At 38.1% G+C, this 114,765-nt stretch overlaps 1 protein-coding gene across 11 annotated transcripts; it reads left to right on the top strand.

The window, feature by feature from the left end:
- Positions 1-40,643: 40,643 nt before the first annotated feature.
- RAB3IP (RAB3A interacting protein) lies at positions 40,644-114,439 on the top strand. 11 transcript variants are annotated; one of them, XM_033221293.1, is made up of 12 exons: positions 41,209-41,435; positions 59,234-59,328; positions 59,421-59,509; positions 60,245-60,503; positions 84,098-84,193; positions 94,442-94,519; positions 95,141-95,344; positions 98,596-98,724; positions 99,998-100,110; positions 110,552-110,651; positions 110,738-110,807; positions 113,122-114,439. In XM_033221293.1, exons 6-12 carry the CDS (start codon positions 94,454-94,456, stop codon positions 113,202-113,204), a joined length of 765 nt encoding a protein of 254 aa, XP_033077184.1. In that variant the 5' UTR covers positions 41,209-41,435; positions 59,234-59,328; positions 59,421-59,509; positions 60,245-60,503; positions 84,098-84,193; positions 94,442-94,453; the 3' UTR covers positions 113,205-114,439. The 11 variants fall into 11 exon arrangements, with proteins under 11 accessions (XP_033077177.1, XP_033077175.1, XP_033077180.1 ...); XM_033221284.1 differs by lacking the exons at positions 41,209-41,435; positions 113,122-114,439 and adding exons at positions 40,646-40,917; positions 111,549-111,685 and having other exon boundaries at positions 59,234-59,509; XM_033221283.1 differs by lacking the exon at positions 41,209-41,435 and adding an exon at positions 40,649-40,917 and having other exon boundaries at positions 59,234-59,509.
- Positions 114,440-114,765: the final 326 nt, after the last annotated feature.

Below are 114,765 nucleotides of genomic sequence, written 5' to 3'. Positions count from 1 at the left end.
GTTACTGAATCTCAGCAAATCTAAACCCAAATGCTTATGAAATAGGAACATTGGAGGTATTTTTGTAAAATTCTAACTCTTGCATCTCCTATTGGATGTGTGGTGGCCCTGACAGCTGGCATATTCCCAGCACCCATAGTCATGGGTAGGGGATCTGCCTCTGTGGAGCACTGTACGCACTGTTGGTTGGTTTCATTTCTAAACAGCGATAATTATGTTCCTCTCTCCCATTGGGTTGTTTTGAGGAATGACTAATTAATGGTTGGAGATAGCATTCTAAATGCAAATTAGTCAATAATGATCAGATTGAGTGAACAAACTCCCATTGTTGAGCTCTGAATCTAGTGGTTATTTCTAACAGGTACTGAAAGAGGCCTTGTCGAAATAGCTTGGCTTAGAGGAGAGAAACCACTAAAGCTTATTTCAAAATATCCAACAAACACCGGATTGCAAAGTTTAAGGCTCATATCACTTTTTAAAGAGAATTTTAATGTTTCTTCATAGAAATATTTTTTCCAGATTCTAAAAGTAAACTATGATTATTAAAAAATAAAAAGGAAAACAACATATAAAGAAGAAAGTGGCACTCTATCCTGCCACACTAGAGGGGTGGTATCATTTGGCATAAAGTTAATCTTGCTAGACTTTTGTGGAAAATACTTTAACCCTATAATTAATAGCAAACCATATGATAGACCCTTAGGCAATTTCAGGGCTCTATGAAATAACTATAGCAACCATATTTTCCCTTGACAGTAAACATCAAGTTATGTGATTTTGAGCACTCTGATTTTCAACAGTCCAGAGAAGCACATTTGTCTTTGATTCCAGTAAACCTCCAGTGACAGGACAATTCATAGAAAAAAACAAGGGATCATTTCCACTTGGAATCCTGATATTCACCCATAGATGTCAAAATAAATCTCTTTGTTCCTTAAGGAAACAGGAAATAGTAACAACAAGTTTACACAGCCAATACCACCTTCTACTTGAGAATCAGCTATTTAAAAAGCCCCACATTCATTTTAAACTGATTTGGCATGTCTCCACTGACATGAGAAATCTCTTGTCAAATTTCTTCTGAGTGGTTAGTTGAACGTAAATCGTGTATAGATAACACATGTATTCAAATATTAACCAAAGACCAGACGTTGTATTTTGGAGGATTTGATTCTGAACCTAAGACTTTCGGACATTATTAAGTGGGCAATCAATCAATGTTTTTGATGGGAAAAGGGTTTGAAAAAATCCATGTGGCAGCAAGGTGAGTCTCTGGGAAGAGTGTGTGATGAATTGGAGTAAGTAGGGACTATAGAAGGGGAATCAATTTGAAGGTTATTTTGGTTGTTCTGGGATAAACTGGAATGGTGGGTGGGTGAATGGAATGCAGAGGAAGGATGGTGGGAAAGAGCCCAGGAGATAGCTACCACTGCAGGGAAGGGAAGAAGAGTAGGGGGAGGCAAGAGGAGGAGGAGGAGGAAAAGGAGAAAGAAGAGGAGGAGGAAAAGGAGAAAGAAGAGGAGGAGGAGGAGGAAAGAGAAGTATCATATGACCCTTCCTTTGTCCTTTGAGCCTGTTTGCTCACGAAGAACAAATATTATGGAACACGGTTCTCAAATTTGTTCAGGTATGTGGTTCTTGATAACATGCCATAAACTTTTGATATGTTTTATTTTATCCTGCAAATAAAAACATTCTACCAGCAAAAGTGGATGCAAAGTCAAGTTGCAAGTGGGAGCCCATGTGCCCATAAAAAATAAAGTTGCTGAATTAAGTATGATTAGTCTGGCCAGGCGCAGTGTCTCACGCCTGTAATCCTAGCACTGTGGGAGGCTGAGGTGGGTAGATCACAAGGTCAGGAGATCGATACCAGCCTGGTCAATGTGGTGAAACCCCATCTCTACTGAAAATACAAAAAAACTAGCTGGGCATGGTGGCACATGCTTGAAGTCCCAGCTACCAGGGAGGCTGAGGCAGGAGAACTGCTTGAACCCAGGAGGCAGAGGTTGCAGTGAGCTGAGTTCGTGCCACTGCACTCCAGCCTGGGTGACACAGCAAGACTCTGTTAAAAAAAAAAAAAATGATCAGCCTGTGGTCAGTGGTCAGTTTTCCTGTTAATACTTCTTTCTGGAACTTATGTTGCTATGTGCTGGATTTCTCTAGAAAAAAGATAGCAAACAGTGCTAAAAGTTCAAGAAAAATTCAGAGTAAAACAGAGAACAGTCCTCATTTTTTTTCCACAGCAGAATACATTGGTTTGGTTAGTTTCAGAACGAATTATAGTGATCGTTTTTTCCTACAGGTAAATTTTTACTTGCCCAGTTGGATGGTAAGCTTCTTGAGAACTCATATCCTACTTTTTTTTTTTTTTTTTCTATTTACTGGCTGCAACAGTGGATCCAACTGCTGCATAACAAACACTGTTTGGGGTAAATCATGTGGCACTCCAGGTGTGCAGAGGTTTCTGTACATGTCATTGGACATAGAACTCTGCCAAAAATCAAACGCAAGAGGGTGGAAAACCTCTTCAATTAATTTATTATCTTTGATTTCAGGGGTGATATAGTGAACTCCTCAGACTAGAAAGACTATTCAGTTTTATTACAGCTGAAGCTCTAAGCTCATAAGAGGCTGGATATTTGAGGAGTCATCATTACTTTCCTAGCACAGAGTAATTGCTAACTCAACAAAACAGAAATGCATTAGTTCAAATTTTGAAGGTTATCTTTTTCTAATGGAAGGTAAGGAAACTTTGTTCTATTTTAGAGATGAAAGCTTAGAGTCTAGAGTATTACTGTTATGGTGCTGAATGTGTATCCTGTACTCTAGAATCGATGACTTTTTTTAAATGAATGGCATTATTCATCTCAAATACATTCCAGATTGCTAAAGAAAAAAATTTCAACATAGAATCAATTAAAAATCAGCTTAATTTTACAAGAAAAGGTACACAAATCCAAGGATATTGTTTATTCCAAACAGCTGTGAAATTCTGTTACTTTACCACTGTGATTGTAGAAGGTAGTGGAAATTATATTACTGTGTGGTTGTAAAGGGAAGGTATAGGTAATAGCAATATTACCTATTGCTATATATACAAAATAGCATTTTCTATTTAGAAAAATGCTATGTATAAATATGTGAGCAATTCTAAAATACCTTTTCTCATGTAGTAAAATGCATGTGGAAATGAAAAACCCATGTCGGTTCTGGTTTTTTTTTTTTTTTTTTTTGAGACAGGGTCTTGCTCTGTTGCCCAGGCTGGAGTACAGTGGCACGATCTCGGCTCACTGCAAGCTCTGCCTCCCGGGTTCCAGTCATTCTCCTGCCTCAGCCCCGGAGTAGCTGGGGCTACAAGTGCACGCCGTCACGCCCGGCTAAATTTTTGTATTTTTAGTAGAGATGGGGTTTTACCGTGTTAACCAGGATGGGCTCGATCTCCTGACCTCGTGATCCGCCCACCTTGGCCTTGCAGAGTGCTGGGATTACAGGCGTGAGCCACTGTGCCCGGCTGGTTCTGGTTTTCTAATATGGTATATTGAGCATTCTTCAGACATCTTTTCAGTCCCTTAATAGTGGTTACTGCTGGGGACAGTAGTAGGTTTGGAGTAAGGGGGGAAGAAAAAAACTTTAGCTTTTGCTCCATATAATTTTATATTTTAAAAAATAACATCTATATTTTAATATGTGATCATATTAAATAAATGCAATAAAAATCAGATTGGATGCCACTTCCAAATTCATACCTCCAGCTCCGATCTTCCACCCAGCTCCAGACTTACCTTAATATTTCCAAAAACATCTCAAAGCCAACATGCCCAAACTGGAACTCCTGGCCTTTTCCCATAACCATGCTCCGTCTGTAACCTTTGCCATCTCTGCTGATGAACATTCCTTCCTTCCAAAAGATCTACAGCCTTGAAGTCATCTTCAGCTCCTCTTTTTCTCTGACACTGCAATCCAATCTTTCAGCAAATCTTACTGGCTCCACCTTGAAAATATACTCAGAATCTGTCATCTCACTATCGCAGAGATAGGGAGCTATCTCTGCTGCCCCTACCTCTTCAGAATCTGCATCGTGGTTCTCCTGGGTCACTCCAGCAGCTTCCTACAGGTCTCCCAGTGTCTGCACTTGCTCCCTGCAGTCTGTTCTAACACAAAGGCAGAAAAATCTTATTAAAAGACAAGCCAAGTCAAGCCACATCTCCCTTCTTGTCACAGAGGAGTGACAAGCCATGTCACTCCTCTGCTCAAAAGCCCTCATTCACTCCTTGGTCTTCTCAGAGTAAAAGCCTAAGTCCTTCAGTGGCAGCTAAGGTCTTCCATGACCTGGTCTCATTTCTTCCCTGGTCTCATTTCCTATTACTTTCACCTGTGGACTCATCTGTAGCTGCATTTGTCTCCTTTCTTTCCTCGAACACACAGGCATGTCCCTAGCCTCAGTAGTGGTGAATCTACCTGCCTGGAATGTTCTTTCTCCAGGTATCTGAGGCACTGTCTCCCTTACCTCTTTCAAGCTTTTGCTCAGGTATCTTCTCAATAAGCTGAGGACTCTACCTAAAACTTCATACTGCCCTGCACGCCTCCCTCCCCACAGCACTCCTGATGCCCTTACCCGGCTTCACTTGTGCTCTTTCTCTGCACCTTTCTCCTTTGTGTATATCATGTAATTGACACATTTGTTGTGTTTATTGTCTTTTTCTCCCTGCTAGAATGGGAGTTCCATAAGGGCAGGGAGCTGGCTGTTTTGTTCACTGATGAAAGCAAAGTGCCTTGAATAGTGCCTACTTCAAGAAATATTTACTGAATGAAAATTTAAAAACAGCCTAGAAGGGTTTCCACTATTTCTTATATAAGAATGCCAGTGTCGTGAGGACCAGTTTCATGAGTATTTTGTTAATTTATATCCAATGCCCAGCAAAGTATCTGCCATTAGTAGGCACTTAATATTTGTGAAATGAATAAATGAGGATGTATTTTTTTATTCAGATGTTTAGCCCATCTTTTTAGTATAAATTTTGTTTACTTTTTTTTTTTTTTTGAGATGGAGTTTCTCTCTTGTCGCCCAGGCTGGAGTGCAATGATGCAAACTCTGCTTGCTGCAACCTCGGCCTCCCAGGTTCAAGTGATTCTCCTACCTCAGCCTCCCAAGTAGCTGGGATTAGAGGCACCCACAACCACACCTGGCTAATTTTTGTATTTTTAGTAGAGATGGGGGTTTCACTATGTTGGCCAGGCTAGTGTCAAACTCCTGATCTCAGATGATCTGCCCGCTTCGGCCTCCCAAAGTGCTGGAATTACAGGTGTGAGCCACCACACCTGGCAATATAAGTGATATTTATTGAATAATTTTTTTTTTTTTAATCTCAGCATTTTTCCTCTGGAGATGTGGGTTTTACAGCATTCCAGAAAGCTAAAAACAGGCATTATTCAGGGACTTCTGAGTACCAACTTTGCATTCTGTCTGCACTGTGGAATGCTTCATCTGCATTCTGTGTGGTTACCTCTCTTCCAAGTTTCTGTATCCTTAGCTACTTAAATCAGAAACTTAGAGTGAGGATGTGAGTGACCTCTTGTAGTCAATCCATCTGAAACATGGCCTCTCATCTCTTTTCTTTTCTTTTTTATTTTTTTACTGACTTCAAGGAGATTTAGACTAGACTACTGCACATTAAATAGCAATGTAATATTTAATGGATAGAGGCAGAAATAAGTTGATTCCTTCCACTTCCTGTTGACTACTCCATAATATCATTATGTTACAGGCATTGGACTGGGCACTCACATGGTGAGTGATAAATGCATTGAACACTCCTTAATATAGCAGTAAGCAATAATAATGAAAGGATGAACACAGTAAATGTTCTTTGATGATGGTCTAGGTGGTGGCAATGTCATTCTTGTGGCTCATAAGATGCCTCAGGGTTCTTGGCCTTGAATGCCCTTCTAGGATAGGAGAGTTCTGGTGAAGATTAAATTATAAAGGTCCTTTAGTGGAATTTGACTGACTACATTCCAACAGCAGAGTAATAGTATATAAAAGATATGAATGTTCAGATCCACTGTTAAGGTGGTATCTCAGAGCACATTCTGATATGTTTTACTATTTCTGTGAGAGAAAAATGGAAGTAAATTAAGAATTGAGTATACCTCATCTTCCTATACCTAGTAGTTTGGAGATGACTTGTGTTCTCGCTCATCCTGTTTTTTTCTCACAGGTACATAATTAGATTAAATTAAAAACACAAAAATGAGTTGTGTAAAGGATACTCACAGGACTCAGCTTCTACTAGAGCTCATGGCATTCTATCAGAACATTTAATCCTGCCTTTAGGAACATAAATATCTGTTTGAGTGCTGACAGGGCTACTTTCTTTAGCATAGCATTATCTTGGTATAAGAAGACAAAAGAAAAAGGTAAGTTGTATACATGTTTCCATTTCCTTAAAGTGAAAAACCAGGCGGTTGTGTCTCTTGGGCTTCCCTTCTCCAAGCCCTTGTAGAAAGAGCTTGTTTTTACATTTGTCGTTAAAGTAAGACAGCCAGGATTGTTCCTTGCTAACTTCATTAATAACCAACACAATTTCATATGACTTTACCTTTTGAACCAGCAATTAGGTTTCCAGAAATCCACCTAAAGCACACTTCCAATAATAAAAAAAATGCATTTGCACCAAGTTATTAACAGCAGCATTGTTTGTAACTGAAAAATACTGGCAAAAATCTAAATGCCCCTACACAGGAGAGTGGTTGAATAAACTATAATACATCCACAAAATGGAGTACTATGCAGCTGCAAAAGGGAAAAAGAAGGATCTTTATGAATTGATATGGAGTGATTACCAGGGTATATTGATGGGTGAAAAAAGTATAAAATAAAACCTATGTCAATAAACATGCGAAAAGATGTTCAACATTATTAATCATTAGGTAAATGCAAATCAAAATGACAATGCGATACCACATCCACCCACTAGGATGGCTATAAACAAACAAACAAAACAGAAAATAACAAGTCTTAGTGAGAACGTGGAGAAAAAGGAATCCTGTACATTGCTGGTAAAACTGTAAAATGGTATAGCTACTGTGGAAAAGGGTTTGGTGGCTCCTCAGAAAGTTAAATAGAATTATCATATGACCCCAGCAATTCTACTCATAGGTATATACCCCAAAATATTGAAGACAGATATCCAAAGATGCTATATAATGTTCATAACAGCACTATTCACAATAGCCAAAAGGTGGAAACAGCCCAAATGACCATCAACTGATAGAAAGATAAACAAAATGTAGTATATCCATTCAGTGGAATATTATTCAGCCATAAAAAGGAACGAAGTACTGACACATGCTACAATGTGAATGAACCTTGGAAACATTATGTTAAATGAAAGAAACCAAATATAAAAAGGTCACGTATTATTATGATTCCATCTATAAGAAATTACCCAGATGGGTGAATCCATAGAGACAGAAAACAGATTAGTCATTGCCAGGGCTATAGGTGGGGAGAAATGAGGAATAACTACTTGATGAATATGGGGGATTCTTTTGACATATTTTTGAGAAAATATTGTAGAACTAGAGACGTGGTGGCTGGAGTATATTGTGAATGTTCTAAATGTTACCAAATTGTACACTTTATTATTTTATTTATTTTTTGAGGCAGGCTCCCTCTGTCACCCAGGCTGGAGTGCAGTAGTGCAATCTCAGTTCACTGCAACCTCCGCTTCCTAGGTTTAGGCGATTCTTGTGTCTCAGCCTTCCAAGTAGCTGGAACTATAGGTGCATGCCACTATGGCTGGCTAATTTTTTGTATTTTTAGTAGAGACAGGGTTTCACCATGTTGTCCAGGCTGATCTCAAACTCCTGGCCTCAAGTGATTCGCTTGCCTTGGCTTCCCAAAGTGCTGGGATTATAGACATGAGCCACCTTGCCCAGCCTGAATTGTACACTTCAAAATAGTGAATTTTATGTTATGCAAACTGAACCTCAAAAGAGAGAGAGAATATCGGTAGTGTATTACCTTTCATGGAAGAATAAAATGTGAGATAAAATATGCATGTATCTGCTCACTTGTGGAAAATAACTTTTTACAAAAATAGATGTAGTGAGATTTGGATATTCCGGGTTTGAGAATGAGAAGGAAAGAACAAGTGGAATGGGGTAGTGGTTGCAGGGTGACATTGACTTGATAAACTTCTTGTATAACTCTGACTCTTAGAACCAGGGAATGAACCACATAGCGCCTCCTAACCTAATAATCAAAATCTATGGGATATGGGAGGAGGCCAATTAGAATACAAAGAGTAACAAGTGGATCTAACTGCATTACAAATGAATATCATAACCATACTTAAAGAGTTGGGGAAGAACCAACTAAGTTTGGAAAACAGTATTTTGACTGTACAATATCAAGCTAAAGACATAAAGAACTGTACAAAAATATATACTCTAGTTAGTAAATTTGTTTCCACAGACAGAGGTATGGGTTAGCAACTTTGAGACTACTTTATGTATACATTAGGATTGAGCAAATAAGTAAAGGGTTCTTTGGAGAAATAATTGATTCCAGGAAATATATAAGATGAACCTGAATGTTTTGTGGTGCCAGAAACTAAAGAAGTACTAAAAAATGATAGAGTATGTCAAAATGACACAGGAGCCATATTGAAGGAGGTCCCCGTGAAATTTGGGACAAGATGTGCTAAAAAATGGATAATCATAGTAATGGATTATAACCCATAAAATAAAATAAATGTTCCTGAGTCCATACTGATATAAACAAGTAACTGAATAAGTAAATAAATTAATGAAGTGAAGGGCCAGCTCTTCTTTAATAAATATAGAAGGAATGAACCATCCTGGCTAACACGGTGAAACCCCATCTCTACTAAAAAATACAAAAAATTAGCCAGGTGTGGTGGCGGGTGCCTGTAGTCCCATCTACTGGAGAGGCTGAGGCAGGAGAAAGGCATGAACCCTGGAGGTGGAGCTTGCAGTGAGCGGAGATCGCCCACTGCACTCCATCCTGGGTGATAGAGTGAGACTCTGTCTCAAAATATAAAAATAAATAAATAAAATAAATATAGAAGGCATGATGGAAATAGAAAGTCACCATTAGCAAAAACAAGAATCAATATACACTGATAGTAGTGAGAGAAGTTGTGTTAAGAAACAGGGCATTTGCATGATCTCAAAGTATCTCCCCGTAAGATGCTTTTAGTTACAAAGGGAAAAGCAGTAGCCTTATAGAGATGAAACCTGTCAACTACCACAGAGTCAAGTGACCAAAGTTAACTTCACCAGTAACACCATATTGACACCAGGGATTCTTAACATGATGCGCTGAGAAGGGCACAACATTACTTCTGTGATAGTCTTGCCGGAAATGCATAACCTCAATTTCATCATAAGGAAACATCAGACAAGCACACATTGAGAGACATTCTGCAAAATAATTGACTAGTACTCTTCAAAAGTGTCAAGGTAATAAAAGACAGATTGAGAAACTGTCACAGATTGGAGAAGACTAAGGAGCTGGGCCTTAGACCAGTTAGGGCATTAGGGTACAACTGTAACATTTGGATAAGGTCTGCAGATTAGTTAATAGAATTATCTCAATACTAACTTCCTGGTTTTGTTCATTGTATGGTGGTTAGGCAGGACGTTAACATTAGAGGAACTGGACAACAGGTATATGAGAACTCTGTATTGCTCTGCAACTTTTCTCTACATCTAAAATTTTTCAAAATAAAAAATTAAGAACATAAAAAAGCCTTTTTCACTTAAACATTTTTTTGTTTGTTTTACTCACTTTGATTTTTGACTGGGCCCAGATTTTAAAAATATATTTAGAGTGACATCATTTACTTTTCCTTTCAGAATACTTTAATGGGATTAAGGAAGGAAATTGAGAATGTTTAGTTGCCTCTGGCCCTCTTCCTTCTTAGAAACAAGATTCAATCCCAACAGGGAAATGGTGGGGCAGTAGGTGGGTGGAGGATTCAGGGTGGATCCAGTGGGATGGAATGTTCTGGGAAAATGTTGTCACTTCTATGCCTGAACAAGAGAGGGGAGGGAGAAGTTACCGGAACCCAGACAGGTTAGCTGAATGAAAAGAATACTGGACAAGATTCATGGCTTTCAGGGTCAGGACACAAGCAACCCACAGCAACCAAGCAGCTGGAGCAGGTAAATAAATGGTCCAATTTTACTTCCTTTCTGCCTTCCGAGCTCTTGCCAGGGCCTCCCACTGACTGCACTCAATCAGAAGCCACAGGACGAAGAAGCCCATTGATACAGTTTAAACATTATCTACTTATAGTGCCCAGAGCAGGGTAGAGAAGACTGGAGAGTACATCTGAAGAAATAAAGGTAAGGTATCCAGCATGAAAATGATCTACTCCACCCCTCTCGTTTTGTAGATGAAAAAAGCCTTAAAGAAGTGAAAAGATTTATTCAAGGTCACAGTAAAAGGCAGTTTGGTAGAGTTGAAACCCATTGATCTGCAAGTTGGAAGACAGATTCTAGTCTTGGATGGGCCACTGCCCTGGCTTTTGTTTCTGTATCTATGAATGAATGGAGGCAGACTAAAGCAATGGTCTTCAAACTGGGGTATCCATACACCTGGGTTTACTTAGGAATTTGTAGGAGGTATAGGGTATGGATAATTTTAAGTGAATTATTTTCCAGACCCACAGCTTCCTTAATTACACTGTCTTCTAAAATAAATCTGCTTTTCCCCTTCATAATCTTCCTTCTCCCACTTGACACAAGAAAAGCATGCCTTTCATTTATCATGCATATGACTATAGTGAATTATCCCAAGATGTGAAAATTTTGAGACACCAAACAAGGTGCATTTTGAAAATGCAGAGTTTTTGAGGCAGATTCCTCTTACAGTACACCAGAAAGTTTCAATTAAGAAATACTGGAAGGGGCAGCATTTACTCATGGCAAGTATGCATCGGTACATAGTCTTTCCGAGAAGGGTTTGTATCTCACAAATGAACGTTTCGTATTTCAAACATAAGGTTGGAAGTGAGTCTTTGTTCATTTAGGAGGAAAGAAGATTCTAATCTGATTCAGATGATGAGCAGCTTCTAGGAGCTGGTTGTGCCACATGCCAGACTGACTGGCACAACCAGGAGTGATGACATGTAATTATCTCTACCTCTCATACGTGATTTTATTCTTGTATAGTGCTCTGTCTTCACGGAAAAGCCAGTTCACAATGCACTAGATAGAGTCAGGAGTTTCCAAGACCAGTTGTCACTTCCCTTTGAATATGTTTAAACCAGGACACAGCAATTGCCACACTGGGTCAGGCTTATGTATAACTCGTCCCACTCCATTGTCTATTTGGAGAGCAGCTGTGGTCTCCTTGGTGCTCACCTTAAGGTTAATAATTTTCAGGTTTCTTTTACTTGCCAATTATGATTCTGCCTTCCTTACATTTCTCTATAATTATCCCTCTAATTCTTGAAAATACTATTATTTTGTTAAAATGACAACATGCTCACTAAAAATTCAAACAAATTAGAAAGTATAAAAGGAAGGACAAAAACATCCCAAATTCGACCAATCAACAATAACTGTTAACATTTGGTGACTGTCTTTCTTTGCCTAGACACATTCTCTGCCTAGATGCACATGCATACTAATTCCATAAATAAGACCATACTACACATGCTGTGCAATAACCTGCCCTTTCCCTCAACAGTGTGAAATCCGTATGCAGCATATCACATGTGTTTTATTTATGTGCTCAACACTCCTTTTTTGAAATCCATTTGGATTACTTCCAATTTTCCACTCTTTTTATGCCATGATGAACATCCTTGCGCATATTTCTTGTCATACTCTGCAAATATCTGTTTGAAGTTATGAATTATATTATTTTTGGATCATAGGCTCCTTCAATAACCTAACGACAGCTGTAGATCACCTCCCTTCCAAAACACACGTCTTCATATAATTCATTTTGTCTTTGATGTTTGTTTTTGTGGTTCATAAGCATGCCCCCTAAGATTCATCCTTGGACTTGCTAAAGATCCATGAGCCCTAAATTAAGAACTGCTACTTTAGGGTTAACTCCAAGACATGTAAATTTTAAATAACCTTTAAAGTAATTTATGTTAATTTATCACGTGTGTGAACACTCATGTATCCCTCTGCCTCTTTTAATTGGTGGGTTCACCCTCCAGTCTGTGCCCAACTCTGGAGGTTTGGTGATATAATAAGTAATCAGATTATATAAATTTCCATTGACTAACACAGGGGCTGAAGGGATTTTTGAACACAAATCAATGCGTTCAACCTTACTTCATAGCCCTTAAGAAAGTTTCATAAGTCAAAAAGTTTCAGGAGGCCAAAAGTTTCATAAGGTCACAAAAATGAAAAAACTGTATTTGAGTCTTTGCTTCCTTTATTCAACAAAAAGATACTGAGTAACAGCTTTGTGTCAGTCCTGATGCTAGGAGCTAGGGATACACAGATGAAGACTAGGTTCTGCTTTCAAGGAATTCCAGGTCTAGGTGGGGGAACAGACATATAGACAAACCGTTGTCAGGCAGGCAGAGATTATAGTTGGCTATAAGGAGCAGCATTAAGACAAAAGTATGAAACTGCATTGTGTACTCAGGTCATCTTCTGTGAGGTTTATTAGCAAATGTGCTCCCTTCACATGGCTGGTTCTTCATCCCCACCCATCTGAATCTTCTCTCCTTCTCTCCATGCAATATTTATTTCACTTCTCAGGGAGACTTAATCTAATTTGAAGCTCAATAATTTCTAGGATGGCTGAAGTGAATCTAGGAAGCTAAAGAATGTAAAAAGTACTCAGGATACATGTGGCAAGGCTATTGGATGACAACATTCACTTTGCAGATTTGCAAATATAGATGCCCTAGTAATTGAGTTACTCCAGTAGATGAAAAATAGGAGAAACTTCAAGTCAAACTTATACATGTAGATAAGTAGATTGCTGGCTATCCAGTGGAGTGTATAATTATTATAACCACAAAGCAATAGGTTATCTAAGAAGCTTATTTTTGTGGTTATTATTATTTGCCATATTGCACTTTATACCTTTCAGCTCAGACTTACTCAATAGTTGAGTGCCCTTAGAAATAAGCCATTTTATTTGTTTCCGTCACAGCCCAGGGATCTCTTCAGTAGCTTGATTTTCTTTTTAAATTTCTTTATTTAGAGTTTTTCAGTTCTAGCATTTCTATTTTTTTTTAATAATTAGTTATTGATACATAATAGATGTGCATAGTTTCAGGGTATAGGTGATAATTTAATACATTCATATAATTTGAGTCAAAGATCAAATTAGTATAGTTGAGATATTCATCACCTTAAATATTTGTCTTTTCTTTATGCTAGAAATAATTTCCTCTTGAAATAGGTGAATCTAACCTATCTGCTGTGAGTTTGATGCCATTTGGTCCTCTGCCAATATTCATTCCTCTCATTTTTTCCCATGTCTTTATTTTTCTTCTTCCCTTGCTGACCGCCATCTTCTCTTTTTCTAAGCTTCTCATTCAAACTGTCATTCATTGGTAAATTCTAGGTCTTCACATATGCAACAATCTTCAGCCACTGCTTACTTGTCTCTGTGAGCCAGGCCCTGGGGTTCCGAGGACACAGCAGGAAACCATCCCTCAGTTAAGTCTTTTCCTGTATCTGGGAATTAGAGGAAGAAGGTGAGTGTAACTATTTCTCCCAAATTCTTATTTCTTAAGGACAGTACTCATACAACTATTTTAGTTATGTTGATTTCTAGTAGAATTTTGATTCATAGTTATTCTCAATAAATATTGATTTTTTTAAAGAAAATGTTTGGGGTGTGTGCACTTTACATTCAAAATGAAAGTATGTGTTGATGCATAAAATATGTTTTTAATATATGTATTAATTATTTACAAATATGAGTCAGAGACATCTAAAATGAAGCATTCAAGTCTATCAAGAATAGAATCCATGGTATTTAAACAGTACAAAGGAGGATGGCTGTAACATCTGTCAGCATCCCTGCTACACTTCTGGGTTAGACAGTTTTTTTCTAAGGATTCTTCATGGTACAAATAAAAACATTTAAAAATCTCTACAATATTTCTTGCACATCCAGTGCTGACAAAAAAGTTTTATGTTAGCATCTCATGTTACTTAATTTGTTTTTGATGCAAAATGTAACTTATTTCCCTTAACTTTTTATATTTCATTGATGTATTGTGTTTTTCAAATCTAGTCCACACTTACAGTCAGAGATTCTCTTTTAGGTTTGAATAGTGTCTTATGCTACATTTTTAGAATTAGTGTAACTTCTGTTTTCTCATTAGTCAAAGGGGGATCACAGTAGGGTTGTCACAGGATCATAGGGTTGTCATGAGGTTAAATGAATCAATACATATAATGGTATAATGACAGCAACAACAACTAACATTACTTGCATATTTCCACAGCCTAGGCACCATGTCATGTGTTTTACATGTATTAACTCATGTACTCTTCCCTACAACTCTATATGGTAAGTACTATTATTACTATACTTTTTCTCTGTACTGTTTAGGAAACTGAGGGCACAGAGCATTTGAGTAATGTTCCTGGGTTACAACAGGTAGCAAAATGGCAAAGCTAGGATTAAAAATTCAGGCAGATGGATTTCAGAGCCTACACTCATCCACTGTGCTCTACTCCCTCTCGGGTAAGATAATACTTAAAAGAGCCGCCTGTGGATAAGTAGGAATTTTTATACAAAATTGAAAAGTAAAACCTGGAGCATATGAAATGAATGCTTTTTATCTTGCTAATGCTCAGTACAGTCTGGCTAAGGCAACTCTAGTACTTAATGGCTGCTATTTTAATAAATTTTTCAGGTCCCTTTCTTCCTCCTTTTCCTGAATGTTCTTAAACATCTGACTTCAGGTGGAATATCAGTGGAATAAACGTGAGGTTTTTTAATCAGAAAGGGTTCTACTCTTTACCAGCTGTGTGACCTTGTGTAAGTCACACGCCTGTCTGAACCCTTATTTTCTTACCTGTTAAGATGGCAATAATATCTGCTTTAGCTTCTACAAGAGAAGGCATGAAATAGCTAAACATTAAAACACAGAGGAAGGCAATCAGGAAACTTAGACTATGAATACAGAATATGACCCCCACTGACTGGGACTAAGAACATTGCCTTGGATGCCTCCAAGACTCAGGGTTCCACCAATTCTCAATGAGGATGGAAATTAATGTCATGTGGAAAACTGTATTTTTCTCATTCCTTAATCCATGTAACAATTCTTATTAGATCTTGTAATTTTTTTTTTTTTTTTTTTTGAGATGGAGTCTAGCTCTGTTGCCCAGGCTAGAGTGCAGTGGCATGATCCTGGCTCACTGCAACCTCTGCTTTCCGGGTTCAAGTGATTCTTCTGCCTCAGCCTCCCGAGGAGCTGTGATTGCAGGCACACACCACCACGCCTGGCTAATTTTTGTATTTTCAGTAGAGATAGGGTTTCATCATGTTGGCCAGACTGGTCCTGACCTCAGGTGATCCAACTGCCTCCGCCTCCCAAAAGTACTGGGATTACAGGTGTGAGCCACTGCGCCTGGCCAGATCTTGTGATTTTTATTAAGTCAAAACATGAACTCTTTAAGGTAATTTTATAGATATTTAGAATTTGTACTTTTAGTAACAACTCTGGTGTACAAATAATATGAACAAAAATATAGAAAATGCAATTAGGTTAGTCAGTATATGGGAAAATGCTAGGCCCCTGTAGAAATCAAAGAAATGCAAAACAAAAACCGTATGTTTCATATATGAAAACATTCAGTGCTGGTGAGAGTCATATTTATTTTTGATGTGTATGTAAACTGAAGAAAAACCTGTTGGAAGGCAATTTTAAATATGTAACAAGAACCTTAAATATGTTCACTTACTTTAAGATAATTTCAGTTTCTGAAATCTAGCTTCAAGAAATAACATGAACTACCAAATGAGCTTTTAGTATGAAGTCTTCATTGTGGCATTATTTATAATAAGAAATTGGAAACAACCCAAATGCCCTACAAACTGGGATAAGTTAAGTAAACAAGATGTTTCCCACATAATAGATTACTGTGCAGGTATTTTAGATTAGGCTTATAAATAATTCATAATGGCATGGCAAAATATGTGTAATATAATTTAAGTGAAAAGCAGGATAGTAAATATAGTACGATTACAGCTAAGTCAAAAATAGTTGTACAAATACAAACATTTGAAAAAATACATCAGAAAGTTACTAATGGTTATTGGTGAGGTGATGATTAAGGGTGATTTATTTTGTTTTCCACTTTTCTATATTTTTCTAATTTTTTATAATGAGCATGTATTATTTTACAATATTAAAAAACAAAGCAAATGATATGAATAAAGATTTTGTTGGTCGGGTGGGCAGTAGTATCTGTTCTAGCATGATATCTTAACAAGGCATACCATTCCACAGGCTTTCTGTGAGAATTAAATATTCGACTATGTGTAGCAGCAGCCAATATATATTGCATGTATTAAGAAACTGTTATAGAAAATTTAAACTTTACAGCCTTACGTAAAAGATAGTAAAGTGTTTTGTGAAACTTTTTTTCTTACGTTTCCAAAGAATTTATAGTTAAGAATTTCCTTAATTAGCTAGCTTTCCTATATATTTGAAATTTCATTTACATAACATGCAACTTTTCAGGACTTCTTTTGTAATCAGTTATCATTAGTATTATTATTTTTAAAGTTTTCACCCCTTGTTCGGTGGTGAAATGTAGAGTACTGGTTTACACCTGTTGTCCTGGTGTAATTATTTAATAGCGCCTCCTTTTTCTCTCCTTATTCTCCCGCAAAATAGTTACATGGTCACCCTAGCAATATCAGACATGGGGGGAAGGGGAGGAGCAAATCGTATGATCTGGATGCTGAATCTGGAGTGGGGGTGAAGGGGGGCAGGGTGGGGACAGCTGGCTCCTGACAGCCAGCATGCAGACAGAAAGAACTGCAGCTGTACCAGAAGTGCCCTAGTTGCCTATAAACACTGGCCCACGGCTGTATTACTTAGTCTAATCAGTCATATATCTATTACTTGAAAGTGATTCTGACAGCATTGGCTCTACCTGAAGGTGGAAAAGAACTCCGTCACCCAGGCTGGAGTGCAGTGCCGGCCACCATGGCCGGCAAATTTTTTTTTTTTTTTGTATTTTTAGTAGAGACGGGATTTCACCGTGTTAACCAGGATGGTCTTGATCTCCTGACCTCGTGACCCGCCCACCTCAGCCTCCCAAAGTGCTAGGATTATAGGCGTGACCACCGCGCCCGGCTAAATCTATCTAATTTATTTAAGATACCAAAGACACACCTGCCCCAGGTGTTCTTTTCCACTAGCCCACTCTGGAGCTCCGCATTTTTACCCACAGTGTTATTATAATTAAATGTGATCAAAATAATTAAAATTCTATCTGGAGAGAAATAGCCCCAAAAGTATAGAGGCAATAATACTATTAAGAAGTCAGAAGGATCCTCATATTGACTCTGCTCTTCCTAGCTAGATGACCCTGGGCAAAGGATGTAACTTCTCAGACATCAATCTTTTCAGTAGCAAAAAGGAAAATAAAACCTGTTCTGATTGTATCATGGGAGTTGGAGTATGAATAAAATGGTTACTATATGTGAAAATGCTCTGTAAATACAAAAGCACCCTGCAAATAGCAGAGACTATTAGTATTATGAAGTTATTAAAATAAAAAACACATTAGCTGAGCTAACAACCTTGAAACACAATGAGCAACACACACACCACCACATGATGGTTGTGACTGCATTAATGATGGCCCATCGCACTTTGCCCTGGCTCTGGCAGTTAGCTTATGCCCCTGACTGGGATCTGCTAGCTTTTCAAATGGAGGTCTGTGACATTGATAAGGTATGCTTCTCTCCCAGGAGGCTCCAGACACACAGCCCAGAGTAAGTCTTTGGGAGGGGTGGAAGTGGGAAAGCTGCTAAACATGATGCAAAATGCTTTTAGCCCCAGGGAAGGAAATAACAGAATTCTTGCTTTGACAAGTTTTTTTTCAGAGCTGGCTTTGCTAGGAAACTAAGGGCTAAAATGAATTTTTAATACCCTTGGTTACTGTTCTCCCAATCCACTCCCCTCCAGTTCTAGAAAATAAACTCCATGTGGGTGAAGACTTTTGTCCCCTTTCTTCACTGCTGAATTCCCAGCACTTAGAACATTTCATGGAACAAAGTATCAGAATAATTCTTACTGCATAAGTAAATATCATTTGCCTGTGTCACCTGTGTTCTCCATTCATGCCTGTAATTTAAAGTTGGACAAGTTTTGTTATTGCAGTTCTGGAGCTACTTAAAAGGACGCTTAGCCCAAGTTTTGGATACAAGGCCTTGATCTAGGTCACAGAATGATAGCTCTGACTTGTAACTGCTATTTCCACCACCAACCTTAATTCTTTGGTCATACTCTGTTGAGAAGTCTTAAGAGCACCATTTCACAAGGGGCCTGGCAAAGACATAGCAGATGCTTAGCAGGCATGTCCACTCGGCATGCTGGACACCTCTGGAAAAGCTGCAAGAAACCACACTTCAGAGTAGCTCACTGCAGGAAGAAAAGGGAGGGATTTTTTTTCTCCTTGGTACCCTCTTGCCTTTCATATCCCATGGGCCAAATTTCACCCTCTAAAAAGATGATTTCCTGTATGTCTAGCCCTTTGGCAGACACTCAGGAAGCCAATCCTGGCCCCCCACCCCACTCGCTCCATAGGGTGGCATTTCATCTAAACCTAGAAAAAGAGTGACAACCCAATGCTGATAGGGCTCAGCATGTCAGGACTAAGGGCCATGCAGGCTCAGCATTCCAATTCGAACTCCGGCCAGCCCTGGGAGCCCACTAAAGGCAGTGGTTGTGGTAGGGGTGCAACAGGGGTGTGGAGATTACTTTCAGAAAAAGAGAGACAGTAGAGAAAATCTGAGGAGGTGCACAAAGATTGCACCCAATACACTTGTTTTGCAAAATTGAATCGTATTTTCCTGTCCCATTTATTTGTGAAAAGCTCCATTTTTTTATGTTAGTATTTTGAGATCAAACTTATCCTTTTTAACAAATGCCTAAGACTCAAGAGAAATGGATATGCTGTAATTTATTCTGCCATTTCCCTACTGATGGACATTCAGGTTGTCCCCCAAGTTTTACATTATTGTACGAGTCTTTGGGGAGGATAGCTTTAACATACAAGAATCATTTGAAAAGAAAGATCTTATTTAAAATCAGTCACCATGCCTGTCTGGAGCTTTACTGATCTGATGCTTGTGATTGCATTAATGATGGCCCATTGCACTTTGCCCTGGCTCTGGCAGTTGAGCTTATGCCCCTGACTGGGATCTGCTAGCTTTTCAAATGGAGGTCTGTGACATTGATAAGGTATGCTTCTCTCCCAGGAGGCTCTGAACCCTGAGAGGAGATTGTTTTTTATTTTTGCATATTACCAAAGCTTTTCCATTTGAGTTACTTTGTTAGTGAATAAGTGTCTTGAATGGATAGAAAAATAGAATTCTATGGATCAAACTTTGCCCAGCCTGGTTTTGTCAGCCCTAACGTGGAGGCAGATGAAATTAGTCAGGCAATGGCTAAAAGGTGAGACCCTGGGAGACAGGTCACACTGCGTTCCCTGACAAGGGGTTTCAAGTGTTCATTGATAAGAAAACCACCACCACATGGAAAATTTTACACGTCTTCCACATCAAAAGCACCTCAGTTTTCAGGCTTGTTTTGGAGGAAAACCTTTTATCTTTTGTTTTTAATCTTGTTAATGCTTTGACATCTTGACAGTTTTGAACTTAATGATCCCTTATGGGAAGGAACAGGAATTCCATCTGCTTTTTCAATTTTCCAGGCAGCTCTTCCTTGTCTGTCTCCAAGTCACTGCTAAGCCTCTGAAGATCACTCTGGTACCCTTTCCCCAATTACCCTAAAATATTTGACTATAGTATTTCTAAAATCTGCAAATTTTCCTGACTTTAATGAACCCTGTTACTTTATTTTAAAAGTCAACTAACCCCTTGAGATAGTAATTGTCTTACAGAATACAAAATATTCTTTCTTCTAGTACCCTTTTGATTTATTTATCAGAGAAGCCTAAAACATAGACTTTGCTATAAAACAAAAGGCAAATTCTGCATGAAACTGTTTAAAAATTGATCAGACCAAATAGACAGGACAAAATTCTATGTAATCCAGCCCTGAAAGGTGCTTGACTAGTAATGTTGAGTGAACCAAAGAGTGCTTCCAGACTCTTAAAAAAAATCTAATTTGACCACTAAATTTAGAACCAGAACAATATGTTTCTATTTTACAGATATAATTTAATGTTTTTAACATAAACATGTTACACTGTTGATTATTTATCACATAGTCAATAATTTTAGGTAAACAAATAGCAATATATATCTTTTAGCTATGATATCCTAATAATGGAATATATTTTGTGACTTTTAGTGGTAGAACAATTTTATAAATTATAAACAGTACCTCCTAGATTCAGTGACTGTCTAAAATTGAGAAAGACCTAGAACTTCCCTATTCTTGGAATCTACACTTGGGGTAATTTCTCTTTAAAATGATGCTCCTTTCTTTATTAATCAAAGTTGTACAAAACCACCTATCACACTTCTGGTCGGCATTGAGTTCCTATTACATCATCTCAAAGCTAGAAAACATAACATTTCAGTTGCCTGTGCTGTTTTATCAAGGATGGGTGTACAATTGCTATGTGATATCTTTTTGAAATGTTGAAAATAGTTCAATGAGCTCCATAACTACTTTAAGAGCCCTCAAGGACCCAGAGATCCCCAGGTTGGGAGCTACTTCCTTAGCTAAGGGTTGACATGGATTCTCAGATGGCACTAGTGTTATGATACTTGCACCTTGCCTAATAGTAGTGGCTGTTCGATACCTCATCTTCTCAAAGTGACCTAAAAAAGGTAATTTAATAACTATTATTCAGTTTCTGAGTCAATGGCAGAAAACAAGAGAGAGTGATAAGAGGGAGGTATTTATTTCCAAGGTTCCTGCCTTGCTGTGTCACCACCACAGGCTGGCTGCACCTCCTAGCTGAAGGTGACAGCTCCTGTCAACCAGCCCTCTCCACTTACTTCTTTGTTTCCTAGCTCAAGTAACTGCTCCCTTCCTTAAATATATATATATATTTTTGAGACAGAATCTCACTCTGTCATCCAGGCTGGAGCGCAATGGTGCAATCTCGCCTCACTGCAACCTCCACCTCCTGAGTTCAATTGATTCTACCGCCTCAGCCTCCCCAGTAGCAAAGATTACAGGCGCCCATCACCACACCTGGCTAATGTTTGTATTTTTAATAGAGATGAGGTTTCACCATGTTGGCCAGGCTGGGCTCGAACTCCTGACCTCAACTGATCCACCTGCCTTGGCCTCCCAAAGTGCTGGGATTACAGGCGTGAACCACCACACCCAGCCCTTAAATAATTTTTTTAACTTAGCCTTTTAAGATGTACATTTGGTTGTTTCTATCAGGGACAATGCTGCTAGAAGTAACTTTGTATATATGCCACTTTTCCTCCTTAACCTTAATTAGGGCTCAAAGGATTGTTGTGGTGTGTATTAGTCAGAGTTCTCTAGAGGGACAGAACTAATGGAATATAGATAGATAGATTGATCGATTGATAGATAGATATAGATAGATAGATAAAGGGGAGTTTATTATTAACTCACAGAATCACAAGGTCCCACAAGAGGCCATCTGTAGGCTGAGGAGCAGGGAGAGCCAGTCCAAGTTCCCAAACTGAAGAACCTGGACTCTGATGTTTGAGAGCAGAAAGCATCCAGCATGGGAGAAAGATGTAGGCTGGGAGGCTAGGCCAGTCTAGTCTTTTCACATTTTTCTGCCTGCTTATATTCTGGCCTTGCTGGCAGCTGATTAGATGGTGCCCACCCAGATTAAGGGTGAGTCTGCTTTGCCCAGTCCACTGATTCAAATGTTGATCTCCTTTGGCAAAACCCTCACAGACACACCCAGGGTCAATACTTTGTATCCTTCAATCCAGTCAAGTCGACACTCTGTATTAACTAACCCTCACGGGGTGTCAAAGGGAGTAAATTGGAAAGACAGAAAGTGAGATGTCAGGGAATAGAATGATGAAACTAAGATACTTACGTTATTGATAATGATACAATCTAGAGCATGACCATAGGGTGAGTGACTGAGGTATGGTGGAGAACAAGGTCATTTGAGTGAAGAAGTTAAAAAAAACTGACAAACTATGGTGTTGGAAGGATCACCTACCTTAGTTGTTGAAATCACTAAGAATTAAGACTAAACAGAGAGATTATCAGATTGGAGCTAATAGCACTGAGAAATGAAAGAGACTGACCCAGGTGTCAATAGATGACAGCAAAAATGAACATTTTTGGGTGAGTTAATTTGATAACATGTGATTTAACTTGGGAGAATTTTAGGGAGGCAAGTGAGAAAAGTCTGAAAGTGGCAATGAGGAGTAAAGAGGTGGCCTTCCCCAAATGTAGGCCCAGATGCACAAGGACAGTGGAAGAAAAAAAGCAGCCACTATGTAAGATGGCTTCAGGGGAAGCGTATCCTCAGGAGAGAGCTGGTTTTCTAGAGCAAGAGGGTGAATGAAATGTTCAGAGAAGAGGCTAAGGATATAGGGGATTTGGCTGCTGATGGATGAATTCCAGAAGGCACAAAGGAAAGACATCATTTGTTAATGATACAACGTTCACAAGCAGTCCTTTTACTGGCCTTCTGCCAATTATCTTTTGTTACCTAAAGTTCATCTTTAGTAGTTTTTTTTAAGAAGGGCTAATAGAAACAATGCTAGCTGAGTTTTGCATATTTTAAACTCTGTCTGTAGTTTTTATACTTGAAATACAGTGTGGCTAGACATAAAGACTTTGTGTCCACTTGCTCTACTTGAGTATCTTGTAAACATTGCTCTAATGTCTTCTTGGAACGGATGTTGTTGTGTGGAGATTTAAAGACAGGCTAGCACTTCCCTTTATAAGTGATTTGATTATCTGCAACCTCTACAAAGGATTTGATTGATTATCTGTAACCTCTCCAAAGGATTATTTCCTTTTCATTGTAGTCAGTAATTATGTCAGGTAAAATGTCCCTGGTATATACTACATCCTTTCAATAAAGAGACGTACTTTTTTTTTTGATTGAGAAAAGTTTTCTTCAATCATAACTTTCATATCTTTAAGTATTTGTTTGTTTCATTATTTTGGATCTTTTCCTTGGGGGCGCTAGTTGTAAATTTTTTTTTTAAACCTCCTTTGCCTGCTTTCTGTATATATCATTTTGTGTCTAATCCTTTCTAATTTTCATTTCATTTTGCTTGTTTTTTTCATTTCTTTTCTCTATAATTCTTATTATCTTCCCTTATGTTTCTTTTCTTTTCACTTCCCTTCTAATTTTGTCTTTATTTCTGTGATGGTTTTGTTTTTTCTACTACTTCTTTTCTAAATTCTTCCATTGCATTTTATCACCTTCTCTCTCTAAATCTTCCTCAAATTCCCATATTTATGTTTTATAATTTTCTTTTTATTGAGGTTATGGTCTCATTCTTTTCTCTAATTTGGGGAAACTTATTTCTAAAAATTTCATCTGCCAGAGCTACCATTTCACTTGTAAAGCATTCTTCATCTGTTAGATTTTGCTCCTTTTTCTAAAATTTTGTTATTGTTTCTTTGTATTGGTGATGTGCTACTTCCTTTCCCTTTCCTATTTATTATCATTGAGTGAACTGGGTCTTCCTGGACCAACTATTTGCAAGAGTTCTGGTATGTATGACAGCAAGGTTAGGAAGAAGCTGTTTTTGACTAAGTGCAGACTCACTTCTCCGCTGCCACATGAACAGACTGCTTCTTGTGAATATGGCTTATCTGTGTGATTCTTTGTGTAGTCTCACTTGCACTGTCTTTTTGAATCAAACTGGGTACAGGGGACTTTTGTTGCCAGCATGGTTTGCCGAGTTCCTACATCCACTTTTGTAAACAAGGATAATGTTTTTGTAACTCAGGATGTGTCTCTTACCTTCAGGGGTTATACTTCTGCTTGCAGTGTCTAGCTGAGCCTTCTTGCAGCTGAGATTGGTCTATGTGTTTTTCCTATTTTTTCCTATATAACTTCTGCTCAACCTCAGCTGATTTTGTCAACTCTTACACATGTTTTAGAACCTGGGCAGTATATTTGTGTCACACTGTGCAAAAGAAAAAAAAATGGGCTTGCAGATTTTAGAAGGTGGGGTTTGTGTTTTTATCCTTTTATCTCTGGAATGATTTTCAAACACAGAAAAGAGAAAATACTAATATAACCACTCATGCTCACGACAGAAGTCTTCTCCAACTCTTTAGAATAGTAATGTTCACATTTTAGGAATAATAAGAAATCTGTAAGCATGTGGCCTGAATTCTCTCCTAATCAACTCTGTTAATAAACATGTACACATAGCCTACCAAAGCTAGGTATGACTCATATCTCTTGGCTAGATGTTACTCAAAGCCTAATAATTGGGCTGGGAGTGGTGGCTCGTGTCTATAATCCTAGCACTTTGGGGTAAGCTGAGGTGGGCAGATCACCTTAGGTCAGGAGTTTGAGACCAGCCTGGTTCAACATGGTGAAACCCCGTCTCTACTAAAAATACAAAAAATTAGCCAGGCATGGTGGCAGGTGTCTGTAATCCCAGCTACTCAGGAGGCTGAGGCATGAGAATTGCTTGAACTTAGGAGGCAGAGGTTGCAGTGAGCTGAGATTGTACTACTGCACTCCAGCCTGGTGACAGAGTAAGACTCCATCCCCCCCCCCAAAAAAAGAAAAAAAAGCCTCATAAATGCAATATGCTGGAAATTTCAGGACCCCAAGAGACAGACCAATTAAGAGTATGTATTGTTCATTTACTTTTTATAAAATATCAGCCTAAACAATATTCAGATATTTCTAACACTGTTTCCAACTCTTTGCCTCAGGTCAGTTTCTACAATTACCTGAATCATCTGGGCCCTAAGCTGGCATTGCTAGCATTGAATTGGGGACAGATGCCCATTTCTTGTGGCCAAAAGTTCCTGCTTGTCTGGCAAGAATAATTTCACACAGAGATGATGTCAGAGTATTTTTGGTACTGAAAGATACTTACCTGAAACAGAAACTTGTTAATTAATTTTCATTATGTCAATGATAATCCAGTTGTATATGTGACTAAACAATTCTTGAACCGTCTAGACTGTATACAAGCAGTATATAGCTGAATTTCTACTCCAAATTTTTGTTTCTGATGGTATGATTGCCATCAGTCTGGATTTCAGTAGTTTCATGGAAGAATAAAATTTAGGATGATTTTGTGATTCATATACCACTACTCAAATTCTAATTAAATTTTGTCTTTTTTGATAGCAAGTTTCCCTTTCAGGTCTGTGAAATTAAATTCCTCTTGCAATCAAGCTGCACAGATAGGGGAGACACTTGGTAATTCAAACACATCTTGGGGTTTGCACACCAAAAGCAGCTGCAGAAACTTGAAGTATGATTCATGTTCATCAGAATCTGTCTTCTAAAATTTGGACTTTATTTCTACCAAAATAGTACAGCAACTCCTCAAAATCTGTAATTTCATTAAGCTCAAGGCAGTTGACCTGAGCTCAACTCGTATGCCTGGTTTATGCCTGAGATGTTTACTTTTTGAAACAAAAGCCCTTCCTTTCCCCTGTGGTTGCAAGTTCAGTATATCAAGATGTTTCATTAGAACAACAAGAAAGCACAATCTCTTGGGCCCCTGAATGTTGAATAAGTTGGGCCAGTGAGAGCTCTTTAATTCCCCAAGGTTCTTGACCTCAAAACATCTCTTTAACAAGTACCCATAACCTACACTTCTGACTGCATTAAAATAAACCCAGATTGCATACGCTGTTTTGTCTTTGCCCAAACCGATGATGGTTAGGAGTACAGGCATGAAGAATGTTGGCAACCATGATAATTTCTATTCTTAGACCAGGAAAAGCTTTCTTTCAAAGATCAAATCAAAAACACACCCGATGAACGATGCAAGGAGCATCAGACGACTTTAATGCTTGAATTAGTATTAAAGCATTTCTCCCCTCTTTCACTGTAGGTACCCCACATACAATAAACATCCACGTTTAGACCAAACTTCTCAAATTCCTTTTTGAGATAGTCTTTGCAAAGTTTCTGTGTTCTACCTAACCAGGATCAGTTAGATCACGTACTGGATATTGCTGCTTTGGAGCATTCCATTCCATATATTTTGCACATGGGATGTACACCTTAAATTTAAAAAAATATATATTTTTACATTGTTATTTAAGTGTATGTCATAATGGTTTTCAAACTTTTTTTTTTCCAAGCTGGAAGTTCAAAATGCAAATGAAACAAAAGAGAAGCCAGCTGTAGTTAAAAGGAGTTGAGAGAAAAAGCAAACATAGAGACAGAAAGCAGATCAGTGGTTGCCTAGAACTGGGGTTAAGAGTAAAATTATTGCAAATAGACATGAAGGATCTTTTGGGGGTAATGGAAATGTTCTTAAACTGGAATGTAGTGTGGTTGCACATACATTTACTAACAATGATTGATTCATATACTTAAAATGAGTGAATTTTATGGTATGTAAATTATACCTTAATAAAGTTAATAAAGAAACTAAATATAATACAGGATGGCAAGAAGTTGTTGGAGGTATAGATGAAACAGATTGGTACTTCATTGATAATTGTTAAAAGTGAAAATGAGTGTGTACAATCTTATTTCACTCTTTGTACTCACTTAAATTTTCAAAAAAAGAGCTGAATTAAAAAAATAAAAAATAATAAAGGGGGCTGAGAATAAAGGAGCATTTCCCTTGTCCATTAGAGACAAAATTTTTAGGTCTATCTGAAGCACCTTTAGATACTTAATCAATGTTTGTGACTAGTCTATGGTACATGAAAAGAAAATGTATTATTTTCACTCACATATTTATATACATTTATAAATACATAAATGTACATATACAATCTACCTTGCTAATTATGTTATTTAGGTCTTCTATATCCTTACTTAATTTTTGACCACTTGATCTGTTCTGGATGAGATAAATTAGTCATGTTTTCTGTGGATTTCTCTTTGAATTTGATGTAGTTTTACTTTACAAATTTCAGTTCTATGTTATTTGGTACATTGATATTCATAAGTGTGAAATCTTAATTTTGCATCTCATGTTTTATAAAGTGGCTATCTTTGTCTCATTTAATACTTTTTCCTTGAATTTAACTTTGAGATAAAATCTTGATCTTGGTTTTAATTTACTTGGTATGCCTTCACCTATCTTTTTATCTTCCACCTTTCTAAATCATTTTGTTTTCACTGTATCTTATGTATACAGCACAAGGTTGAGATTTGCCTTGATATCCCAGTTGAGAAAATTAATTGAAAATTTTCAGCGCTTATTGAAAAGAAAGTCATGTCATGTTTGATTTTACTTTACCTATCTTTTGTTTTTTGTTAGGCTTTGTTTGTAGTGCACATTTATTTATTTTTCACTATATGGCCTGTATATATATTCTTTGTGGAGGCATGTTTTTTGAACTTGAAAGGTTTGCATTTTTGTTCCAGTGGTCATCTTAATAACTTTGAAACTATTTTTTATACATTATTGAAAGCGTTGAGCAGTATGTTTCCTGTTCCTCGCCTCTTCACCCCCTAATTGTATTCTTTTTGTAGTATTTACCTTATTTCTTTTCTCTTTCAGCTTTTGTTGGTTATTTCATTGTGATATTATCAAGACTTACAACAGTTACTCTGTTCTATGACCATAATTCTCAACATTATTTTAGACTTGCTTCTATAGATAAATAGATTTAATGATTGCTACCAGTCTCCTCCCACTGCCCACAGTTCTTTTTTTTTTTTTTAACATACATGATCTTATTTTAATCCCATGAAAAATATACAGAAGTAGTGAAAAACATAAAGATTTTGGAGCCAAACAGATTTGGGACTGATTTACAGTTCATTGCAAAATAAGTGTCCTTGGGTCAATTATTTAATTTCTCTAAACTTTAATTTTCTCATCTCCCAAATGAGGGTAATATTATCTCCTTTACAGGGTTGCTTTGAGGCTTAAAAACAATTTTACATCTGGAACCTGTATGTGAATGATGCTCAATAAATAGTAGTTATTATTATTACTTATATACGCATTTGACAGATGAAATTGTGGTTCAGAGAGATTGCATAACATGTGTAACCAGGTCAATAACAAGTGTAAATGTTACACATGTAACACATAACATGTGTAACAAGGTAAATAAGTTCTAAATGATCGAAGTGAGACCCAAGCTTGTTGGGAACAGCGTTTCTAAGGCCAAAGCCTGCGGAGCTCTATACCACTGCCCCCCTCCTTCTGTGAGTAGAACAGAGTTGTAGATGTTTGAGCTATGCCCGATGTGGGGAGCGCATGCCTTCCTGCTGGGGAAGCCCTGCCAGAAGTTTTGTAGCCTAAGGAACTGCTTGTTTAAGGGAAGAGAGAATTAGCAATAATTTTTTTGGAGAACAGTTTCAACAAAGCCTTCGCCGTCAGAGGGGATGTCCCTAGGCCCATGGTGGGTCTACAAGCCCGACCAAGTCTCCCATGGGCTTATAGATGAACCCTTGAGAGGGTGGGTGACATCATGCCTTGACGTTGCTCTCACAAAGCAGCCTAGAAGGCAGGGGGCTTCTCCTGTATGAAGCACAGAACACAACATGGCTTTGATTATTAAGGCTGCATTGTGAAACAACTTTGGCAGCGTGCAGGCTCATCAGAAGGGGCGGAAGGATGTCCTGCAGCTCTGCAGATGTGGTGCTGGCAGAAGAGGAGCACCCGATGGAAGAAGCAACCTCATCTGTCCAAAGATATGTGTGCTCCAAAACCCCTCTCACCTTCATCAGAGATTAGGGGAAAGATGAAAGGATCCACTGTGGTTACCTAGACTAACTTGTGAATACATCTGAGCCACAGAGGAGAAATGCATCACAGGAAGACAGAAGCAGCTAAGGCTGGAAACAAATAAATACAGATCAAGACTGTCAGTGGGACCCTAGTGGGCTCACTGTCTGACAAGACCTGGAGAAGTTCACCCTACCCTTACAGTTCAGAGGACAAAATAAGTAATCCATGTTTGTCGAGTAGCCTGAAAGTAAATGGTACAAAATCTACATGACGCTAAGAACCCAATCACTGAGAATTCAGCCACTAAGAAAAGGGAATACTGTATATTTGACAATTGGTTTTAATGTCCGTAGGATGTTCTGAGGGTCCACCTGGTCTAGCTTCCGACCAATCTCAAACTTGACGCCAATTACTTTGACTGCAGCCTTGAAGTGACGGTCTCTACAACTAAGAGTAACTTCTAGAGCTGCTCACAGTACGGGAATAAGGTATCTGAGCTGAAGAAATGATACCAAAGAGCCTAAAATTACTGATGGAGGCTTTCTTTGAAAACTCTCACTGCCTTACTATGAGGTTTAACGTGAGGTTTGTCCTACTCCCATTTCTCACTTTTATTAAACCATGCTCACCTGGAGAGATGCTAGATTTCTGAGTGTTCAGGAAAAATCTAGGTATATGTACCTTGTTACACGTTATTAAAGCCCATGGACATCATTTAGGGCTTTGCTTGGTTCTGTTTTGCTCTGTCATCTCTAGTCTTCCATTTTGTATGACTGTGCCTGACTTTGTATTGGAAATACTTTCTTTTTTTTTTTAATTTTTAATTTTTATTTTTATTTTTATTTTTTTAAATTATACTTTAAGTTCTAGGGTACATGTGCATAACGTGCAGGTTTGTTACATATGTATACTTGTGCCATGTTGGTGTGCTGCACCCATCAACTCGTCAGCACCCATCAATTCATCATTTATATCAGGTATAACTCCCAATGCAATCCCTCCCCCCTCCCCCCTCCCCATGATAGGCCCCGATGTGTGATGTTCCCCTTCCCGAGTCCAAGTGATGTCACTGTTCAGTTCCCACCTATGAGTGAGAACATGCGGTGTTTGGTTTTCTGTTCTTGTGATAGTTTGCTAAGAATGATGGTTTCCAGCTGCATCCATGTCCCTACAAAGGACGCAAACTCATCCTTTTTTATGGCTGCATAATATTCCATGGTGTATATGTGCCACATTTTCTTAATCCAGTCTGTCACAGATGGACTTTTGGGTTGATTCCAAGTCTTTGCTATTGTGAATAGTGCCGCAATAAACAAACGTGTGCATGTGTCTTTATAGCAGCATGATTTATAATCCTTTGGGTATATACCCAGTAGTGGGATGGCTGGGTCATATGGTACATCTAGTTCTAGATCCTTGAGGAATCGCCATACTGTTTTCCATAATGGTTGAACTAGTTTACAATCCCACCAACAGTGTAAAAGCGTTCCTATTTCTCCACATCCTCTCCAGCACCTGTTGTTTCCTGACTTTTTAATGATTGCCATTCTAACTGGTGTGAGATGGTATCTCATTGTGGTTTTGATTTGCATTTCTCTGATGGCGAGTGATGATGAGCATTTTTTCATGTGTCTGTTGGCTGTATGAATGTCTTCTTTTGAGAAATGTCTGTTCATATCCTTTCCCCACTTTTTGATGGGGTTGTTTTTTTCTTGTAAATTTGTTTGAGTTCTTTGTAGATTCTGGATATTAGCCCTTTGTCAGATGAGTAGATTGCAAAAATTTTCTCCCATTCTATAGTGCCCATAGTTCTAAACTCGTCTCTTTGGTGGTTGAAATTCATTCTCTAGGAATATCCTGTGAAAAAGGGCAATATGAAAAACATACTGCTTGCATGTTCAAAAGTGTTCATTATATTTTTATTTGAACAATTTACTCTGGTATGAAATCCTTGGGTATGAAATCTTTAGAATTACATTTAAATTTTTCCCTCTTATAGATGTCTTGATCATTTTGCTCTAGATGCCCAAAAGATTCTTTCATTATCTTGGAAATCCAGTAGCTATGCTAGACTAGGTCTTAGTTTGATTATTCTTGTCATTTTTTTATTTGGGATATGGTATGCTCTTTCAATCTATAGATTTAGGTATTTTATTTCTGAAAGTGTCTCAAAAGGTTTATCTGCTTTTTTTTTTTTTCCTGTTCTAACGTCTAGATTCTTTTGTTAGATTATGTACATATTGGATTTCTTTGGTTTCTTTCCATTTACATAATTTTCTCTCTAATCCTTTTTTTTCATTTTCATTTCATTTAACTTGCTTTTCTCAATCTGGTATTTTGTGATTCTTAAGACATTTTTTATTTTGCTTTTTTTTTTCCCTTAACAAGTGTTTATTCCAAGTTTGTGTTAATTTTGTCTTCATTTTTAAAATAGTTATTTTTTTCCTCTCCCTTTTTCAATTCATATTTAAGTTCCTTTTGTGGTTCTGCTGCTTTTAAAAAAAATTTCCAGTGAAGGGACTTAAGAAAGTTGAGTTAGTCATACTTATTAGTTCATGTCACATTATCATAATTGATTCATGGAAGGCTAGTTTTATTTATTTATGGTTTCCTTTTTATTCCTATTCTTATCCTCCCCTGGATAAGCAGTCATACAAATGCATTAAATATGTATCTTTTTGTTTGCATATAGTTTTGTAAAATGTGTATGGTTTTTATATACATACTTTTAAAATAAAAAAAAATTTAGAGAGAACCTTACTATGTTGCCCAAGCTAGCCTCGAACTCCTGGGCTCAAGAGATCCCCTGCCTCAGCCTCCCAAGTAGCTGGGACTACAGGCCTGCACCACCGTGCCTGGATGATTGATTACTTTTTGATTGACTGTTCATGTTTGGAGGAGAGGTTTTCCAAGAAATGCTAATTACAGAAGGTTTGTGCTGAGAGGCCTGGACCATGTTTCAGCCTAGTAGGAATTCTGTTTATGACACAGAGGTTGTGTAGATGAGTTCCTTTGGCTTCTACTTTTAACTAAGAGAAATTGGCAATCACAGGGCTGCTCACATTGCAGTTTATATATATATTTTCCATTTTGCCTCACCAACACAATGCTTCTGCATATGTGGTATGTCTGAATGATTCTTCTTCCAATGGTGCCTTATCACCTTCTCTTTTATAATAAACCAGGTTGAAGGAAGACACTGCTGCCTGTCCACATACTTGATTCCTTTATTTCAAATGAAAGATTGTTGGTTTTGTCTCTGAGGTAAGTCACTTACTTTTGTGAGGTGTGCTTTGTTGATGTTGATGATGTCTTCTGCAGTCTGTAGGTATTTACATCTTTTATCAAAGTATTTCTGCTTTTCACTGTATTTCACATATATTGTAGTTCAGGGTTTCAGGTATCTACTGTTTTCAATGAAAATGAATTTTGTATTATTGTCATTATCCTTGTTACTGAGTAATTTCTGAGAGGTGGAAGAATAGAGGATGCTATCTTTACTCTCTGGATACAATTTTTAAATCACTGTTTTATGTCTATATTATGTTAACTCAGCTAGATTGTAGTTTGGAGAATTTTCTGCTTTACTTTGTACCATGCATTCTTCGCTGTTGATTCCTAAAGTGTCATAAAAATTGCTTCTAATGTTTGTTGAAAAATTTCAGACAGGCCTAATTCTTAAAGCTTCTGATTCATGAAGCCTGAGTTAAACAAGCATCTCAGGTGATTCTGATGCTAGTGGTTCACCAACTGCATATTGTACGTAGCAGCCACTCAATAAATAACTGAATGACTTACAAGGGCATGGGTATTTATGTGAGAACGCTTGGTATAGGAAACAGAGTAGATATTGTTTTTATAAATAAGACTGGCTGAGGGTACACAGTAAATACATACAATTTTATCTGTCGCTTTAAAAAATAAAAAAAACACTGGCTGAGATAAAATATGCAGCAATAGAGGGGGTACTGAGGCAGGGATATTTTCCTTGGAGAATCGAGAAACTTTTCTTTCTGTCTCAGAAATGTTCTGTCATCTGTTTAATTGAATATTACTTAGCCCACTAATGACACACAATAAATAACTGATGAATGACAGCATCAAAATTGGCAAACACTGAGAGACAAGACTCCCCCAAAGTAACCCAAGAAATACAAGTTATCTATGTGTTTATGGGAATAACCAGGCAAATACTACCTTACGGTTAATTTAAACAAAAGATGAATTGTTCGTTAATTTGTGGATGTGTTAGATACATCAAAGTGTAACTTCTTCCTTGTTTCTACCCATACTTTTTAAATTTTAATTTAATTTAATTTAATTTAATTTTTGGGGCAGACTGCTAGTTCTTTTTCCCGGGCAGATGACTGCTGACATACAGACCACGTTTTCTGTCTTCCCTTGTAGCCATGTTTGGCTATGTGATAAAGTTCTCATGAAGTAATGAGTCCTACTTTATTTTTTTTCATAGCACATATTATTACTCGACATTATGTTATATACTTACGTCTGTACTGTCTCTTCCATTAGAAAGTAAAAGCTATTAAGGCAGGGACATTATTTTATTCTCTGTCATTTTCCAAGTAGCTGAAAAGTATCTGGCATGTAAAGGACACTCAGTAAGTAAAGGAATTCATGCATAATTATTGCAAAAATATAGAGATTAGGTATTACAGGATATGTGGATCCCAGTATTTCTTTTTTTTTGAGACGGAGTCTTGCTCTTTCGTCCGGGCTGGAGTGCAGTGGCCGGATCTCAGCTCACTGCAAGCTCCGCCTCCCGGGTTTTACGCCATTCTCCTGCCTCAGCCTCCGGAGTAGCTGGGACTACAGGCGCCCGCCACCTCGCCCGGCTAGTTTTTTTTTTTGTATTTTTAGTAGAGACGGGGTTTCACCGTGTTAGCCAGGATGGTCTCGATCTCCTGACCTCGTGATCCGCCCGTCTCGGCCTCCCAAAGTGCTGGGATTACAGGCTTGAGCCACCGCGCCCGGCCCATATTTGCAAAGGGAGGGGGACTGACTGGGTTGATTTCCCTTGACAGAATGGAGGATCCCTACTGGGGAGAGCTTCATGCCACTTCAAAAGTTTGACCTTTTTCATCTTCAATCTAGCCACACAGGGTTGCTTTGGCTCCGGTATCTATCTAGGTCCAGTTAGTGGTTAACACAGCATGGTTGGTTTCACTTAATGTACAATGGCATGAGTCACAGCAACACTGTGCGGAAGACCATCTATCCTCACAAGAATGTGGTGAACATTGCTGCCACTCCCATGCTTTCAAAATAAATAGTCTTTTCAAAATAGTTGCCTCATGGGAAGTTGTCTGTATTTGTGTTATATGTATTTCGAATGTACTCAACAACTTTTTTTTTTTTTTTTTTTTTTTTGAGACGGAGTCTCGCTCTGTCGCCCAGGCTGGAGTGCAGTGGCCGGATCTCAGCTCACTGCAAGCTCCGCCTCCCGGGTTCCCGCCATTCTCCTGCCTCAGCCTCCCGAGTAGCTGGGGCTACAAGCGCCCGCCACCTCGCCCTGCTAGTTTTTTGTATTTTTTAGTAGAGACGGGGTTTCACCGTATTAGCCAGGATGGTCTCGATCTCCTGACCTCGTGATCCGCCCGTCTCGGCCTCCCAAAGTGCTGGAATTACAGGCTTGAGCCACCGCGCCCGGGCAACAACATTTTTCAGATGTCCTGTTTTGAAGTTCAGGATGATACAATAGAAATATATAGATTAGTATTCCAAAGACCTGGGTTCAAGACTCAGCTTTGGGACATTTTAGCTCTGTGACCTTGGATAAAATCACTTCCTCTTCTGGGGTCTCAGCTTTCTCATTTGTGAAAATAGATGGTGAGGGGAGATGACTTAAAGGTCTCTTCTAACTCCAATCATCTATGAGTCTGTTTATTGTCAGAGTTTTCACGGCATTACTGTGAACATTCCCAATCATAACGAACACCTTTTGTTTCTTTCTCTTTTTTCTTTTTTTGTTTTTTTTTGAGACGCAGTCTTGTTCTGTTGCCCAGCCTGGAGTGCAGTGGCCCAATCTTGGTTCACTGCAACCTCCACCTCCCGGGTTCAAGCAATTTTCCTGCCTCAGCCTCCCTAGTAGCTGGGATTACATGTACCCACCACCGTGCCCAGCTAAGTTTTATAATTTTAGTAGAAACAGGGTTTCACCATGTTGGCCAGGCTGGTCTTGAATGCCAGACCTCAGGTGATCTGCTCAACTCGGCCTCCCAAAGCGCTGGGATTACAGATGTGAGCCACCACGCCCGGCCCCAAACACCCTCTCTTTGAATGTAGATTGGATTTTTTGGAACAGATAAAATTGATCAGAGCTAAACTGATTAATACTATGTATGGCAAAGGTAGATGATACTGTCTTTAAAACTTGGAATTCTCATTGATTCCTTTCTCACCTTTATTTCTGTATATTCAGTTGCTAGTGGCAGAAAACTCAACATAATCTGGCATAAGCAAAGAGAAAATTACTGGTTCAGGTAATTAAAAAGTCCAGGGTCTCTGGTTTCAGTCACAGGTTGATCTAGGAAGTAAAATGATGTCATTAGGACTCACACTTGGTTTTCTTTTCTCTCAGATCTGCCTTCTCCATATTAGTTCCATTTTTAGGCATATTCTCCAATGGGGGCAAGATTGTTGCCAGCGGCTTACATTTGATCTTGGCAATCCATAGAGAGAGATTCATTTTTCCCAATGTTAACCCAAAAGTCCCAGAACTGACTTTTGAGTCATTTGCTTATCACTGAATCCATCACAGAGACTAGGAGTATTCTCTGAATGGTCAAGCCTGCATCACATATTCACCCCTGGAGTTGGGGGAATTCAGTTCCACTGGAATCATGTGAACTGAATATGGTGGAAAGATGCTTCTCCAAGTAACATCAATGTGCTGATCTCAAAAAAGTATAATGGATGCTGAGTAAGTAAGCTCTGTGTGTGTGTGTGTGTGTGTGCATGCATAAGAGAGGTATGGGACATCTAATTACTTGCTGCATTAGATAACATCCTTTGAAATGTTTCCTCTTCTCTGTTTTGATGAAGTATAGGCACTATCTCATTGTAGCTTCCTATCTAATTTCCTTGCCTGTAGTCATTCTCTCCTCAAATATACTCTAGGCATTGCCAACACAAGTCTTCCTAAAGCATTGTTTTGATCATTTTACTCTCCAGCTCAAAAATCTTTCAGAAACCTTCTTCTATCAAATTCTATATTCTTCAGTCTGGCATTTATGATCTTTCCACAGTCTGGCTCCTGCATATCTTTCCAGGCTTATCTATCCACCTGCACTTGTTCCATGAGCCAACTAAGCTGCATTGCTTACCATCTCTGAACACACTGCATGTTTTCCTAGCACTGCCTTTGTTCTATTTGTATGTTCCATCCCATCACCATTTCTCTCATCCTAAGTCTCATCTCAGGTGATGAAGTAGAGACTGCTAGTTCTCTTTAATATATGTTCTTCCCTTCTTCATTAGTATTAGAACCATTGATTTTTAGCTTGGCCATGGCTACCCAATAGAGACTACACTTGACCAAAAGAGTATAGTGTAGTGATGTTTACAACTTCTGCAAGTGGCCTAGAATAGAGGCATGTTCCTTTCTGCCCCTACCTCCTTTATGCTCACTGGAAAAAGGATGTAAGGAGCTTGAGCAGCCATGACGGATCATAAGGTAGAAGCTGCATTTCAGGATGGTAAAGCCACATGATGGAAGGAGCCCACGATCTGCTGATTAGAGAGTCACCTACACTGATGTGAGAGTAATACATTTTATTTCCTTTAAGCTACTGTTACTTTGAGCTTTTTAGCTGTTACAGAAACCAATCCCTGTATGAAAATATATTGTTTAGGATAATTTTCTGGTGGCAGTAGTAGGAATCATTCAAAGCTATATAAAGCAAAAAGGGAGAATTATTTTAAGGACAGCAGGATTTCTCACAGAACCTATGGGAAGGGATGAAGGAAGCCTCAGTAATAGATTGGTAGCTGGTATTAAAAAGTAAGGGGAGGCCAGGAAGCCCTCTCATTGTATCTCATCTCTCCTCCTCTTCCTTCTTACTGAAAATTATTTACATGGTTGGCACAGAGAAGCAACAAATAAATATTTGTTTGATGGATGGCAATTTGTGTGTGTGATAAACTGGATCTAAAGTCAATTCTCAAAACGTTTTGTTATACATATGTGGCTTGTTAAAGTGATTCTTTTGAAGGGGGGAATCATATTTTTCAGAGTCTAAGCTCTCTGTTCAACCCTTTCTCTCAGCTTTCCAATTTTTCCCAGTCATTTATTCCAACATCAGAAAGGGGGCCTGGGCCAGGTGCGGTGGCTCAAGCCTGTAATCCCAGCACTTTGGGAGGCCGAGACGGGCGGATCACGAGGTCAGGAGATCGAGACCATCCTGGCTAACACGGTGAAACCCCGTCTGCGAAGTGGCGGGCGCCTGTAGTCCCAGCTACTCAGGAGGCTGAGGCAGGAGAATGGCGTAAACCCGGGAGGCGGAGCTTGCAGTGAGCTGAGATCCGGCCACTGCACTCCAGTCCAGGCAACAGAGCGAGACTCTGCCTCAAAAAAAAAAAAAAAAAAAAAAAAAAAAAAAAAGAAAGGGGGCCTGAAATACAGGGTTGTCCATAATTAATATGACAGACACTTTTGAGATTGCTCTGCTTTTGTACAGGAGTTGCAAAAGCCAGTTTTTATAAGAACACAAGCACTGGCACTCAGTAACTATTTTGGCAGGCAAGGAAATGATAGATTAATTACTTTTGGTACATTTTCCCCATAACTGTCTTTTTTTCCCATTTCATTTTTGCATTGTTATTATTTACCAGTCTGGGTTCTCACTTATACCTAGTTTGTGCCCTTCAGGGTTTCTTATATTCTTGCCAGCTCTTTGATATGTTTGATAAGATGTTTTATGTATTTTATTCAGCACTTTGAGTTGCTTTTGGTTTGAGAATCAGCCAGAGTCTCTAGTCTGCCATACTACTGGACACAAAAGTTCAATATGTTTTCACTTCATTCATTTATAAGATATTCACCTGCATTCCAAACACCAGGGCCCTAACTCTGGTGGCCTAAGCTCCCCATCCACAAAAATGAAGAACAACTACCTTTCCACCTGCATCAATTTTTTTTTTTTGTACAAGACTCACATACTCATTAATATGAAGTCAGTTTGCAACTGGAAAATACCATGAAAATACACATTTTCTTAACTCTGAAAACAAAACAGAGGCAAACAAGTAATAAAAGTTATAACTAAGGGTAACAACCTTAGAATGGTTTGTTCGACTTAAAATTTCTGTATCTTTGCACTCATCTCCTTTTTTTCTGGCCCAAGGTATAAATGAGAAAGTCTTAAGATAAAAAAAAAAATCAATGTTATTTTATGTTATAATTGACATTAATTGTATAATTTACACTTTTAAAAAATAAAGAGAAAAACCTAAAGAGAAAAAGGCAATCTTGAGCACACTATAAAATCTTTCACTTTTTTTCTTTTTGAGATGGAGTCTCACTCGTCGCCCAGGCTGGAGTGCAATGGCGCGATTGGCTCGAGGCAACCTCTACCTCCCGAGTTCAAGTGATTCAAGGTTCAAGTGATTCTCCTGTCTCAGCCTCCCAAGTAGCTGGGATTATAGGCTTCGGCCACCACTCACGGTAATTTTTTATATTTTTGGTAGAGATGGGGTTTCACCCTGTTGGCCAGGCTAGTTTTGAACTCCTGACCTCAGGTGATCTGCCCACCTCAACCTCCCAAAGTGCTGTGATTACAGGTGTGAGCCACTGCACGTGGCCTTTTGTTTTGTTCTTTTGAGACAAGGTCTCACTCACCCAGGCTGGAGTGCAGTGGCGCCATCTCAGCTCACTGCAACCCCCGCTTCCTGGGTTCAAGTGATTCTCCCACCTCAGTCTTCCAAGTAGCTGGGACTACAGGCGTGCGCCACCATGCACAGCTAATTTTCGTATTTTGTTTTTTGGTAGAGATGGGGATTCACCACATTGGCCAGGCTGGTCTTGAATTCCTTACCGCAAGTGATCTGCCCACCTTGGCCTCCCAAAGTGCTAGGATTACAGGCATGAGCCAATGTGCCTGTCCAAATGTTTCACATTTTTAAATTTTGTGAAATAGTTGTCCTTTTTATATGTCGGTAAGCTATCAAACTTAAGATGCTCACAGCACTTTACATACTTTGTAGGCTGAGATTCTGAGTGTCTAACATTCTGTAATGTATCTTGGTCTCTGTGCTGCAAGAACACTGAAGTATTATTATAGGTAACAATCTATATCACTCTTCTCAAACAGTGCTAACAGGTTACGTACTCAAGAGGAACATCTTTCAGTATATTTCAAAAAGCCTCATGGATGGTAGGTGATTTGTAAATGGACCAACACAGGACTCAGGCATATGGTTACTGTTTACTATTTCCTGTAGATCATGATGTCTTAGGTCTTATGTAGAATATATCATAGGACTTATCCTCTAAACATTCACACACCAAGACTGCACTCTGCATGCATGCCATTCACTCATTCTGCATTTACTGAGTCAGTCCTACTGCATGTCAGACCTTGTACCTGCTCTCAAGAAGCTCACAGTCAGTCTAGGAAAATGGAGAAATACAGCTACAATTATAACTCTATGTGATAAGTGTTACAAAGAGATACGGTGTTATGGAAGCACTGGTAGGGGCACTTAGCCCATACTGGAGTGGCTGGGATATGGCTGAGTGGCCAACAACAGGGAAGGGTTCACAGGGGAATTGATGTCTAGGATAAATAATGAATAACAAATAACTAGCAAGGCAAGGAAAAGGTAGGAGATCAAGACATAAAAAGAAACAGCATATGGAAATACAGGGTTGTATGTGAGTATAGCAAGACTGGGGAGCCCAAGTGGTTTGCTGTATATTTAATTTATTCATTTCACGTAGCTATTACTGACATACTTGTCTCCCTATATATGTTTGAGTCCGTGAATGGTGGGGACTTTGTAATGGTTTCTCTGTCCCTATGTCTAACAGGAAGCACACAGATGGAGTGCAATAAAATGTTTGATGAATGAATGACCAGCTACGTGGTGTAAGGGAGAATAGTTAGGAGTCCATTAATAAGAAAGGTCATTTCTAGTGGCAATGAATATCAGATAAGATAGATTTAAGAATTATTTAGAAATTAGGATGAATAAGACTTGGTGATATATTGGTGATGGGGTATAAAATAAGAAAAACTCACTTTCTAGGTTTCTGGATTACAGATGCATGAGAATAGTTATAATGGTATAATAACAATAGCTAATATTCATTAGGCACTCTGTGTCATTAAGTACGCAAAGTGTTTACATGAATTAAGTCATTTAAACTCTCAATGACTTAGTGAGGCAGGTTCTTGTATGCTCATTCACTGATGAGAAAATTGGGGCTATAGAGATTCATTTGCCTAAGGTCACTCAGCTAGCAGGTGGCAGGCTCAAACCCAGTAATTCTGACTCCAACAGCCATACACATAGTCTACTTTTCTTTACTGCCTCTAATAGATGAGATTAATACCCAGAATGATGGTCCTATTCAATATGTGTATCACATAAATTGCACGTTTCTCTTTTGCTAAACATAGAGACACATACTATGACTGCCTCTTTATTTTTTCTGATTTTTGGGATCTTGGCTCTTTCTGTATTTTTCCTACCTGGAAGACTTAAAGTGGGGTGGAAGTTTGATAAAACAGTTGGCACAAAAGATGAGAGAAGACAGGTACAGGCGTGACATTCTCGAACGCTCTGGCAGTTGCTGGAATGATGGGATCTGGGTTCTACAGGATTCCTCCCCTCCCATCCCCCGCCACACACACACACGTCGTAAGATGTATATGGCCGCGGAGTCTCAGGTTGGTTCTAGGAGTCCTCAACTCACGGTGAAGGTGCCTCTGCTCCCTCCTGGAGAGCCCCACATGCCTGAAGTCAACCTGAGGCGGCCTCTCGGGCCCCGGAAAACAGCGCAGCTCCGGCTCGCCCTTGTTCCCAGGGAAACCGCCCGCGGAGGAACCTGGGGCCAGGCCCGTGACACCTGCGACGAGCCCCGCCTGGCGCCAGGGGGCGCGGAAGCGCGTCCGCCCCCAGGCCCCACGCCGGGCCCGCCCCGCCCCTGCCGGCCACACCCCCCCGCCCCGCCCTCCCTCCGTGAGGATCGGCCGCTCCCGGCTCCCGGCCCCCGGCCCCGGCCCCGCTTCCGGCGCAGGCGCAGTCCCGCGTTCCCTCGGCGGCTGCCGGCGTAGTGAGCCCGCCACCGTGGAGTGTAGTGGAAAGGGCTCGCCGTCCTCCTCCGCCTCTCGCTGCTTCGGGGCGCGCTCTCTGCGGCTCTGTGAGCGCCCGTGAGCGCCGGCAGCGGCCGCGGTGGGTTCGTCAGGTGAGTGCAGCCGCGGGAGGGAGAGGCCCGGAGCGTGGAGCACCGGCCCCCTCGGCGCCCGCGCGCCCGCCTCCGGCCAGTCGGCCAGGAGGGGCGGCCGCGGCAGGTGCAGGTGCCGGCGCCGTGGAGGGCGCGGCGCGCGGGTGTTCGGCGGGATGCCCCGGCCCGGTGAGCGCGCTCTCTGCCTGGGCAATTGGGCTCCGGGCTCTTGGGGGCGGCGTGTGGGGGGACCTCGTCCCCCGGGTCAGCTGGCCGCCCCCTGGGCTGCTGGTGGGCGCCGGGAGGCGGCTCCTCCCCCAGGCACGGGCGCGTTACACATTAACTGCGCGGTCCCGCGCACCCGGGGCAGGGAGCCGGAGCCCGGCGGGTTACCTGGCGGCGGGCGGGCGCGGCCGGGAGCGGAGGGCCGGGGTCGCGAAGGAGTTCCCGAACAAGTCGGAAGCCGCTCACAACACCGGACGCCGCGCGGCAGGGCTGTGCACGGGGCAATAGCTGTGGACCTGGGGTGGTTTCGTGCCCCAGTCTTAGGAAACGACGCGTGAGGCACCGTGCCGAGGCGTAGAGGTCACCCTCGGGAGGTTTCGGTGAAACCTGGTGGGAAATTTCGGGCAGGCGCCCGGAGTCGCGTCCAGGAGGCAGCTCCTTGCCGCCAGACTTGTGTTCGGGGGAGTTGAGACGAGCTGCACGGGTGGGATTGCACGGCTCTGCCCTCCCAGCGTTGACAACTCGCCCCGACCGCCCGGGGAAGCGCGAGCTTCTGGCTCCAGAAGTGATGATGCTGGGTGGGAGCCGCAGCATGTAAAGAGTTGCCGGTTATTATGGGATTAAAAAAAGATATATCTGCAATGGCTAAAGGGTAAGGTCTTGAAAGACAAGAGCGCTGAGTTAGTACTGATTACTGAGAAGCAATTTAGTTTCATGGAAATGTTGCCTGTTCGGAGGCTACCTGTTAAACACTCTCCTGTTTCACCCCAACTCCTTTCTTTCAGTGTCGGGTTAAAAGCCTTGTAATCTCTTGCAGTGGAATGATTGCATAATTGGAGGAGGGCCCATAAGAGGATTACAACAAAACTGTTCCATTGTAAATCAATTGAAAGACTCAGTTCTTGTTCATTATCCTTTTTCTCATTTTGTTGTTCATGAAGGGGTTTTTTTTTCCCCAGTGGTGAATGACAAATCAAGGAGAAAAGAGGCAGAATAGGGTTGTAGACCAATCGTAGTAAATATTTGATACTGTTAAATATTTCACCAGTTTTATGGGGCCTTGTGCTGTTGCCATTTGTTATTTATTTACTAGTACTGTGCATTTTGATAGGACTTTTCGTGTTTGGACATTGTATTCCAGATACGGCTTATGTGATCTAATCCTAAAGCCCTCGTGGAATTTATAGAAATAAACAGTTATACAGTTAAGTAGTCCATTTTTTAACTATTAAAGGAAAAGCTTTTGCATTTTTTTCCATTACAGTAATGTTATATATTAATGTATACCTTTGTGAACCAAAGTGTTTAATATAACTCTTCCTTCTGTGTTTGGCAGACAACTCATCTGTGGTATTGAATACTTCTAACCTTTCACCAGGATGGCCATTTAATGTTTAGCTGCTTTGTGGGTTTTCTGAATAGATCCTATTGTACTTTTTGAATTAGTGTCATTATCCATATGCTTCCTTTAATATTCTTTACCTTTGATTTTGTGTAAACCCTCATCCTCCCCCAACACACACATCCTCTACAAATAATTTTAAAAATGGAAATGTTCTTAGAAGTCTGTTTCACCCCCTCATTTTTTAAACATGGCAGGAAAAAATAGCTTGTAGATTACAGTAGTTTTATATGCATTATAGTAGTTAGTATACTTTTTTCCCCCTCAGCAGGAGTCAGTGAACAAATTAGTGAGCTGGCTGAATGAAAAATTATTTAATGTTGAGTCCCATCACTTACTGTGCATAAAACCTTGAGTAAAGCGTTTAACCTATTTGAGCTTATTTTCTCCATTTGTCAGTGGAAATACTATTAGGTTGAAATTGCTAATATTCTGCTGTTTTTTATGTTTCAACCTAATATGAACTTCATAGTGGTGAGATGAGGATTTAATAAGATACTCCATTAGAGATGTAGGGAAGGGGAGAAGGAACCAATGTGAGCTTGCTTGTGTGCAAGGCACTGTGTGCTTGTTTTCAATACCTTGACTCCTCAGTCCTCTGGACATTCCTGGGATATAGGTGACTTGTCAAATTTTACAAATCAGGAAATGGAGGCTTAGAAAGTTGCGATAATTTGTCTGTAGTTACTAAGTTGTAGGTGGTCGTACAGCTGGCCAGTGACAGCCGGTATTAAAAACTGTATCCAACTGCCCAAAATGGAACTTAGTGCTCTTATTCCTTACATTCCTGGTCTGCACTTTCTATTAAAGAACTTTGTAACTGTAAGGAGGCACACAGATGACAAGTGTTACCATTTGTATTTCTGGTTTAAAAATACCCAAGTTTTCTAATGACGGTGATACCAGCCTTGCTACTACAGTTACTTTTAAGTCTAGTGCTTATCAAGCCAAGTCCTGGTATAACCCTTATACTAACTCACTTACTCTCACAGTGAGCTAGGAGATAATACTTTATCCCTATTTTGTAGTTGAGAAAATTGAGACGCTGAGACCTTATGTAGTTTGCTCAAAGTCATATAGTTAATTAAGTGACAGGTCTGGATTAGATGGCAGTTTGTCTTCCATGTCTGTGCTCTTAACCACTACACTGTCATTTCTTCATGTATAAGTGGTAATGCTGAAGAATTGTTTGCTCATAATCACTGCATTATCACTTCTTTGTGTGTAGCTTATAATGCTGAAGAACTGTTTGTAATTTAGCTTTTATGAGATATGCAATATTAATGTGATATGTAATTCTCATGTATCACCAGAGATTTTTTTAAATCATATACTCAATTGAGCATCTACTCTGCAAGTCACAGTAGGGGTTAAAGGAAACAATTCTTAAGGAATATGGGAGATAGGGCATTATAATCATTCCCATATCTTTTATAAGTTCTTCAAAATGTAGAACACACGTTACATATTTTAATGAATGTCAACTAAGACAAAGTGCTAGGATAGTTGAGTAGTGGAGAGGAAGGACAGATGGGTAGTGGGAAGAGATATTTGTGCACTGAGGTAATGAGGGAAAGCTTTGAAGATACTCCGAGGGAGTACACTTTTTCAAACTAAACTTTTGTCCAATATAATTCTGATTAAGATGCAATTCAACAAAGCATAGTAAATTGGTTACTATGCATTTGATATCCTAAAAACAAAATATCTGAGCCTTTGTAAACTGCTTTCTAGCTAGTTTGTCCTTTTTTTGTACTGCTTTCCTTAGTTGTACCAGGTAGTACTCTTTTAAAAAATTTTATGCTTTTGTAATACTGAGTATCTCTTTTTTGGTATTTATGAGCTTTGATATTTGTGTTGTATTTGTAACTGTTTCTAGGGACCTAGAAACATGTTTGTTGACAAGATGGTCTCTTCCTGTAGTCTACAAGTTCTTCGAGAGTAGGGCTTACCTCATTCTATAGCTTTAACATTGGGCCTGGTAGGTACTGTGCTATGTTTGGTGATGGATGATCAGTTAAGAATGTTATGGTGTATTGAAGCTGATCTAGCAGCAGAAATTGAAATGAACATTGAATGAGAAATGAAGGGACAAAGGAAGGAAGAGGAAGATACTTACACAACTGGGAGCATTAACTTGCTATCTCTATTTTCCCTTCTGCTTTCTTTTTCAACTTACAACTAAATGAGGTAGCTTTATGAGCTTACATCTTACATAGTCTTGGTTAGAGAAAAGTGGAAAAAGTAACCTGATTTATCTTAGAATATGGGCAACATGAAATTAGATAACTATAGCCATAAAGTGATATTACTTAGAGGAAAAAGAATGAAAATTATTCAAATAGTTCAAGTTCATGGAAGATTTGATGCTTGTAGTTAACAACAGGATTGTAAATATAAGCATAATGGTAAGTTAATGAAATTCTCCTGAGGGGTACGGATATAAGTATATGAATTGACAGTTTTTAGTATAAAGAAACTCTATTCAAGAATGTGAGAATGCCGTATAAGCATAAAGGAGCATACAGATGATAGCTTAGAACCACTTAAATAAGTGAATTGTAATTTGATATGCCCAGATAAAAGTAATAGTATTGAATATTTGTTTGGGGGCACCTGGTTGTCAGATAAGGATAAAGTATAAAGGAAAAACCAAAATAAGTTTGAAAAAACAATAAGCAAGTTTGTATCAGTTCCCTGTGGGGAAAAGAATCATATTTAAACCACATGCCTTAGAAAGACTAGTTTTCCCCTTCTTTCCTTTTTATCTAAGATAAATAAAGATCCCTTCTGATTTGTGAGACCCATCTCCTTCAGTATGCTTTTGCTATTTCCCCCCATTACTTTTTTCTTTCTTAGATCTTTATAAAATCATACATTTGTATTGTGCTTTACAACGTGTACAACATTTTAAAATTGATATGCCATTTGATTTTCTCAAATGTAGGCAGGGGAGATAATACCACTACCATTATAGATGTCAAAACTGAGGCTTAGAGAGATTAAATGACTTGTGTCAGTTCGCACAGCTTGTCAGTGACAGAATCTGAACTAGAAGGAAGGTTTTCTGAAATTAGTCTGTTAAAATGCTCAGGTTTTCTCAAACTTCAATTTCTCCAGTTTTGATACTCTCACAAGGTACTTACTGTTTCATTTCTATCTTTTTCAGCAAAAATGTAGCCTGAATAACTGTCTCCAGTCTTTACTGCTTTGCTATTCATTCATTCTCTAAAGACTCTTGTTTATTTATTCAGTCAGTGCATACTTTAGCGCCTATTGAATGTTTAGTTGACATATATTCTTAAGAGGATATATAAAATGAGGCTTCCATTATTGAGAAAAAGAAATTTGGAAAATGATTTTTTTAAAAAATTATACTTGTAAGTTCTGGGATACATGTGCAGAAGGTGCAGGTTTGTTACATAGGTATATACGTCCCATGGTGGTTTGCTGCACCCATCAACCCATCATCTACATTGGATATTTCTCCTAATGCTATCCCTCCCCTAGCCCCCAACTCCCCAACAGGCTCCACAGGTGTGATATTCCCCTCCCTGTGTCCATGTGTTCTCATTGTTCATCTCCCACTTATGAGTGAGAACATGCAGTGTTCTGTTAATTTAAACGATTAACAGTTACTCCTGATAGTTACTTGAGGTCAGGAGTTTGAGACAAACCTGGTCAACATGGCAAAACCCCATCTCTACTAAAAATACAAAAAATTAGCTGGGTGTGGTGACGGGCGCCTGTAATCCCAGCTACTCAGGAGACATATGTTACAGTGAGCTGAGATTGTGCCACTGCACTCCAGCCTGGGCAACAGAGCGCAACTGCATCTCAAAAACAAAAACAAAAGTATTGTGGAATTAGTGGGAATTCATTTGTGATCTATTTTAATAAAAATGGGAAAATTGTGTAGCCTGATTAATCATTTGACTAATTTTGCCCTTGGGCTATTAATGACATTTGCATTTATAGACATAGAACGCTTCTTAAAAGACAAATGCGATTTTTTTTTTTTTTGAGACGGAGTCTCGCTCTGTCGCCCAGGCTGGAGTGCAGTGGCCGGCTCTCAGCTCACTGCAAGCTCCGCCTCCCGGGTTCACGCCATTCTCCTGTCTCAGCCTCCGGAGTAGCTGGGACTACAGGCGCCCGCCTCGTCGCCCGGCTAGTTTTTTGTATTTTTTAGTAGAGATGGGGTTTCACCGTGTTAGCCAGGATGGTCTCGATCTCCTGACCTCGTGATCCACCCGTCTCGGCCTCCCAAAGTGCTGGGATTACAGGCTTGAGCCACCGCGCCCGGCCATGACAAATGCGATTTTTTTCGTCGTAACTAAAATGTTAGTTTGGGAAGCCAACTTTAACATTATTATGGGCCGGCGCGGTGGCTCAAGCCTGTAATCCCAGCACTTTGGGAGGCCGAGACGGGCGGATCACGAGGTCAGGAGATCGAGACCATCCTGGCTAACACTGTGAAACCCCGTCTCTACTAAAAAATACAAAAACTAGCCGGGCGAGGTGGCGGGCGCCTGTAGTCCCAGCTACTCGGGAGGCTGAGGCAGGAGAATGGCGTGCACCCGGGAGGCGGAGCTTGCAGTGAGCTGAGATCCGGCCACTGCACTCCAGCCCTGGCGACAGAGCGAGACTCCGTCTCAAAAAAAAAAAAAAAAAAAACATTATTATGAAAGCTAATGAAAAAATGAATTTATATATATGCTTGTTTTGTTTTTTCCTCCTTTATTATACAGTATTTGAATACATTTTGAACTTCCCTTTTTATTTTGAGAGCATTATAATTACCGAGAGTTTCAAATAAGATAAGTAGACACAGTACTGTAATAAACCTGAAAGTTTCCATCATGTAGCCCAGTAACTGTCAACAATGATCAGTCCTCATCCATCTGCTTCTCCCACTTCTATATTATTTTGAAACAAATTGCAAGTCCTGTGTAATTTCCCCTGTAGATATTTCAGTATGTATTTCCCAAAGATAAGAGCAGTTAACTACAGTACTTTTACAAACTTTGTTTTTTATTTTTTCATTTTAATCTACATTTCCTGCTTTTGTTATTACAAACTTAAAAAATTAACACTAATTCCTTGATATAAAATATCTATACTTTTAAAGAAAATACACAGGGATATGGGTACTATAGTAAATTCAAGTTTCTGTTTATTTTGATTTATATGCTGTTTTTTTCCAAGTCCTGTAAGGAGCCAAATAAATATTTTAAATTGTGGCATAGTAGCAAAACAGAGGAGGAAATGATAACAAAAATAATATAGGGTGGTTGGTGTAAATGAGTGAGGTAGAAGTCTGAGGAGGTTGGTTATGGTAATAAAGGTAATTAGGGATATTAGTATGAGGGATCAGATTTGTCCTTTGGTATTGTGAATTGTTATTATTTGTTTTAGGATAAGTTGAATTAATTTTTGTTGGATGATAATTAGTCAATTGTTGATAAGGTGCTTGGAAGTTGGAATTAGTAAGGAGGGAAGTAGAATGATGGGTACTACAGCAGGCAGGCTTAGAATTGTTGGGGCGATGAATGGGGTAAATAGATTTTCGTTCATTTTGATTCTCAAGGGTTGTTACAGTTTTGTGTGTCAATTTTTTTTTGAGAGGTGTAAATAATAATTTGTGTTTAATAGTTTTAGTTGGATGGTGAGGTATAGTGTGAGGAGTATGGATATGATGATGCTGGGTCACATAGATGTATCTAGTTGGGGCATTTCACTGTAGAGAGGTGTAGTTTCGGTCTTTAACTTAAAAGGTTAATGCTGGGGCAGCTGTACAGTGGGTCTGTAGAGATATTTTGTAGAGATTTATGGGGTGAAGGTGTATTAAGAGTATGGAGTAGGGTGTGGTAAGTTTATAGGGTAAATACGGGTCCTATTTCAAAAATTTTTAGTGGAATTAGTTCTACGAAGATAGGTATAAAGCTGTGGTTGGCGCCGCAGATTTCTGAGCATCATCCGTAGTAGACGCCTGGTCGTATAGCGGTAAATGTAGTTTGATTTAAGCGTCCGGGGACTGCGTCTGTTTTTAATCCTAGTGTGGAGACAGTTCATGAGTGTAAGAAGTCCTGGGAAATAATTATTATGCGAATGGGGGCTTCAATTGGAAGAACCACGCGGTTGTCAACTTCGAGAAAATAATAGAACACAAAGCAATAGCAGATGCTCATTTCAATAGCAGTGCTTTAGAGAAACTTCAGTTTTGTCTTTGTGAAAGTAAGAGAAGGGTTCAGAGATTAAACATAATTATTCTGTTTGGATTGTTTACTTTTTTTTATACTTTAAGTTCTGGGATACATGTGCAGAACATGCAGGTTTGTTACATAAGTATACACGTGCCATGGTGGTTTGCTGAACCCAGAATTGTTCACTTCTTAGAGATTCTTTGCTGTGATTTAACCTGTATTCCCATCTCCCTACTCTCTATCCATTTCACCTTCTAAGTGTATCTCAGATGTAGTGGAGTTAGGTGTTAGAGTCAGACACACCAGAGTTTGAATACTACCTCTGTTACTTTTTGACTATTTGACAACATTAATCTCTCTGAGCTTCAATTTTTTATATCTGTAAAATAGGGATAAGAACCATTTCAAATGAATGCTCTGAAGATTAACTGGAATAACTGTGTGTTCGTGAATAAATACAAATGAAGCTTTTCTGAATGTTTTCCATATGTGTATATGCCTCCATCCCCTCATTTCTGGTCCATGACCTTGGCATTAGATCAGACAGTAATCTTTTAAACGGCCTCTAGTCTCTCTAGTAAAGTTCTCATTGCCTTGGGAGTAATTTTTAAACGACCACATTACAATGCATGTATACTTTCTAAAATGTAGATCTCAACATCTCTTCAGGATAAACTTTAAGCAGCATTTTCTCTTTTAAAGAAGGCTTTTAATGGTCTCTCACAGTCCGCCTCTCCAGCCTGCTTTTCTGTTACTCTCTCCTTTGTTAGTTTTATTAGTGCCAGAGCCTTATTCCTTGACTGTGCTATCCTATTACCCTTGCGCGTCTACTGGACTTGTATTCAGCATTTAAAATCTGACTTATATTTTACTTTTCCCTGAAACATTCTTCTTCTTCCCCCTTCCCTCCCCACAACTCTCAGAATAATCTCGCAGTGGCTCGTAGAGACTGTGTGCTGCATCTTTGGTCCATTTGTACCTGTATTCTTGGAACTTAGTACCAGGATTTGCCCGGAGGAGTTGAAGCTGGCGATCATCCTTCCATTTCAACAAGAATAAATATAATTTATCACATATATGTATAAAATAAATGTATTTAATATATATAGTAAATGTTGAAGGTTTTTAAAGAAGTGATGGAATTTGTAACTAATTGATGGAATTTATCACAGTTCAATTATATGCTATTGAAGTAGCAGTCTCATTTTTAATCTCAGAAACTGTTTCTTTCATAATTCATGTTAAATTAAGAAGTCATTTGGGAATTTAAAAAGCGTCTATACTTTCCTCCCTGCCCCCCTTCCACAACTGTCTGTGAATAAATTGAAAGAGGAAAATAGTGCTTACATAATCTTTAAACCTTTTCTTTTGACATGCCTTGGAATATTTAATTTCTATTATTGTGATAATAGTAAAACAAAATTGTACTACAGTATAATATATAGATGTTTACTTTTTTTGAGAAAAATCATTCAAAACAATAAGCTTTTAATTGTTAATATTATATTTAAACCCAAACTCAACACCTTGCTTTTTGTTGTTAATGATAGTGCTTGTGCTGATACCGTATGATCGAAATATTTGGCAAGTATTAGGAAATGACCTAGAGATCATTATAATAGTAACAGCCAATCTTAATTGGTAAGTGCCAGATACCATGCTAAGTCCTTTAATTCTCATGACTACCTTAGGAGATAGTACAGTTATCTCCCCTTACCCGTGTGTGTGTGTGTGTGTGTGTGTGTGTGTGACAGAGAGAGAGAGAGAGGGTCTTTCTTTGTTGCCCAGGCTGGAGTGCAGTGGCACGATCACAGTTCACTACAGCCTCAACCTCCCTGGCTCAGGCTATCCTCCCACATCAGCCTCCCAAGTAGCTGGGACCACAGGTGTATGCCACCACCCACTCCTAATTTTAAAATTTTTTATAGAGACGGGGTCTCGCTATATTGCTTTGGGTTGTTGCTTACACTCCTTGGGCTCAAGCAACTCTCCTGTCTTGGCCTTCCAAAGTGCTGAAATTAGGGCATGAGCCACTGTGCCTGACCTGTCATCTCCATTTTCAGATGAGAAATTGAGACTTAGATCCCTAGGATACTTTATTAGTAACTGGTGAAGCCAAGATTTGAGACTGATTCCAGAGTACAAGCTATTTGGTGAGGTAGTGAATACTGGCTAAGTTACCCTATTGGCCTTTCTTCTAGTAGAAGAGTATACTCCTTTATCTCCCAGGATTGTTTGATCCAGTTCTACAATGAAATAGATGAAGATATTTGGGCCCAGATAAGTTACCTGCCCAGGTTCATAGATAGACCTCAGAGCTTGATCAGGAGCCTTAGCTTTCTTCTTCAGGTAGTGATGCTTCTACTCTGCTGTGTTACCATATTACCTCCTTTGTTGGAAATGATTTACTTTCTGAGTGTAGTGCTTTGAGGAATTTTAGTAAATATAGAATTCAAATTATTTAATTTTCACATGCTTTAAATTGATATGAAAAAAGATAAAAACAGCTTTAGTTTTTATTTTTCTAAAATTAAAATCCTATGTTTCCCATTTGTCAAGGTAAGTCCAAATTAGGGGAATGTGCATTTTATGGAAAAATGGATTTTATTTTTTCTTTTGGACTACTGATATAAATCAAGTTGCTAGATTTCATTTAAAATACGTATATTCATTTTATTCATGTTCTTCAGATGTTTCACTGAAAATATTTTCCCATTAATCCTAATTTCTTGAGTTGTCCTAGGGATATCTTTTGTTTTCAAGAAACATTTAAAAAATTCACTTTAATTAGAATAAATTTCATAAGAAGTTATTAGGATCTTTCTAGGCATTTATTAAATGAGGTAATATGTATGAAATTCTTAGCACCACTATCTGACACATAGTTAACCTTCAGTAAAGATTGGCTGTTGTTTTTGCTGTGATAGTACTGACTTCGAGAAAGAAAAATTAACAGGAAATGCATATTGGGGATCAGAAGCAAATTGTTTTGATCAACTTTTTCTTCTGGTCTGCAGTTGGCTTTTTTACCTGGAGCTCAATAATAAGGCCAGCCAAGTTGTGTTGGTACTTCACCCATAAGAATTTAGTGTGATCATCTTTTTTACATATCGGTCATGATCCTTGACAAGTTTAATTTATTAACTGGGATAATCTTCAATTGAAATTAGTTCTTTTTGAATCACTCATTGCTTAATGCAAAAGATACTACTGCTTAAAAATAGTAGTTTATTTTACTCTTATAAAGACGTTGCATGTGAAATAAATCTTAAAGCTTCTATATATTTAAAGGGCAAAAGATTTTCAGACCACTGAGATTGGAAACTCATTACCAGCTAAATTATATTTTATGGAAATTTCACGTGCTTGAAAAAGGGATTACATTTAACCTCAAAATAATCTCCTTTTCAGAAGTGACTTGAATTTAGACAGTGTTTAAATATATCCCCCAGAAGGAAAACATTGTAGGTTAGAAGCACTGCTCAGAGGCGTTGTCCTAAGTGCTATATAGCAGGGGTCCTCAGTCCCTGGGCTGTGGACCAAAAGTGGTCTGTGGCCTGTTAAGAATTGGGCCACACAGCAGGAGGTAAGTGGCAGAAGGTAAGTGGCGGACAGGTGAGCATTCCCACCTGAGCTCCACCTCCTGTCAGTTCAGCAGCTGCATTAGATTCTCATAGGAGTGCGAACCGTATTGTGAACTGCACATGCGAGGGATCTAGGTTGCGTGATTCTTAAGAGAATCTAATGCCTGATGATCGGAGGTGGAACCGTTTCATCCCGAAACTATCCCCTCCCACCCTCTGCCCTGTCTGTGGAAAAATTGTCTTCCATGAAACTGGTCCCTGGGGCCAAAAAGGTTGAGGACCGCTGTTATATAGTATTATCCCTTTTAATTTTCATTCTGTTAGGTAGCAAAACCAAGGCACAGATTTCCAGATGGGAGAACCTAGCCTCAGATTGTCTCAGTAATTTAACAGAAATGGGATTCAAACTTGCCTCTCTTGGAGACTTGTACCTTATATTCATAGCTTGTGCTGCAGCTAATGAAGTATCTGTGTTTCGTATAAATGCTTTGCTTTCACACGATAGATATGTCTGGATATCCCTTACAGAGGTTTTGTCTTTCTCATTTCCTACTCCTTGTTTGGATCTTTCCTTTGGCTTTATTTTTTCGAGAATCCTTTGCCTCTGATTTATTTGTCCTTCCTGTGTGGTCTCTGAGTTTGTTTGCGTCTTCTGTGGCATTTATCACGTATCATTGCCTCTACTTGTCAGTTTCCTACTCTGTTAGGCTGTCTGAAGGGAGAGTAGATTTTTCATCTTTCCCCAGAGCCTAATACAGAGTAAGTCATTAGTAAATATTTGCTGAAAGAATGGCTGAAATACTGTGTTTATATGTGGGAAAAATAGGGTTAATGTTGCAGGCGTGATGGATTTTAATTCAAAACTAAGAGAAGCATTTTCACTAGAACAGTGGAACAATGGAGTGGCAAAGCAGTTCTGCTTGTAGTAGTAGGTGTGTCGTGGTGGTTAAGAGCTTGGATGGTAGAATGTAATAATGGTAGGCTTTAATTTTGACTACTCGAAGCTACAGTTTCCTCAGGCATAGATGCACTATACTTAATATTTTAGTAAGTGCCCAACAAATACTAGCTGTTATGGGGGGAGCCACCTTAACTTCCTGTGAGACTGGGACTGGTAGTTGAATGACTTGGCTCCTTGGCTCCCTGTTCCCTTCCTTCCTCTCTCCCTGGATTATTTTGAAGCAAATCCAAGTAACCTTATTTCATCTATAAATACTTCAGTGTGTATCTTTAAAAGATAAGGATTTTAAAATTATAACCATTATACTATTATTATCCCTAAAATTAGCTATAATTCCTAATAACTTAATTTGTTTTTACAGTTGGTTTATTCAAAGAAGAATCCAAACAAGGCCCACAGATTGTGTTTAGTTATTTCTCTTAAGTCTATAAATTTCCTCTACCTCTTTTTTTTTTACAGTTTATTGGAAAAACCAGCTGGTTTGTTTATGATGAGAGTTTCCCAAAGTCTAGATTTTGCTGTTTTTGTCCCTGTGGTGTTATTTAACATGTTCCTTTCTCCTCTGTATTTACTATAAACTGATGACCATCAAGAGGCTTGTTTGGTTTGGGGTTTTTTTTTTTTTCTTAGAGGGGCCAGAATGCTTCATTAATGGCAGTGATGATCATTTCTTATTTGCCACATAATATACATAATGTTAGATTGTCTCCCTTTTTGTGACAAGATGTGATCAGTGAGTTCCCGTACTGTTGTTCTGATTGATTAACTATAAAGTTCCTCAAACAACCTTTTACCTTACGGTTTTAATAGCTATTTAAATAATTACTGCCCTAAATCCATTATTTCATTAGGATTCCAAAGTTATATTTATTAAATGGAATTCTGCTAAAAAGAACTCTTTCTCATGAGCTGTTCAGTTCCTTGATGTACAGGGAAGCCAGATAAAATACTTCATTCTTTCATTTTATTTACCAGTTTTGAAAATAATGAATTGGTTCCATAGCATTGATCAAAGAAGGCCAGTGAGGTACTTAGCTTTATTTTTAGTGTCATTATGACCTAATGGATTTAAAAATATTTGCCTTTCAGTTCTTTGCAGATATTATCCTTTTTGATGCTCAGATTGTCCTGTTTTTGGTTAGTGGGAGTCCTTTTGATATCAGTCCAGTGGTTTTTGATAGTGTACTTGCTTTCTGGTATAACAAGATGTTCCAGGGTCCTTTCGTCCGTTTCTGTCCCAGGCTGGAATCAGCCATTTTCCCAGGGAGCCTGTGTTCCTTTTTGGAGGACATAGTATTACTCTGAGCACATGGGTGCTTATTGCTCCTGAATTGGTCAGTGTTGCTATGCCTTTTCATTGGATAAAGTTAGAATTTTTTTTCTGGTGTTTCTGAGTCAAATTTAGGCCTCTAGGATTTAAATTCTTTGATTTTGTATTTGTATTTTTTCTAATATGCTGAAAATCTTAGTTCCAAATGACATTAGCATAGCTTATTTGCTTCATCTTATACAAAGTTTCAGAATAACAGTATCAATATTGCTACTATTATTAATATTGAAAATAGTTTATGACTTTTTTCACTTCCTTTTGCTTTTAGAATACATTCCATTAGGGATATATATTTCTATTGTGTTTTAAAATCACTTGATGTAGTTCATTTCTGTGTGGTTAAGCTACCATCTCAATACACAAGTTTATTTGCTTTATGTTTAGGGGTTCTTTTTTAAACTTTAATTTTTATTGTTTACATAGTTGCAAGCTCAAAATCAAATCTGTAAAGTAAGATACTTTTAGAAAAAAGTCTAGCTTTCATATTTTTCACTGTCTTCTCTCCTTCTGTAGGTAACCATTTTTTCCTTTCGTTCTTTTTTTTTTTTTTTTTTTTTTTTTTTTTTTTTTTTTGGAGACAGGGTCTTGCTCTTTCACCCAGGCTGGAGTGCAGTGGTATGATCAAAGCTCACTGTAACCTCAAATTCCTCAGCTCAAGCCATCCTCCCATCTTAACTTTCCAAGTGGTTGGGACTATAGGCCTGCACCATCACACCCAGCTAATTTTACAACTTTTCATAAAGACAAGGTCTCACTATGTTGCCCAGGCTGGTCTTTAAGTCTTGGCCACAAGCTGGCCTCCTGCCTCTGTGTGTCAAGTTTTTGGGATTACAGGTGTGAGCCACTGAACCCAGCCTTTCCATTATAAAAAGATATATATACACACATATATATGTGTGTATATATATGTATATATATTTATATTTTTATTCTCCTTTTTTAGATAAAAGGTAGTTTACTGTTATTTATCCTGTTTTTTTAACTTACTGGTATATCTTCAAGGTCACTTCATAGCGATATATGGATATGTATTTTACATCTGTGCAGTGCTTCATTATGAGGGTGTACCCTGGTTCATTAAATCAGTGTTTTGCTATTACAAAGAGTGCTGCTTTTCATGTTGCCAGTTTATCTTTAGGATAAAGCCCCAGGAGTGGCATGCTTGGTCACAGGTTTAATGTCATTTTGTAGTTATTGCTAAATTTTCCTTCGTAGGATTTGTACTGTTTTGTATTTCCAGAAATGCAAATGCTTTTACATTTTATGATTCAGCGAACCTTCAGGATATAGAGAGGTGAATTCATAGTACATAGGATAAAAGAAAGAATCATAAATAGTTACTGATTAAAATGTCAAAGTTGAATGCAAACCTAATACAAAGGTTTTTTTATGGTAATGAATTGGTTAGTGTACTTGCCTGAACTATATTCAAGTGAAAATGAATTATGTACTTTGAATATAGCTGTTTTCTTGGTATATGTAGGTATATGGATTATGAATAAAAAATGAAAGTTCTTTGGGGTGAAAAAACAATAAATTTTAATGGAGTATTAAACACCTTACATTCCTTATTAATCTCATCTTTCATTTGGCACAGTGAATATTTTATGTGAAAAAAACAAAGACTAGTTCCGTTTTGAAGAATAAACCACTTACTATTAATAAATAGCTTATTGGATTTGAAATTTGTCATTTGTAGATTGAGTTGTTGCACTTTGGGTTGTCTATATGCTGGAAAGTCTGTGACACATACTAATTTGTATTTTTTTTTTTAAATGTTGGGCTTTTTTTTGTTATACTTTTAAGTTCTAGGGTACATGTGCACAACGTGCAGGTTTGTTACATATGTATACATGTGCCATGTTGGTGTGCTGCACGCATTAACTCATTTACATTAGGTATATCTCCTAATGCTATCCCTCCCCTCTCCCCCCTAATTTGTAATTTTGAAATGATACTGAGTTTGATCTCTTTCAACTTTACTGAAATCTTTTTTGTTTTTTTCTCTACTTGGATTATTTTTAACACTTTTTATTAAGGATTTGAGAGTTAAATTTTTCAGCTAGTTTAACAAATGAATACTTCTCTATCTTTTGGAAGAAATGATGTGCTATGTTGTTTTGTTTGGCTTTTTTTTTTTTTTTTTTTGAGGTGGAATCTCAGTCTGTCGCCCAGGCTGAAGTACAGTGTTTCAGCTCACTGCCACCTCCGCCTCCTGGGGTTCAAATGATTCTCCTGCCTCAGCCTCCTGAGTAGCTGGGATTACAGGCATGGGCCACCATGCCCAGCTAATTTTTGTATTTTTAGTAGAGACAGGGTTTCACCATGTTGGCCAGGCTGGTTTTGAACTTCTGACCTCAATCCACCCACCTCGGCCTCCCAAAGTGCTGGGATTATAGGTGTGAGCCACCAAGCCGGGCCTGTTTGGCATTTTTTAAGTTCCGGGAAGATATTATCCGCAACTGTCTAAGTGCTATCATAGGAAGGAAAAAAAATTGGAAAGAGAGATTGGGTTCAGATCCTAGAAGACCTTATTTTTTTGGCTAACAAGTTTGGTCTCTATCCAGCAGACAGTGGAAAATCAATAAAGAATTTGTAAGATACCATTTAGCTTTGAAATCTTCAGAGGAAAAACTTGAGTGGTTCACTTGTTAGTTTCCATGTAAACTTTGTGATGTAATTGAATAGTTACATGAACTGTTTTTTGCTTACGGAGAACCTGAAGCATATGTGGTATTGTTAGTGCCTGTGCTATGATAATTCATGTTTATTGAGGCCATACTGTGTGTTAGGTACATAGTACTCTACAAAATACTTTACATGGATTGTCTCCTTCAATCCACACGGCAACCAGGACAAGGGAGAGACTAGTGTTATCACCATTCTAATCTCATCAGAGGAGAAACTTAAGGCTTATAGAAATGAAACACATTATCCAGGATTGGATCCTGTACGTATAAAGGATATTGTTGGAACAATTAGTGAAATTTGAATGGGGCCTGTTGATTAGATGGTAATTTTGATCAATGTTAACTTCCAGATTTTGATGATGATTTTGTGGTTAGATAGGAGAATGTCCTTGTGCTTAGGATACACACATACACAGATACACACACACACACACAGTGTATATGTATACATTGAGATATTAAGTGGGCATTATGTCTGAACATTCTCAAATGGCTCAAAAATGTTAACAGTTTCATAATGTGGGTGACAGGTATGAGAGAGTGTGTGTCTTTACTGCCTTTCTACTCTAACCAAAGTCATGTATAATCACAAAGTTAAACATGTATTTGAGAGATCTGTGGTATAGCGAGATGACTGTAATTCCTGATGATATATTGTAAATACTTGAAAAATGCAGAGTAGATGTTGAGTGTTCTCATCACAAAATAATGGCATGAGGTAATGATTTGTTAATTAGCTAGTTAGCCATTTCACAATGTGTATGTGCCTTCAAACGTGTTGTACATGATAAATACAATGTTCTCTGTTAAAAACATTGTTTTAAGAGTTTCACAGCATAGTATAATTGTTATTGAATCTAAGATTGCATAATACTGTTAGATTTTGTTTTTAGTATTTTCATATTTAAATAGTATACTGAGAGAATTTATTTTAATGTAAACATTTAATAATTTTAAAATATTTTTTAAAATTAAGCCAATTTTTATTCATTCCTCATACTAATTGATTATTCTCACTTTAACAGAATTGCTTATCACTTTCAGGTTTCTTCTAAATCAGATTGTTTGCCTTTTATAGTAGTTATACTCTGAGATCGCTTAGTAAATGTTAAGTGATTGTGGTGGTTTGTTTTTGTTTTTTGAGTGGACACAAGGTCTTGCCCTTTCACCTAGGCTGGAGTGCAGGGTTGTGATCACGGCTCACTGCAGCCTCCATTTGGGATCAAGCAATCCTCCCACCTCATCTTCCTGAGCAGCTGGTACTACAGGCGTATACCACCATGTGATAGTGGTTTTTTTAAAAGGCTCTTTTATTGTAAGCTTGTAATTTACAATGGACTGTTAAACACATTTTATAATTTATACATTTTAATTTAGTTTTAAATGTTATTTAAAAATAAGTATCTGATTTTTTTTTAACATAGGTTATCTTATGATGAGGCTTTTGCTATGGCTAATGATCCCTTGGAAGGCTTCCATGAAGTAAACCTTGCTTCACCTACTTCTCCGGACCTTCTTGGTGTGTATGAATCGGAAACTCAAGAGCAGATTACCTCACCAAGTGTCATCTACCGGCCACACCCTTCAGCTTTATCCTCTGTACCTATTCAGGCAAATGCATTAGATGTTTCTGAACTTCCTACACAACCTGTGTATTCATCCCCCAGACGCTTAAATTGTGCGGAAATATCTAGTATCAGGTAGGAAATAAGTAAATCACTTATTTTGGATTTTTTTTTTTAATGGACAGTTTGCTTAGTTACTGTATTTTAAGTTTTACTATTTTTAGAAAATTTGAATAACTTAAGTGTGCCTTGTAAAGAAATACATGATAATGTTCTAGAACAGGGTTGACAAACTTTTTATGTGAAGGACCAGATAGTATTTTAGGCTTTGCTAGCCATACAGTCTCTGTTGCAGCTATTCAACACTGCCTTTAGAGTTTGAAAGCAGCCATAGGCAGTATGTAAATGAATTAGAGTGGCTGTGTTCCAATAAAACTTCATATATAGATACAGAATTTTGAATTTCATTTAATTTTCATTTGTCACAAAATACTCCTTTAAAGATTTCTTTTCAACTATCTGAAATTGTAAAAACTGTACTTTGCTCATTGATGCCTTATAAAAACAGGTGGAAGGCTTGGTTTAGGCTGCAGGCTGTAATTTGTTAACCCCTGCTCTTGAGTAGCACCGTCCTGTAGAACTTTCTCTGTTGATGAAAATGTTCTATTTTTTGTGCTATCTAATATGAATGATAGATATTAACCACATGTAGCTACTGAGCACTTGAAATGTGGCTATGACTGAGGACATGCTATTTATTTAAATATGGAAGCTACCAAATTGGGTAGTGCCGTTCTAGAGCTGTGTTTTAAGCTAGTTCTATTGGAGCATATGCTGATATTTTCTGAAAATTGTCTTTCTCCTTTACAGCTTTCATGTTACAGACCCAGCACCTTGTTCTACCTCTGGAGTCACAGCTGGATTAACTAAATTAACTACAAGAAAGGACAACTATAATGCAGAGAGAGAGTTTTTACAGGGTGCTACTATAACAGAGGCTTGCGATGGCAGTGATGATATTTTTGGGTTGAGTACTGATAGTCTGTCTCGCTTACGAAGCCCATCTGTTTTGGAAGTTAGAGAAAAGGGCTATGAACGATTAAAAGAAGAACTCGCAAAAGCTCAGAGGGTAAGAAAGAAGATATTTTATTCTTCCATATATTAGAAATTAGTATATATCCATGGGGTGGGGTAACCTACAGAAATGAATTCATGACAGTTGTGCATTTATCCTTCACATATGCCCAGCCTCAGCTCCTGTTAGGCAGCATTTAGGAATCCGTGAAATTGGTTGAGTAGTAAAGAAGTTCATTTAAGACTACTAACTGGAAAAATGTGGTTCTGTTAACTCTTCTGTGCGCCACTGCATTGCCTGCTCCCTGTCTTGTATTATCTGTAATGCAGATTGAGTGGGCCATATTCTACATGCAGGGTTTTCCCTCCTTATTACATGGCTGACTAAATGGTTACTTACTTGAAGTCATTCAGACTAAGTCATTTTGTTTTGAGGAGTTTAAGCTGACTTTGAATATTTTCTGTATCTTACCTTGGATAATTTTCTTTTCTTGGTAAATTGTTGTGTTTCCCATTTGGTCATCTTTAAAGTTTTTGCTATTTATTTCCAAACTTGTGGCCATATCTTATTCTTTTCCTGAGTCTGCAGTTAAATTTCAGAGGGAAATTTATAGAATGAAATGCATACATTAGAAAACAGGAAAAGTCTCAAATGGACAATCTAAGCTCCCACTTTAAGAACCTGTAAAAAGAAGAGCAAAGTAAAACCAGAGCAAGTAGAAGGAAGGAAATAATAAAGAGCAAAAATCAATGAAATTGATAACAGAAAAGATAGAGAAAATGAATGAGACAAAATGTTGGTTCTTCAAGAAGATTAATAAAATTGCAAACCTCTAGCAAGACTCACAAAAAGACAGATTATCAGTAGCAGGAGTGAAATGCAGGATGTCGCTGGAGACTCAGATCGAAAGTCATATAATGGAATAATATGAAAAACTGCATATATAAACCTGACAACCTAGATGAAATACCAATTCACATTTAGAAAATTGAGAAGGTAGGGCAAACATTTATAGGTGTAATTTCCAGCCTACTGTGACATTTCACAAACATATATTCCCACCCTTTCCCTAGCATACGTGTCTCTCATGAGCGTAGTATATTCATTTTTTTAATCCCCAGTTCCTTCCCAAAGGAAAAGGATGTGGTGAGATGTGGTTGCATTTTGTTTCTGTCATCTGGCTCAGACTTTGTTGTCTTAATAGACAGTATTTTAGTAAAATCACACATTATATAGAGGTAAAATTTTGAATGTATATATATCCATCTTTGAGAACACGTGGTTATTGATCAGAACAGATTGCTAATCTCTTAGCTCACTTGAGAATTTCTTTTGAAATCTCAAATTTGCTATATTTAGAGATACTGTTGAGATAATTGAAATGTTGTTGTGTGAACACATATATGTGGTGACTTTTATGAAGAGTGTAAAATAGTATTAATATTTACTTAGATCTCAAGGCTCGAAAAGGATTCTTGAATATAAAAATACTTCCTGAATTGTGACAACTTGTGAATCAAAACTATGTCAACAGCCATTTTCTTTAGTCCTATTATCTTGAGAGGCCATTTTCTATACTTTTTATTACTTGGTTAACTGTTGTGTCTCCCTATTAATACCAGTTTCTTTTTTTTTTTTTTTTTTTTTTTTTTTTTTTTTTTTTTTTTGAGACGGAGTCTTGCTCTGCCGCCCAGGCTGGAGTGCAGTGGCCGGCTCTCAGCTCACTGCAAGCTCCGCCTCCCGGTTCACGCCATTCTCCTGTCTCAGCCTCCCGAGTACTAGGACTACAGGCGCCCGCCTCGTCGCCCGGCTAGTTTTTTTTTTTGTATTTTTTTAGTAGAGACGGGGTTCACCGTATTAGCCAGGATGGTCTCGATCTCCTGACCTCGTGATCCGCCCGTCTCGGCCTCCCAAAGTGCTGGGATTACAGGCTTGAGCCAGCGCCCGGCCACCGTTTCTTATAGATAGTGTATAGTTAGGTCTTGTTCTTTTGATCCTTTGTAATTATCTCTGTCTTTTAATTGGTGTTTAGACTATTTACATTTAATGGATAATGATACAGTTTGGTTTGAATTTACCATGTTACTGTTTGTTTTCCATTTGTCTCATTTGTTCCTTTTTCCTTTTTGAATCCTTTCTTTTGGATGAATTCTATACTTTTAAAAGAATTTCATCTTCCTGTGGCTTTTATCTTTGTTGTGTTAATTTAGTGATTGTTTTAGGGTTTATAGTAGACATATTTAACTTATCACTTGTCTACCTTCCGGTGATATATTACTTTATATCTGGTGTACAGACCTTACAAAAGTATACTTTTATTTTCCCCTCTCAGTTTTTGTACAATAGTTGTTGTATGTTTTACTTCTTTGTGTGTTTAAACCCACAAGACACTATTTTTTTGCATTAAACAGTATTATCTTTTAAAGAGATTTAAATAATAACAAAGAATCATTATATTTCTTTACATAGATAAACACCAGAAATGTTAGCTACATGGGCATCTGTGTGTTCATTCCTTTGGTATTTATTTCATGTGGATCCAGATTTCCAACTGGTATCATTTTTCCTTTGGCTTAAGGGACATCCTTTTACATTTTTGTTGTGCATGTTTGATGGTGATAAATTCTTTTAGCTTTCATATGTCTGTGTTTTGAAAGATATTTTCACTGAGTAAAGAATTTAAGATTGATCATTTTTTTTTCTTTCAGTACTGTAAAGATGTTTCTTCAGTGTTTTCAAGCATGTACATTGTTTCTCACAAGAAGTCTGCTGTTACCCTTACCTTTGTTCCTCTGCATATTAGGTCTTTTCTCTCTGGCTGCTTATGAGAGTCCTCTTTCACTGGCATAAGCAATGTGATTATGATTTGCTTTGGTGTAGTTTTCTTCAGCTTTCTTATGCTTGGGATTTGTTGAGCTTCTTGAAGCTGTAGGTTGTTAGTTTTCATAAAATTTGGGAAATTTTGACCTTTATATCTTCAAAAAGTTTTCCATTCTTCCTCTGTCTCTTCTTTCCTCTGGATTCCTATTATGTGTACATTAGATGGCTTAAACTTATCTCACAGCTCACTGGTGTTATAGTCTTTCATTTTAAAATCCTTTTTTCCTCTCTCTGTTACATTGTGGATAGTTTCTATTGCTATGTGTTCAAAGTCACTACTCTTTTCTTCTGAAATATCTAATCTGTTAATCTCATACAGTATATTTTTAAATTAGATACTGTAGTTTTCATCTCAAAGTTTGATTTGGATCTTTTTTATACTTTGCTCTGCTTAATATGTTGGGATACAGTTTAATAAATGTTTTGTTTCTAATAACTATTTCATCTCTTCAGATAAGCTGGGGCAAATCTGGGGTACACCTTTTATTTTTCATTTCTGGGGGATCACTGTCTTTTATTGCCTAATATCAGATGCTTCACATTGTTGTTCCATATATTTTTTCAGAGTTTTAATTGTGTCAGACAGGTGGTAAATCTAATCCCTGTTCCTCTATCTTAGTTGGAAGTGAAAGTTCTACTTACTCATTTATATTATTTCATTGTCTACCCTACCCCGTTCAAGTACTCCACATAGAAAAACCTACATTTATACACACATGCTTCAATAATTCTGAGATTCATGAGGATAAGAATTGCATATGTTTTTGCTCATGATTATATTTTGAGCCTATAATGGATTTTGAATACATTTTGTTGATTAAATGAATATATACATGTATATGCAGTTAAACAGTTGTTTATATACACAAATGCCTGATATATTAGGATGATGCTTAAAGTAACCCCCAAATGTAGTGACTTTACCTAATAGAAGTTCATTTTTATTCATTTAACACTCTGAAGCAAATGTTCATAGTTGGTAGGCCGTTCTCTGTGAAATAATTCAGAAATTTGTTTCTCCTCTGTTTGGGGCCTTTGTAATTTCTTAGGGTTTTGTTGTTATTTGTATCTAACCAATGAGACAAAAGGGAAAGACAGCTTAGAGAAGGTACAGCTTGTTCTAAAAATCCTTGGCTTATATATGATACACACCACTTTTGTTCACATTCTATTGGTGTGAACCTCTTTCATGCCGATACCTAGATGTATGGTGGCTGGGTATTGTAATCCCTGGGTGGACAACCACTTCCCAGCAACAAATCCATACTGTGTGTGTAGGGGGGCCAAGCATGTGGTCAGTTATTTTCAGGTGCAGGGAGGCCAGAGACTATGATGTAGTCGTTTAGCTGATTGGCCTTCCATAGGATATTGCTGAAGAGCAGCTTTTAGTGGAATTCTCAGGAGGAAGGTGGGCTTTAGTGCATTGTTGTTAAGTGTAGATCCTTGCACTCTACTCCAGATCTGCTGAAATCAAATTATTATGTTGAGGTTTGGGAATATGCATTTTCAGCAAACTTGTTGATTCTTACATTCATTAAAAGGTGAAATCTGCTGTAAGAGGTTATTTTCAACTTTTATTTTTCTTAAAATGAGCTGGGCGTGGTGGCTCATGCCTGTAATCCCAGCACTTTGGGAGGCCGAGGCGGGTGGATCATGAGGTCAGGAGATTGAGACCATCCTGGCTAACACGGTGAAACCCCTTTTCTACTAAAAGTACAAAAAATTAGCCGAGCATGGGGGCAGGCACCTGTAATCCCAGCTGCTTGGGAGGCTGAGGCAGGAGAATGGCGTGAACCCGGGAGGTGGAGCTTGCAGTGAGCCGAGATTGCGCCACTGCACTCTAGCCTGGGCGACAGAAGGAGACTCCATCTCAAAAAAAAAGGAAAGAAAATGAAATGACTTAGAAAATAAAGCCCAGTAGGATAGCTTGCAAAGAGAGTCATTGAAAAACACATACTTGCGCTAACCCTATTCAGTATTGGTTCTACTAACTGTAGCCAAAGACATTTGTAAACATTAATAACTTTTTATATGAGATAAAACTATAAATTTTATTTTGCTTCTCTACATAAGCTCCATCAAGTTGAAGACACTTTTATTAGGATAATACCAGCCATTTAGTTCATCCTTAAAGAACTGAGGGTGCTGGGAATTTAACCATGTCAGTGCAGTCTTTTTTACATTATTAGCTGAAGAAAAATGGATGCTTTTTAAATATTTTTTTAAGATTGCCAACAAATCTGAAGGAGCCAAATAAGGATTGCAAGGTGTATACCTAATGTTTTTTCATGGAAACTCACAAAATTGCCCTTGATGAGAGGAATGAGCAGGAACATTGTTGTGGTGGAGAAGGACTCTGGTGAAGCTCTCTTGGGCATCTTTCTGCTATAACTTTGACTAACTTTCTCAAAACACTCTAATAGTAAGCAGATGTTACCATTCTTTGGCCCTCCAGAACATCAACCAGCAAAATGCCTTGAGCATCTAAAAGATTGTTGCCATGACCAGTCCACTTTTGCTTTGACTGGACCACTTCCACCTCTTGGTAGCCATTGCTTTGATTGTACTTTGTCTTCAAGATCATACTGGAAAAGTTATGTTTCATCTCCTATTACTCCTATTACAATTCTTTGAAAATACTTCAGGATCTTCTCTCACTTGTTAAAATTTTTTTCAACTTTTATTTTAAATTTAGGGGGTATATGGACAGGTTTATTACCTGGGTATATTGTGTAGTGCTGTGGTTTGGGATATGAATAATCCTGTCACCCTGGTACTGAGCGTAGTACCCAGTAGTTTTTCAGCCCTTGTTCCCCTCTCCTGTCCAGTAGTCCCCAGTTTCTGTTTTTCCCATCTTTAGGTCCATGAGTCGCCAATGTTTAGCTCCCACTTCTAAGTAAAAATATGTGATACTTGATTTTCTGTTCCTATGTTAATTTGCTTGGGATAATAGCTTCCAGCTGCATCCATGCCGCAGCAAAGGAATTAATTTTGTTCTTTTTAAATGGCTGTATAATATTCCTTGGTGTATATGCACTACATTTTCTTTATCTGATCTACTGTTGATGAGCATCTATCTAGGTTGATTCCATATCTTTGTTATTGTGCATAGTACTGGGATGAACATGTGAGTGCATGTGTCTTTTTGGGAGAACAATTTGTTTTCTTTTGGATATGTACCCAGTAATGGGATTGCTGGGTTGAATGGTGGTAATTCTTTCCCAAGGCTGATGTCCAGAATGGTGTTTCCTAGGATTCTTATGGCTTAAGGTCTTACATTGAAATCTTTAATCTGTCTTGAGTTAATTTTTGTGTATGGTGAAGGGGGTGGGTGTTCCAGTTTCATTCTTTTGCATATGCCTAGCCAGCTATCCTAGCACCATTTATTGAACGAGTCATTTCCTCATTGCTTGTTTTTGTTGATTTTTGTCAAAGATCAGATGGCTGTAGGTCTATGGCTTTATTTCTGGGTTCTGTATTTTGTTCCATTGGTCTATGTGTCTGTTTTTGTACCAGCACCATGCTGTTTTGGTTACTGTAACCTTATAAAATAGATTGAAATCAAGTAATATGGTACCTCTGACTTCTTTTTTCAAAGGATTGCTTTGGCAATTCAGGCTCTTCTGTGGTTCCATATGAGTTTTTAAATAGTTTTTTTTAGTTCCATGAAAAATGACATTGGTAGTTTGATAGGAATAGTGTTGAATCTGTAGATTGCTTTGGGCAGTATGGCCATTTTAACAATGTCAATTCTTCCAATCCATGAGCGTGAAATATTTTTTAAATTTCTTTGTGTTATCTACGATTTAACAGTGTTTTATAGTTCTCTTTGTAGAGATCTTTTGCCCCCTTGGTTTGATGTATTCCCAGGTATTTATGTGTGTGTGTGTGTGTGGTTGTTTTTTATTATTATTTATTTATTTATTTTATTATACTTTAAGTTCTAGGGTATATGTGCTCAATGAGCCGAGTTCAATTCCTGGATATCCTTGTTAACTTTCTGTTTCGTGGATCTGTCTAACGTTGACAGTGGGGTGTTAAAGTCTCCCATTATTATTGTGTGGGAGTCTAAGTCTCTCTGTAAGTCTCTAAGGACTTGCTTTATGAATCTGGGTGCTTCTGTATTGGGTGCATATATATTTAGGATAGTTAGCTCTTCTTGTTGAATTGATCCCTTTACCAGTATGTAATGGCTTTCTTTGTCTCTCCTGATCTTTGTTGGTTTAAAGTCTGTTTTATCAGAGACTAGGATTGCAACCCCTGCTTTTTTTTGTTTTCCATTTGCTTGGTAGATCTTCCTCTGTCCCTTTATTTTGAGCCTATGTTTGTCTCTGCACGTGAGATGGGTCTCCTGAATACAGTACACTGATGAGTCTTGACTCTTTATGCAGTTTGCCAGTCTGTGTCTTTTATTAATTGGAACATTTAGCCCATTTACATTTAAGGTTAATGTTGTTATGTACGAATTTGATGCTGTCATTATGATGTTAGCTGGTTATTTTGCTCGTTGGTTGATGCAGTTTCTTACTAGCATTGATGGTCTTTATAATTGGCATGTTTTTGCAGTGGCGGTTATCGGTTGTTCCTTTTCATGTTTAGTGCTTCCTTCAGGGTCTCTTGTAAGGCAGGCCTGGTGGTGACAAAATCTCTCAGCATTTGCTTGTCTGTAAAGGATTTTATTTCTCCTTCACTTATGAAGCTTAATTTGACTGGATATGAAATTCTGGCTTGAAAATTCTTTAAGGATGTTGAATATTAGCCCCCACTCTCTGGCTTGTAGAGTTTCTTCTAAGAGATCCGCTGTTAGTCTGATGGATTTCCCTTTGTGGGTAACCCGACCTTTCTCTCTGGCTGCCTTAACATTTTTCCTTCATTTCAACTTTGGTGAATCTGACAATTTTGTGTCTTGGAGTTGCTCTTCTCGAGGAGTGTCTTTGTGGCATTCTCTGTATTTCCTGAATTTGAATGTTGGCCTGCCTTGCTAGGTTGGGGAAGTTCTCCTGGATAATATCCTTCAGAGTGTTTTTACAACTTGATTCAATTCTCCGTGTCACTTTCAGGTACACCAATCAGATGTAAATTTGGTCTTTTCACATAGTCCCATATTTCTTGGAGGCTTTGTTCATATCTTTTTACTATTTTTTCTCAAAACTTCTTGCTTCATTTCATTCATTTGATCTTCAATCACTGATACCCTTTCTTCCATTTGATGGAATCAGCGGAAGCTTGTGCATGTGTCACGTAGTTCTCGTGCCATGGTTTTCAGCTCCATCAGGTCATTTAAGGTCTTCTCTGTGCTGTTTATTCTAGTTAGCCATTCGTCCAATCTTTTTTCAAGGTTTTTAACTTCTTTGTGATGTGTTCAAACATCCTCCTTTAGCTCGGAGAAGTTTATTATTATCAATCTTCTGAAGCCTTCTTCTCTCAACTCGTCAAAGTCATTCTCTGTCCAGGTTTGTTCCGTTGCTGACGGGGAGCTGCATTCCTCAGTTGGAAATGCAGAAATCACCCATCTTCTGTGTCATTCACACTGGGAGCTGTAGACTGGAGCTGTTCCTATTCGGCCATCTTGGACCCACAGATTGTGTGTGGTTATTGTAAATGGGATTGTGTTCTTGATTTGCTCTCACCTTGAATGTTATTGGTGTATACAAATGCTGCTGAATTTTGTGCACTGACTTTGTATCTGGAAACTTTACTGGAGTCATTTATCAGTTCCAGGAGCCTTTTGGCAGAGTCTTTATGGTTCTTTAGGTATAAAATCATATAGTCTGTAGGAGAGGTAGTTTGACTTCTTCTTTTCATGTTTTGTTGCCTTTTGCTTTTTTCTCTTGCTGGATTTCTCTGGCTAACACTTCCAGTACTGTGTTGAATAGGAGTGGTGAGAGTGGGCATTGTTGTCTTACTCCAGTTCTCAGGGGGAAGCCTTCCAATTTTTGTCCATTCAGTATAATGTTGGCTATGGGTTTGTCATAGATGCTCTTATTATTTTGAGGTATATTTCTTTGATGCCTAATTTCTTTAGGGTTTTTATCGTGAAAGGATGTTGGATCTTATTGAACGCTTTTTCTACGTCTGTTGAGATAATCATATGGCTTTTGTTTTAATTCTATTTACATTGTGAATCACATTTATTGACTTGTGTATATTGAACTAATCTTGCATCCCAGGAATAAAGCCTACTTGATCGTGATGAATTAACTTTTTGATGTGCTGTTGGATTCAGTTTGCTAGTATTTTGTTGAAGATATTTGAATCTGTGTTCACCAAGGATATTGGCCTATGTACTTAAGTGTATCCAGGAGGTCTGCCTGGGCATGGAGCAGAGAGGACCCGCCTATGCCAAAGCCTCTGCATAGGAGGAGTGAGGCAACTCAGGCTGCCGAACCAAGCATGCAGGTGATTTGAATGACTGGAGATGTGCCTGGGCATGTGGCAGAGAGAATCCCCCTACCCCAGGATCTCTAATTTTTGTGGTAGCAGGTATCATTCTTTAGTTTCTATGTTTAGAACTCTCTCAAGGATATCTTGTAAGGCTCGTCTAATGATAATGAATTCCCTTAGCACTTGCTTGTCTGGAAAATGTTTTATTTCTCCTTTGCTTATGAAGGTTAGTTTGACAGGATATGAAATTCTTGGTTATCGGGGGACCAGCCCCCAATATTTCAACATAGGTTCTTTTCTATTTTCCCTAAGTGTTGGCCGGTCTGAGAAATAAAGAGAAAGAGTACAAAGAAAGAAATTTGACAGCTGGGACTCCGGGGGTGACATCACGTATTGGCAGGTTCCATGATGCCCCTTGAGCCACAAAACCAGCAAGTTTTTATTAGGGATTTCAAAAGGGGAGGGGAGGTATGAACAGGGAGTGAGTCACGAAGATCACATGCTTGAAAGGGCATTAAAGATCACAAGGGGAAAGAGGCAGAGCAAGATCACAAGGGGAAAGAGGCAGAGCAAGATCGCAAGGTCAGGGCGAAATTAGAATTACTGATGAGTTTCCATGTCCTGCTGAGCACTCATTGTCATTGATAAACGTCTTAACAGGGAACAGGGTTCGAGAGCAGACAACCGGTCTGACTAGAATTCACCAGGCTGGAATTTCCTAATCCTAGCAAGCCTGAGGGGCGCTGGAGGAGACCAGGGCATATTTCATCCCTTGTCTTCAACTGCATAAGGCAGATACTCCCAGAGCGGCAATTTTAGAGGCTTCCTCCTGGGAATGCATTCCTTTCCCAGGGTTATTCCTTGCTGGGAAAAGAATTAAGTGATGTTTCTCCTATTTGCTCTCTGCAAGAAGAGAAATATGATGCTGTTTTGCCCAGCCCTGCAGGCAGTCAGAGCTTATAGTTATCTCCCTTGTTCCCTGAAAATCACTGTTATCCTGTTCTTTTTTAGGATGCCTAGATTTCATATTGTTCAAACACACGTTTTACAAACAATCTGTGCAGTTAACACTATCATCACAGGGTCCTGAGGCGACATGCATCCTCAGCTTACAAAGATGATGGGAGTAAGAGATTAAAGGTGCATAGGAAATTATAGGAGTATTGATTGGGGAAGTGATAAATGTCCATGAAATCTTCACAATTTATGTTCAGAGACTGCAGTAAAGACAGGCGTAAGAAATTATGAAAGTATTAATTTGGGGGAACTAATAAATGTCCATGAAATCTTCACAATTTATGTTCTTCTGCTGTGGCTTTAGCTGGTCCCTCCATTCGGGGTCCCTGACTTCCTGCAACACTTGGTTAGAATTTCTTTTCTTTCAGAATGCTGGAAATAGGTCCCCAATCTCTCCTGGCTTGTCAGGTTTCTGCTGAGAAGTCCAAAGCCTGATATGGCTCCATTTGTATGTAATTATGTAATCTAACCTTTTTCTCTGTCTTTAAGTATTTTTGTTTGTTTGTTTTGTTTTGCATTAACCTTGGACAGTCTTGTAACTATGTGCTGTGGCAATCTTCATTTTGGATAGTATCTTGCAGTTCTCTAGATTTTTTTGTATCTGGATGTTTAGTTTTCTAGCAAGGTTAGGGAAATTCTCTTGAATTATTCCCTCAAATATGTTTTCCAGGTTGTTTACTTTTTCTTCTTCTTAGGAATGATAATAATTCATAGGTTTGATTCTTTTATATAATCCCATTTCTCAACGACTTTGTTCATTTTTTAAAATTCTTTTTTCTTTATTTTTGTTTGACCAGGTTAATTCAAAAGACTGTTTTTCAAGCCCTGAAATTCTTTTTTCTGTTTGGTCCCATCTGTTGCTAAAGCTTTCAATTGTACTTTCAAATTCCTTAAGTGAGTTTTTCAGTTCCAGAAGCTCTGATTTCTTTTGAATATGTTTATTTCTTCTTTTATTTTCTGGATTGCTTTAGAAGTTTCTTTTATGTTGATTGTCAACTCTGTCTTGGATCTCATTGATCTTCCCTGCAATTCATGTTTTGAATTCTTCATCTGTCATTCTGAGTTTACATTTTAGTTAGGAACTGTTGCTGGAGAGCTAATGCTATCCTTTGGTGGTATTACTACATTTAGAGTTTTCGTTGTGCCGGAATTCTTTCACTGGTTTCTCCTCATCTGGAGATGATTGCACTTCTAATTTTTGTAATTATTTTCATGTGGGTAGGATTTTTTTCTTTGCCTATAATTGTTTTTTTCTTTTCCTTTCTTTCCCTCCGTGTTGGAGTGTGACTGTAGAGAATGCTGGGTAGATTCTTTTGGTTTTGCTTCTATAGTTCTGTGCACTTCTTTCAGCAGGTTTTATATTGGGCTGTGCATCTGATCTACAAGCCAGTAGATGGTGCTTATAAGAGTCACCTGTAGCCAATGCTGCTGGGTATATACTTGTTTAATGGCAGAAACTCTCTGTTGCCTCAGGCAGTGGTCTGAGCTCCCTGCTCAGCTCCAGGAGGATGGGGCCATGATTGGTGAGAAGGACTGGGCAAATCTGCCGAAGGTTCACTTATGGCAAGCACAAATACCAGTGCTGAGGGTGAATCCAATGGGCGGCTACCAGGTACCCAGAAGTTTTCCTAGGCATGGAGCTGGGAATCTCCTTCAGCTCTAAGTTCCCTGCATGGGGAATGGGGTGGCCTGAATTCTTAATCTAATAGAGTTGGCGCTCCAGGTGCCTGGAGGTCTGCATGGGCGTGGAGCTGAGAGGACCCAGCTATACCAAGGCCTCTGCACAGGAGGAGTGAGGCAATCCAGGCTGCCTCACCAAGCATGCAGGTGCTTTGAATGCCTAGAGATCTGCCTGGGCATGTGACAGGGAGAACCCCTCCGGCCCCATGATCTCTGCACAGGAAGGGTGTGATGGCCCAGACTGCTGATTCAGGTGAGTGGGATCTCTGAATGTCTGAGACATGCCTCTGTGAAGTGAGAAGACCCCTTTAACCAAGATTTCTGCACAAGAGGAATGAGGTTACTCAGGCTCCTGAACCAGACAAGCAGGTGCTTTGAATGTCTGGAGATCTGCTTGGGCATGTAACAGAAAGGGTCCCCCTATACCAGGATATCTGCATGGGAAAGGTGGTGGGGCAGCATAAGCTGCTGATCCAGGCAAGCTGGTTCCCTGAATGTCTGCAGATCTGCTTGGGTGTGTAGTGGAGAGGACCTCACCATACCATGATCTACATCCAGGAAGGATGGTGCCAGCTCAGGCTGCCGAACCAAATTCGCAGGTGCTCTGAATACCTGGAGATCTGCCTGGGCATGGACCAGAGAGGGTCTTCTTGTACCACAGTCTATGTCCAGGAAAGAGTGGGGTGGTTCAGGCTACTGATTCAGGTGAGTGGGTGCTCCAAATACCTGGAGATCTGCCTGGATATGGAGTGGAGAGGGCTCTGCTACACCGCAATCTATGTCCATGATGGGTGAGGTGGTGCAGGCTGCTGGTCCAGAAAAGTGGGTACCCCAAATGCTTGGAGATCTTCCTGGGAATGGAGCAGAGAAGGCCCTGCTATGCTACAGTGTATGCCCAGGAAAAGTGGGGCTGTTCAGGCTGCTGGCCCAGGCAAGTGGGTGCTCTGAATGCCTGGATTTCTCCCTAGGGTGGAGTGAGAGGACTCCACTGCACTGTGATCTCGGGAACAGGCTGAGGCACCCAACAGTGTCTCGTGAGGATCAGTTCATGTTGCCAAACTGGCCCTGGCTGCAAGCCTTGCTGCCCAGGAGAAACTGCAGTGGTAGTAGTTCTCCTCCTGCCCCAACCCTGTGACAGGGAAGAGCACAATTCCAGTGCCTACTGCTGAGGTACTTCCCACAGTTCTGCTTGTGGAGGCCCTGACCCCACTCTAAAACAGGTGCTCCAGTCTCTGTTCTAAGACTAAAATGCATGAATGGCCATGCTGCCGGGTTGTCAAAGAATGGCTAACTTTGTATGTGCCCTCGTGGGGTTTGGCTGTGTCCCCACCCAAATCTCATCTTGAATTCCCACGTGTTGTGGAAGGGACCCTGTGGGAGATAATTGAATCACGGGGGCAGGTCTTTCCTGTGCTGTTCTCGTGACACTGAATAAGTATCACAAGATCTGATGGTTTTACAGGGGAGAATTTCCCTGCACAATCTCTCTTCTCTTGTCTGCCACTGTGTTAGATGTGTCTTTCACCTTCCGCCATGATTGTAAGCCTCCTCAGCAGTGTGGAACTGTAAGTCCATTAAACCTCTTTCTTTTGTAAATTGCCCAGTCTTGGGTATGTCTATCAGCAGCGTGAAAATGGACTAATACATGCCCTGATTAAAAATGGCATTCTGCTTTTGGTCCTGGGTTTGGGAACATGTCTGCAGCTTTTCCCAGTGTCTTTCTCTCATAGCATCTCCAAGACTCTCTCCAAGTTAACTCCAGGGATTGGGAAAAACAAAGTGCTCTCCTTCAACCAGGATAGCTTGGAACCCTGGTGGACAGGTGAATCACAGAGGGAAGTTCTCTGCCTCTCTCACCTACTGGGACTTCACTCACTTTTATCAGCCAGACACTATCACGGGGCCTATTTGTCAGCATTCTGCTCCCTGGGATCTGGGGTGTCTTTTGTGATTCTGGTAGATCTCTGTTTTCCTTTTATGCCTTATCTTGTGACTTCCAAGTGGCTGTGTCATGCTCAAATCCTCTAATCCACCATGTTGGGGAAGCAGAAAATGAGAAACAAATATTTATTGAATAACCCAAGTACTCCCAGCATTACACCAGGTTGTGTAGGGCACAAAAATAATATAGATATGTCTCTCTTTAAGGAGTTTACTAGTTGGGGAGAAGTGACATATATTTTATGGTGATGTTTCATTGATTCTGAGTTGCACGTTTTTTTCAACTAACATCTCTGAAGTCAGTATAAGTCTTAAAATTGCAGTCAGCTAGACATTAATCATGACATTTATCATTGCTTTCTTGTGTGTGAACTTGTCATAGCTGTGTTATAAATGTAATTGAATTATGTGAGTTGGGTTCCATATTTGTGATCTTAATTACTGGGTTAAATATCTTCAAAAGGATCTCACTGTAATATGACATCAAAACAGAAAGGCACAAAAAAGCACAGTTACATATGATAAAAGTCTATGTCTTCATCAGTTTAAGAGAGTCTTCCTATAGGTTTAAAATAAAAATTCCAGTTGGAAAAAAGAACATTATAGATTCATTAATAACATATTTTTAATGTCTAAAATGTTTTTCTAAAAAATGATGAAGTCTTGGATTTGATGAAATACACTTGATTACAGAGTCCTGATATTCTGTGTTCTAAATGTACTGATCCCTTGGTACCCATTGGGGGTTTTGTTCCAGTCCTCCAAATCTGCCCCCCACCCTGCCGGTGATACCAAAATCGATAGATCCTCAGTTGCATAGTGTTTGTGTATAACCTATGCACATTCTCGTGTATACTTTAAATCATCTCTACATTACTTATAATACCTAATATAAATGCTGTGTAAATGGTTGTTATACTGTATTGTCTTATAGAAATTTGTATTTTTATTGTTTTTTCCTCAACATTTTGATCTGTGGTTTGGTCGGTATGCAGATTTGGAACCTGCTGATGCAGAATGTGTGTACACAGAGGGCAGACTGTATCTCTCAGATTTTTTGTCTCCAGTATTACCTCTTTGAATCTATATCGCTTGCTTATAATATTGCAGTGATTAGTTTTGTCTCTTTCCAGTCTTCTTTTTTTCACCCAGACATAATGTCCAAGTTACCATTTAAAAAAAAGTTTGACTTTTAACTGATAGGTAGTAATTGTATATATTTATGCGACACAGTGTGGTATTGTGTATATATATATACACACACACATACACACACACATTGTATAATGATCAAATCAGACTAAATAACATTGCTATCACCTCAAATATTTATTGTTTCTTTGTGATGAGACATTAAAAATCTCTTCTAGCTATTTTGTAATATTTAATAGATTATTAACTGTTCACCCCTGCTGTACAATAGAACACCAGAACTTATTTCTCCCATTTAAAGTGTAACTTTTTATCTGTTTGCCAACCTCTCCTCATTCTACTCCTCCCTACTTTTCCCAGCTTTTGATAACCGCTATTCTATGCTCTACTTCTGTGAGATCAAATTTTTTAGATTCCACATATGAGTTCGAGATCATGCAATATTTGTCCTTCTGTACTTGCCTTATTTCACTTAACATAGTGTCCTCTAGGCTTATCTCTGTTGTCACAATGACAGGATTTCATTCTTGTTTATGGCTGAATAGTATTTCATTTTGTATATATACTGCATTTAAAATAATCCAGCCGGGTGTGGTGGCTCATGCCTGTAATCCCAGCACTTTAGAAGGCCAAAGTGGGAGGATTGTTTGACCACAGGCATTCAAAACCAGCCTAGGCAACATAGTGAGACCCCATTTCTGCAAAAAATAAATAAACTGGACATGGTGGTGCATGCCTGTGGTCTCAGCTACTTGGAAAGCTGAGGTGGGAGGATTGCTTGAGCTTCTGTGGTTGAGGCTGCAGAGAGCTGTGATCATGTCACTGCATTCCAGCCTGGGTGACAGAGTGATACCCTGTCTCAAAAAAAAAAAAAGTTCATTCTCTGATGAACACTTAGGTTGATTCCATGTCTTAGCTATTGAGAATAGTGCTGCAGTAAACTTGGGGGTGCAGCTGTCTCTTTGACATACGAATTTAATTTTCTGTGGATTTTATTCCCAGTAGTGGAATTGCTGGATACTCTATTTTTAATTTTTTGGGGACCCTCCATACTGTTGTCTGTAATGGCTGTGCTAATTTATATTACCACCAACACTGTGTAAAAGATTCCCTTTCTCCACATCCTCCTCAGTGTTTATTTTTTTGTCATTTTGATGATAGCCATTCTAAGTGGGTTGAGATGATACCTCATGGTGGTTTTGATTTGCATTCCCTTAATTATTAATGTTGCTGAGCATTTTTTCATATACCTTTTGGCCATTTGTATGTCTTCTTTTGAGAAATGTTTATTCAGGTCTTTTGCCCATTTAAAATGATGTTATTTGTATTTTTGCCGTTGAGTTGTTTCTGTTTCTGGGAGTGAGTGCTGAATTCCCTGTTATTGTATGACAGTCTATCCTTTTAGGTCTATTCATATTTGCTCCAATGTAAGGTGCATATATATTTACAATTATTATGTCCTCTTTATTGGCCCCCTTATCATTATATAATACTCTTGTTTCTTTTTACAATTTTTGGCTTAAACTCTGTTTTATCTAATGTAAGTATAGGTAGCTAGTCTTGCTTTCTTTTGTTTTTCTATTTGCATTGAATTTTTCCCTTTCAGTCTCTTTATGTCCTTACGAAGGATTTGAGTCTCTTGTAGGCAGCATAGAATTGGGTCTTGTTTTTTAAATTCATTCAGTCTCTCTGTTTCGTATTAGAAATTTTGATCCATTTACATTCAAGATTATTAATAAGTAAAGAAATACCTCTGCAATTTTGGTACTTCTTTTATTGTTGTTTTATAGATCCTTCCTTCCTCTCTGGCTGTCTTCCTTTGTGGTTAGTTATTTTCTCTAGTAATATGTTTTGATGCCTTGTATTTTACTTTTAGTGTATCTATTGTAGGATTTTGCTTTGTGGTTACCATGAGGCTTACAAAAAACATAACCAGTTATTTTAAACTGCTAACAACTTAATTTTGATTGAAAAGAAAGAAAACGTACACTTTAACTCCATTCTTTTCCCACGTTTTGAATTTTTGATGTTACAATTTATATCTTTGTATATTGTCTCTTAACAAAGTATTATAGTTATTATTTTTAATAGTTTTGTTTTTTAGTCTTAATACTAAAGATAGGAGTGGTTAATATACCACTATTACTATATTAGAGAATTCTGAATTTGTTTACTGACTTGTGCCAGTGATTTTTATACCTTCAGAAGTTTCTTTGTTACATGTTAGTGTTCTTTTCTTTCAGATTAAAGAAATCCCTTTAGCATTTCTTGTAAGACAGTTCTGATGGTACTGAATTCCTTCAGCTTTTGTTTTTCTGGGAAACTTTTAATGTTCATTTCTGAAAGATGGCTTTGCTGGGTACAGTATTCTTGGTGTTTTTGTTTGTTTTTTCCTTCAGCTCTCTGAATATATTCTACTTCTTCCTGATCTGCAAGGTTCTTGCTGAGAAGTCTGCTGCGAGGCATATTGGAATTCTTTTATATGTTAACTTGCTTCTTTTCTCTTGCTGCTTTCAGAATCCCCTCCTTATCTTTGATCTTTGAGAGCCTGATTATAATATGCCTTGGGGTAGTCTTATTTAGGTTGAGCATGGTTAGTGATCTTTGACTTTCCTTTATCTGGATTTTATTTTTCTCCAGGTTTTGAAAATGTTCTGTTATTATTTATTTGGATACGCCTTCTACCCTTTTGTCTTTCTTTATTCCCTCTTGAACTCCAATTACTCAAACATTTTCTCTTTTGATACTATCCCATAGATATCCCATAGATCTTGTAAGCTTTCTTCATTTCTCTTTAGTCTTTTTTTCTTTTTTCTTCTTTACCTGTATGTTTTTCACTTATCCTGCCTTTGAGCTCACTCGTTTCTTCTGCTTGGTCAATTCTGTTGTTGAAGCTCTTTTTCACTACTTTCACTGCACATTCCAGCTAGGGAACTTTTAAAAAATTTATTCTTTTTTTTTATTTCAGTGTCTCTGTTAAATTTTTCTGATAAATTTCTGAATTGTTTATCTGTATTTTCTTGAAGTTCACTGATGATCCTTAACACAGCTAGTTTGATTTTTATTCTGACAGGTCACACATCTCCATCTTTTTAGGGTCTGTTATTGGCACCTTATTTTGTCTTTTTGGTGAGGTCATAATTCCCTGATTGTTCTTAATGCTTGTGGATGTACATTGATGTCTGCTTATTAACAAATTAGTTATTTATTCAAGTCTTTGCAGTGTGCCTTTGTGCCCATCCTTCTTCAGTGGGCCTGTCTAGAAATCTAAGAGTGGCTGTTGTCAAGCCTGTGAGTACTGCAGCCATTTCAGCAGTAGAGGGCGCCTTAAGCCCATTTTTATCACGAGTCTCCCGAGGACTTCCAGGATGACATGGTGCTCCAGCCAGGATATACCTGATGATCACTCAAGGTAGGCATACCCTGACTGTGAGAAAGTTGGCCAACGACCCGAACCTGGAAACCTGTCCCATTTGCTTAGACAGATGCATGTTTCCCAGCAGCTCCCTGCACAGATGGGATAGTTCCCCAACTGCAGCAAAAGGAACTGGAGCTGAGACTGGGACCCCTTACATTCTGCTGTAGGATGGAGGCTGGTGAGCTTGCCCCAGTGGCCCACATCCATGCTTCCCAGTGGATGGGACAGTTTACCAACTGCAGGGAGAGGAGCTGGAGCCGAGTCTGGGCCCCTTCACTGCTGTGGAACAGAGGCTGGCAAACCTACCAGGGTAGCCCAGGCAGGCAAGCTTCCCCCAGAAGCTCCCTGCACAGATAGGACATTTCCCTGACTGCAGTGAGAGAGGCTAGAGTGGAGAGTGGGATCCTTTAGGACCTGCTTTAGGACAAAGGCTGACAGGTCCTTCAAGGAGGCTCAGACAGACAAATCATTCCTGGGTTGTGGATATGGGTAAATCTTCCTCTGGGTTCTTGTGCAAGCAGTAATAAACTGGGCCCATGGCTGGGTGGCTGAGGGGTTGGAGCCAATTTACAGGATAACTTGCAGATCTGCTGCCAAGACCAATGCCAGTGGGCAGATGAAGCTTCCTGCTTAGGCACTAGTGTGCTTGATTCCTCCTAAGTCTTTTTTTTTTAAATTAGTATTTTGGAAGGTTTGATTTTTGTTTTGTTGTTTTTAATAAAATATATTTATATATCTTAAAAGTTCTTTATATACTACCTTTGTTTCCTGCCATAAACAGTACTAAACTTTTTCTTCCCTTTTCCTGTATCATTTAATTTTAGTTACAAGTATTAATGCCAATCACTATGTTCATAAATGTACTTGGGTTTATCCCGGTTGATTTGAGAGCTTCAAGTTGTAACTCTTTTTTCCAAGCAATACTTAAGAAGTTAGTACACTTAGTTTCACCTTGTAATTTTTTTGGTTTTTAAAAATAATATGTGTTACTTTTACATCCCTTGAGCTTGTTTCATTTTTATACCATTTTGTCAGTTTTATCTCCATTTTTAAAAAATTGACACTATTTTTTAGAGCAGTTTTAGGTTCACAGCAAAATTGAAAGTACAGAGTCACCATATACTTGACTCTCCCCACACACGTACAGCGTCCCCCCCATTAACATCCCCTACCAGAGTGGTGCATTTCTTAAAATTAATAAACCTCCATTGACACATTGTCTCCCAAAGTTCATAGTTTACATTAGGGTTTACTCTTGATGTTGTACATGCTGTGGATTTTGACGAATGTATAATGATATATATCTACCATGATAGTATCATACAGAGTAGTTTCACTGATCTAAAAATCCTCTGTGCTCTGCCTGCTCTTCCCTTTCTCCCCAAAAACCCTGGCAACCACTGATCTTTTTAACATCTCTGTAGTCTTACCTTTTCCAGATTGTCATACAGTTGGAATCATATAGTGTGTAGCCTTTTCAGATGGGCTTTTTTCACTTAGTAATGCGCATTTAATCTTTTATGTCTTTTCATGGCTTGTTAATTCATTTTCTTTTAGCACAAAATGATATTCCGCTGTCTGGACGTACCACAGTTTATCCATTCACTTCGTGAAGGCCATCTTGGCTGCTTCTAAGTTTGGGCAATTATGAGTGAATAAAGCTGCTATAAATGTGTGTTTGCAGATTTTTATGTGGACGTATTTTTGACTGATTTAGGCAAATACCAAGAAGTGTGATTGCTGGATCCCATGGTAAGAGTATGGTTAGCTTTGTAAGAAATTGCCAAACTAGGCCGGGCGCGGTGGCTCAAGCCTGTAATCCCAGCACTTTGGGAGGCCGAGATGGTGGATCACGAGGTCAGGAGATCGAGACCATCCTGGCTAACACGGTGAAACCCCGTCTCTACTAAAAATACAAAAAAAACTAGCCGGGCGAGGTGGCGGGCGCCTGTCGTCCCAGCTACTCGGGAGGCTGAGGCAGGAGAATGGCGTAAACCCGGGAGCAGAGCTTGCAGTGAGCTGAGATCCGGCCACTGCACTCCAGCCTGGGCGACAGAGCAAGACTCCGTCTCAAAAAAAAAAAAAAAAGAAATTGCCAAACTATATTCCAAAGTAGCTTTACCATTTTGCATTGCCACTAGCAATAAATTAAAGTTCCTATTGGTTCACATTCTCTTTAGCATTTGATATTACCAGTTTTAATGCCCCAAAGGGGGATTAAAAAACTATATTGCCATCACAGTTACAACACCACTAACTCATGTTCTGAGTTTTGGCCATTCTAGTAGGTATGTAGGGTATCTCATTGTTTTTTTGTTTTGTTTTTTCTTTATGAGATTGAGTCTCGCTCTGTCTCCCAGGCTGGAGTGCAGTGGCGCGATCTCGGCTTGCGGCAACCTCCGCCTCCCGGGTTCAAGTGATTCTCCTGCCTCAGCCTCCTAAGTAGCTTAGGGATTATAGGCACGTGCCACCATGCCTGGCTAATTTTTGTATTTTTAGTAGAGACAGGGTTTCACCATGTTGGTCAGGCTGGTCTCGAACTCCTGACCTCGTGATCCGTCCACCTCAGCCTTCCAGAGTGCTGGGATTACAGACGTGAGCCATCGCGCCTGGCCATCTCATTGTTCTAATTTGTGGTTCCTTAATGAGATGTGATGTTGATTATCTTTTCTTTTCTTTTTTTTTTTTTTTTTTGGAGACGGAGTCTTGCTCTGTTGCCCAGACTGGAGTGCAGTGGCGCAATCTCCGCTCACTGCAAGCTCCTCCGCCTCCCAGGTTCATGCCATTCTCTCGCCTCAGCCTCCTGAGTAGCTGGGACTAAGGCGCCCGCCACCATGCCCAGCTAATTTTTTTGTATTTTTAGGAGAGACGGGGTTTCATTGTGTTAGCCAGGATGGTCTCGATCTCCTGACCTTGTGATCCGCCCGCCTCAGCCTCCCAAAGGGCTGGGATTACAGGCGTGAGCCACCGCGCCCGGAGATTATCTTTTCATATGCTTATTTGTGATCTGTGTATCTGTCTTCTCTGGTGAAGTGTCTGTTTTAGTCATTTGCCCAGTTTTTAATTGGGTTGTTCTTTTCTTACTGTTGAATTTTAAATGTTCTTTGTATATTTTGGAAGCAGTAGTTTATCACATAGGTCATTTGCAAATATTTTTTTCCCAATTTGTGTCATGTCTTCTCATTCTCTTGATATTCCCATCTTTTAGTTGTAGTTCTAAAGTTAGCTGTATTTTCTTCTTACCCCAGTCTGTCATGTTACAGCTTCTCCAGTTTTTGTTGTTGTTGTTGTTGTTGTTTTTTAATCTGAAACATTCTGTGGTCCACTCAGGCAAGCTCATAGGAGAGATATTTTCTAAGGTCTTACAGCTTTATGACTTTGTGGTCGTACAATTGAAGGACACTTTTGCTGGATATAAAATACTCAGCTTACATTTTTTCCTTTGAGTATCTTAAAAATGTTACTTCATTGTTTTCTAACATAAATGTTGCCGTTGAAATTTGGTTCGAGTCTGATTTTTTTTCCCTTATAGGTGACTTGGCTTTGTATTTAACTTCATTATTGTGATAACTTTACATATTTTTGTTTCCCATGTTTAAATGATCTGCATTTCCCTGGACTATTAGGAAGAGGTTCCTATGAAAGAATAAATCAGGATAGCTTTATCAGTTTACATTTGAAGGTCTTTCTCTGTTGTTATTGGAGTATGTGGGTAGCCCCTTTTGTCTCTTAGGTAATCCTTGGTCAAAAAGGTTTTTCTTTTCTAGCGCACAGTTTCTGAGAGCTTTACATGCTTAGCATCCCATCAGAGGATACTTATTTTCTCTTTATAGTATTTTCTGTCAACTGTTCCCTTTGGAACTTTGCCACTCCCTTCTCTCTTTATATCTGATCCTTCTTTCTCACTGTCTTCATTATCTTGCAGTTTTGTTTGAGATTTCAGAGTTTTTCCCCCTTAGGGTGAGACTGTCCTTCTGGTGAGGGCTCTTTTTTACATACTCCTCTAAGATGCTTGAGGGTTAGAGCTTCATAGCACTCTTTGCTGCCTATAGGACTGACTATACAGGTTTTTACACCCACCTGCAACCTGGAGCTTGTGAAAACCTTTTCCTTTCTCTCCATTTGTTTCTTAGATTTGCTGTCCGAGTTTTTTCCAAAGATAGAGTGCTGTGCTTGTGGAGTATTTCTTAGTGATTTTTGGGTTTTGTTGCTTTGTAGGGTACCTCTGTTGTAGCTTTAATTTCTTGCTGCTTTTGTACATCTGGTGATCATGCATTGTGAGCAATTTATCTACATTCTCTTAATATTCTGAGAATTATGGAGATTCTCTTTTACTTAGTTTCACTGGGCTCTTCTCATATCCCTGTTGGTATATCTGGTTTTTAGGAATTATCTTTGGGGGATTAAAAGACTATACTGCCACCACAGTTATAAACCACTAACTCGTTATTTTATTAGTTTAATTGTGACTAATATGTAAGGAGCTTAGATTTTTTTTCCCCCTGTGTTTGAAAGGTTAGGGCTACTTAAGCATACAGAATTGCATATTTTTAATATCTGAATAAGGGAATTTTAAAACATCTATATGTGACCTGGTGAGGAGATGAATATAAATGTAGAATGTGATTTTTGTTAACATTTTTCTTGATTTTAAATGCAAATATACATCATTTATATCTGGTTACATTGTTTAATGGGTATAGTCTCCTAACAGGTATTTTAGATAATTGCAGTATGGTACATAAAGTTACCTGTAAGTAAATAGCTTTTAAAGTAAACATGAAAAAAGTTAATTTGTATTGAAATTAATATGCATAATTCCTTGCTTGATGGAAATAAATATTTATAGCAAAAAGTTAAAGGAAAAAAGAATTAAGTCATTTTTTATTTTCACCTGTAATATATATTTTTATATATTTTATATATAATATATAGTTTTAATTTTTGAATATTTTATGAAAGAAATGTGAAATTTTAATTTGTTAGTTGGGATTTTCTGTAATTTTGGACTTGCCTGATTGTCTTCCACATAGCAGGTGCTAGATAAATATTTTCAATGTGAACATTGTAGGAAGTGACAGTATTCATATTTTATAATTTTATTAGTAAAGATATAGTCTGCTGAAACTAACTTCCAACTATGGAGATCCAAAATAAAATTATCAATTTCTCTTAGGAACTGAAGTTAAAAGATGAAGAATGTGAGAGGCTTTCAAAAGTGCGAGATCAACTTGGACAGGAATTGGAAGAACTCACAGCTAGTCTATTTGAGGTTGGTCTATTTACATCTTGGCCAACAGCAGCATCTTGACTTTTATATATTGACAAAATTGTATTTTGAGGGAATCTTGAAAAAGATTTGCTTAGCTTCATGTATATTTATAAGTCCTCTAAGCAAAAGAGAAATCTTTAAGCAATGTAGAATTTACAACTTAAAATGATGTGAAAAGAAATAAAAAACAACTATGGGCTACCAGTATCAGATTGTTTAAAAATGTATGTGTGCAAAGAAAGGAGGCAAATTTTAGTATTGATTTTTTATTTTACTAAGTATTTATGGGCTACTTTAGATTAACTACATATGACTGTACAACTAAGAGGGCAAACTCTGAGATAGTCATCTTATATGGGATAGTTTGAGAAATGGTAGAAGGCACATCTACTTGTAAGAAGGCATACTTTTTATATCCAGTCCGCTACCAGGAAAAGTTTCTACGTAACTGGAGCAGTGTTTCTCCATAGGGGTGCCACTGACATTGTAGGACGTTTAGTGTCCTTGGTGTATTAGGGTTCTCCAGAAAAACAGAGCCTATACATATACATATATAGAGAGATAGAGAGAGGGACAGAGGCACTCATTATTATAGGGAGTTGACTCTTGCTGTTATGGAGGCTGGCAAGTCCCAGGGAGCCGCAGTGGAAGTCAGCAAACTGGAGGCCGTGCACTTCCAGTCTGACTTTGAAGGTCTGAGAACTGGGAAGAGCAAATGTTTCAGTTTGAATCTGAAGGCAGAAAAAAAAATCTCTTCCTTGAGGGAGGGTTGCCCTTTTTTGTTCTATTCAGGTCATCAACTGATTGGATAAGGGTCATTCACATTCTAGAGGGACGTCTACTTTACTCAGTCTACCAATGTAAATGTTATTCTTATGCAAAAACATTCAGGATAATGTTTGACTACGTAGTTGAGCACCCTGTGATTCAGTCAAGTTGACATACACAATTAACCATCACAATAGGCTTTGCTCAAAAAAATGCTAGTAATACACCCTGATCATTTTGACAGCATACAAATACCCCTGGTGGGCGAGGTGAGGGTAGTACTTGCATGAGTAAGAACTGTTGCCACAAAGTGTCTCCTTTGGGTTAAGATCTTGAGTCTTGAGAAGTTCCTTAATAATAACATTGATGTGTTACTGGAATGGCTAATGCTATTATCATTTAACGATATATATATATTTTTCCTAAAGATTTGTTCTTAAAACTTTTATTGTAATAAACTTGTGGCGGGGGGAAATTCCATCACCTTTTGTTATTTTTATTCATAATCTATTTCAGTCTCAGGTATATATATATTCTTACATAGTTGTAATTTAATATTTTGTGTTTTTCTAAGTAACATTTTTAATGTTACTGCACCATCACTGATTGTAATGATAGTCATAATCTACTAGGTGCCTGTTCCACAACTTTTATCATTACAAGTAACATTGCACTGAATGTCTTTAGATATGTAGGACTTCCCATGCCTTCTCTGCTCCATACCCCTTTGCCTTCTTCTCTGTCTTTTTAGGGTCATTTTCTTTCATGAACATTTTAAAACTAATTTGTTTATTTTCTTAGCTAGCTAGTCATTGGAGATGAGAGGAGAATAAATTTAAGGATAGAAAGAGTGGAAAGTTGAAGAGGTAGAATAGAAGCTATGTGACTTGTTACATTTCTGTATAGAAGGTTATATAGAAACGTAAGATTTTTCTTCCAGGCCGGGCGCGGTGGCTCAAGCCTGTAATCCCAGCACTTTGGGAGGCCGAGACGGGTGGATCACGAGGTCAGGAGATCGAGACCATCCTGGCTAACACGGTGAAACCCCGTCTCTACTAAAAAAATACAAAAAACTAGCCGGGCGAGGTGGCGGGCGCCTGTAGTCCCAGCTACTCGGGAGGCTGAGGCAGGAGAATGGCCTAAACCCGGGAGGCGGAGCTTGCAGTGAGCTGATATCCGGCCACTGCACTCCAGCCTGGGCGGCAGAGCAAGACTCCGTCTCAAAAAAAAAAAAAAAATTTTTTTCTTCCAGTGTTGTCTGACTGGAAGAAAATTTTGTAGTGATATGGATATTAGGTAAAAAAGCAAATATATTGAGCTATTTATGTTAATTTTTATTTCCTGATTACTTGCATTTAATTCAACCCTGCTTAGTTTCACCCATCTGCACATGTATGTATGTTCTGTTACGTGAAATAGAATGAGAAAAAACAGAAAGAAACTTCTCCCTGTAAGTAGCAGGATGTGAAGGACCAGAAAAGCGGCTTATGCAATTAGTGAAAAAGCATATCTAAAAATTATAATTTGGAGTCTCTAACCTTTTCTAACCCAACAGTGGCTGTTAGCATTGACACTGTGGCTACTTTCTGGAAAACAGAGTACATTGATTAAAGATGATTTTGGTAATGAAGAAAGTTGTGTTCGAACCAATTGTATATGAATCTTGGAAAAAGTGCTCAAAGTTTTTCTTTGGTCTTAATTGTGCCTTCATGATCTGTTTACCATTGTCTTATGAAAAGATACTTTTTTTGCACTTTATATGTGTGTGTGTGTATGTGTGCATAACTTTTTAAGAATTAAAGATTATTCTGAATAAACTCAATATGCACAGTTTTGGTAAGCCTAACATGTATATTCAAATTAGGAGTCTATTATCCTAGTCTTCAATATAATTATACTTTGTATATAACAAAGTTGAGTTTTAAAAGTATCAAATACTGAACAAACCTCAAAAGTTATGTTTTTTTTCTAACACCTTCAATTTTGAGATAATATAGAATTAAGTCAGTTGAAAGAATACAAAGCAGTCTACATCTCACATGGAGGAAAAAAGTAGTCTTAAGAAGTTTGTTTTATAAGCCAGTTTTAGTAAATGTTCATGATATGTCTAGTTTTCTCTCAACAGTACTATGACACATATAGGGCAGATTATTATCATTTTATCTGAGAAGAAAAGTGAGGCATAGAGAGGCTAATGAGCAATGCAGGCACTCATATTCATGATCCTAACTCTTGCTTTATCTACTGTGAAAATCATAAATGGCATTTCTGTTTGTCTCAAACCACAGAAAAGAAGTCATCACTGGGGCCTCTTATTTCTTCATTCCACACTCGAATGATCAGTTAAGTCTTTTGATGCTACCTCCAGGACATAGAACACATCACCTTCCCAGCCACCATCATTTGTTACCTAAATCAATAGATGCCAAACTTTTTGAACCTATACCTGATCAGTACAAGAAAAATTTGAGCATGTTACCTCCATTATAATGAAGATACCTAATATTTATTGAGAGTTCCCTATGTGCTAGGCCCTTATAGGCAGTGTTCTATATGAACATATATACGTATTTATAAATTATACACACTTGCTAACGGACATACTAATGTGTTACCATATGTTGTAAATACATGTTTTAAAAGATAATAAAAATGCTTAAGATTTTTATTATAGTACAAAAATATTTTGTTCTCATTAAAACAGTTAAACACACTCATGTTTTATATATACTTAGTGAGAGGATTGTGATTGAATATGTTACTTTATTTTAGAAAATCTTGTTCTGACAGTTTATAATCCAGATGAAGGTCTGGTCTAAGTTCCGTTTTCAAAAGTAGATCTAATACTGCTGATAACTCACACATCTATTGGTCTGATATAAGAAATACATCTTTCCCTATTTTAAATCATTATTTTGTCATTATGAGATTTCATCATGCAAACATCGGTAGAGTATACTTACACAAACCTAGATGTGGTACAGCCTGTTACACACCTTGGCTATATGATACTGCTTATTGCTCCTGGGCTACAAACCTATACAGCATGTTACTATACTGAATACTGTAGGCACTTGTGACACAGTGATAAATATTTATGTATCTAAACATAGAAAAGGTAAAGTAAAAATAAATATGGTATTATAATTTTATGGGATCACTGTTATATATGCAATCCATTGTTCACTGAAATGTTATGTGGTGAATGACTGTATATATGCAGCTGACATCAAAGCACCTAAATGTATAAAACAAACTGACAGATCTGAAGGGAGATACAGCAATACATTAATAGTAGGTGACTTCAATACCCCAGTCTCTCTAATGAGTAGATTATTCAGACAGAAAATTAATAAGGAAACAGCAGAACTGCATAACACTATAGACCAAATGGATCTAACAGATACGTATGGAACTTTTAACACAACAGCAAAAGAATATACATTCTTCTCAGGTGCACATGAAACATTCTCCAGTATAGTTCATGTTAGATCACAAAACAGGTCTCAAATTTAAGAAGATCAAAATCATTCTAAGAATCTTTTCCACTCAAAAAGGAATTCAATTAGGAATCAATAATAGTAAGAAAACAGGAAAGCTCAAGTATGTGGAAACTAAACAATGATATCCTTTTGAACAACCTTTGAGTCAAAGAAAAAATCAAAAGGGAACTTGAAAAGTTTCTTGAGACAAATGAAACTGAAAACACAACGTACCAAAACTTATGAGATGCAGAAAAAGGAGTACTAAGAGGGATAAAGGCCTACATTAAAAAAGAAGAACAATATCAAACAATCGAACTTTATGCCTCAAGGAATTAGAAGGAGAACAAACTAAGTCCAAACTTAGCAGAGGGAAGGGTATAACAAAGATCAGAGTAGAAATAGAGAATAGGAAAATAATAGAAAATATTAAGAAAACCTGAGTTTGTTTTTTGAAAAAAAAAACCGTTAGCAAGGCAAACCAAGAAAAGAGAGGACTCAAATCAGAAATGAAAGAGAAGGTATTACAATGGATGCTTCAGAAATAAAAAGGACCGTAAGTGACTTTTATGAACCACATGCCAGTCAATTGGATAATCTAGAAGAAATAGATAAATTCCTAGAAACTGAACCATTTTTCTGGAATCAAATTCCAAAAAATGGAATCAAGAAGTAGAAACAAAAAAGCCTAAGACTAGATGGCTTCACAGGTAAATTCTACCAAACATTCAAAGAAAAATCAGTGCCAATTATTTTTACACTCTTACAAAATAGAAGAGGAAACACTTCCAAACTCATTTTATGAGGCCAATATCACTCTGATACCAAAGCCAGTAAATGTACCACAAGGAAAAAACTACAGGCCAATATTCCCAATGAACATAGGTGCAGAAGCCCTTAATAAAATGTTAGAAAATCAAATTCAGTAACATATTGAAAGGATTATACACTATGACCAAATGGGATTTGTCCCTGCGATGCAGGGATACATCAACATAGGCAAATCAATTAGTGTAATAAACCACAGTAATAGAATGATAATATACATTATAATCTTAATAGAAACAGAAAAAGCATTTGACAAAAATTCCACATTCATTTATGCTAAAACTCTCAACAAAATAGATGTAGGAACTTACTTTAAGACAATAAAGACCATATATGAAAAACCCATAGCTAACATCATAATCAGTGGGGGAAATTGAAAGCTTTTCCTCTACGATCTGGTATAAGACAAGGATGCCCACTCTTCACCATTTCTGTACAGCACAGTTCTGGAATATTAGAGCAATCAGTCAAGAAAAAGAAAAGGCAACCCAACTGGAAAGGAAGAAATAAAACAATCTCTGTGTGCAGATGACATGATCACAAATGTGGAAAATTCTAAAGATTCAATTTTTAAGAATTCAAAGTTCTTAAAAATTCTAACAAAAAAACTAATAAATGAATTTGATAGGGTTGCAGGATACAAAAATTAATGATGTTTCTATACAAGCAGTTATCTGAAAAGGAATTTAAGAGAACAATCTTATGATTTCAGTGTCAAAAAGCATCAAAAAGAATAAAATACTCAGGAATAAACCTAACCAAAGAGGCAAAAAGACTTGTATACTGAAAATTACAATAGAGTTCATGAAGGGAATTAAGACACAGATGGAAAGAGATTTGTGTTCATTGGCTGGAAGAATTAATACTGTTAAAATGTCTGTTCTACCCACGTGGTTTACAAATACAATGCAATCCCTATGAAAATCCCAATGGCATTTTTTACAGAAGTAGGAAATTCATATGGAACTACAAAAGATGTTAATAGCCAAAGTGATTTTTTTATTTTTATTTTTTGAGATGGAGTCTTGTTCTCTTGCCTAGGCTGGAGTGCAATGGTGTGATCTCAGTTCACTGCAACCTCCGCCTCCTGGGTTCTAGCATTTCTCCTGCCTCAGCCTCCTGAGTAGCTGGGATTACAAGTGTGCACCACCACGCCCAGATAATTTTTGTATTTTTAGTAGAAACTTGTTTTCACCATGTTGGCCAGATTGGTCTTGAACTCTTGACCTCTGGTGAGCCACCTGCCTCAGCCTCCCAAAGTGCGGGATTACAGGCGTGACCCACCACGCCCAGCCCCAAAGTAATCTTGAGCAAGAAAAATAAAGCTGGATGCATCACACTTTCTGATATCAAAGTACATGACAAAGTTACAGAAGTCAAAACAGTATGGCACTGATACAGAAACAGACATATGGACCAATGGAAGATAATAGAGAGCCCAGAAATGACACATTTATGGTTAGCTGACCCTCAACAAAGATGTTAAGGACACCTAGTGGGGAGTAGATAGTCTTATCAATAAATGCTGCTGAGAAAATTGCAGCATGCAAATGAATGAAATTAGACCCTGATCTCACACCATAAAGGAAAATCAATTCAAATGGATTAAAGACTTACATGTAAGACCTGAAACTGTAAAACTCAGAAGAAACAAGGAAAAAGCTTCTTGACATTGGTCTGGGCAGTGATTTTTTTGGATGTGACACCAAAAGCACAGGCAACAAAAGCAAAATGGGCAAGTGGGAGTGTATCAAAATGAAAATCTTCTGCCCAGCAAAAAACAGTCAACAAAATGAAAAAGCAGCATACTGAATGGGAAAACATATTTGCAAACCATGTATCTGATAAGGGGTTAATATCTAAAATATATAAGGCATGCAGTAGCAAAAAACAACCCAATTAAAAGGGGGGCTAGGGACCTAAATAGACATTTCTCCTAAGAAAACATACAGATGGCCCACTGGTATATGATAAGGTACCCAACATCACTAATCATCAGGTAAATGCCAATCACTCCCCAATGAGATAGCATCCCACACTGGTTAGAATGGCTATTATCAAAATACAAAAGATAGTAAATGTTGGCAAGGATGTGGAGCAGTGGAACTTGTCCGCTATTGGTGGGAATGTAAATTGGTACAGCCATTATGGAAAACAGTATGGAAGTTTCTCCTCAAAAAATTAAAAATAAAGCTACTGCATCATCTAGCAGTCCCACTTCCAGGTATATATCCAAAAGAAAATCACTATCTTGAGTTATGTGTAGTTCCATGTTCATTGCAGCATTATTCACAGTAGCAAAGTTATGGAAACAAGTTACATATCCATTGATGAATGGATAAAGAAAATGTAGGGGTTATGTGTGTGTATATGAATACTACTCAGCCTTAAAAGAAAATGGAAATCCTGTGTTTTGCAACATACATGAATGAACCTAGAGGAAGTGAAATAAGACACAGAAAGACAAATGCTACATTATCTCATATGTGGAAGCTGAAACAGTCGAGCTCATAGAAGCACAGAGTAGACTGGTGGTTGTCAGGAGCTGGGAAATGGGAGAAATGGGAGATGTTGGTCATTGGTACAAAGTGTCAGTTATGCAGGATAGATAAATTCTGAAGACCCAATATACAACATGACTATATTATATGTGACAAATTTGCTAAGAAGGTAGATTTTGCGTGCTCACCACCTCCCGTCCAAAAAAAAAGGTAACTTTGAGGTGCTGGGTATGGTAAAAGAAAAACAAAATGATACGTATATTTCAGTGCTCGTATTTATTAAAGCAGCGACACTAATTTGTGTATTGTCTATGGCTGCTTTCACATTGCAACAGCAGAGCTAAGGAGTTGCAACTGAGTCTGTATATGTATACATAGTGTTTGGCTCTTTACAGAAAAAGTTTGCCAACTCCTGGTATAGGTGATACTTATATCATTTTCAGCTTCAGAAGGACAGTGTGATAGAAAATTTTCAAACTTTGAGTCTACCTTTTGATGTTTTTTGTCAATTTTTTAAAAATTCTGTAAAAGTTCTGTGTGTTATCTTTTTAGCAACTGATCCTGCCCTAGTCTAGTGCTCATCTTTCCTTTTGGGGCTCCAGTTACATGTGTGTTATACCTTTTCACTGTAACCCTTATGTGTGTAGTGGAAAAGTCACCTAAAATTTCACATCACTTCTAAGTTTACTTCACTGTTTTGTTCTCAAATACCTTCAAACACATTTTAAAAACAAACAAAAAACTTGTCTAGCTTTTCTAATCGTTCTCCGTTAGAGGTTTGGTCAAACTGTATAATCCACTATTAATGAAAGCAGAGTCCATTTCCAAAAATTTAGTCAACTATTCTCTCCATAGAGTGAATTACTTTTGCATTTAAAGTTAAAATGTTACTTATCTTGAAGGGTCAGATTAGCTATGTTGTTTATTATTATTATTATTATTTTATTTATTTATTTTTTTTGAGACGGAGTCTCGCTCTGTCGCCCGGGCTGGAGTGCAGTGGCCGGTTCTCAGCTCACTGTAAGCTCCGCCTCCCGGGTTTATGCCATTCTCCTGCCTCAGCCTCTGAGTAGCTGGGACTACAGGCGCCCGCCACCTCGCCTGGCTAGGTTTTTTTTGTATTTTTTAGTAGAGACGGGGTTTCACGGTGTTAGCCAGGATGGTCTCGATCTCCTGACCTCGTGATCCGCCCGTCTCGGCCTCCCAAAGTGCTGGGATTACAAGCTTGAGCCACCGCGCCCGGCCTATGTTTATTATTTTTAAAACATCACCAAATAGTCTTCTGTTGACAGCCACTTATCCCAGAAAAATTCAGCAAATCTGAAACAATTGTTACTTTTAAAAGGAGACTATTTAACTCATTAAATTTGACAGCTCTTAAGGACTTTGCCAAGATAGCCGGAATAATAGTGCATGGAATATCTTCATGGTTAATATCATTTTGTTATAAATCATTGATAGTGAAGATTCTCCTATTTAAACTAATATAAGCTGCAAATTCACATTCATGGGCACACACAAACTGCAATCATTACAGTACTGTAAAAGCAAATGAACAAATGGGAAACAGTCAAACTCTGATGTAAAGAACTTCCACCTTTCCATTCTACCTCTGTGCATTTTGATAGACCTAGTGAGGGTGCCATTGTCAAACTATTCATTAAATATCTTTGAAGCTCATTTCCTTCCTTCCTCTGATAAATTGTAAATTGAAGTTCTAAAATGTAAGTTCTTAAATCCCAGGGCACTATCTCAAGCACCCTATATATATGCTTCCAGACCATTCTTAATCCCTTATAGGGATTATTCTATACAAGGGCATAATCTTTTAAAAATAAAAAGATCATGTCTTCCTTAACAAAACTGTAATGCTTCCTTAAAAAAACTGTAAGGCTTCATATTGCATTTAGAATAAAACCCGCAATTCTTACTCTGATATTTTATTTGATTAATCAGAATGTAAGCTCCTTAAGAGCAGGGACTTTGTCCTTTCCCAGAATGTAATCAGCATCTGGAGCAGTACCTCACGAGGAGATGACATGAGTAAATGTCTCATGAATAAACATTATATGAATAAAATGAATTAAATACCTAGAGTTTCATATTCGTAGTACTCGAAGATTAAAAATCTATTAAAGGGTAAACCCTGATTTGCCTTTTTAGGTTGCTCTGCACAAAATTGTCACTTAATATAATTTTGTGAATCTTTTTATTAAAAGCTCTAAGGCTTCTTAACTGTCATTACTGTAAACTGCAACATTATTGGTGTGTTAATGTTTTTACTTGTCCCTCCTGTATGTCTTTGCTATGACTAATAAGAACATAGATAGTGACCACATTATAAAAAGCTGCCTGCAAAGGAGTTGGCTTTGACATGTTGGTCATTGTTTGCCTTCATCACATTACAGTCCTTACGCAAGCATTAATCAGGATGATTGATCTCAACTTGGCTGCCTCAGTAGTAATAGGTCCTAAAAGAAGGCACCTATTCCTAATGCCTCATAGTTGTCTCTCTGTTGTCAACTGCTGCTTCCATAGTTGATATTGAGTACTTATTTTCAGGCTAAATTTTGGTAGTATATGTTTGCTTCAATCATAAACACTTGGCAAAAGCTTTTTGAAAACAAATGCTACTTTGTTTCTAAAATATGAGATGTTAACTTTTTCAGGAAGCTCATAAAATGGTGAGAGAAGCAAATGTCAAGCAGGCAACAGCAGAAAAACAGCTAAAAGAAGCACAAGGAAAAGTAAGTTTTTGCTACTCTTAATAGTATAAAATAGTGGTGACTGTTTTAGAGATACCTTAACATCTGTTGGATTTTATTCTGATTGTAAAGTAGTGCTTGTTTTCAATTTGGAAACTACAGAAAAATAGAAGAAAATAGCTACTATGTAGATATAATTAATAGTAAACATTTGGTGTCCATTTATATGAGAACCAAATGATTTAAAGCCTTGTAAATCACATGAATTATCCAAAGGATTATAGAATCACATTTTAATGTTAATACTTAGTTTTTAAATTCACTGAGAAAAGCCACCTAAATGTTACTAGATTTTACTGTTTTAGGAGTGAACTTCTACAACTAGTCATAAGCTATTGTATTTTGAAGATTTTGAAAATTCACATAAATGTTAGCTATTTTGGTAATTTTCAAAATTTGATTTGACATTGTGAGTAATAGATGAATCCAAACCATATGGAAACATCAAAAAACTTGATTTTAGTTTCTCTTTATTACTCCACAGGAAATACAAATTAAACTTACTTTTCATCTTTGGAAGTGTTTTGACCAGATTGCTAATATTTAGCTGCATTTGTCATGAAACATATTTAATGTATGTGACTATGTTGATTTCTTTCCAAGATTGATGTACTTCAAGCTGAAGTAGCTGCATTGAAGACACTTGTATTGTCCAGTTCTCCAACATCACCTACGCAGGAGCCTTTGCCAGGTGGAAAGACACCTTTTAAAAAGGGGCATACAAGAAATAAAAGCACAAGCAGTGCTATGAGTGGCAGTCATCAGGACCTCAGTGTGATACAGCCAATTGTAAAAGACTGCAAAGAGGTAACTCGTCAAGGACTGTCCCCTCTGACTCTGTTGATACTTGTTAATTCTCATCACTGAGGTGTCAGTTATCATTTTTGCCAGCAAAATTTTTAGTACAAAATATTCAGTATTAAGATGGGGGAGGCTTTATCTAGAGCTGGCTGCTTTCAGGGATTCTTCAGTTCCATATTCTACCTGGCTGACCTTGGAGTACCTGCTAGAAACTTGGTAAGTTTCTTAATCTCAATATTTCATTAAGGGAGGAAACTATCATATGTTGTCTAGAGGAGAGTGGGTGGCTTTAATGATCTGGCTAGTCAACATTTATTGCTAGAGTGCACTTACAAAGTATGGATATAATAAATATGTGAAAATAAGATGATTTTCTTAAAGATCAATACATTGCTTTTATTTAAATTCAGAGAGAGAATTTTATATCAGCAAAAGAGTCCTAGAGTTAATTCAGATAATTAAGCAACAAAAAATAGAAATAATGGTAGCCTTACAACTACATAAGGCTGGAAGACATTTTGCTAAGTGAAATTTCAAGTTATAGTAGAACAATTAGTAACATTTTTGATCCCAAATTAGGTTTCACAGTTCAGCCAGTCTCAGTTATTCAGACACTTACAACTATGTAAGGCTACCATTATCATGTATCCATAATAATAAAAAATTTAAAACGAAATAATGGGCCGGGCGTGGTGGCTCATGCCTGTAATCCCAGCACTTTGGGAGGCTGAGGCCGGAGGATCACCTGAGGTTGGGAGTTCGAGACCAGCCTGACCAACATGGAGAAACCCCGTCTGTACTAATAATACAAAATTAGCCAGGCGTGATGGCGCATGCCTGTAATCCCAGCTACTCGGAAGGCTGAGGCAGGAGAATCACTTGAACCTGGGAGGCGGAGGTTGCAGTGAGCTGAGATTGCACCATTGCACTCTAGCCTGGGCAACAAGAGTGAAACTGCATCTCAAAATAATAATAATCATCATCATAATAATAGTCTTATTATTTTAAAAGATATGTAATAAAGATAACTGAAATATATAAGTATTTTGAGCTGTTTAGAGTAAAAATTGTTTTTAATCATTGTATACTGTGAAAAAGCATTTCTAAGAGGATTGATGAGTAATTTATGAAGCTTTCCCATTTCTTCTTAGAAGCCATCTTTTACATTGTTGAATTCAAGTTCGTCATTAATCCTGAAGAAATGTGTGTGCTTGTTACATTTTTGTATGGAAGTCAGGAGTTTATTAAATGGAATAACCAATGTTGTTAACCTGTTGTAATTGAATTGCATTTTGACTAATTATTAATAAGAAAGATGCTGCTAAGAGAGAAGTTCAATACTTGGTTAAATATGAATGTAACCAAATCCAAAATTCACATTGGTTTCTGTGAAATATTTAAGAAACTTTTTTTGTCATAACTTTAATTCTAATTCTTTGGAATTTAAATAGCAATTTTAATTGCCTGGTACAACTTGTATTTTTGCTGTTTCTTACTCAGTATGTGTAAGTAATTATGTACTTTTCCCCCCTATTGACACAAAATTTAAATGTCTTCTCATGGAACATGGTAAAGGTTCATTTTAGTTTTTGAAATCCCTTAAAACGTGCGTAGGCAGCATATAACTTCAAAATAATAACCTTTGCTTTCCAGGTATGTGTTATATTCTGATGTTTCATGAAAAACTTGTCAAAAAGTCTTACTAGGCAAAGGAATTACGTAAATTTGGCCTGTGTAAGTCTTAGAAAAATACGTAACGATCTGGAAAAAAATGAAGCATGTCCATGTTTTTGTAGAAAATATGATGGGGGCACTCGGTTATGACATTAGCAACATGTCTTCTGTAGACATTTAAAATACACATTCCTGCATGCAGACATACAAGCCCAGTGCAAGGCTTTGGGATCAAGCCACTTAGATTTGAATTTGGACTTCACTGTTTTCTTGCTATGCAATCTTGGGCAAGTACAAATGGCGATCATAATATCTGTCTTGTACAGTTGTGAGGATTAAATGTTTGTAAAGTGCTTACAGTGGTTCCTGGCAGAGTCAGCTCTTAATAAATGGTTTAAATTACAGCCTTTAAACTAGAATCTTTCCTTAGAATACCACTTACCTGTAACTTTACAAAGAAAATGCATTTGAATATGTAAGTATTGCTTATATGCTAATATTATTTGTCCTATTGCTTTTGCTTTGATTCAAGGAATTTATGAATTGGACTGAAAAGAAAATTCACATGGAGATTGCCTTTATACACCTTAAAAAGAAGTCTGTAGGAAGGCTTAGCTACATTCAGCTCTGTTAAGTTCTTGTAGACTACTTGCACGTCTGATTGAGCTATCCTAGAGGCAGTCTGTAGCTGTAGTCAGTGCATCATTTATGGTGTATCCAGTGCTTGTGGACAAGAGCAACTTAGTGCTGTAGGATGGTGGAGACTGCTCTAGTTTTGGTGACTGATGTCAGTGCAACTTTGTATTCCAGCAGATGTTATTGAGCTGGACTGAGGGAATCTGAGAAGCTGTAGGGAAGAATACTTGGGGAAAATTTATTAGGGAGGTGGGAAAGAAAGGGACAGCTGGAGGAGTGAATAGGAATGCAGGTGCCAGCAGTGGATTATTATCAATGCCTAAGGTGGTAGTTACTGGATGCCAAAATTATGTCAAAAATATCTAAATAAATGTTGTATTTTAAGGTAGGCAGTTTAGAAGACTTTACGTGTTGTTTTTTAAAATCCTGTTGCTTATGCAGTAACATTTTGACAATTCTTTTGGGAATGCCTTCAAGTTATAGTAGAACTGTGTCGTTTTTGATCCCAAATTAGGTTTCACAGTTCAGTCTCAGTTTATTCAGACACTATAATTAATTAGGTTCCAAATTACCTTTTTATTGTTTTCAGAAAAGACTTGTCATCATTTATTATATTCTGAATAGTGTGCCACCTGTGTCTTAAGAGGAACTCCAGCATTTTTGGTGGGGATGGGAGAAGGAGCTCAGGGTGAGGATAATAGTAGTGTTATTAACATGGTAGCAGATGATGCATGGAAGAAAAAAGCTACTTGGTTATTTGGGCGTCATTTTTTAAAAAGGAAAACTGCTACCAGGTATTATATAACGAATCAAGAGTGGTTCAATTATTTTAAATGAAGAGCATTGTTTTTCAGTGATGTTTAAATTAGTTGTGGTTTTGTAAGGTGGTTTTTATGTTTATACTTTTTAAAACATGTTTTTGTGTTTTCCTTTGGTTTATCTGTTAGGCTGACTTATCCTTGTATAATGAGTTTCGATTGTGGAAGGATGAGCCCACAATGGACAGGACGTGTCCTTTCTTAGACAAAATCTACCAGGAAGATATCTTTCCATGTTTAACATTCTCAAAAAGCGAGGTAATTGGTTTTCATTTTAGTAGGACTTCATTATAGTTGTTTCTATACTTCTTTTAAACTAAATCATATTACATATTTTAATATCTCCTACATAAATAAGTTATTATAAAATGTCATGTTTTACTATTTTTACCATTCTGTACTAGAATCATGATAATTTCTCGGCATTCAGTTACTGAACATCTTTCCTTATATGAGCAGAGGATCATTCACACTAAAATGTGTACTGCATTGGTGTCAGCTATTAAATAGGTATGGGGGATAGGACTTATTTCTTGATTTACAGTCCAAGGTTCAGCGTAAGGGAAGTTCTCTACACACTCTGTTAAAGGCATTTGTTGTGTCTATCTGTACATGATTTAAAAATTTATTTTTTTAATCTTTAAAACAGGAAAAGTAATGCCTTCTTTGCCTGTGCCGTAGGATTGTTAAAAGGATAAAATGAAGTGAATTAAGTAGAGACAAAAACCTTAGAAAAATAAGGCAGTACAAAAATGTAAAGCTGTAATTTTAATTTATTCTTACATGTGAAAGATTTGTCTAGAAATATCCTGTCAATTAAAGTATAAGAAATTTAATCCTAAGAGTTTTATGTGAAGTCTTTCAAGAATTTAATTGTAATGTTACTTATCAGGAGAAGTTAAGATGAGCATTTTCCACACTTTTGATATGAATATGTGTTGTTCATTGTGGCTCTGTATCTGGTTTCAGGTAGGCCATTCAGTATTAGTAACCTTGCCAGACTAAAGAAGTTTTCCTGTTTCATGTTGTATCAGTTGCTACCCTCTTCATCCTGGCATTTAATATTTGATAATTCAGCTAATTCTTTTGTAGACTCACTCTTATGCACATAAATACAAATTCAGAGAATATACAGCTAATTAATATATATTGCTGTGGTATAAATGACTAGTGTTTAAAAATATTATATACATTTAGCAGAATAAAGCTTCAGGATATTCATTTTGAAGTGGCATTAACAGTGGATATTAATCATGGGTAAGGAGTGAACAGAGACTGGAATTAATGCCTTTAATCCTTGTCCAGATAATGAGGAAAGATATTTTACTATAAGTGAATTGCCTTTCATAACAGTGTTTGGATTATAAAATAAATCAAACAAAAATTATCTGATTTCTTCCTTTTTCATTTGCTAAAGCCAAGCTAGTGGAACTTGGGAGAAGAATAATTTGTAAAATTAGTTTACTGTAGAATACAATTTTGATATTTTTCTGCCAGTATAGCATCTAGTACTTTTTCTTTTTTTTTTAAGTTGGCTTCAGCTGTTCTGGAGGCTGTGGAAAACAATACTCTAAGCATTGAACCAGTGGGATTACAACCTATCCGGTTTGTGAAAGCTTCTGCAGTTGAATGCGGAGGACCAAAGTAGGTTTTTACATGCATGAATTGTGAAAGTGACTGAGTTTTTGAAATGTTATGGGTTGCAGTTATTTAGTTTTTCTGGTTTTAAATGTAGTTATATCTCCCTCAGATTTCTCTTAAGTGTCTGTGTAGCCCAAAGACGAATTTCTGAGACAGTGTGGAATACGGTATTTCAGCTTTAGCATTAAAGGAGAGCCTTTTTAATTATAGGTTGGTTCAAAAGTAATCGTGCTTGTTGCCATTACTTTCAATGCCATTACTTTGCACCAACCCAATACAATAATATACATACATGGATCCAGGTAAACTAGAGATAGAAATCTGAGTTTTGTTTTTGTTTTTAACCTCATATTGTGACCTATTAGTGGATTGTGAAATCAGTTTAGTGGGTCATAAGCAGAATTTTTGTTTATTACATGTATTTGTATAGCCATGTGTCCTGGGTTTCTGTTTAAAATACTTCCGTCTGAGGGTGACCATCAAAAATAGTTTGGGAAGATACTGAGTTAGAGTAAGTCTTATCAATCATGAAAACAGTGTACCAAAAAGACTTGATGAGATTTCTCCTTTTATATTGTGTTTATAAAGGATTCTCACTTTAATAAATAATCAGTTTTGTCTTTCATAGGTGAGTCTTACTTGAGAATTATAAATCTTCAGAGATAAGACTCCCACATTTCATAGCAGGGCAGACTTTTTCCATCCAGTCCTATGAGGAGGAATGACTGAAACCAACAGTGCTTAAAACATCTGGCAACGGTGAAAGGTTTTGCCTAAAACCATGGCATAATTGTGTCTTGGCTTCTGTTTAAAAAATGACTCGGAAAGCTTTTGAGATAGATGCTTATTAAGTACATAGAGCCAGATCAATATAGGGGACTAGAAAGCCTGAGAGAGCTCATAGAAAGTGTAACTGACTGCTGTCAGGGTTATTTTGAAGCCAGAAAAGGAAAAGACTGGTTGAGATGAACTAATAGGTCTGTGTTGAAGCTGTTGTAGGAACTGTGTACTTGTTTCTATTCCCTGTTATGCATGTTACATTCTCAGCAAGATTACAGAATGTTGTTATTTAGGTGATCATTTGTTGGAGGGTTCCTAGTCATATATTTGTTCTGTGAGCCACACGTCCACCTCGCTCCCTCAAGCCACACCTATGTAACGGTGGCCTCTGAATTTTAGGGAAAGAATTTACATTCTTAAATTCTACAAACACCCAAGTATTTTTATTCTGATCTTTCCACCCCAAATATGGAGAATTAAATTTAATCATAGCAGTTTTCGTATGTTTAAGGTCTGTGTCATGCCTCATTTTAAATATAGCATACAACTGGTTTTATTATAGAATTTAAAATTTGTGCTTGCATTATATATCACACATATGTGCAAATATCAAATTTATAACAAATGGGGATATCAAATTAAAGTGCATTTAAAGTATCTTTAGTAAAATAATTTTATAGTTTAGATTTAGAGAACAGTTTACAAAGTTTAAGGATATTGTGCTTGTGGGAATGGGACCAGAAATCAAGGTGACGCATATCATATGGAAAAAACGATGTGAAGTATGGCTCTGGCCGTGGCTCTTGTGAGCTACAGTGTGAAGATAATGACTAAATGAGTGGCACAGCACTGTAGGAATTTTGAGGAAGACGAGATTATTCAACCTATGATTAGGTACTCTTCTTGAAAGGAGGGAGATTTGGTTTAGGTTTTTGAAGCATAAGAGTAATTTGGGGCCGGGCGCGTGGCTCAAGCCTGTAATCCAGCACTTTGGGAGGCCGAGGCGGCGGATCACGAGGTCAGGAGATCGAGACCATCTGGCTAACACGGTGAAACCCCGTCTCTACTAAAAAATACAAAAACTAGCCGGGCGAGGTGGCGGGCGCCTGTAGTCCCAGCTACTCGGGAGGCTGAGGCAGGAGAATGGCGTGAACCCGGGAGGCGGAGCTTGCAGTGAGCTGAGATCCGGCACTGCACTCCAGCCTGGGTGACAGAGCGAGACTCCGTCTCAAAAAAAAAAAAAAAAAAAAAAAAAAAAAGAGTAATTTGGATAAAGAGCAGTATATACAACTGAAGACCTAGAAACAAGAAATCAAAGTGTGTTCAAAGGATGGTGAGTGTATGGAGAGGAAAGGGAAGAGGTGACAGATTTTAAGAATGAAAAGTTAGATTGGGGTGGGGTGATGGGTAAAGGAGAAAGGAGTTAGAGATGTCTGACTGGAAGACTGATTTGAAGTGATTGTGGAAATTAATAGAAAAGGCTTTGGTTTGTGGAAGAAGATTATAGGTCTAGAGTTAAACATGCTGACATCGTCACATGAAAATGGCAAACAAGGATTTGAAATCTTGGGACTCGAGTTATAGAGATTTATTAATGTAGTGTAGCATGTTTGAAAAAAAATGGAGTTGGAGGTCAGAGGTCTATTCGCATTGAATCCTAGCTTAACTAAAAATATATTAGGTGTGTCTAGTTTACAAAATGGCTTAGAAATGAGATCTTTTAAGAAACACTATACACCATGGAATACTATACAGCCATAAAAAAAGAACGAGATCATGTCCTTTGCAGGGACATGGCTGGAGCTGGAGGCCATTATCCTTAGCAAACTAATGTAGGAATAGAAAACCAAATGCCGCGTGTTCTCACTTATAAGTGGGAGCTTATGTGTTGCATGAGGACACATGGACGCATAGAAGGGAACAACACACACTGCTGCCTATGGAAGGGTGGAGGATGGGAAGAGAGAAAAGATCAGGAAGAATAGTGGATACTAGGCTTAATACCTGGGTGATGAAGTAATACATACAACAAACCCTCATGACCCATGTCTACCTATTGAATAAACCACACCCTGCACATGTACTCCTGAACTTACAAGTTAAAAAAAGAAACATTTATTATTTTAAAAGTTGATACTTAAAGCCACCTTACCAGATCCCTTTCAAAATTAGGCTGAATAGTAGACCAGCAGGCATATGTCTGTTTCCTGTTTCCAGAATAGTGTATAAATTGGTTTTTAGCAACTTGATGGCACATTTTCCTCTTGTGCAAATTATACTTTTGGAAGTTCCATAGACTTCCAACACTCTGTGCTTTAAATTTGTAGATCTTCTATCCTCCCCAAACTAGTAGTTAGGGCTTTTAAATATTGTTACAGATCATTAAAGGAATTTGCTAATAAAGAAACAAAGAAATATTTGAAAAAAGATAGGAATTGGTTAGTGATTTGAATTACCCCCTCCTGAAAAATTACCCTGTTTCAAATACACATTGTTGTGTGTTTTCTTAATATAAAGGCACATTTGTATTATATTTCTTGTAGGTATCGCTAAAATGTAATGTTATTTAATATATTTACTATGTAATTTGTACTGTCATATAAAATGCTATTGGCCTCTTACTTTACTTAGAGCTATGCTAATTTTGCATTGATGGGGAGTGATAGTTGTATTGAGCCAGGTTCCTAGCTTAGGAGGGTGACAGCTGGGCTGCTTCAAGTCTGGCCTGATAGACATGCCAGCCTTATCTCACGGAGCCATAGGGTAACAGATGGCTCATTACTCATTCAGCAGTCATTGAATGTGTGCCGTGTGCCAGGCATTTAAAGATGAATCAAAGTCCCTGCCCTCAAGAGGCTGATAGCCTAATCCCAGCCAGAAAGCCCTCATATAAAATTTTAGCTTTTGTCATAGGCAAATAGAAAGGATGGTGTGGAATTTAGTGAACTTGTTATATGATTGTTAAGATTCAGTATTTTTTATTTATTTATTTATTTATTATACTTTAAGTTCTAGGGTACATGTGCGTAACGTGCAGGTTTGTTACATATGTATACTTATGCCATGTTGGTGTGCTGCACCCATCAACTCGTCAGCACCCAACAATTCATCATTTATATCATGTAGAACTCCCAATGCAATCCCTCCCCTCCCCCCTCCCCCTGATAGGCCCAGTGTGTGATGTTCCCCTTCCCGAGTCCAAGTGATCTCATTGTTCAGTTCCCACCTGTGAGTGAGAACATGCGGTGTTTGTTTTTCTGTTCTTGTGATAGTTTGCTAAGAATGATGGTTTCCAGCTGCATCCATGTCCCTACAAAGGACACAAACTCATCCTTTTTTGGCTGCATAATATTCCATGGTGTATATGTGCCACATTTTCTTAATCCATCTGTCACAGATGGACTTTTGGTTGATTCAAGTCTTTGCTATTGTGAATAGTGCCGCAATAAACATACGTGTGCATGTGTCTTTGTAGTAGAATAATTATAATCCTTTCGGGATATACCCCAGTAGTGGGATGGCTGGGTCATATGGTACATCTAGTTCTAGATCCTTGAGGAATCGCCATACTGTTTTCCATAATGGTTGAACTAGTTTACAATCCCACCAACAGTGTAAAAGTGTTCCTATTTCTCCACATCCTCTCCAACACCTGTTGTTTCCTGACTTCTTAATGATTGCCATTCTAACTGGTGTGAGATGGTATCTCATTGTGGTTTTGATTTGCATTTCTCTGATGGCGAGTGATGATGAGCATTTTTTCATGTGTCTGTTGGTGGTATGATGTCTTCTTTTGAGAAATGTCTGTTCATATCCTTTCCCCACTTTTTGATGGGGTTGTTTGTTTTTTTTCTTGTATATTTGTTTGAGTTCTTTGTAGATTCTGGATATTAGCCCTTTGTCAGATGAGTAGGTTGCAAAAATTTCTCCCATTCTGTAGGTTGCCTGTTCACTCTGATGGTAGTTTCTTTTGCTGTGCAGAAGCTCTTTAGTTTAATTAGATCCCATTTGTCAATTTTGGCTTTTGCTGCCGTTGCTTTTGGTGTTTTAGACATGAAGTCCTTGCCCATGCCTATGTCCTGAATGGTACTACCTAGATTTTCTTCTAGGTTTTTTATGGTATTAGGTCTAACATTTAAGTCTCTGATCCATCTTGAATTAATCTTCGTATAAGGGTAAGGAAAGGATCCAGTTTCAGCTTTCTACTTATGGCTAGCCAATTTTCCCAGCACCATTTATTAAATAGGGAATCCTTTCCCAATTCTTGTTTCTCTCTCAGGTTTGTCAAAGATCAGATGGCTGTAGATGTGTGGTATTATTTCTGAGGACTCTGTTCTGTTCCATTGGTCTATATCTCTGTTTGGTACCAGTACCATGCTGTTTTGGTTACTGTAGCCTTGTAGTATAGTTTGAAGTCAGGTAGCGTGACGCCTCCAGCTTTGTCCTTTTGACTTAGGATTGTCTTGGCAATGCGGGCTCTTTTTTGGTTCCATATGAACTTTAAAGCAGTTTTTTTTCCAATTCTGTGAAGAAGTCATTGGTAGCTTGATGGGGATGGCATTGAATCTATAAATAACCTTGGGCAGTATGGCCATTTTCACGATATTGATTCTTCCTATCCATGAGCATGGTATGTTCTTCCATTTGTTTGTGTCCTCTTTGATTTCACTGAGCAGTGGTTTGTAGTTCTCCTTGAAGAGGTCCTTGACATCCCTTGTAAGCTGGATTCCTAGAATTTTATTCTCTTTGAAGCAATTGTGATGGAAGTTCATTCCTGATTTGGCTCTCTGCTTGTCTGTTACTGGTGTATAAGAATGCTTGTGATTTTTCGCACATTAATTGTGTATCCTGAGACTTTGCTGAAGTTGCTTATCAGCTTAAGGAGATTTTGGGCTGAGACAATGGGGTTTTCTAAATATACAATCATGTCATCTGCAAAAAGGGACAATTTGACTTCTTCTTTTCCTAACTGGATACCCTTGATTTCTTTCTCTTGCCTGATTGCCCTAGCCAGAACTTCCAACACTATGTTGAATAGGAGTGGTGAGAGAGGGCATCCCTGTCTTGTGCCAGTTTTCAAAGGGAATTTTTCCAGTTTTTGCCCATTCAGTATGATATTAGCTGTGGGTTTGTCATAAATAGCTCTTATTATTTTGAGGTACGTTCCATCAATACCGAATTTATTGAGCGTTTTTAGCATAAAGGGCTGTTGAATTTTGTCAAAAGCCTTTTCTGCATCTATTGAGATAATCATGTGGTTCTTGTCTTTGGTTCTGTTTATATGCTGGATTACGTTTATTGATTTGCGAATGTTGAACCAGCCTTGCATCCCAGGGATGAAGCCCACTTGATCATGGTGGATAAGCTTTTTGATGTGCTGCTGAATCCGGTTTGCCAGTATTTTTATTGAGAATTTTTGCATCGATGTTCATCAGGGATATTGGTCTAAAATTCTCTTTTTTTGTTGTGTCTCTGCCAGGCTTTGGTATCAGGATGATGTTGGCCTCATAAAATGAGTTAGGGAGGATTCCCTCTTTTTTCTATTGATTGGAATAGTTTCAGAAGGAATGGTACCAGCTCCTCCTTGTACCTCTGGTAAATTCAGCTGTGAATCCATCTGGTCCTGGACTTTTTTTTGTTGGTAGGCTATTATTGTTGCCTCAATTTCAGAGCCTGCTATTGGTCTATTCAGGGATTCAACTTCTTCCTGGTTTAGTCTTGGGAGAGTGTAAGTGTCCAGGAAATTATCCATTTCTTCTAGATTTTCTAGTTTATTTGCGTAGAGGCATTTATAGTATTCTCTGATGGTTGTTTGTATTTCTGTGGGGTCAGTGGTGATATCCCCTTTATCATTTTTTATTGCGTCTATTTGATTCCTCTCTCTTTTCTTCTTTATTAGTCTTGCTAGCGGTCTGTCAATTTTGTTGATCTTTTCAAAAACCAACTCCTGGATTCATTGATTTTTTGGAGGTTTTTTTTTGTGTCTCTATCTCCTTCAGTTGTGCTCTGATCTTAGTTATTTCTTGCCTTCTGCTAGCTTTTGAATGTGTTTGCTCTTGCCTCTCTAGTTCTTTTAATTGTGATGTTAGAGTGTCAATTTTAGATCTTTCCTGCTTTCTCTTGTGGGCATTTAGTGCTATAAATTTCCTCTACACACTGCTTTAAATGTGTCCCAGAGATTCTGGTATGTTGTATCTTTGTTCTCATTGGTTTCAAAGAACATCTTTATTTCTGCTTCATTTCGTTATGTACCCAGTAGTCATTCAGGAGCAGGTTGTTCAGTTTCCATGTAGTTGATGGTTTTGATTGAGTTTCTTAGTCCTGAGTTCTAGTTTGATTGCACTGTGGTCTGAGAGACAGTTTGTTGTAATTTCTGTTCTTTGACATTTGCTGAGGAGTGCTTTACTTCCAATTATGTGGTCAATTTTGGAATAAGTGCGATGTGGTGCTGAGAAGAATGTATATTCTGTTGATTTGGGGTGGAGAGTTCTGTAGATGTCTATTAGGTCTGCTTGGTGCAGAGATGAGTTCAATTCCTGGATATCCTTGTTAACTTTCTGTCTCGTTGATCTGTCTAATGTTGACAGTGGAGTGTTGAAGTCTCCCATTATTATTGTATGAGTCTAAGTCTCTTTGTAGGTCTCTAAGGACTTGCTTTATGAATCTGGGTGCTCCTGTATTGGGTGCATATATATTGAGGATAGTTAGCTCTTCCTGTTGAATTGATCCCTTTACCATTATGTAATGGCCTTCTTTGTCTCTTTTGATCTTTGATGGTTTAAAGTCTGTTTTATCAGAGACTAGGATTGCAACCCCTGCTTTTTTTGGTTCTCCATTTGCTTGGTAGATCTTCCTCCATCCCTTTATTTTGAGCCTATGTATGTCTCTGCATGTAAGATGGGTCTCTTGAATACAGCAGACTGATGGGTCTTGACTCTTTATCCAGTTTGCCAGTCTGTGTCTTTTAATTGGAGCATTTAGTCCATTTACATTTAAGGTTAATATTGTTATGTGTGAACTTGATCCTGTCATTATGATATTAACTGGTTATTTTGCTCGTTAGTTGATGCAGTTTCTTCCTATCCTCGATGGTCTTTACATTTTGGCATGTTTTTGCAATGGCTGGTACCGGTTGTTCCTTTCCATGTTTAGGGCTTCCTTCAGGGTCTCTTGTAAGGCAGGCCTGGTGGTGACAAAATCTCTCAGCATTTGCTTGTCTGTAAGGATTTTATTTCTCCTTCACTGATGAAACTTAGTTTGGCTGGATTTGAAATTCTGGGTTGAAAATTCTTTTCTTTAAGAACGTTGAATATTGGCCCCCACTCTCTTCTGGCTTGGAGAGTTTCTGCCGAGAGATCTGCTGTTAGTCTGATGGGCTTCCCTTTGTGGGTAACCCGACCTTTCTCTCTGGGTGCCCTTAAGATTTTTTCCTTCATTTCAACTTTGGTGAATCTGGCAATTATGTGTCTTGGAGTTGCTCTTCTGGAGGAGTATCTTTGTGGCGTTCTCTGTATTTCCTGAATTTGAATGTTGGCCTGCCCTACTAGGTTGGGGAAGTTCTCCTGGATGATATCCTGAAGAGTGTTTTCCAACTTGGTTCCATTTTCCCCCTCACTTTCAGGCACCCCAATCAGACGTAGATTTGGCCTTTTTACATAATCCCATACTTCTTGCAGGCTTTGTTCATTTCTTTTTCTTCTTTTTTCTTTTGGTTTCTCTTCTCGCTTCATTTCATTCATTTGATCCTCAATCGCTGATACTCTTTCTTCCAGTTGATCGAGTCGGTTACTGAGCTTGTGCTTTGTCACGTATTTCTCGTGTCATGGTTTTCATCTCTGTCATTTCGTGTATGATCTTCTCTGCATTAATTAGTCTAGCTGTCAATTCTTCCACTCTTTTTTCAAGATTTTTAGTTTCTTTGCGCTGGGTACGTAATTCCTCCTTTAGCTCTGAGAAGTTTGATGGACTGAAGCCTTCTTCTCTCATCTCGTCAAAGTCATTCTCTGACCAGCTTTGATCCGTTGCTGGCGATGGGCTGCGCTCCTTTGCAGGGGGAGATGCGCTCTTATTTTTTGAATTTCCAGCTTTTCTGCCCTGCTTCTTCTTCCCCATCTTTGTGATTTTATCTGTCTCTGGTCTTTGATGATGGTGACGTACTGATGGGGTTTTGGTATAGGTGTCCTTCCCGTTTGATAGTTTTCCGTCTGACAGTCACAGGACTGTCTGTTGGTCTGTTGGAGATTGCTTGAGGTCCACTCCAGACCCTGTTTGCCTGGGTATCAGCAGCAGAGGTTGCCGAAGATAGAATATTGCTGAACAGCGAGTGTACCTGTCTGATTCTTCCTTTGGAAGTTCCTCTCAGGGATGACTCCACCCTGTGAGGTGTGGTGTGTCAGACTGCCCCTAGTGGGGGATGTCTCCAGCTAGGCTACTCAGGGGTCAGGGACCCACCTGAGCAGGCAGTCTGTCCGTTCTCAGATCTCAACCTCCGTGTTGGGAGATCCACGCTCTCCCCAAAGCTGTCAGACAGAGTCGTTCGGGTCTGCACCGGCCCCCGCTGCTTCCCCTATTGGACTTCAGCTGTGCGCTGTCCTCAGAGGTGGAGTCTACAGAGACAGGCAGGCTTCCTTGAGCTGCTGTGAGCTCCACCCAGTTTGAGCTTCCCAGCGGCTTTGTTTACCTACTTAAGCCTCTGCAATGGCGGGCGCCCCTCCCCCAGTCTTGCTGCTGCCTTGCGGATAGATCACCGCAGACTGCTGTGTTAGCAGTGAGGGAGGCTCCGTGGGCTTGGGACCCTCCCAGCCAGGTGTGGGATATATTCTCCTGGTGTGCCTGTTTCCTTAAAGCACAGTATTGGGGTGGGAGTTACCGATTTTCCAGGTGTTGTGTGTCTCAGTTCCCCTGGCTAGGAAAACGGATTTCCTTCCCCCTTGCGCTTCCAGGTGAGGCGATGCCTCGCCCTGCTTCAGCTCTCGCTGGTCAGGCTGCAGCAGCTGACCAGCACCGATTGTCCGGCACTCCCTAGTGAGATGACCCCAGTACCTCAGTTGAAAATGCAGAAATCACCGGTCTTCTGTGTCGCTCGCGCCCTGGGAGTTGGAGACTGGAGCTGTTCCTATTGGGCCATCTTGCTCCGCCCCCAAGATTCAGTATTTTTATAAGGTGGCTTATTCCTTTGTACTTCTCCCTAGGTCCCACATTAAATGCAAATATAGCAACCAACCAACCAAATAAACAAATACCCCATCTGGAAACTATTACCCTGCAAGGTATCTGTAACATACTTTGAGACTTGAACAGTCATCATGAGGATATTTTCAACTGAGAAGTTGAAATCCTGATGGAAAGCTGAGAGCCGTCCTGCAGCTGATTACTCATTTGTAAATTTGTTCCAGGATGGGACATATATGGAAAACACCTAGTTTCTGTTTCTAGAATCATGGTTAATATTATGGCATTAAACTTATACTGTTAATAGAATGTAAGTCTCACAAGGGCATAGTCTTTGTCCGTTTCATCACTGTAGCCCAGCGTCTAGAACTGTGCTGGTACACAGTAGGTTCTCAAATATTTGTCATCTAACTGAATGAATAGGTAACTTGTACAGAAGGTAGGGGCAAATGCTTTTAATTTCAAAAAACTGAAATTTATCATTATTTCACAGAAAATGTGCTCTCACTGGCCAGAGTAAGTCCTGTAAACACAGAATTAAATTAGGGGACTCAAGCAACTATTATTATATTTCTCCTTTTTGCAGATACAGGGTAAGTGACTTAACCATGAATTTTAATAAAGCTTGGTTTGATATGAGACATTTGACCATTCATGACATTTTCTCCATTTGTCCTAGATCACTTCTGTATGTAACTTTTTTACATACATTCGATACATTCAGCAGGGACTCGTGAAACAGCAGGATGGTGAGTGTTCTTGATTCAGTATAAATCTTTACATGAAAGTTCAGCAAAAAGTATAGGATGTAGTAGTAATGCTCATATCAGCTTTATTGTTGGTACATTTATGTTAAATACCATATATAGTTCTAATAAAATTTGTGGAGAATTTGGGAACAAATGTCTTTTAGAAAAATACTGTGTTTAATTATTTTATTTGCCTCATTTTACTCTTAATTTTGAATTTTAAGCAGGGTCAGTTTTAACTCCTAAGTGGTGTATAATAAACCAGATGGTAAATGAGAAGAGAGTTCCAAGCTCATTGAATTGACTCTTTAAGAGATGAAAATGAGGCCGGCAAAGTGGTCAGATTTATTTTAATTGATGGAAACCATGATGGAGCTCACAATTAAGTTTTCCCTGTATTTTCTATTTTTTGCGTGTGAATTAATAAAGTAGTCATGAGGATAATTCTGAATGGAATAAAGATTGCCATATTCTAAATCAGCAGAAACATGCAGGTGATATATCCAGGAGAACCAACCTCATGCAAGTGTGTTAATATTTTTAATACAATTTTATATGGCTTTATAGCTAAATATCTTAAATATCAGGCATAAAAACTAATATGGCCTGACAACTCCAAAGCAGTATCTCTCGAGCACAAATGATTGCATAAAAATGAAAATAGCAGATACTGGGCTAGAGACAAGTCTATGCCAGTTTGTATTTAAAGTTTTATGAAATTTCCCTGTTTATATTTTTTAGGCACTGAAAATATTATCTTGCTCAAACACTGGTAGAAGCCTACCATCTTTCAGTCATGTAAACCAGTGAATCTTGATTCTATGGAGAAGTTAGTCATGCTGATAAAAACTTAGTTTAGCCTTTCTCAAGGTCTGGTATGTTGAAAAATGTCATATTTCTTTAAAATCCCATATAGTTGGATTTTAATGCCTAAAACAATAGGGACAAAACCTGTTAACCTAATAACCTGATAACCTAATTAATGTTGAATTTCAAAAGGCTTAGTAACATACAGTCTTTAAACTGTATAATACTTTTTTTGACTTTAATAAAACTGAAATATTTTTGAATACCTGTAGATGGATAATATAATTTAAGCCAGATAACAGAAAATTTATGTTAAATATGATTGCCAAGACTATAATATTTTTCTGTTTGTTTAAATGAGAAGCTTGTAGGAAAGACAGATAATTTACTTTATGAAAATAGAAAGTGTTACGAGTAATGAATAGTGAGGGTGATAATAAAAGTAGTATATCTTCTCTAGTTTCTATCACTCTTCCACTTTATGATATTTAGTACACATCATTGACTATGTGTGTTTGTTGTAAACAGGTATTAGTCTTAAAATCTGTTTATTATATGTGCCTTGTGCCAACAAAAGATTTAGGGCAGCTAAATCTAAAGCAGAATTTCTTGACCTTGGTACTAGTGACATTTTGAGCTGGATAATTCTTTGTTGTGGGGGACTGTCTTGTGCATTTGTAGGATGTTTAATAGCATCCCTAGCTTTTACTCACTAGATACCTGTAGCACCCCCGGGATGGGACAGTGAAAAATGTATCTATTAATTGCCAAGTGTACCCTGGAGTGGCCAGGGATGAGAAGTGGTGGTAGTGGTAGTGGTGGAATCTTCCATGATTGAGAACCATTGATCTAAATGAATATAATCTGATCATATATCAAAGGAAGACCTTTTATTGTCTGAAATAAGGAGCCAACATTTTTCCACTTATAGTGGGAACTTACAAAAGTATAGGTAATTGAATTTACAATTCATCTTCCACATGCATTTTTATTTCTAATTTGAGCCATACGCAAAACCTTTCTGTTATTACTCACAAACAATGTTACTGAGTTTTCTGGATTGTCTTGTTTTCTTTTTTTCCCCTTCACCTCTGTTAGTGTTAATGAAGAGTAAAATGGCCACAATGTAACAAACTAGAGCAAGAAGATTCATAAGTTAGAGAATAACTTGAATAATTGAGCATTGAGTGTACTCACTTCATGAAGTGAGCATTGACATTTACTCAGGATGCTGGATATCCACCTTTTCTAGGGCTAAAATGATCATCTCTGACATATTTAACGAATAATTGTGACAAAACTGGTGACTTGCTTTATTGATAAAACTGGGATGGTCACAAGTCTGTGGAAAAGCTTATGTGAATTGTTGAAAAAATGTAGGTACATCTTTAGAAAATACGCAGTTGATGCAGTTGACATTTCAGCTAACTTAAGTTTTCAACGAAACATTAAAAATAATGAAGATGGTATTTTATGATTTAAATATCTCTCTTTTCTATTTGTATAGTTGATCAGATGTTTTGGGAAGTTATGCAGTTGAGAAAAGAGATGTCATTGGCAAAGCTGGGTTATTTCAAAGAGGAACTCTGATGTTCTGCGTGGGACCATGCCTGAACTCTCTGAATAACTGAAAAATGGCTGAATATTTTTATGGTTACTTGATATTTATTTCCAAGGAGTGGGCCTAAGACTTTTTTCCCCTTTTGCAAATTGCTCTAAGAAGTACCATGATTTCTTTTAAACTGATCTATGCTGTGTTTGCTTATTCTTTAGTTGAACCCACTGTGAAGAATTACAGGTGTACTAGTGAATGTAATTTATAGTTGCAAAAAAAAAAAACCTGAAATAAATAAATGTTAGATTGAATGTGTGTACATTTTCTCTTCTAGCTCTGACATGGCATTTAGGGTTAGCAGAATGTATTAAATAGTAATTTTCAAACTACACAGTAGCTTCCTTCCTTGTGAGAGGCAAGGAAGACGTCTGAGTGGACAGCACTCACTTTCCAAGGCCCCCACCTCTAGAATGGCTTTATTTTTGTCTGTTTTCCATATTGGGTTTCAAAAAGATTATATTTGAGGAAATACTTCTGCTGCTACAAAGTTTGAAAGTTACTATTTTAATTATTCTGCTCTCTGTAATTGAAAGAATTCCTTTATTTTGGTGATTCATTAAAATATAATAGAAGGCAGTCAAATTGTATCCCAGAGATGTATTCCTGAGCGTCTTGATGTAGTGTATTCATGTTTTATATGTGTTAACCACTATATTGACATTAGAGGGACATAGATGTAAATGAGTTTGATGTGTGTCTAAGAGGTTTAAAGGGGTGTAGGTTGAAAGAATGGTACGTGTGAAGTATACACTGATTATAGAACCACTTGACCTCTGCATTCCAAATTGTAAAACTGACTCTGCTGGAGAAATTATAACAAGAGGTTTGTGGTAGAAATATAATAAGTATAGAACAGCAAAAAGAAAAAATGAGAAACCACTTTAGTCTCTGTTTAGAGAAAGCTGCTGTTAATATTTTTGGAGAGTAGCCTTTCAGCTTTCAGATATTTTCTACTTACATATGCATATTTTTGAAACAAAAAGTAGGCTTTTTTTTTTTGCTTTTTAAACCTAAACATTAAATACATTTTCCTTTGGGTAAACCTACACATCCTAATCCCTGTATATAGAATTTTAACATAATTTAATTGTGTTTGGAGATGAGGTGGTTTTCAGTTTATTTTTCATGTTACAATGCTTGACGAGTATCCTTATCTGTGCACTTTTGAACAGTTGAGTTCTTTCATGTGGATGCCTGGAGATAAAATTGTTGTGTCAAGATATATATATATGTATTTATATGTGTATATATATGTATTTTTAAATGTTCTGCGTTGCTAGATTGCCATCCAGAAAAGTTAATCAATTTGTATTCACAGCAGCAGTGTATAAGAGAGCTGGTTTTCTGAAGATAACATTTTTTTCCGTCCTGTTTAGAGATTTGGTCAATCTTACCTGTAGACGACTTCGGCCACCAGGTTGGGTGGGAGCCCACAGACAAAAGGACACTGGAGTATGTTACGGTAAAAACCATCATTACCACGCCCAGCTCAAGAATGTGAAATCGAACATGAAAAAAACTTTGAACCTAGAATTT

This window comes from Trachypithecus francoisi, unplaced genomic scaffold (genome assembly GCF_009764315.1).
Source record: "Trachypithecus francoisi isolate TF-2019V2 unplaced genomic scaffold, Tfra_2.0 Lachesis_group11, whole genome shotgun sequence".
Classification (NCBI taxonomy): domain Eukaryota; kingdom Metazoa; phylum Chordata; class Mammalia; order Primates; family Cercopithecidae; genus Trachypithecus; species Trachypithecus francoisi.
Note: the sequence above shows the minus strand (reverse complement) of the source record. Positions and strands in the feature narration are given on the sequence as shown.

Bases quoted from the DNA above. Each gene is read 5' to 3' on its own strand.
- RAB3IP (XM_033221283.1), top strand. From the start codon at position 40,826: ATGATGGGATCTGGGTTCTACAGGATTCCTCCCCTCCCATCCCCCGCC. The intron at 59,510-60,244 runs GTAGGAAATAAG...TCTCCTTTACAG, and splicing joins GCGGAAATATCTAGTATCAG to CTTTCATGTTACAGACCCAG. The intron at 110,652-110,737 runs GTAAGTGACTTA...CATTTGTCCTAG, and splicing joins CTCCTTTTTGCAGATACAGG to ATCACTTCTGTATGTAACTT.